The 144179-nt window shown below is 46.5% G+C and overlaps 2 protein-coding genes and 1 long non-coding RNA gene across 9 annotated transcripts; 1 reads left to right on the forward strand and 2 right to left on the reverse strand.

The window, feature by feature from the left end:
- Window positions 1-12855: 12855 nt before the first annotated feature.
- On the reverse strand, window positions 12856-29668 carry Phyh (phytanoyl-CoA 2-hydroxylase). The gene is given in 9 exon segments (NM_053674.2): window positions 12856-13083; window positions 13579-13713; window positions 15373-15522; window positions 19073-19254; window positions 21180-21261; window positions 22071-22239; window positions 23958-24068; window positions 26266-26324; window positions 29584-29668. Coding segments are annotated over 9 exon segments (1017 nt in total). The 5' UTR covers window positions 29659-29668; the 3' UTR covers window positions 12856-13029.
- Window positions 29669-30857: 1189 nt separating this feature from the next.
- Window positions 30858-35387, forward strand: LOC120097916 (uncharacterized). The gene is made up of 3 exons (XR_015641869.1): window positions 30858-31926; window positions 33912-34186; window positions 34999-35387. It is a non-coding gene; the product is annotated as an uncharacterized LOC120097916 (long non-coding RNA).
- Window positions 35388-37828: 2441 nt separating this feature from the next.
- Window positions 37829-66504, reverse strand: Sephs1 (selenophosphate synthetase 1). Of its 7 annotated transcripts, XM_087590246.1 has the most exons (10): window positions 65444-65851; window positions 63792-63908; window positions 63336-63609; window positions 58678-58781; window positions 56418-56525; window positions 55232-55386; window positions 51686-51776; window positions 49149-49248; window positions 42710-42922; window positions 39924-41745 (listed from the first exon to the last, which is right to left on the reverse strand). In XM_087590246.1, exons 3-10 carry the CDS (start codon window positions 63526-63528, stop codon window positions 41531-41533), a joined length of 1179 nt encoding a protein of 392 aa, XP_087446372.1. In that variant the 5' UTR covers window positions 63529-63609; window positions 63792-63908; window positions 65444-65851; the 3' UTR covers window positions 39924-41530.
- Window positions 66505-144179: the final 77675 nt, after the last annotated feature.

Here is a 144179-nt window from a genome sequence, read left to right on the forward strand (position 1 = left end):
TCTGAGACCAGAATTCCTAGTATTAATTATTTTCTTCCACAGTAGCTTGCCATTATGATTCCTATTGATGTAATCACCAATCAAAAAGTCTAACTGTTATATATTTAATGGTGAACAGATAACTATGTTAAATAATCATTAAACATGTCTTTATGAAACAAGTGTAGTCATTTATGAATTAGATTGTGTGGGGCTGGATGACTAGGCCTTATGCCTAAATTTCAAAAAGATTTGGTAAAAAATAGTTTTCCCATTTTTTTTTTATGGAAGAGCTGAGGAAGCTTTCTCTCACAAGTTCGTAGACAGTGAAGCAAAGACTTATAAATAATGTCACACGGTTACTTGAAAGTTTTCTGAGTTAAACCCCCAAAAGTTCGGTAATCGATCTGCCAACAAACAGTATTTGTAAGGACCTATGTAGTAGAGAAATATTCTCCATTCTCAACTGCCACCATTTTCAGTCCCGCTGGGCAAAAGGGTGTCACAGCTGGGAGTGCTATTCCCTGCCCTCGTAGAGAAGGGGTAGGGAGGGTCATGGGATCCTTACCTGAGTATCCAGTCACTTCCCCAAACCCGTTCTATAAAACTCTGCCCCAATTGCATGTGGTCTTGAGAGACTGGCTAAGTGGTGGTGAAGGACGAGGGGGAGGATTCCATCTTCGTGCAGCCTAAGGAAACCTATAGGAACCTAAGGAAACCACTGTCTGCCGAGGGCAGCCCTTCCAGTGTGGCTGCTTGAGTTCGCCTCTGCTCCTGCCTGCAATCACCCTTGTGGCTTTGAAAGTAACCATGATAAACCTGGGTGAACGTCTGTGGAATCGTACCTCAGTTTCTCCTTACAACCTGGGGAGGTCGGTAGATTTTTTTTCTTACTCCCATGGGGAAGGAACCTTAATGACAACCTAAGAGCTAGTTGGGTTTTTTAATTGTGAATAAATAAAGTAATTGAAAACAGCAAAGTTGGAAAAGAATTTGTTACCCGTCGCTAAAATAATTTTCTTTGAGACCATCTTGAATATTAAATAAGAAAGACATCGTCAAGCCTTCTAAAACTGCACTGGCGGTGTAGCTCAGTGGTTAAGTGCTTGCCTAGAAGGTGTAGGGTCCTAGGCTTAAGTTCCAGTACAGGAATTGGGAGGGAAAAAACTTTTGGAATTACTTACTAAACATTAATAAAGATAAGCAAAAGTTTTGTCATAATCACGCCTTAAATACATTTCATCAAACCCTGAGCTACATCTTTTTTTTCCAGGGTGGGGGAGTAGGGAACCCAAGGATATGCCCAAAGTGGGCAAATGCTCTACCACTGAGCCGTGTACCCCGGCCATCTTACTGAATAAATCTTGTCACACTGGAGAATCCCCTTTATCAAACAGTCAGATCAACCCGCTCTAGCTTGCTGCCACCAGATCACTGGCCACCTTTTTAAAATAAATCTTCTCACACATTTCTCATGACAACCATGTTGTTCTATACTCTTCTCGGGGACCACAGGGCCTCGCCAAGGGTCTATCCCCGACCTTTCCTCTCTGATATTCTCTTTGCTTCCCTCTCGAGAGACTTTCTCAGCAGCGAATACGCCTAGAGGGTCTCATGTGCTTGGTGAATGAATTTCACGAAGGTTAAGCAATTCAGGGCTGGGGAGATGGCTCAGCTCACAAAAGACCTGGGTTCGGTTCCCATGACCTACCTGGCAGCTCATAACTACCTGTAGCTCCAGTTCCAGAGGATCCCATGCTCGCTTCTGGCCTCCAGTGGGCACTGCACATACATGAAATGCTAAGTAAGTAGATCTTTGTTTCAAAGATCCAGAAATGTAAAGGGACCTGCTACCTCTTCCTCCCACCATTTTTTTTTTTTTTTGGTTCTTTTTTTTCGGAGCTGGGGACTGAACCCAGGGCCTTGCACTTCCTAGGCAAGCGCTCTACCACTGAGCTAAATCCCCAACCCCCCTCCCACCATTTTTAATTATGGCAAAATGCACATGACATAAAATTTACCAGGACAGATCAGAGGTCCAGTAAAAGACAAAAGCAACCTGTTTTTTTCCATCCCTTATTCGCATAGGGTCTCACTGTGTAGCGCTGACTGACCTGAAATTCACTGTGCAGACCCTGTGGTTGGCCTCCAACCACAGAGACCTGTCTCTACCCTTGCTGCTGTCTCCACTCCCTTGCACTAATGTTGAGATTAAAGGCCCGTGCCACCACACCCAGCTGAACATTCTTTATTCTGGCCTTCCAGTTCTTTGAGAAAGTACCTTTTCTTTACTGGTCAAGCCTGCAGAAGAGATTTTTTTTCCTGTGATTTACCACTAAAAGCATCACTAAAGACCAAATACATTTTAAATGGCTTGGCAAGACATGAAAGCATTTTTTGTTGGCTGTTTCTCTGTGTTCTCCAACCACATGACTGTCCTGTCCTCCCCTCTGAGACACATCACACCCTGGCCCTGAATTCCCATCTCCACATACTTTGGTGAGCAACTTTCTCTTTTTAAAAAAAAAAAATCTTTAACAGTTCGGTCTTTCTTTTCTAGGCCTCTCCCCTCACCTCCAGATAGACACCATCTTCCTTTCCTAGACCCCCGCCCCTTCTCTCTCTGCGTGCCAGGAGAGGGTATCAGACCCCCTTTATAAATGGTTATAAGCCACCATGTGGTTGCTGGGAATCGAACTCAGGACCTCTGGAAGAACAGCCAGTACTCTTAACCCTTGAGCCATCTCTCCAGCCCAAGAACCCCCTCTCCTCATCTTCCCCCTTTCTCACACTTTCCTTTGTGCTTCTCACATCTACAGTCTGCCTCTCTCTGTATACAAGATTTCATGGGGTTGCCCCAACCCCTTCTCCCAGAGCACAGGTTAGATCTTATCCAGTTCTGTTTCTCCCAGGGCTCTCGAACGGTGCTGGACACATGCGATCGGTAAATATTTGCTAGCGGAGATTGATCAGGAGATGTTGGGTAGAAACCCAGAGAAGGGGAACTGTGGCCAGGCAAAGCAGAGGGGACCGGGCTGGAAGCTGGCATGCTGGTGTATGCACACACCCATGAAAGGGAGTCTGTGAACAGCTCAAGTGTTAGCTAGGTGAGTGAGTGGAGGCCTGTGCTAGGCAAGCCTCCCGTGAGGGGAGGTATGAAAGGGAGCTTGTTCGAGGGACTGGGGACGTCTTTGAGATGGTTGGCACCAAGATTCAGACTGATCAGAGGCACGCCAGGAATGTACAAAAATGTTCCTTGTCCCTCAACGTTTGGACGGTCAGAGACCGTTTCCTCCAGCTGGCGTTGGCCCTCATGAAACCCTCATTTCTAAACCTCTCATTATGTTTCTCCTCTCTCGCGGTGCTGAGCTCGCCACATCCCTTTCAAGGAATGAGAATTTACCAAGGCAAACTGTCCCAATAACAAGCAGGTCACCTCTGCGTATGCCGCCCAGGCGTTCTTGAAAAATAAATGAAGGCTTTTCTGTCTTGCCATTTTACCATTTATCAGCATGTATTGATTACACACAGTAGTACATTTCCATATGTTGTTCTCATGTGCTTACCTAGTGCAGTTGTATTCATCCCTGCTAACCTTCTCTTGACCCACTGAAAAGTTGGTTTTGTACTGGTTCTCGAAATTACCTGAGGGCCTACAGATCCCTGGATACTGGAAGACCCTGGGTACTTGAAGGCATAGAGCTTGGAAGGTTCCATCACAGCAGGACGGGATTCTCCTTCCCATGGTTCAGAGTTTTAAATGGAGTTGTTGCTGACATGGGATAGCATCACTCTGAGAAGGTTGGGTTTTTTTTGCTTGTTTTTGGTCAGAGTCTCGTGTACCTCAGGCGGGCTGAGGATGACCTTAAGTTTCTGCTGCTCCAGCCTCCTACTCTCTAGGGCTCAGATCAGTGGTGCGTGCGACCTCATCCAGTTTTAGTCGATGCTGAGGATCAAACCCAGGACTTTATCCGTGCTAGGTAAACACTCTACCTGCTGATCTGCCTGCCTAGTCCCTGGTTTGGGTTTTTGGATTTGGTTTTTTGTTTGGTTTATTTTAATTTAATTTTAGGAGTAGGGTCTAATCTAGCCTTGTGTCACAGTCTAGCCTTGAACCTGGTGATCCTCTGGTTTCTGTCTCTTAAATGCTGGCATTGTAGATGTCCACCTCCATTTTTAAGATATTGACCAAAAGACCTCTGAATTGGGTTGCTCGACAGAAAAGAAAGATGGGGTGGGAGGGATACCCAACTCTCTTCCCTTACGTTTAATCTTCAAAACCACCTCATGAAGCCCCATAAATGTGTCTAGAGATGTCTAGTGACGCACACAAGGTACTGTAAAATGGAGATGGTGTTTCCCTCCAGGCCTGTCTGTGGGGACTTCCAAAGAGCTCTCTTGTCTTTTGTACTTGATCTAGGACTGTTTGTTTGTTTTGTTTTGCTTTAAGAGAGTTCTTAGATCTGTGAGGCAAGCCGACTGTGCTATCAGACAGAAGAACTGGTAAGGTTGAGCCAGCCTAAACCCTGGGAAATCTCAGAATTGAGAGTGGTAGGTGTTGAGGCCAGCTCCCTGCCAAACCACCTGATCTGAAACACCATAACAATCAGTCATGTAGCATTAAAACAACAACAATAACAAAGTTCTCCATGCTAATGACATATTTAGATAGGTACCGCCGAGTGGAGTGTTTAGCAGGCCCCAAGTGGAGTGTCTAGGCAATGAGCTTCCCTACCTGGGCTTTCCTTCCCGAAAAAGGTATTTAATTCCTGGGTCACCCTTAATAAGACCTATGCATTCACATCCACCATCAAATAAAGCAGTTTGGGCACGGTCTGTATCCTCATCAAGAATTGCCTAGGGTGGGGGTGGGGCCTTTATCATAAAGAGCCATGCCTACACCTCCCAGAGAGGGCCTTCTCTCTTCCAGCCCCTCCATACTCTCGGAACCAAACTGGATTCTGCCCCCTCCATCCTGGGCTCAGCTATCCTCTTCCTGCCCAGCGAGTAGGGGAAGCACCAACCCGTGAACCACTGCTCCTAACTTCCTGCGGTCCCCAGCGGCAAATGGATACACAGGCAGACCGGAACCTCAACATCGGTCCCAGACCTTGCTGTTCCTCATCCGGGAAAATATGGGCTGGAACCCCTATCACAGACTGTGCTCTGCCTCCCCTAAGCGAGCGTTTTGGGGCACCCCAGCATCGAGGCAGAACACCGAGCAGAGTAAGGTACATAGCTAGTCACGTGGCAGGTGGGCAAGATAGTCTGGTTAAGTTATATGAACTAGCTAGAGACTGTTCGACAAAAGGCCTAAGCTCTAAACTTCATGAGCAGCCCCTGTGTCATTATTTATACCATTGGTGGATCTGCGGAAAGTCCCGCTGTAAGTAGGGACCAAATTAGTGCCTCCCACATGCGAGGCACCAGCTCTATCACCAATCTCCAGGCCCCAGGCCCTTTTAATTAATTAAAATAAAGTTGAGACACGGTCTTGTTTTGTAGCTTAGACTGGCCTCGAATCACTTTTCTTCTGCCTCTCCCTGCTGAATAGCTTAGACTGCATACAGCATGAACAACCATGCCAAGCCCGTGTTTCTAAAAATAATGTGGTAAAGGCCTGCAAGGTGGCTCAGTGGGTCGAGGTATTCGCGTGATGAAGAGAAAGAATTCCTGAAAGTCGAACTCTAACCTCCACGTGTCCACGACGATACACACAGACACACACAAACATGCATGCACGCACCCACGCGCACGCGCACGCACACGCACAAGCACACACACATGCACGCATGCATGCACACGCACAAATGAACAACCAAATAAATGTAACTAAAAATTTTATAATAAAAATTTAAAAACGCGGATATGTGGTAAAATACATTGAACATAAACTTGGCCGTTTGCCCATATTGAGCTTCGTGGTACAGATTACACTCACATTTCTAGGTGACCACGCCCACCACTTAATCTCCACACCCCTTTCCTCACACTAAAACAGAAGCTCTGTAATCACTGACCCCCAGCTTCCACTTCTGTTGCTGTGACTCTGGAGACCAAACTCAGCTGTCTCTGCAGAATGAATTTGCTACGGGGACCTCATATAAATGGACTCAAACCACATGTAGCTTCATCCAGGTGGTGGTGTGGGTCAGAATTTCCTTCCATTTTATGTTGAATTTTATATATACATTATATATATACATACATATACATATGTATATGTATGTATATCTAATTCAATAAATATATTCCATATATATGGAGAGAGATAATATTATATATTACATTATTATATACACATATAGTATAGAATAGAGTTTATTCAGGGGATGGGGAGGGGAGTTAAAAAGGTAGTAGGGGGCTGGAGAGATGGCTCAGCGGTTAAGAGCACTGACTACTCTTCCAGAGGTCCTGAGTTCAATTCCCAGCAACCACATGGTCACTCACAACCATCTGTAATGAGATCTTGTGCCCTCTTCCACTGTGTCTAAAGACAGATACAGAGTAGTTATATATAAGAAATAAATATATCTTTAAAAAATAAGAAGGTAGTAGGGGAGAGAGAGAAACAGAAGAGGAGAGGCCAGCCATGAGCGCATGGAGAGTAGTGGGGAGGGGAATGAGAAGAGAAGGGACGAAGGGGAAAGAGGGTAGGAGCGAGAGAGGAGCAAGAGAGCAAGAGCAAATAATATTCTGTCGTGCGTATAGGTCACATTTTGGCCTATCCACTCACCCACCAAGAGACAGTTGTTTTGCTCTGCATAGTGAATCATTCTGTCACAGCTACGCAAATACCTTGTGTGCCCCTGACTTTGGTTCTTTTAACAATCTACCCAGAAGTTCGTCAGGCGTTTCTTAGTCACGCTCTACTTTTTTTTGAGACACTTTCTCTCACTGAACCTGGAACCCACTGATTTGCCAGGACGGCTGAGCAGCAAGCCCCGGGATCAGTGAGTCTCTGCCTCCCTGACACCAGAGTCAGAGGCACGAGCTCTGGGCTTCTCGTTTTTACAGGAGTCCCAGGGAACGGAAGTCAGGTCTGAAGATTACAAAGCAAGCACTTGGGAAACAGAATCATCTCCCAAGGCCTGTGGTGTGGAGAGATGTTATCTGATAATCAGTGTGCTGGGCACACTGTGAACCGAACAGAAGTAGATAACTGCTCCCCTTACACTCTTCCCTCTGGAATTTTAGCTATGGTGATAAGAAAAGGAACAAACACATTGGCATCCTTAATACCTGCCTGTTAATCCTCCTTTTCCTAGTTAGCAATATATATTCCTAGTGCGGTGGTACACATGTCAGCCCGGAGGTTAACAATTCCAGCAAGCTCAGAGACGATCCTGGGGGTTCAAAGGCTCCAGTGGCTGCCTCAGAGTTCCAAGAGGGTACGCCATGTACTGAACTGTGTTCTCTAAGATTACTCATGGCCTCGTCCTAGAACCTGACAGCACTTGGAGATTGAGAGAGAGTTTGTAGTTCAGGCACACACCTCCCACCAACTAGGAGACAGAGGCAGAGAGGGAATCTCTGTTTGAGGCCAGCTTGGTCTAAATAGCGAATTCTGGGCCAGCCAGGGCTATACAAAGAGACCCTGTCTCTAATAATAACAAAATAAAGTGGTTGTTATGGTAAATAAAGCCCCAGTCAGATATGCCTGTGCCCTTGTAAGAAGAGGAAACGTTGACACAGACACAGGGGCAAGATCACACAGGCACGGAGAAGGGGGCAAGGGGAGAGTCTTGTCACTGGGATCCAGTACGGGCTACAGAGTGACTTAAAGAAAGAGTTTATTTGGGCTCACTGTTCCAGGGAACAGTTGGCTGGGAAGGCACGCGGCAGGATATAGCCGGTCCATTGCATCTGCGCTCTGGAAGCAGAGAGTAAACAGGAAGTCCTTAGGAGGGTGTGATGGGTTGAATAGAAATGACCTCTGAGGGAAGACAGATTTGAATGCTTGGTCGCCAGGGAGTGGCTATAAGGAGGTGTGGCTTTGTTGGAGTAGGTGACTGCTTGTTGGAAGAAGTGGGTCACTGGGGGTGGTCTTTGAGGTCTCAAATACTCAAGCCAGACCCAGGGTCTCTCTGGTCCTGTTGCGGGTGGATCTTGATCCAGCACCACGTCTTCCTGTGCACCGCCAAGCCTCCTCCCATGATGATAATGGACTGAACCTCTGAACCTGTAAGCCGGCCCCAATGAAATGTTTTCCTTTATAAGAGTTACTGTGGTCTTGGTGTGTCTTCACAATGGAAACCCCCAGCTAAGACGGAGGCTCTACCTCTTAAAGGTTTCACAACCTTCCTAAACAGTATTGCTATATGGAGGCCAAGTACTCAAATAAGGGATCATATCACATTGAAACCACCGCAGAAACCTCACAAGGAACCAGCTACCACCTCAAGCTCAGACTTCTGCAGCAAGAACTGAGAAAACAGATGCCAGTAGTTTAAGCCTCTCATGCTTGAGGAAATTTGAATTGGATCTCTTTCTCTCTCTCTCTCTCTCTCTCTCTCTCTCTCTCTCACACACACACACACACACACACACACACACACACACACACACACACACAAAACAAGCTGAAGAACCAGCTGGAACCGGAGCCCCGTTGGTAGAATGCTTATCTACCATTCAGGAAGCCCTGAGTCTCATTCCCAGCACCCCATAAACCAGGCATGGTGGTATCCAGCTGAATCCCAGCACTAGAAAGGGGAGACGGTAAGATTATTAATCCAAGATCGCAACAAGTTTGAGACCAGTCTAAGATATATAAGAACCTGTCTTTAAAAATGTGTTTTAAAGAAAGGATCTTCCCACACCCCACCCCCAACTCCAGCAGCCTCTAGGCAGTCTGTGACTCACATCTGTTCAGTAAAACCTATTCCTAGAACTTTGACTCCAAAGCCAGGAACCTAGGTATGGGGTAGGGAGAGGCCCTCTTGTCCATCCTCGAAGCTACCAACCCATTCTGTCCCTGCTTTGGTCTCTGGTAGGACATCCTGGTACCCCTGATGTCCTGCCCAGTGTGTGTCTGTGTGTGTCTGTGTATGTCTGTCTGTGTCTGTGTCTTTGTGTGCCTGTGTGTCTCTGTGTGTCTGTCTGTGTGTGTGTGTCTGTGTATGTCTGGGTATGTCTATGTATGTCTGTGTGTGTGTGTATGTTTGTATATGTCTGTGTGTGTCTGTGTGTATCTGTGTATGTCTGGGTATGTCTGTGTGTATCTGTGTGTGTGCCTATGTGTGTCTGTGTGTGTCTGTGTATGTCTGTATGTCTGTGTGTGTCTGTGTATGTCTGTGCATGTCTGTGTGTGTCTGTCTGTGTGTGTCTGTCTGTGTGTCTGTGTGTGTGACTGTGTGTGTGACTGTGTGTGTCTATGTACGTATGTGTATGTACATAGTACATATATAGTCATTTCATATATATAATGTCATTAGTGTCGTGTGTGTGTGTGTGTGTGTGTGTGTGTAGTGTATGCACTTTATAAGTACAGGAATAAAGAACCGAAATAACGGGGTTGGGGATTTAGCTCAGTGGTAGAGCACTTGCCTAGCAACCGCAAAGCCCTGGGTTCGGTCCCCAGCTCCGAAGAAAAAAAAAAAAAAAAAAAAAAAAAAAGAACCGAAATAACAATGGACTGGTGACATACTCACTTCATACCACACACTGTGGTTTGCTTAAGCCGTCATTCATTTAACCCTCACGACACCCTGTGAAATGGTGTACTGGCTGGTTTTGTGTGTCAACCTGACACAAGCTGCAGTTATCACAGAGAAAGAAGCCTGCATTGAGGAAATGCCTCCATGGGACCCAGCTGTAAGGCAGTTTCTCAATTAGTGATCAAGGGGGGAGGGCCCAGCCCATTGTGGGTGATGCTGTCCCTGGGCTGGTGGTCCTGGTTCTATAAAAAGCAAGCTGTTCAAGCCAGGGGAAGCAAGCCAGTGAGCAACATCCCTCCATGGCCTCTGCATCAGCTCCTGCTTCCTGACCTGCTTGAGTTCCAGTCCTGACTTCCTTTGGTGATGAACAGCAATGTGGAAGTGTAAGCTGAATAAACCCTTTCCTCCCCAACTCGCTTCTTGGTCATGATGTTTGTGCAGGAATAGAAACCCTGACTAAGACATTAACCTAGATTAAAAGTTGGCCACACTGGGGGAGATAGGAGAAGGGAGCCTCGGGGAGCCACACACAGGTAAGCAGACTGTTCTCAGGGCTGGAGAAGATGACAACAGCCCAGCCTTCCCATGGCCTCTGACGAAAGTAGCTGTGAGGCCCCTGAAGTAGCGTTGGTGCTGGGGTGCATCTGGCCAGTACACAGAGCCCTCGCTTGCTTACTGAATTTGTGCTTCGATTAGGACTGAATAGGCAAACCACAGCCTGCAGGCAAATCTGGCATGCGCTGTTTTGTAAATAGTGTTCTTGGTTCCCAACCGCACTCCTTCAGTTATGTTGCCTCTGGTCACCTACCTGCTCCTCTGGCAGAGCTGAGCTAATGAAACGTGGGCGACTGGGAGCCAAGCTGGCTCTGGCTCTTGTAGCTGCCTGACCTAAGGCAGAAAGACTACACTGTGTGTTTTGCTTGCGTTTCTGAGAGCAGGTCACTGTCCCTTCTGCCTGCTCATGGCTTCGGTTCACAATGTGCTCTAGTTTCCAAACAGGTCATACGTTCATGGTCCAATTGAAATCGAATACACACGAAGGTTCTGTTCCCTCATCTCCCCATCACACAGCACGTTCCAGGAAAATGACCAACCGTGGGGAAAATGGATAGCGGTCTGACAATGTCGGGGACCAAATGGACTCTGGAATCTCTGAGAGCAGAGAGAAACTTTTAAAAACCATTTATTTGCTTTTTTTAATATGAGTACATTGCCATTTTCTTCAGACCCACCAGAAGAGAGCATCGGATCCCATCACAGAGGGTGTGAGCCACCATGTGATCGCTGGGAATTGAACTCACGACCTTCAGAAGAGCAGTCAGTGCTCTTCACCACTGAGCCATCTCTCCAGCCCCAAGAGAGACTTTTAGACCAGGTACTCTGAGACCAGGTGGCTAGAACTGTCCAGTGGTGCTGCCGCAGGGGAATTCCCAGCATTGAGGCACACAACTGTCGCTGTGCAGTGTGACCACAACGTACTAGGAGTATACCTGATACCCAGATCCTAACCCGACACCCAGATCCTGCACCTAGCACCCAGATTCTTGTCTCTAACACCATTGGCCAGAAAAAGCCGGAACAGTAGGAGGAGCTCAGAAATCGTGTATTATAATGGGGCTTTCTGGACCCATCAGCAGTTAAATAATGACACAGAGACGTATTAATATTTATTATGGCTTGGGCTACCTTCCACCTAGCTCATTAATTTCATTTCCTAACCCATGATCAGCCACAAGCCTAGTTTGTTACTTCCCCTGACCCCACCCCACCACCCATCAGTGTAGATGACCTCTGTGGTCCCCTGGTCAATCCTCCCGTGTCCCATTCTTCTCACAGTGACCCCCACTAGGCTTGGAAGTCCTGCCTTCCCTTCCCTGCCTAGCTATTACCCAGGTCTTTGTTAAACCAACCAGCAAGTGATCTTTATAAAGCCAGTCAGAGAGCAAGGAAAGTACCTTTACAAAATCCTGAGGCAGGGGATGAGCCGTTAAGAATGACAATGCGGGGGTTGGGGATTTAGCTCAGTGGTAGAGTGCTTGCCTAGGAAGCGCAAGGCCCTGGGTTCGGTCCCCAGCTCCGAAAAAAAGAACCAAAACAAAAAAAAAAAGAATGACAATGCCAGTACTCAGCTCTCGGCAAGTACAGCAATCAGCAATCAAATAATATAAAGGATACCTTCTTAAGTGTACCCTACAGAGAAAGAGAGGGAGGGAGAAGGAGGTGTGTGTGTGTGTGTGTGTGTGTGTGTGTGTGTGTGTGTGTGTGTGTGTGTGTGTGTTGGGGGGAGGAGTTGTCCTGATGAAGAAACTGGGAAGCACAAAACACCGAATTCAGGAAAACTGGTACTTAGCAGACTACCAAGAAAGGAGGTTTCTATTTTTCCTTACCCTAACTAAAATTTGAAAACCAAAGAGCAACGCCTCCCTGCTGCCCCCACCAGGAAGGTTTCTGCTTGCTCACACGGGTAGAAGGCTTTCTGCTGCCCTGCCCTCTGGGAAATACAGAGTTGGCACCCTTGTCGTGTGCCTCAGCACCAAAGAAAAGTACTGGCGATGGCTAGCCTGTGCCTTATGGAAGGTGTTGGGTTGAGGACTTGCAACGAATTGTGTGTGAGGAAATGAGGTTCGACCTTTATTCACCTCCATGATGCTTTCCTGCTCACCAGTAGCTGGGAGTATCCACTTTATGCTCAACTTAGAACAAAACCCCTCTGTGATGGGAAACTGGTAGGAGGCAGGTTCCTGAGGGGAAGAGGTTGCACAACCTGAGGTAGACTGAACTTCCAAGAAATCATTTCTGCTTGTGTAGAAAGAAATTGACTGGATATGCTTCTATTACACTCAGTCATCTTTATTAGATACAGCCCAGGTTAGTTTTTCTTAAAACAGCGATAGTGCCACATGAATTATTCATGCACTCCCAATACGTGTGTCTCAATCTCGTTAGCAGGTGATAAAAAAGATAACATCATCTCAAAAAAATAAAAATGTCCTTCAGTGTCTTGCTTTGCTTTAATGTTCTCTATAAAATAATTATAATGAAGAGCTAATTCTTTTTCATTTTGTTCATGGGGGAAAGAGGAAGAGAAAGCACCTTGCTGTGTAGCCCAGGCTGCACTTGAACTCACGATGCTCCTGTCTCAGATTCTCATTGCCATGCCTCACTCTTGAAGGGTTCTTTTTTTTCTTTTTTCTTTCTTTCTTTTTTTTTTTTTTTATTATTTATATGAGTACACTGTAGCTATCTTCAGACACACCAGAAGAGGGCACCAGATCCCATTACAGATGGTTGTGAGCCATCATGTGGTTGCTGGGATTTGAACTCAGGACCTCCGGAAGAGCAATCAGTGCTCTTAACCGCTGAGCCACCTCTCCAGCCCTGAAGGGCTCTTTCAAAGGTTTATTCTTTCTCCTTTCACAAGTCGGCATCGAAACTTCCAAGTGTCCTGAAATAATATCAAACAGGGTTTTCAGAATATTTCCATCGGCTGTACCCTCCATGAAAAAAAGGGCTCAAGCCTTTATAAATGACTAAGTAGGAAAAAATATTAATAGTTATATTGATTCATGGATAAACTGTGTTCTGGGACTCCAGTCAAGATAGCGTAGATGATTGGTGACACAGGAATTGTGACATCTGTATGCCAGTGTTGTACTGACGCCCCACCCCCCCTCCCCAAGTCATCACTGACTCCCCTAAGCTGGCCTTTGTCAGGACAAAGAAAAGAAAACTAGCTTTTCCAAATCGAATGTGCCTGCCCATGGGGATTGATTGACGATCGGCCGACAACATTGACTCTCCATGGCTAAAGCCCTGCGTTGCCGTTCTTAGCGGGCTCAGCCACAGTTCTGAAGGGAGCACGGAAGAGAAGCCAGTATGCTTTCAAATTAACCCAGAAGGAAGGGAACCCTGGCGTTTCCTCTGTGCTCGCATGCGGTACCTCAAAGTCCAGGGCTCCTTGGACTCCATAACGTTTCTCCGCAATCTCAATAACTTCCCTCGCAATGTTTTCTTGACTGGTGCCCTTCACGCTGATATATTTGCAGTCGGAGCTGCCATAGTGGCAGGAGATTGCCTGCGCAGAAAGGACCGGCCGGAGAAGGGCAGTTTATCAATCCCATTGTGCCCCGAAACCAAGCAGAGTCCTCCGAAGAGGAATGCTTCACTTGGGATTTGATTTCTCAATTGGAAAGAAAGGTGATCTATACTATCTTAAATCAGTCTCCTCATGCAGAGCGTATCCCCTCCTCCTGCCGCTGAAGGCTAACTGAGAAATTATAAAAGACTTAAATTTTTTAAAAAAAGTGTGTGTGTGTGTGTGTGTGTGTGTGTGTGTGTGTGTGTGTGTGTGTGTGTCTCCCAAGGGCACACATATATCCATGTGGAAATCAGAGAACAAGTTTTGAGGCTGACTTTCTCCTTGTATTCTGTAAGTCCTAGGGATAGAACTCTGGTCCTGAGTCTTGGGAACAAGTGCCTTATTTGCTTAACCATCTTACTGACCCACAAAACAGTTTTTTGTTTTGTTTTGTTTTTCAAATCAGTGTTTCTCTGTGTTGCCCTGGCTGTCCTAGAACTCAATCTGTAGACAAGCTGGCCTCGAACTTACAGAGATCTATCTGCCTCTGCTTCCGCGACAGCCAAGGCTTGTTACACAGAGAAACCCTGTCTTAAAAAACCAAAAAATAAAATATAAAATAAAATAAAATTAGCTGTGATACTTCTTTTTAAAAGGCATGTTTAGGAGGTCTAGTTCTTTAAGAGACCTTCAATATTTTCAGGCATTTAAGTTTTCTCATATCCTAAAATTCTTCAATGGATTGTGTCCCACTGTTAGAATAAGTTCATTTTATTAAAACATATTTTTTGTATTGCAATGGCTATACCCTATACTTGTACAACTCTGAGAGCCATACCAGCCTCTTAATGGGCATAGTAAGCACCATGGCTGTTTGATTTTGATGCATTAAAATATCATTTAGCTCTGTAATTGGAGTTTTGGCAGTTCCTTAGGTTTTGTCCCGAGACATCGCCTCCTTTCCCCTTTGCCTAATTCCAAGCTCCAGAGAAGCTAGTGGGATTGTAAGTGGGAATGAAGGTTCAGCAGCAGGGCTGGATAGAAACCATGGGACAGACCCTAAAAGCCCACGTAGACCCAAAGGAGCCCTGATGTTTGGTGTGGACCACTGGGCTCCCACGGGGAGAAGACTCACAGATGGGCAGATCTACTGGACTGGTGGAAGTGAGAAGCTGGGCCATCTGTGGGGAATTTTTAAAGTGGGAGACAACGTATGAAGTTGTTTACACTCTTAAGCTAAAGACTAGGAGTGCCTGCTGACTCCGATTTCTGTGTAAAGTTTAGAACTCAGTACTGTCTAGGATCAACGCTATAGTTCTCTCAGTAGTGAAGACATACACTTCTCTCCTGCTGTGCTTTAGAATGAACGTTATGAATTCCAAATCATACTACTTTGGAAATTCAGCCATTGTTTTTGCCTCAGAAGCAGCTGTGTGCAGAAAAGGACACTTCCTTGAGAATTCTATGAATGGTCATGGTTCAGGGATTAGGGGCCTACGGCACTTTGGTTCCTACCTAACAGAGTGAATATATATGCATATCTGCCACAAAATGGCCCCTCAGTGAGAAGTCCTGCCGTCTTTGCTATCTTAACGTATCTCGAGTGCCTTGTTCCAGACCACTCATCTTTGGAGATGTAGTTACATGAATCCGTACTTTCCTGAATCCTTGAGTTCTGTTCCGACCAGATCCATGGATGAGCAGGGGATGGAAGAAAACTGTGTCGCCCTTTTCCATCACCAAGTGGACGCGGGGGCTGTCCGGGTCATAGTCTTGGATGCCATGGTACATTTTGTTAACTCCTCCCTAGAACACATAAGAGAAGCCACACTCATATTTGAGGTGCCACCATGATCAAGACTTCATCAGCAATGCATCAGGGGAAGCAAGAGTCCTTGAACTTCCCCCAAGACAACAGTTTGTTTAACCTAGACTCTAAATTATATATATATATATATATATATGTATATATATATATATATATATATATATCAACAACAACCCAGAGCCCATGGTAGACGGAGAGGAATGACTCCTGAAAGTTGTCCCCTGACCTCCACACATACCTGACAACAGCAAATTAACTACAGCTGACTCAGACCAGCTCTACTTCAAGCAGTTAACACGGGTGTGATGCTTAATTCTAATGTTAACTTGGTATGTTTCAGAATCTCCTGAAGAATTAGTGGCAGCACAAGATGAAAAGGGGATCACCAAGGGATAATCTATGTTTTGGTGCTTTATCGTCTCTGCCGATGCCGCTGCTGTTTCCTTTGATGATGCTAGAACCAGTGTTTCCAGGTTTCTGTCCAGGGCTAAGGAGCATCAGCTCTCCAGGAACCTTCTAGGCTTTAGACATCAGACAGGGGCTGCTGGGACACTCGGCTTGGTCAACTGAGCAGCAACTACTCACCGGAGTCTCTCCCAGGTGAGACAGCCACTGTGGGACTGTTTTGACTGCTGAAGCCCCCGACTTTGAAGGACAGCCGTTGCTGCTATGCAAGTTGATTTAATAAATTATATGTATATACAAAATTCCCATCCGCCCTACTGGTTCTGTTCCTCTGCAGAGCCCTGGCTAATAGAACAGGCAAGCAGACCTTTGTTGTACGCACGTCCAACCTGAACCAGCGATGTTCTTTCCTAGTATGACATTCTCTAATATGACAGATTTTCCTATGTATCAGGAGTATCATGGCGGAGTTATTTTTTCTTCCCAAATCAGGAGGGAAACACAAGATATTTATGTCACAGCCAGAGTAAGCCAAAGAGAATAAAATAATGGTTGGGGGAGGGCACATATTTGTATTCCCTGCACTTGGGAGGCAGAGGCATAAAGCCCCACAAACACATCACCCCAGTGCTGTTCCTCAGCTACACTGTCTACTATGTTTCCCATTTGTACACTTACTGTTCTTCTTTGACAATTTCACACTCAAGTGCACATGTGCGTTCACATACACAGGCGTACACAGGCGTACACACATGCACGTGCGCGCGCGCGCGCACACACACACACACACACACACACACACACACACACACACACAGCAGGATTCTCCATTTCCCCAGGCACTCAGCCCCCTGCTTTTTACTGTGGATACTTGATCTACCCTCTCACCTAAGGGCTCAGGATCTCCTGGCCTAAGAGTTTTGAAATGCTGAGAATCTCTCCCTTGATTCCCTGGCTCTGGCTTCCCAAATTTTCAATGCATCTTATATCATCCCCCAAACTATCCATTCTTGAAGAACTTGTTTGCTCTCCTCATTCACAGAAGCAAAACCTTTTCTAGTTCCCTACACAGCAAGTGCTGAGTGGATTAGCAGACCAGGGTGCAGCCTAGCAACCAAAGGAAGCTTGGCAATTAAAGAACTGAGCTATAAGACACTCACCACATCAGTGAAATTCGAAATCAGTGTGCTAAGCAAAAGAAGCCATGAAAAAGAGTGACTACTAGACTTGTGTTCATGCAACATCTTAGAAAATACAGACTAATCTGTAAAACCAGAAAACAGCTCTGTGGTTGTTTCTGAAACAGACAGAAAGAGGAGTCTTCTTCTTCTTCTTCTTCTTCTTCTTCTTCTTCTTCTTCTTCTTCTTCTTCTTCTTCTTCTTCTTCCTCTCTCTCTCTCTCTCTCTCTCTCTCTCTCTCTCTCTCTCTCTCTCTCTCCAGCCTCTTGCTCTGTAGCTCAGGCTATCCCAGAACTTCCCATCCTAGTGTGTCTCTTAAATGCTAGGATCACAGGCACTGTCACTACACCAGGCTAGAGGGGATTTTGACTCTCGTAAGTATGGTAACCAAATGTATGTGCATTTCCAAAATGATCACATTATATACCAAAACTATGTATAGTTACTTACTTAACAATTATACCCTAAACAGAGTATATACAGTAAGCCCTCCCTCTCTGGTCCCAGGACCACTGGGTAAGTAAGCTCTCTCTCTCTCTCTCTCTCTCTCTCTCTCTCTCTCTCTCTCTCTCTCTCTCTGGTCTTTTCAGGCTCTTTTTTTTTTTTTTAATGTCCCTGCAGCTTCCGGCCCAGCTGTGCTGTGAGCACGAAGCCCCACTTGCCTATAAAATGCCTGGGTTTGCCCTTGACCTCCACACCTCCTTCCTAGAAGGGGTTTCTCCCATGTCCTTCAGTGCTCAACTCAGTCACCAGCTCTCTCTAGCCCAGTGGCTTCTCAACCTTCCGAATGCTGCGACCCTTTAATACAGTTCCTCATATTCTGGTGATTCCCCCCACCATCAAGTTATTTTCACTGCTACTTCATGGCTGTAATGTTGCTACTGTTAGAAACTGTGGTGTAGATCCCTGTGTTTTCCAATGTAGAAGGGTCATCTGACAACCCCAAAGGAGTTGCAAGCCACAGGTTGAGACTTACTGCTCTAGTGACTCTGTTGGTTTTTGCATCTGTAGGTGCCAGTGTGACCCTCTTTTCACTCTGAGGTCCATCATCAATTGGTAAGACTCAGTTGTCATTTATCACTTGTCCAGGGCTGGACTGTTTATGACTGGCCTTTGTGGAAGTATGTAGCACTTACCCAAGTCGCACACACGGGCTTGGCTTTCAAGCTCATGTGGGAAGGACAGATGACATTGGATATTTGACCTGACTTCCTCAGATTCGCTCTGATTCTAACTGTATCTCAAGATGATACTCTGCTAAGAAATGAAGCGCCGTCTCTACTCTAGGTTCCTCATGTACGGTGATTTTTTTAAAAAAAAAAAAAATGAAAACAGCAAACAAAGGCTTCTGGGAAGACTCAGTAGGGATTTTGAAGAGATAGCCATTCCAGCATGAGGACCTGAGCTTGATCCTCAGAATTCGTGTTTCAAAGAAAAAGAAAGAAAGAAAGAAAAAAGCAGCTGGAGAGATGGTTGAGAGCACCAGCAGCTCTTCCAGAGGACCTGGGCTCGATTCCCAGCACCCACACGGCAATTCCACTATCTGTAAATCCAGTTCCATGGAATCTGAACTCCATAGGCATCAGGCACACATGTGATGGACATGTGGTGCATCAGGCACATAACATGTGGCTATGCAGGCAAAACACTCAGACACACAAAATGAAAATAATTTTGAAAAGAAAGAAAAGGAGGTTGAGTGTGCAAATAAATGTTCGCTTCAATCGCAGTGCTGGCGAGGGAGAGAGAGGGATCCCTGCAGCTCACTGGCCAGCTGCTCTAGCCTACTTGGTGAGAGACTGCTTGAAAAAGATAGATGGCCCCTAAGGAGTGCATGTGCATGGGCATACACATGAATGCGCACACGAGCACACACATGCCCCGCACATTCACAGAACACACACACACACACACACACACACACACACACACACGGAGACCTACCTCCCACTTGGGGTAATCATGTGGCTTCAGGGGACCTTTGTGGGTACCAGGGAGCACAACAAGACAGCCATTGTTCCTGTCGATGTGCTCCATGGCTGTCCAAGCACAAACAATTAGGTTGCTGGGTCGGAAGGGGAAAAAGTGCAGATCCTGATGCAAGGGATGCCGGGATGTCTTCTTGCCTGCAAGAGGACCTGGTGTCAAAAACAAGGTCTTGGGATTTTGTCATTTGCCTGAAAACCTGAAACATTGACCTATCTACCAAAACCAAAGAAATGAAACAATGTGTTCGGAAATCAGTCTGAAGAGCTAAGCAACAAAGTATCAAAGTATCAATGAGCGTTCCACATCCTCTCCTTTCTTTGGGTTCTACCGGAGGGGTGGTTAGTGCGCCTTCCCTGCAATCCCAAAATCTCAGTTACACTTCATTCCTGTGTTGCTTGGGGTTCGCCACAGGGCAGCATTCATAAGGAACGTAGGGTTCTACAGCTGGAGTAATGAAATTAAGGAGAAGGCTCTAGAGCCACGCCCCAGTTCTTCCTCTTATGTGACTGAGGGCTCTCTCAGAAGTTGTCCTCAGGGGGGATGACAGGCATGTATCCAGCTGCTGCCACACTCCCTGGCTTTGCCCTTGGATCATCTGCACCTGGGTCCTGCTGTCCGAAGGAAAAGTGGAAAAGCAAATTTCTGCTGCTGGCAGAAAGATTTCTCAGTGTGGGTCAAGAGCCAAGTAGAACCTCCGGGATTAGTTATTAAAATGTGCACGCCTGGATATTTCTGGTATGTTCTTTTAATACACATGTAGGCAAGCCCGAGGTGTCTTAAGGATTCGAGTATAACTTAATAGCTTTAATTCTGTTGGTCAAAATACTGTGTTCAAGACAGGGGTGGATACAGACATGCTAAGAACGGCTTAGAACCATTGTTGGCTTTGTTGGTAAACTATTTACCTTGCAAGCCTGAGGACCTGAGTTTAATCCCCAGAACCTGTCCTGGCTAGTCTGTCAACTTGACGCAAGCTAGAGTCATCTGAGGGAACCTCAGCTGAGAAAATTTCTCTGGAAGATCTGGCTGTAGGGCATTTTCTTAATTACTGACTGACCTGGGATGACCTAGCCCATTGTGACAGTCCCTTTGCTGGTGGTCCCGGATTCTATAAGAAAGCAGGCTAAAGAAGTCAGTAAGCAGGACCATGAGCTCTGCCTGAACTCCTGCCTCCAGGTACTTGAGTTCCTGGACAGTGATATGGAAGTGTAAGCCAAATAAACCCTTTCCTCTCCGAGTTGCTTTGGTCATGATGTTTCATCACAGTGACAGTCACCCTGACTGAGACAGAGCCCGTGAAGATCACGCCAGGCCTGACATTTCATACTTCCAATCCCATCACTGGGGAGGCGAAACAAGAGGATTCCCCGGGGCTCATTGACCCTCCAGCCTAGCTTGATCGGTGAGCTGCAGGCTAATGAGAGATCTTGCCTCAAGGGAGACAGGCAGAATCCCCGTGGACACCCAAGTTGCCAGCAGTACTTGCACACACATGAGCACACACACAAATAGTTTAAAAAACAAATTGAGAAGCTTAGACAAGCTGGGCGGTGGGGGTGCATGTCTTTAGCTCCAGCACTCAGGAGGCAGAGGCAGGCAGATCTTGGAGTTCGAGGCCAGCCAGGTCTACAGCGTAAGTGCCAAGACAGCCAGAGAAATCCTATCTCAAAAAACAAACAAACAGGGGCTGGGGATTTAGTTCAGTGGTAGAGCGCTTACCTAGGAAGCGCAAGGCCCTGGGTTCGGTCCCCAGCTCCGGAAAAAAAGAACCAAAAACAAACAAACAAACAAACAAAACCCCCATTGAATGGGAGGAGTTTGAGATAGACAAGCTGTTGCTTGCTAAGCTCAACGACAGTCTACTGCAATGCCCCTCCCAGTCATCACATGACTGGGTTACTCCTCAGTATTGTTAGAAATTGTTTTAGGAGTTAAGTACATGCATTCCCTCATCTACAGTTTGATGGCTATACACATGACATGGGTTCGAACATCAACTTTACATATTTAACCTAACAATATTTTCCTTTTGTGGTTCCCCAACAAAAATCGAGTTCTTTACCAGAATCCGGAGGCTTGTTGATCAGCATTGTGTGCATAGCCATAATATTGGGTCCAGTGAAGCACTCCACGTATTTCACAATCTAAGGAAAGAGCGGTAAAAAAAAAAAAAAAGATAGTTTCCCAGGAGATCAGAAGTACAGGCAAATGACTTGTCGTACAATGTTCTATAGAAGAACCAAGATGGCGGGGCAGGCTGAGGGGCAGAAGGATCTGGAGTTTCAGAGTCAGTTTCCGATAGAGTAAGACCCCGTCTAAAACAGCAGCAGCAGCAACAGCTTCACACCCAAACTTCAGGGCTGGCAGTGCAGTTCAGGAGTGTGTATCAGCATTATGTGACGGCCATATTTTGGGTTCATCGGAAACACTCCACATATTTCTGAACCTAAAGCTTACCTAGGTGTATACAGGACCCTGTATTGAATCAGCAACATCAAAACCAGCAGACAGACTAATTTTATACCGCTGCTGGCAGAGCCATTATAAGTAAACTGACAAGTAATAGCTTTGTAATTGCCGGTACCCCGTTATCGAGTCTTAGATGAGGCCTCTTGTTTTTCATAACAAACATAATTAACCCAGTCCGTGGAAAAGCCATCATGATGCCGTGGACAGTAGGGTGAGATGATTCTTCATTCGAATGAAGGCAACTGCAAAGTCTCTGTGTGTTGTAGGCTCTCTGGGTCCCATTAATAGCACCCGTGGTCTCTACCCATTAGAAGCCATTAGCTCTTCCACCCCACCCCAAATGCGACAACTAGCTCCAGTACCCTAGAGAGAAAGGAGTTGGAAGGAGGTGGATCTATGAAGCTGACGGGGAAAGGGCACAGGGATAGATGGTGTGAACCGAGCAGATGTTGGAGACAGACAGGAAGGCAGGCTGGGCTCCTACCTGGGGCAGGGCACAGTATCTGAAGAGCTCCTCATTTTGTTGGAAATCCTGGATCTTCGTAACCACCCTCTCACTTGGCGCATAACCCTGCTTCGCAATGGCCACGTCTTTCATTACAGTCATCCCTGGTGGTTTCACCTCCTTTCTGCAGATTCTTTCAAACTCTGCTCTAGAAATGAGATTTACAAAAGAGTGTTATTATGTGGACTTCCAAAGACCTGGCTGGCCCTGCCCTGTTGAGAGCTTTGCGGCTTCACTGCTCTAGTAGAGTAGGAGAAGAGCACGGCCAGAAGTCCTGCCTTCTACCTGGAAATCTTACCGGCAAAGTACCTCATCCACAGGGACCAGTAGGGAAAGTGTGTGTGCCTGCGTGTGTCCTTATGCTTGCCCAGTGAGCACGTTACTTACTGAGCCACCTCCCAGGCCTGATAGGTGACATTGTAATAATAGAGGCCCAGCACCCCTTATCTGAAGGGCTTAGGAACAAAACTGCTTTGGATTTCAGATTTTTTTTCTTTTCAAGACTGGGTCTCATGTTGTAGCCCTGGCGAGCCTGAAACTCGCTCTGTAGACCAGGCTGGCCTCAAACTCAGAGATCTTCTTGCCTTTGCCTTTTTTTTTTTTTTTTAAATAAATGGGAAACATTTTTTTAAAAAGATTTATTATGTGTGTGTGTGTGTGTGTGTGTGCACTGTAGCTGTCAGACACACCAGAAGAGGGTTACCAGCTCCCATTATAGATGGCTGTAAGCCATTGTGTGGTTGCTGGGAATTGAACTCAGAACCTCTGGAAGAGCAGTCAGTGCTCTTAACCGCTGAGCCATCCCTCCAGCCTGCCTTTGCCTCCTGAACGCTGGGATCAAAGGTGTGCACCACCACACCTGGCTTGGATTTCAGATTTATAAAAACAAAATACTTGGAATATTTATGCATGCATAATCAGGTAACCTTGTAATGGGACCCAGGTCTACACACAGAATTCACTTGTGTTTCCCTCACGACCTATACACAGGCCTACAGGCGTCTTATGTATCATTTTTGCCTGTTTTGACTTCGACCAGTCACAAGAGGTTACTGTGGGGGTTTTCCAGGTATTGTTTCATGTCAGCACTCAAAGAGCCTTTAGATTTGGCCATGAGATTTATTCGATGTTAAAGGTTGAACATCCCTTAATGCAAAAAAAAAAACCCAAAAAACCCAAAATCTGCAAACATTTCTGTGGCAACTCTGGAGTGCCATAGCCTGGTCCTAGTGCCTGCCATTGATTTTCCCTTATTTTGTCCCAACAACATCAACAACAACAACACTAAGACACCAGTAGAATCAAAATGCCCCATTTTAAAAATGGGGCTGGCAAGGCATAAGCAGATTGCCCAAGAAGACTAGAGGTAGGGCTAAGATTCAAGCCAGAGGGTCTGGCCCTGGAGCTCACACTTCAGAACACCCCCAAACACATCACATCACTAAAGACAAAACCTCTGAACTCATCTGGGGAGGTGGCTCAGGGAGTCAAGCACCTGCTGACTCACTCAGGGCAGGACCCACAGAAGGGTAGGTGTGAGAGTGTGAAGCTGTATTCCCTTCCATGCTCCTGGGAGGTACACAGAGGCAGGAGAGCTACGGGAAGCCCTCGGCCAGTGAATAACAATGGCAAACAAAAAAGAGGCCTTGCCCAAAACAGGGAGAATGGAAGGGACAGACAGACAGATCACATCGTTGTCCTCAGACTTCCACATGTGTGGGTTGGAACTCACGCATGTCAGTTCCCAGACGTACATCTCTTACACACGCACCAACCATGAGCATGCAGAAGCTAATCTAAGCCGGTGTCACCGTTACATCCATGTAATGCAGGCTTTTGTTAAAACCATAAATAGAAGTATTATACCGAAACCGTTGAATATCATCATCCGATACCAGATTTTTAATGACGAGAAACCCGTTTTCTTCATAAAATTTTCTCTGCTCCAGGCTGAGGACATTATTGTCCAAAGTATACCTAAAGAAAAAAAAAAACAAAAACAAAACTTGAAGTCCCCATTTTAAATTGCAAGCTAGCAGCCCACCAAGAATCTGGAATACATTTATCAGGGAGGGTGAGACAGGGTCTCATTATGAAGTTCTGGCTAGCCTGGACCTTGCTAGGTAGACAAGGCTAGCCTTGAACTCAGAGATCTGCCTGCCTCTGCTTCTTGAGTAAAGGGACCAAAGGTGTGTGCTACGGCACCCCGGCTACATTCACACCTTTTAACATTTCTATTTGTATGGCTTTAATGAGGTAGTGAGGTAGAAGTTCAGAGTGTTAAGTTCAAAACATAGGTTATGGACACCAAAACTGTATACTACTGAAAAAATATCAACCAAGGAATGATATCTTTGCAATAGATGTTTAAAATGAAGTGCAGAGTACTGTGGATACACTTATTATAATACGATAAAAGTCATATAAAACTAATGCAGAGAGAGAGAGAGAGAGAGAAAGGGAGGTGAGGGTGTAGGCAATGTCACTCAGTAGCAGAGCAGTTGCAAAGAAATAATTGGTTTTAAATAATGATTGCCTTTCAGTAATAATTCAAAATTCTGAATTTTAAATTTTTCTACAGTGAATAAGCATTGCCTTTCAAATGGAAGATCAATTCAATTATATATATATATATTTTTTTTTTTTCCTTAAGACAGGTCTCACTTTGTAGCATAGACTGGTCTTGAACTTGGAATCTTCCTGCCTTGACTTAGCTAAGTCCAGGATTCCAGGCATGTACCACACCCAAATTATACATTTTAGATTGTCCAGTCAGTACATTCTCAGAAGCAACCAAAGGAACGAAATTCACAAACTCAGATTAACCAACTCATTCTTCTGGTGTGATATATATATGATATTCATGAAGGCTGGGTGTTCCCCTTTAAAACAAGGCAATATATGTGACAGCTGCTGGCCTACAGTTGTCTCAGCTGCTCTAGAGCCTGGAGGGTCCTAAGCTCAAGACCTACCTGGTAAGACCCTGCTTCTTATAATCTCTTCCCATGCGTGCCTCTCTGTCTGTGTCTGTCTCTGCCTCTGTCTCTGTCTGTCTCTGTCTCTGTATCTCTCTGTCTCTGTGTGTGTGTCTGTGTGTATGTCTGTGTGCCTCTCTGTCTGTCTCTGTCTCTCTCTGTTTCTGTCTTTCTGTCTCTGTATCTCTCTGTGTATATGTCTTTGTGCCTCTCTGTCTGTCTCTGTCTCTGTGTGTGTGTCTGTCTGTCTCTGTCTCTGTATCTCTCTGTCTCTGTCTGTCTCTGTCTCTGTCTGTCTCTGTATCTCTCTGTCTCTCTGTGTGTATGTCTTTGTGCCTCTCTGTCTGTCTCTGTCTCTGTGTGTGTGTCTCTCTGTCTCTCTCTGTCTCTGTCTCTTTCAAATTTGTCTCTTTCTCAAATATCAATAAAACCAAAATAGAAGTAAATTAAATGTGACATATGATGCTTGGATTTTCAAGGGTTAGATTATGTATTTTCTATCCTTTTTTTTTTTAAACTTCTTTTTGGATTTTAGATATGCTAAGAAAACTTAGGTTCTCCATAGTTCCCCAAAGCAATAGTGGTTAGAACATTTTCTGGAAGCCAAGTATTTCTACAGTGAGTTCTAGCTGGGCGGCTGACTGCATGTTGCAGCCCAGTTATTTACCAGGAAATCTTTTATACACCGTCCCAGTTATTGCTGAGCTGAAACACCATGACCAAAAGTGACTTGGGGAGGAAAGGGTTTATTTGACTTCTACTTCCATATCGCTGTTCATAGTCAAAGGAGCTTAGGGCAGGAACTCAAACAGGGCGGAACCTGGAGGCAGGAGCTGATGTAGAAGCCATGGAGGGTGCTGCCTACTGGCTTGCTCAGTCTGCTTTCTTACAGAACCCAGGACTTCCAGCCCAGGGATGGCTCCGCCCAGTCATCACTAATTAAGGAAATGACCCACAGGATTGCCTACAGCCCAATTTTTTTTTTTTTTCTTTTCTTTTCGGGGGCTGGGGATTGAACCCAGGACCTTGCGCTTCCTAGGCAAGCGCTCTACCACTGAGCCAAATCCCCAACTACAGCCCAATCTTATGGAGGCATTACTCAACTGAGCTTCCTAGATGATTATATCTTGTGTCAAGCTGTCACAAAACTAGTCCAAACACATATAGACTGGTTACGGGTTAAAATGAGATCTACTTACTGGAATTGTTCAGGACAGAAATTGGCAGGGGAAGCCGGCCCTGATACGGGGTGGGCTACCTGAGTAAAAATTAAGGAAAAGAAGTAGAATGCAGGAGCCAACCTTTCTGCCAAACACCAGCCTCCTGCCTTGTTTCTATAAACAGCACAGCCAGTACTAACGTTACCTAATCTCTGTCACCACAACCTGAAGAGGAGTCAGGAAGGTCTGCTGTTCAGAGCAAGAAGTCAGCCCCTGTCACTACAACTCACAAGAGAATGACCTAACCAGAGCATAAACCCCAGTCTCTCTACCTGTAGCTCCAGTCAGCCCCAGCCCCAGGATGTCCTTCCGATAAACCACTGAGCGAATAAAACACCAAAGGTCGCACTTTAGAAACGAGGAAAAAGCCGTGGGCCTGGGCACTTGCCTAGTGCAACTGCGGTCTAAACTGGGAAGAGGCTGACAGTCCTTAGGCCACCAAAAGTCTGAGGCACACAGTCAAGTAAACATCTAAGTATCCCAGAGACTAGGGATTCATTTGTAAGGGTCGTTTTTATCGCTCGGTAACTACAGATTAGGAACGGCCCTTCTCTGTTTATCTTAAATTGCTGCTCTCAGAATGTCTGCTCCACTCAGGTCGGGGTAGAGCCCGCACTTGGGAGGTAGAGGCTGAGACAAGTGGGGTTTTGAGTTTGATCAATTTGATCTACTTAGTGGGGTTCAGGCTAGTCTGGGCCACACAGTGAGAGCGACCAACCAAGCGACCCCACAATATCACTTCACATGACCTTGTCTGATATCTACCTTTGTCCGTTTGTTTGTTGAAACAGGATCTCCCTTGCAACTAATCACATGGAGCCTGGAGGTTTTTATAGCCCAGCTGGCCTCAGCCTCTTCCTGTCTTCATCTCCCAAGGGCTGGGGTTGCAGGTGTGCGTTATCATGCCTGGATAGCTTTTATTTTATTTACTTGAGCTTTATGACTTTTTGAGGCAGAGGACATGCAACATGGGCTAGCCTTGGGTCTTACTATGTCATCAAGTATGACCTTGAATTGACCCTCCTGCCTCCATTCGATTCCTAGAGGTGAAACTATATAGACATGTGCCACCATACTCGGTCTATTATTTTTCTTGCTTTCTTTTCTTTTCTGTTCTTTTATTCTTGTTGTTGGTTGGTTGGTTGTTTTTAGTCAGAATCCTACTACGTAGCCCTGGCTGGCTGGGAACTTGCTATGTAAGCTGATCTTGAACTCACAGAGACTGTCTGCCTCTGCCTCTGTGGAGATTAAAGGTGGTCTGTTATTTACTTATTTATTTAATGTGCCTTGGTGTTTTGCCTGCATGCATGTCCGTGTGAGGGTGTCAGGTCACTTGGAGCTGGAGGACAATTGTGAGCTGCCATGTGTTTGCTGGGAATTGAACCCCGGGACACTTCTGGAAGAGCAGCCAGTGCTCTTGACTGCTGAGCCATCTCTCCAGCCCCACAATTCCCACTCTTGTTCAACTTTCCCGGCATAATGTTGCCGCAAGGACATAGAGACCTCAGTGCTCCAAGCTGGTCTCCTCGGCCCTCTCCACTGTCTCTGTTGTTGTTGGAGAAATGTTAAACGATGTTGAGATGTATGACAGAGATGGGGGGCGGGTAAAGGGAAAAGAGACACACGGGAAGCTTGATACAGTGTGATCCCAATTACATAACTACAAAGCATTCTTTACGCCCTAATCCACATTGCTTAGAAGTAAATCAAGGCTGGGGAAGACACTGCCACAATTCCTAGAACTCTACTTAGTAATATATTCCCTATGGTTCTTGGCCAGCACGGCTAATACCCAATACCAGCTGCTAGCTACATCTGGCCATTTAAATTGAAAATGGATTCAAGTTAAAAGGGTACACTTTTAATCCCAGCACTTGAAAGGCAGAGGTGGTAGATCTCTGAGTCCCAAGCCAACCCAGTCTATATAGCAAATTCCAGCCAGTCAGAGATGCATGCATGGTAAGATTGTCTCACAAATCAAGGAACCAACGAACCCAACAGAGTAGCAAGAGACTGAACAAATTTCAGTCCAAATGTATCTAGTGCCAGTGTGTCCAAAGTTCTCAAAACGTAGCAAGCATCCAGTTGCCAAGAAGAAATACAGTGTGATTTCCCACCTCTACATGATCTGCAGGTCTAACCACTGCTTTAGTTCAATGCACTGAATCAGGCTATTTCTCCCATCAGTTTCTCAGTGTAAAATGAAGTTACATTATTGACTTGTAGATAAGAGTTTAAGTTTGAGGTGGGCCTGGTCATGGCTGCTTATAAACCAAAAGCCCCGCAGGCAGAATGAGAGGGAAGATCAAAGAAAGAGCTGCTTTGATCGGCCTCAGAAATGCCGGGCACCGATGATCCAAAACCGTTAGCAATTTCCTGGGCCAGGAGCCTGGACTGAGCAGCCAATGGTTCGATATTTCCTCCTACCCCCTGAGAACGTGTGTGTGTGTGTGTGTGTGTGTGTGTGTGTGTGTGTGTGTGTGTGTGCATGTGCAAAACTGCTTGCAAGCTTTGGTTTAGTGGTTTGTTTTGCTTTTGAAACAGTCTGTCACTTTGGGCTAGGCTGTCCGGCCATTAAGATCCTCAAGTCTGTACCTCCCAGTGGAATCACACGCATTTATCACCAGGCCCTCGCTTCTGAAGGAACTAGGTAGGCCAAGGGAACCAAGTCCCTTCCAGAAGCCAGTTCAGTCCTCGGGAGACCTGGGACACCTAGACCCAGGAGGAGGAAGCATACACAGCTACTGGGAAAGTGACAGCTCGAGGGCTGGTGGAGAGGGCCTGCAAAGTGCAGGGCAGAGTCCTGAGCCCCGGCCTTCTCTTTTTGACGACTGGCACCTCCTCCTGACCACGGAGGATCCCTGCCTCTGCCGGCCTTGGTCAGAGGCAAGCAGCTCTGAACTTGAGTTTACAGAGCAAAATGTCCTTGGCATTTCTGGGTGCAGGGCAGAAAAATGCCAAGGCAGCTGAAAAAATGGCAGTTCACCTTGTGATGGCGTCGTCCCCTCTTTCTTTACGCCTCCCGCTTTGCACCCAGCAAGAAACCACGGTGGTAAACAGTCTCAAAATGGGGGGATGCACGCTAGTCACCTAAGTCTAGAGAGTCACATCCGTCGCCCTGGACAAGGGCTCTGGGGATGTAGGGGTCACCGATCGTGGGGACCTCCACCTGGGTCCCCCGGGGAATGGAGACCGGATATAGACGGAGGCGCAAAGGCTCTCTTGTGCCCTTGGAGCCACCACCAGGGTGGAGATGCTCCTTCCAGCCTGTGAGCCCACCCACAGCCCAAAGGATACAATCTGAAGGGCCGAGGGTCGGCCAAGGTGTCCCAGAAGGACCTGCAGCCGGGCACCAGCGCGCGTATAGTCCATGGTGGGGGCCAGCAGACGCAGCTGCTGCGCCTGGGCTTCACTTAACTCATCGAAAGCCCCGCCTCCTGGTAGAGGGTGGAGTATGGTCCAAGGGCAGGACACAGCGCCACCCCCAACCTCTCACGCCGGACTGGGGGTTGGGGAGCTGGGGGAAGGGAGACGCGGGAGGCTGCCTAGGAGTCCATGCTGCGGATCGCGGTGTCTTTGTTCTAATCTGCCAAGGATCCTCCCTGCAGCACCGAAACGTAGCAACTGGAGCACGTCTCCCAGCAACCCGAGGCAGTTGGGGATCCGAGCCACACTTTTAACTTGGTAGTTTTAACCTGTGGACAACTAATCTGTGTGACTCTTTCTCCCACTACGAACAAATAAAAATTAAAAATCATCTGTGCTATTCAGAGACATTTGATTTAGCGTGAATCTATCCTAAAATATTAGAAAGTTTGGCCGTTAGTTTTTAAGACGTATGATTCACTAGTATAATTCATCTAGTATGATTCATCTAGTATAATTTATGTTACGAGAGAGAGAGAGAGAGAGAGAGAGAGAGAGAGAGAGAGAGAGAGAGAGAGAGAGTGTTTGCGTTCTTGTTTGTGAAGATTAGAGAAACAATCTTCGGGGAAATTGAGTCTCATCCACTACCTGCGTTTTGGGGATCGAACTCGGATGGTCAGGTTTGTTCGGCAAGATGTGTTAACCTGTTCGGCAAGATGTGTTAACCTCTGTGTATCTCACCAGCCAGAATAATATGTAAATTTCTTACATAGTTAAAAACTGTTTTCCTGGTATCTTTGAAATTCAGCCACTGCCCATAACCTTAATCTCTTTGTCTCTGGTCTCTTTATCTTAGAGAGTTACTTCTAGATTGCTTTGCCATAAACATGTTAGCTAATTTGGTGAGAGTGCCGTAGTCCAGGAGAGACAAGCTAGTAGCCAGGCTGCCCAGATTCATTCATTAGCCTGCCCTTTGGGCTTTGACCTTTGGGACAAGACTCCTGTTAGCTGAAGCTCCCAGGGCCCGCAGACTCCTTTGCTAACTCCTAACCTCCAGCCTGAGTAACCTGGTGGGAGGAGGCTCTGTCTGCGAGAGACAAGCTTACGTGGCCCGCAGTTTAAAAGCAGAACTGACTGCATCTTTTTTTCCACTTGGGAAATAGGTGTCCTCTTACTGCCCTCACCTGGTGCACAGTGGGAACTGCAGGGAGAAGGAAGAAAACAAAACTAAAGTCGTCTGAATTCGGGTCACCTCTAGCAGAAGTGAAAGCTCTGAGGATTGGCTGGTTTCTCTGACTAGCCGAGAAAATTACCGGTTTGGGGGTCTGTCTTAGGGTTTCCATTGCTGCAATGAAACCATGACCAGAAGATCAAGTTGGAGAGGAAAGGGTTTATTCGGCTTACATTTTTACCGCACTGTTCGTTCTTCGTTAAGGGAAGTCAGGACAAGAACTCAAAACAGGGCAGGATCCTGGAGGCAGGAGCTGATGCACAGGACATGACAGGTGCTGCTTCCTGGTTTGCTCCCCATGGCTTGCTCAGCGTGCTTTCTTCTAGAACCTACGGCCACCAGCCCAGGGGTAGCACCACCCACCATGGGCTGGGCCTTCCCCATCCATCACTAGTTAAGAAAATGCCTTCCATCTGGATTTTTTTCTTTTTCTTTTTCTTTTTCTTTTTCTTTTCTTTTCTTTTTTTTTTTTTTTTGGAGCTGGGGACCGAACCCAGGCCATCTGGATCTTCTGAAGGCATTTTCTCCATTGAGATTCCCTCCTGTCAGCTGACTTTAATCTGCGTTAAACTGACATAAGACTGGCCAGCACAGGGCAAAAGATCATGCCATATGAGACAGAATTTCTCCTGCCTCTGTGTGTGTAATGTTTCCTTTTTTCTTTCTTTCTTTCTTTCTTTCTTTCTTTCTTTCTTTCTTTCTTTCTTTTTTTTTTTTTTTTTTCGGAGCTGGGGACTGAACCCAGGGCTTTGCGCTTACTAGACAAGCGCTCTACCATTGAGCTAAATCCCCAACCCGTGTGTAATGTTTCCTAACCTGTAGTTACAGGGCTTAGAACCCAGAACCCCATGAGGTGCAAGAAACCTAGCGGTAAGCTGTCTCATCTAAACCAACCCATTTGTTTTGTTTTGCTCGGACTACTGAGATTTCCATGTTGCCCAATCTGGCCCAGGACTTCTGGAAGTGATCCTCCGACCTCATCCTCCAGAGAAGATGGGACAGTAGGAGGTGTGGATGTTTGTGAGGAACCACGTGGGTGCCAGGTACTGTGGTCTGGTCCTCCACAAGGGTAACATATCTTCTTAGCCACTGAGCCCTCCCCTTAACCCCGCTTTGCTAATTTGAAAACAGCTCTTATACCTGTTTTCTAACCAAGAAGTGATAAAGACAACTTTTAAAAAGTCAACTTCTAAAATGGTCTCAGAATAGTTTTCCCCAACTGCCGAAGTTAATGTGAATGACTTTTCCAATAACTCTATTTAAGCAGCTAACCACAGTAGAAACAAACAAGCAAAAAACCCACCCCAGATTAAATTCAAGAGTTATGCACACCTAAGAGAATTCGCAATCTCTGGGGACACAGTTCAGGGGGTGAAGAGCTGCTGGTGTGCATGGAGTCCTGCATGCAGAAACTTGCTGTCCTGGAGCACACAGTAACCTTGGCACATGGTGAGGGTGGGGGATAGAAGCAGAAGGATCAGCAGTTCACTGTCATCCTTAGCTAAAGTGAATTAGAGGGCTGCCTGGGCTGCCTAAGACCCTCCCTGAAAAGGAGATGGGGGAGAAAGAGACTCTCACTATACAAATGAGAAATCGTCTGCAATCAACTTCAAGTTGAAAATATCTGAGGATAAATCTGAATATGGGCAGGTGATCTGGTAGCAAGCTTTCTTTTTTTTTTTTTTTTTTTTGGTTCTTTTTTTTTCGGAGCTGGGGACCGAACCCAGGGCCTTGCGCTTCCTAGGCAAGCGCTCTACCACTGAGCTAAATCCCCAACCCCGCAAGCTTTCTTTTGCTATTCCTTTTCTGTAATAGGGTCTGACGATGTAGCTCAGGTTGGCCCAGAACTCACTATGTAGCTCAGGTTGGCTTCAGACTTGTATCCACCCTTCTGTCTCAGAGTCCCGAGTGCTGGGTGTAAGTGTTTGCTACCTTGTCCAGCCTTAGTGGCAAGCTTTTATTGGTTCATGCTCGACTGAAGGGAGCCTGCTCACTTACTGTGACCTAGCCAGGCTTCACCTTTTCCATAGTACAACATCTAATGCTTCCAGGAAAAGCCAGCCCTGTCCTTCGACATCTGTCCCTTGTCTTGGCCAGTCAAGAATGGATCAGCAATCTTTCCGTCCTCCATGGTGGGCCTTGCCCACCAGCATATAAGCGTGCTCTGTATTTCCTGTACCTTAAAAACCTTTCCATCAAGTTCCTGCTCAGGGATTACTCAAAAGTTCATAGAGATGATTTGTCCTGGGTCTGCGATGACTCAGCAGGGGACAGGTCCTTGCTGCCGAGCACAACAACGTGAGCCCCTGACCCCATGTTTTGGAAAGCGAGGACTAACTCCTCTACACTGTCTTCTGACCTTTGGGAACACAAACACACACACAATCAGCCAAAAAAAAATTTTTTTTGTAAAAAGAATAAGCATCTAAAGCAAAGAAAAATCCTCTGTAGCCAATCTTGAAAGAATTATAGATGTTTGTAGTCTTGGATTTCTCTCTCCTGACTTTCTGTAAAATGCAGAGGACTTCTGAACTCGTCCTGCTAATGAGCTGCTCTCTGCAAGGTCACCAGCAGCCACCATGTGATCCTCCAGGGGTTCGACCCCATTGCATTCCGTCCTATGTAATCCAGTGCATGCGGCCATGTGGAATAGGCCAGCAATGGCTTCCCTTCCTGTTCCCTCTCGCCTCCTTTCCTGACTGTCCTTTCCTCAGACTGAGATCTGTAGTCAGTCCTTTCACATCTTCTCTCTGTGAAAACATCTCCAGCCTCAGACCTTAAAGTTCACCCTTAAGGTGAAGGTCTCAAGTTTGTAACCTTATCTTGGACTGTTTAACTCCAGACTCTATGTGTACAAAGGCCTCTCCTTCTCCCTCTCTGTTTCTGTCTCTCTATCTCTCACTCTGTCTCTCCGTCTCTCTCTGTCTTTGTCTCTCTCTGTATCTCTGTGTCTCCCTCTTTGTCTCTGTCTCTGTCTCTCTCTCTTTTTTTTTTTATTTTTATTTTTTATTCTCTCATTTTGAAACAGGGTTCCCTGTAACTCATCTGTAGACCAGGCTGGTCCGGACCTCAGAGATCTGCCTGCCTCTGCCTCCCGAGTACTGGGGGGTCTAAGATGAACACCATCCCCGTCCCCTCCTTTGTGAGGGTTGTAGAGATCAACCTTGTGAAGGAAAAGTGGGATGAGAGAGAGGCTCCACAGGCTCTGGGGCTCCTTGAAAACTCCTGATCTACTGTACACGGCACTAAATCTAAGATGGCTCCCGGAACACCAGTGAGACAGCAAGAAGGAAGTGAGGCCAGGTTGGTGGCTGCCCCACCTCTTCACGGAAGTCCTAACAGCTGATGACCGCCCACCTCCTTCTGAGTTACCTCCTCAGGCAGAGCCTTCATGGGGGCGTGGTGATGATGTGGCCAGATACGATTGGCCAAGGATTTAGGGGCTTGGCTCAAACACTGCTTATAAGCTTATGCGCTGTGTAACAAACTCAGATCTGTACCCTGATGCTGGTCTCCCGAGGCTGAGTGCCAGGATTCATTGTGAGACTCGGTCACCTCTCACCCCATCCCAAGTTCTGTTCCCAGCCTCCTTCACCACTGAGATTTGGTTTTTGGTTTTTGTTTTGTTTTGTTTTTTAAATCCATTTTCCTCCCAGCCCCTGCTCTAGGAATAAAACTCTGAGACTAGTTATTTATTAATGAATGCCTGCGCCATAAGCTTTGGCTCATTCCCGTAACTTATTTAACCTATTCAAACTATTCTATGTCCACCACATGCTGAGTTACCTGCCCTCAGGTCCAGTGCTAATCTCTCTACTCTAACCTGAGGTCAGCCACCTGCTGATTTCCGTCCATTTCCTCAGCATTCCTGGGCAGATCTCTCCTTTCATTCTCTCCTGAGTTCATGCATGTGAACCACCACATCACTCGAATCTCCCTTTATTCTCTCGCTATTCCCAGAATCTTCTCTTCCTGCCAGTGTCCCGCCTCCTATTTTCTGCCTCAGCTCATTGGCCATAGGCTTTTTTATGGACAGGTGATGCTTCTAAGAGATTCTCTCTACAGAGATTTCTATCACATCCAAAGGAAACCTCTCGTTCTCTCTTTCTCTGTAGGTGCTGGGAACTGAACCTGAGTCCTCTCCAAGAGTAGCCAATGCTCTTAACCACTGAGCCACCTCTCTACCTTCCACCCGTTTTGAGACAAGATCTTCATGTAGCTTAGGTTGGTCTTGAACTCAGTATAAAGTTGAGAATGACCTTGAACTTCTGATTTTCCTGTTTCCACCTCCCAAGTCCTGAATTTACAGGCATGCACCATCATACCCAGTTCCAAGCTTGTGTTTTCAATGCTTCGCTCCCAGAGGTGACACTATATTAGGGGGCTGTGGAAACAGGAGGTGGGGCTAACTGGTGGTGAGCCCTTGAGGGTATACTATCTGTCTTAGGGTTTTATTGCTGTGAAGAGACATCAGCATGTAACTCTTATAAAGGAAAACATTTAATTTGGGGCTGGCTTATATTCTCAGAGGCTTATTCCTTTCATCACGGCGGGAAGCACGGCAGAGTGCAGGCAGACTTGGTGCTGGAGGAGCCGAGAGGTCTACGTCTTGATTCAGAGACCGCAGAAGGGGACTGTGAGCCACACTGGGTGTGGTTTGAGCATAGGAGACTTCAAAGCCCGCCCCCACAGTGACGCACTTCCTTCTACAAGGCTATACCTCCCAATGGTCTCACTCTCTAAGGGCCCAGCATTCAGACACGTGAGCCTATGGGGGCCGTACTAGACAGGTCCACTTTTCCATTACCTCTGGCGGGTGGCGGGCTAGAAGGAAGGTTAAAGCTTTTAAGAACCATCATTAAAAGTAGGTGTTTGGAAATTCTTAGCTACGGATGCATTCTTCACAGATGGTCTTATAGGAATTCTCTCTTATAGCACACGGTCCTTAGCTCATTTAAGCTGCACTCTATATAACTCGGATGTGTGCCTTTCCAAATACGGGCTGGTTGAGAATGGACTGTGTTGGGCACGGCTCTGCAGTCAGGAGAGCAGATGGATCTGTCTGCAAAACTCGAGGGCCCCTGTCACCAGCCCCTGTGCTATGCTGCTAATGGGTCTCGGTTCTAGTTTGATAAGAGGCCTGGGCCTTAGACTGTCAGACACAAGGACTACGCCAGCTGCATTAAATTATGGAGTAGCTCAGTTTCAGCAGGAAGTGGGTGGTTGGCGTTGTGGTTTGAATGCGACATATCCCCCATGGGCTCTGTTTGAACACCTGGTGGTGGATCCCGTACACTGCAGAGTGCTCCGCCAATAACCATACTCATACTTAGCCTACGCACCAGTCAGTTCTGACCTTCTGGCCATGGGACTAAGAACTACTTTTGTTTTTTAATCTCCGAAAGAAAATTTAAATCTATTCTTAGTGTGTGTATGTCCCGTCTAAAAGGATGAGGAAACCAGCAAGGAATGGTCAGGTCAAATCAGGATCAAATGGAACGTTAAACCCAGCTCCGTGCCCAGCATTGGAGCATGCGCAGTTAGAATGGAAGTTCCAACCCCACCAGCTTTTCAGGTGGGCTCTACTCCCTGCTTGCAGCTTCCCTTGGGATCACCATCTTCCGTCCCAGAGCTTCGTACGTCACCCCTAGGAACTGCCTGGAAGGTTTCTTACCCTGATGTAGTTTCTCGGCTTCCCAGGTCTTTCTTTGAAATCTAGTCGAAAGCTGTTCTACCCTTAACAATCTTAGACGTTTCTACACATTGCAAAGCCACAGCGTGAACGACACTGAGATTTTCTTGAGTTGCAGCCAGGTACTAGGGCTACAGTGACCTCAGAATTCCTGAATGGCTGAGTGTAGGCAGAAACAGTTTTCTTGTGTGTGTGTGTGGGGTGGGGGGCACGAGTTAAAATGTTTTCACCTTTGGGGCTGCAGTTGGGGCTTCTATAGTGTCTCCATCCAGGGTACTTGGCTTCTTCATACTGGTCCTGAGCTTGTCAGTAGCTGTAGTCTCCTTGACCCCTGTTCTAGGTTTGGCTGAGATAAACACCATGGACAAAAAGCAGCTTGGGGGAGGAGCGCATTTATTTCAGCGTCTGCTTCTGTCACATACATCAATGAAGGAAATCAGGGCAGGAGCCATGTTAGAATAAGGTGTACTCACTCATTCTTTGGTTTATACTTAGCTAGCCTTCTTTCACACCCCAGGACCACTGTCTTGGGAGCAGCATATGGAGGAGCAAGACAATCTGAATACCTGAATAGAGAATGATGTAACTGGGGCTGGAGAGATGGCTCAGTGGTTAAGAGCACCGGCTGCTCTTCAGAGGTCCTGAGTTCAATTCCCAGCAACCACATGGTGGCTCACAACCATCTGTAATGGGATCTGATGTCCTCTTCTGGTGTGTCTGAGGACAGACAGTTACTCATTAATAAGATAAGTAAATCTTAAATAATGATCATGATGATAATGATGATGATGGAGGATGTTGTACCTGAAAATACAGGTTAATTTTTACCCACCCCCACTAACCACATCAGCAGTCTGGCGATTCACTTATACAAGTCTCTCTTCCAATGATGTGTGTGCATGCATGTGGTTATTAGTATATAATATAGACTAGATATAAAACAAAAGGAGAGGTGGTAACACACTGGCAAACGTTTCTAGCACCTGTTCTGTTTTTAATTTCCTTATAAAAATGTTTTTAGGCTCACATTTTCAAAGTTATCAGGACTCTCTAAATGCTATAAGACTGGAAGCGGTTGCACGAGGCTGAACTGACTTGCAGAAGATGGTTGAAGGTCAATGAATTTTACGGCTTTTAAAACTGCCCAGGTAGCTGTATTATCGTCACATTTGAGAAGCATGCATTTCTGAATTTTTTTTCAAATTGCCGACTGTACTACAAACAAAAATTAGCACTTAGTAAACAGAGACATGGAAGTTCAAACTATTATAGTTTTATTTCCCAAAGTGAACCCAAACCCAGGAATATCTCCTAGACATCGAATTTTATATAATTTTGCTTTAGAACTGTGCAAAATATGCTGGGGTGATAAACATTACATTCTATATATTTCCACATACATGTTTTTATTCCTGAAATACAATAATGGAGGCTCCATCAGCCCTGACCCATGATCACATCGTAATTATAGTAAACTAGTGCCTTTTAAGCTTGTTTTCAACAAGTTTGGTTTTTACTGGTACTGTGGACTAAACCCGGGACCTTGTGAATGCTAGGCAAGTACTCTACAACTGAGCTGTACTCTCGGACTTTTCTTAATCCTTTGTGCTGGAGAGCAAAACAGGGCTTTATTGGGTAGCCCAGGCAGACTTTGAACGTGTGGTCCCCTTGCTTCAGCCTCCTGAGTATGGGATTACAGCCCTGTGTCATTGGGTCCAGCCCCATAGTTTGGCGGGCTTCATTACATGCTCTTCTTTCTCCTGAGCATTGAACTCCCTTTAAAGGCAGCACGACCTAGCAAGGCCCATCAACACCAAGAGTGCTGACATTTGAGGCCTATCAAGTACAGGAAAGTGCACAGACCTGTATACCCCATACTCACCAGACAGACCACAACCACTCTATTGCACGAGTTTGGCTTCCAGTGGTTCTTGATCATGTCTGAATGCCTAGAAATGCCCAAGTGACTTGACTCAGGGCTGGTCTAATCCACCCATTCCTGGTCTCATTCAAAGCACAACTTAAACAAAGGCAAATCATCAAATTGCAACAGGACTCTAGATTTTCACCGTGGTCTCTGGGGTTTCATGACTAGAATCCTTAATGTGGATTCTTAATGAGAACAGGATACGTGACTATTGGAAGCGAGTATGCTGTGTGAGCGCCTGGTCAGATGTGAGAATGAACATCTCAGGCAGGGTTGTGTGCATGCCCATCATCAGGTCTCGCAAACTCCTGCCTGTGCTAAGCGTCTGTAAAAATAAACCAGTATAGCTATTATTTCTGTTTCTACAGAATAAGACGAAGATCTAGAACTCTGACAACTAAATATTAATGTATTTATTGCTAGGTGCATAAGTACATTTGCCGCACAATGCAGGCCACTTTTCTTTGCACCTCTACATGGGTTCTGGAAGCGGATGGAACTCAGGCTTTTGAGACAAGCCACTGTACCCACTGAGCCATCTTACCAGCTCAGAACAATTTTAAAGGCAATGCTGGAAGATGCAAGGGGCTCGTTCACACATCAGAACAATGAAAACACTTCCACTTATTCATTACAACTCACGCGAAATTTGGAAGACTTGGAGGTTTCAAAATACTGAGCCAAAAAGAACAAGTATGTTATTGCTTCAACACAGCTGTGGAAACAACCCACTGAACTTCAATGTTCCTTTGTTCTATGAGAAGACTGGACACCAGCAGGGTCCAGGGTCTGTAGGAGCACTGTCCAGTGTGGATTTTAGAAGAGTGACCATTGGATAAATTGAGTTCCATGTAGACTTTGCCAAACTTACTAAACAATGACAGTCACTTGAGTCAAGAACTTTAGAGTCACACACACAGAGCACCACAGGAAATAAAAGGAATGGCTAAGACTAAAGGGATCCCTGACAGCCCCACTTGTTACACACATGCCCCAACATTCCTTTTGAGGTCAGCGGTTCTCAAGGTTTATTATGCAAAGCCCTAGAGGGGACATTCTCAAGATGGAGGACCTGGTTCCCTAGCCACAATTGACTCTGGGTCTTGGGGAAGGGCAGGAATGCCCCCACAAATGCCTGTGTGATTCTAGTTCATGGGTTTCTGAGCACCGTGATGCTAGTCAAGACAAGGGCTTTTCCTAGATCACAACTCCAAGGATCTTAAATCCCTGGCCTTTCCTCCTTACATGAATCTTTAAAGATGATTTGCTCAGGACATGAGCCATCTAATTTCCTCTCCACAGTCTTGCCACAAAAAAAGTAGCGGCTTTGGGGGACAGAATGTACAGTTAGCTCCAATTTCACCTACTGTTTAAGAAAAAACAAGACAGAAGTAAGTCCTACAGTAAGCTTTCTGCACTCAGAGGGTTCCAACACGTTTTATTTTGCAGATGACTGGTGCATACTTTCAAGGACCAACATCATATCATTTCCTATAGTGTCCAATTAGTGTCCTTCTGTGACAGCTTCCTCTCTGGGGCCAGACTCGGTGGTTCTGTTCCAGCTGTAGCGTGGCTCCCAGGGACACAAGCATGTGGCAGCCTCTTCCTTCTGGGCGCTCCATTGGTCCAGTGGTGGTTTCCTGGTATTCCGTGTTGAGAAGGTTGGGTGAGTTTACAAAGCTTAGCTTTGGGGCCTGTTAGTAGGAAGCCCGTGAAACCTGAAGACTGGTGCTTTTTCTCTTTTGAAGACAGGCATTTGAGGACCCAGTGCCCTTGTGCTTAAAGACGGGAATCCCCCAGCTGCTTAACAGATAAGGAAGATAAGGAAGCCTGTTTTTAAGAAACACAGATAACACCTTTGTAGATTGCCTATTTGTTCTAGAACTACAAAATTTAATTCAAGAAAATATAGGTCCCATGAAAGACTTAAAAGTTTATAAAACTAAAATCTAGTTTCCCCAATAAATTGTATTTTAGGCAAAACCCTCCCAGATGCTTCTAAAATAATACTAAAAAGGGCATCTGATTATACAAGAGCAATTAAAAAAATTAAATATTTATTTGAATAACAACTTTTATGTTGGAGCTGCAACGTTGGCAATGCAGGTTTTTAACACAAATCACAAAATGCGTGCACAAAAAGGTACGGGCGCAAGGACAAAATGATGCTAAGAATTGGGCTAAAGAGCTGCTGATTTTAAACAAGAGGCCTGAAATCACTATACAAAATATAAAATGTATTAAACACTACCATCCACAGAACAGTCTTTAGTATTGATCATATTTAAAAATCATTTGCGAAGTAAATTAGATACTGAATTATAAATGAGTACTATACACGAAGCCCCTATCGAAGGCAGTTCCTTGTCGTGCTATAGAACTATGAACATTGCAGAAAGTATCCTTTCTCCTACGGTAAAGACCATCAACGGTTATTACTGCCAAGTCGTGCTTACCGTGCCAAGCAAAGCACCTGCCATCCTGAACCGAGTGGGCTACTGGGTGAAGAAATGCCCCCGAGGTATTAGACTCAACTTACAAACCAAACCCTCGAAGGAGCCTTGCAACCCTGACTACGGGAGGCCGTCACGTGACTTACCAATTCTGTCTTTCTAGAGTGTCAACCGAGACACTTGAAAACAGACCAGACTGATGTGATAGGTAGAATGAGAAGACAGACTGCTAGTGGTATTCCTCTCAGCAGTGCCTGTGGCAGAAAAGCACCTTTAGAGAGCGCCTGTGCGGCAAGAGATGCGCATCTAAAGATTCAAAATGAATCAACGGTATCGGATAACAATATCATTCTCAACTCAGAAGCTGCCTGGAGGTTGGGTGCATCTTCAGTTAATGTAACAGGAAAAGAAGGCCATGGATTTCATTTTATTAATTGCATCCACTCATAAAACGACCTAGGGTCACCAGCTGTGTAGACACAATGAGATTTGTTGTTCTTAGAGTCTTTAATTGAAGTGATGATAAAGGAAATAGATCTATGTAAAGACAAAATCAATAGCTATTTCTGTCTGGATTAGGAGGTGGCACCAGGTGTGGGATTCACGTTTTGCGTGGCTACTTGAGGTGCGACTTCAATAATCCGAGGTTTGTCGATGATTCTGGCTGTGCGGTTGCCCTTCTCTACAATCCCAATAATCCATGCTTGGTGGCCTTCGCCATATTTGGGGGACTTTATCTCTGCACAGAACCGAGCTGCTTGCTCACGCGGTAGGCAGATTAGCAGGCCTCCTGACAAAGAAAGAGAAGAGGTTACTCTTTGTGAGGCTCTGGGAGAGCAGGTGGCTTCCTGTGCCTCACCAATGCTTACACTGAGAGGCTGCTCCACTTTGGAAAGGAGTTAAACCACCCGCTGGTAAGCTCTTACTGTAACGAACCAGCTAATGTCAAACTGAAAACGGCCTCTGAGTCACACAGGACGGCACCTTCCACTCCACACGGGGAAACACCAGCAGAGGACAAGGCATGTGGAGTCAGAGTCACAGCTTCTACTCCGCATGAGGAGATACACACAAGAGAAGGCGCCTCTCGGTGTGCTCCCTGCATGGGCTCCTCACCTCACCAAGAAAGATGCTTTTAAACTTTACTTTAAACTCAAGACTCATGAGAGAGTCTTTCCTAGAAGATATCTGGCACTATGACTTAACTTTCTGCAAAACACAAAAACATACCAACTTCCATGCTGTTAACTGTGGGGCCATCCTCTCTAACCCCACACTATTCCAGTCTTAAAGAAAAGAAAGAAAACCCCTCTTTTTGTCTGAGACTAGATTTTAGCACACAGCTTGGGTGAAGTAATCCTCCTGCCTCTGCCTCTTGAACACTGGGACTACAAGCATGTGAAGACAGACCTGGCTTTTTTTTTTTGAGACTGACAAGGCCTTGCTATCTTGTAGAGGTTGGCCTCAGACTTGTAACCATCCTGCCTCTGCTTCCTGCGTAGTGGGGCATGCTGTGCTAAACACCAAATTTAAATGCTAAAACAAAACAAAACCCCACAGAACAAGCAAAGCAGCCTGTTGAATCTGTCTGTGTTGCTGGGAGTTCATGGTTAAGTTTCCAGAGAATGGAACAAAACCTGTCTTTCCTGAGCTCCACACTACTATTAAAAAGGAGAACACGGGACATTCATTCAAACTCCCAGCGGGATGGGCGTGGCTGCCAGGCTCTCCGGCCAGGAAACAGGTCTTTTTACCTGACGTCTCTGGGCAGGTCCCATGCATTAGGCCGAACATGTTTCCGCAGGCTTTGCTCACAGCGGCCATCTTGGCTAGCACGGGAAGATTGTGAATCACAAACGACACCTCGTTCCTCTGTTGCTTGGCCAGGTTCTGTGCATGGCCCAGAATCCCGAAGCCTGTGATATCAGTGGCTGCATGAGCATTGAACGTGTGCATGAGGCCTGCAGCTGAGAGAGGCAGAGGAATGACTTGAGAAAACCCACCTTTTGTCCACTCAAAATCTCTATAGGGGATACGGTACAAGAAAGCAGAGTGAGGACCTGGTACAGAGACCAGGGTCAAACGCTAGACACTGAGTTTCTACTGCAGCTTAAGCCACTCAGCCACGAGGAGCAGTTCTGTCAAGGCCAACTTCCCAGTAACTCAGAAGGCTGTGGAGAGGAATTGGTCTTCATGGAAGGAAACCTGACAAAGCCAACCTATGATCTACTAACGAGCTTAAAGAATGCCAGACTTAAAAGTCCCACTTCCCAGGTGATGAGATGACAGGCACTGTGCTGTACCAGGCCTTCAAGGCTCCTCCCTCAGACCAGGCTGGGTTTTCATATGGCCTACAGGAACATTCTGCAATAGTGTGTTTGATACAAGAGCCAACCTTGCATTTCACCATCAACCAGGACCCACAGTGTACCCGAGGACTCCCTGTGCTTATGACTGCTTCACGGCGCTCACGAGACTCAGCTTCGCTGCTCTGGCCTCGTGCCTGTTACTACCATTTCCTCCATCTCATCTTTTACTATCTCCAGGCTTCCCTTTGCAGAAAGGAAGGTCATGGCTTTCCAGACTGGCTTCTGTCACTTACAACATGCAAAAGGCTTTCCCAGGCTCCTTCACTGCGTGACAGCTGCCCTTTAAAACTGTTCAGTCACATTTCACCATCTGGATGTGCCATTTTATCTGTTCACCAACTGAGCAATCATCTGAGTACTAGCTTGGCAGTTGGGGGCAAAGGTACTGTGAACAGTGAGTGTAGACCGCTCTGTGACAATTCCTTTGGGGTAGCCAGGCACACCACTGTTAGGTCATACGATTAGCAGTGCGGTTAGCAGTGCTATAACACGTGGCCCAACTGCTGGAAAGTGGACGTGGGGTCCGCATTCCAACAAGAGTTCCTGTGGCTCCCCCGTTCGTATCAGCACTTGGTGCTGTCTGCCGGGCCTACAGGTTGGTATTCTGACAGGTGTGGAGTGACCCTCACTGTTTCAACGTGGGATTCTCTCAGGACATACAGTCCTGGGCATCTCTGAGTGTCTTAATGGCAGCACGTCTTCTTAGACAAGGCGTCGATTCAGTTCTGTTTTCACACTTAAGAACTTGTTATTAACTTCGGCCATGAGACCACAGTCAGCAAATGTTTTGCAAAGACTTTCTTCTACACTGTGCTTTGACTTTTCTTGGGTGAACATGTATGTGTTCACATATGTATACACGTAGACACCAGAATCAACTGAGGGTATTGTTCCTCAGGTGCCATCCATCTAGCTTTTTGGTTTTAAAACATATTTTATTATTTTATGTTTATGGGCATTTGGGCTACTTTTGTGTGCCTGGTGCCTGCCATGGAGGCCTGAAGTGGGCATCTACCCGAGCTACAGACGGTGTGAGCTGCTGTGTCAGGAGCTGGAACTGAACCCAGAGCGGCCAATAGTGTTAACTTCTGAGCCATCTGTCTGGTCCTTCACCTCATCTTCTGAGATGCTGAGACCTGAGGCTCGCTGGTTGGAACAGGCTGGCAGGCAGCACGCTCTCAGCACTGGCGTTTCAGGGCACACCCCATAGCCAGTGTCTTATTTATGTGTATCCAGAGATTGGAGCCAAGGGCTGGCGACTGTGGAAGCACGTCCTCGACGGGGCTATTCCCCAAGCTCATCATCGCCTTACTGGGTGTACAATCTCGCCTAAGTACGGTCAACACCCGTCTCTTTCTTTCTTTCGGATGGTGTAAGACTTCTGGCTCATCTTTTTATCTAAGAAGCCACCTCCAAACCCGTTATCACCTCAGCTCTCTCTCCTTCTCTTGGAGGCCTAGAGTTCTTGGGCATCTTTAGATCTCTGTGAGTTTTAAGCTCTGTGAGTTACTTTTTAGGAAAGACAAAGGTATTTATCTTTGCAGATGGATATCCACTTGTTACAGCACCACTTGCTGAAAAGCCCACCTGGCCTTGGCTGGTCTGGCTCTGCTCCACTGCCAGACTATGGTAAGACAGCTCTATTCTCTTAGAAAAAACAATGAGAAGTTTTGTTTTGGAATGGAACTGTTTTTCTAGTAGAACATTAGTTGCCACTGAACATTGTGTGTGCTAGTACATGGATAGGGCAGCAGCCATGCTTCAGGAGAAAGCAGTCGCAAGTGCCCGTGCACTGAGTGACCCGTCACTGAGTGCGCGTGCATGGCAGTGACCACTGCTTTAAGGTGACATCATGAAGCTGCAGGGAACCAGGTAAAAGCCATGGAGGAATACCTAAAAAACGCAAACAGAAGCTGTTTTGTGTGGACAACTATATAAAATTTTCTTCTGTACTCCTTTTTTGCTGTTGTTTTTAAAGAAGTATAAAATTATTTTAAAATCACCACAAAGTTCTGTGCAATCAGGAACAACATAATTTGCAATGTTTTTTTTTTTAATTTTAAAAAGAGAACCATGACAAAGATTTACGAAATATTTTCAGTTACAGTACTCATTTAGCCTTAGTCAGAAAAATCTGTTAAAGATATTTTGTGCTCTAAACAAGTGAGCCCGGTGAACAATACAATAGACACTCCCCACAGTTGTCTCTGCATTTCTACTCAATATGAGCACAGTTCATTTCATTACATAAATATGGGATCACACACAACTGCTGTGCACTGAAACTTAGTTTAATTAGACCTTTCGAGTAGCATGCGATTCCAGCTTCCAAATGGTATTCCAGCAGACAGCACTGGTGAGCGCTGTGTGCAGGACTCAGAACCAATTAGTATCAGAACTGCAAGGCCATCTGAACCTTTACACAGTGACGTGTTCTCCTCAACTGTTTCCCTCCTATGTGAAGAAATAAATCAAGTATTTTGTGGAATTGTAATAGCATTCTCTGGAACAATTTCCACCAATGAGAGATTATTGTAATAGGATAACAATAGGTAAAAATACCCCAAAGCAAAAACACAAACATTTAAAAGAAGCACTCATTCCAACAGAAGTCAGGTAGAGACAAGAGGCCTTACCTCATGGTTGGCATTGCTCTACTGATCTGTATTGGTTTTTCAAACCTTTTCTAGGGAGGGGAGCAATGTGACATAAATACATTGTACTGAAAATTAAAACAACAGCAAACTCTCCCCTCTCAAAAGCATCAAATTCCATCCTTTTTCTTACACAGGACCCCACCACTTTGCCCAGGTTGGCAATAAACTACTTTACCCAGGCAGGCTTTGACCTCTGACTCTCTTTCATCAGCCTCCTGAATAGTTGGCTTGGTAAAATATACTTGTGATGACTTGGGCATTCTTGTTATAAACTGAGTTTATGAACGTCAAAGTCTGCCTAGACTGTGTTGGCTTGGTATGTCTGCCTATCTCTCCTGCTGGCTTCCCTGTGCACTACTGCTGGATGTAGCAATTTCTCCAGAGCCAACTAAGACATTAGTGGCTGGAGAAAGGGTTCCATGAGTAAAGCCCTTGCCATGCAGACAAGGCCCTGAGGTCAGGCCCCCAGAACATCTGCATTTCTAGCATCCCTAAGGCGAGGAGAGAGGAGGGGACAGGTGGATTTCCCGGTTCATAGATCTGGCACACACAGCAGCAACCAAGAGGCCTATCTCACACTGTGTTGAAGGTGAGGACCTCTGATCTGACTGTCATGTAAGTTCCCATGCCCCCACACACCCACATTCACACAGTGAGTTCACAATGGTGGTGACTGAGGGGTGGGAGGAGAGCAGTGCATAAAACTAAAACTCTAGAAATGGTGCTTAGGGTTTTTGAAAGACCCAAGAGAGGTGCCCCCTGCCTAATTATAAAATATTTAACTAGTGTGAACATCAAATAAGAGTATAAGATGCTTAAAGTAGGGGCTGGAGAGACGGCTCAGAAGAGTGTGTATTGCTCTTCAGAGAACCCACGTTTAGTTCCCAGCACCCATGTCAAGAGGTCTATAACCCCTAGGAACTCTGGCTCCAGAATCTGCTGTCTTCTGGCCTTCAGGGGCACCTGCACACTTGTGTTCAGACAGATATGCAAAAAGATTAAAAAGATGCTTACACTATGTCAAGTGACTGCCTTGGTATGCTGGCTAGGTTCATGTCAACTTGGTAGAAGCTGGAGGGAAACACGGTTAAAACAATGTCTCCGTAAGATCGGGCTGATTTGCAGTTTAAAAAACTCCCACATGTTAAATTAAAAACTCTGGAGACTCATTAGAAAAGTCTGAGAAAGGCGGGACATAGTGGTGCACACCTTTAATCCCAGAGCTGAGAGGGAGGTGGGTGGGTACCTGGGAGTCACTAATCAGTTAAAGCTACATAGGGACACTTTGTCTCTAGGATGCTAGCTCCTGGGAATGGCTCACTCTTCTGATCACAGAACAGCTAAGCTCTCACGGATGCAATGTAGTCAGCGGAGGGCTCGTTACTAGGCCACAGCCTCCGACAAAAGTCTTGGCTGTAATTTGATCAAAGTGTGTGAGGGGAGGGGACACTGTATACATGAGAGAGTGGAGGCAGTCAACCACAGGATGGGAATTTGAACACGAGGAGCTCTACTGCCAATATGCTACAGAGCAAATGCCCTGGCTAACTCATTAGCCCAATGTTCAAACTTACAGATCCAGTTTGAAGCGGCTCACAAGTAGCTGGGACATCTTTGTGTCATTGACTAATAAGTCACACACCTGAAGTGGGGAATTCTCATGACCAGTTAACTAACTACACAAATGACCGTCCATGGTACATCTAAGTTCAGTTTCCAATGTCTTTCTTGAAATGAACAGTTAGGGCAGGCTTTCCTTGGCACTGAGACTGACCCTGTGGACAAACCCTACTCAGCCGCAGTAAGCTATTTGCGTCCTTACTTACGGGTTTTAGGTGAGACAGTACTGAGGGGCAAGGAGAAAGTGTGGTGCATGAGTTAGTGAGTACAGTAGATCCGACCCCCAGAACCCAAGTGAGAACTGGGACATGGTGCCTTATGCTGAGGAGGAGAGGGGCAGATACTCAGGGCTGGCCACCTGTAGCCTCCCCTAGGAGTGGGCTAGCTCCAGGTCAGTGAGCTATCTCAACAAACAGGGTGGAGGACACTCATAGTTGACTTTTGTCCTCTCTCTCTCTACACACACACACACACACACACACACACACACACACACACACACACACACACACACGTGAAAGATTTGACAACTATACAGTACCTAATAAGTGATATTTTTTTTACTAACTGAAAAGAAAAAAATCCTACACAGTAAGATTATGTACACTGTCCATTCAAGTAAAGCAAGCCACTTTCTCTTAACTCCTTTAAAGTCACGCTTTAAGGCCTAGACAGTAGCTGGACCGAGTAACAGTCACCCCAGGATCATACATTCAAATGTAGGTTTGGGAAGGATTAGGAGGCGTGGCCTTGTTGGAGGAGGTGTGTCACTAGAATAGGCCCCCACCACTCTCAGTTAGCTTGCTCTCCCAGCCTCCTGCTTGCAGATGAGGATCTGTCAGGCACGGCAACAGGCACTCCGCTGTGATATTAAACAGACTCACCCTCTGAAACTGCACGTGGACCTGGTGCTTTGTCGCCAACAGAAAAGTAAGAGTCCATTTCACAGTTTCTACTACAGTTTTTCTTAAATGATGTCTATGTGTGTGTGAATGTGCACATTATGCCAAGTGCTCCTGGAGGCCACCCACCCGGTTCAGTGCTCAGAACTGAACTCTGAGCCTCTTCAAGAGCAGGTGGCCTCTTAACTGCTGCGCCATCTCTCCAGCCACCTGGTGGGACTCTTAAATCGCACCCTGACAACTGGAGGAGGAAGCCACACTTAACACACTTTACTGAGAACATGACACACGCTCATACACAGGTTCACCTTAACTTATGACTGGGTTCAATCAACTGATGTCACACTGACATTAAAACGTTGAAAAGCAGGAGGGGGCTGTCATAAATGAACCTAAATTAAACACTCCCTGCCTATGGATTCCCAGAGTAACCTGTGGAACCAAAATAGACACCAAGAGGGGTGTAGTCCCAGCCATGTTATTCCCTGGCCTCCATCCTTATTTTTTTTAGATGACTGAAGTCGTGAGAAAAACCCCACTGTGCGCTAAGACTGAATCCAGCCAACTCAAGCCCCCGTCTGTTTGCTACTTAGCCTTCCCAGACCCGAGGCTGGCTGGGCCCTGAGCAGACGCCCTGCCCCGTACCTGTCCTGTTGAGCCGCGCCATGTTCACCATTGCCTCTTGGTATGCCAGCTCTACGTCTTCTTGGGTGACCACGAGCTTAATTTTATTCCATTTTTCAGGCTAGCCATAGGAACACAGGTGAGAGAGAGAGAAAAAACATGATTAATTTTTGCTTCTTTTTTAAAAAATATTTTTAAAGATTTTTATGTCTGTGAGTACACACTGTAGCTGTCTTCAGACACACCAGAAGAGGGCATCAGAGCTCATTACAGGTGGTTGTGAGCCCCCATGTGGTTGCTGGGAATTGAACTCAGGACCTCTGGAAGAGCAGTGAGTGCTCTTAACCGCCGAGCCATCTCTCCAGCCCCCTCATCTTTGCTTCTAATCGTGTGCAAAATGAATATTCTTCTTAGTCATATTCCAGGACTGGGCATGTCGATGTGTGTTCATATTGCCAGTGATCAAGCCCAGGGTCCCACATATACTCAGCATCTTCTGCACCACTGAGCCACACCCCAGTCACCGGGAATTCTATTTACTGAGTTGTCAAGACACAGTCAATACTGTGATTAGTGTTTCTCAGGGGAACTCTCATTCTATCTGCAGCTCCTCCCACATTTCTAAAGTAAACGTCACAGCTTGTTGGCTATGTAAACCTAGCAGGCACACAGCACAGTGCACCCTGTCTTACCTTATAAGGGGCCAGGTGTGACCCCTTATTTACATGGTTTCCAAGGGTGAGCTATCAGGAAGCTTGCCCAGTATCCACAATGGCTTGAGCACCACAAGAACAGACGAGAGTTTCCCGTGTCCTCATCTCATCTCCTATACTAGGCTGATCTGCTTTTACACTATACCCTTTCTACTTTAACTGACGCCTGCAGTGAAGCTATCTTGGTGAGAAACTTTCAACTGCCCATGCTGAGGACAGCTTTGGGTGAGCAAATAAGTTTATTGTTAAAGAGACAGACAGGCCTTTGTCTGGTTTTCAAAGAAGCTAGCATCACGATGTAAGGTTCATGGCACAAGGAGCGGCAGACCACTAACTGCTGTGTGACTCATGGATCCTTGCTTGCAGGTCTTGAACACTACATAAACACAGCCCAAAGTGCTGTGGTCAGAACTTAGTGGTGGAGCCTTGCCTAGCATGTGAGGCTGAGCCTGGCCCCCAGTACCACAAAACCCAATACTTCCTGCCACTGTTAGACATCGGGAACGACTTCCTCTACCTGAATCCCATCACTGCCACCTCTCCCAGAAGTAACACCCACCCTGATGTCTTACCTATCATTCTTTGCCTGTCAAAACCTAGGATCCTTAGACTCTAGTTTAGGTTCTAAAACTAAACGACAACTGCCTCCTACCTTTATTCAATAAACAAAACATTATGCTACCATATTTGAACTTTGGAACTTGCTGTTTAAATTCTGAATATCTGCCAGAAATAAATAATAAGGCAACGATGTATGAAGCAGAAGTGGAGGGACCAGAAGGCCCTGTCCCCTCACTCTTGACACCACTATGATGGTCATACTTCTAGCCCTCCTGCAAGACTGTGCAGGCTAAGCAGTCACACTAGACAGACAACACTTCTGTGGACTATCCCCACAGCAACTTCCCAGACTGCTTTACGTTACTGAGGAAGGAGGGAAAATAAATAATATGGCCATTTTTGAGATTTTTATTATCATTACTTTTTCCAAGGCAGGGTGTCTTTTGTAGCTGTGGCACTCTTGGAACTTGCTCTATAGACCAGGATTGCACTGAACAGATATCCACCTGCCTGTCTCCGGAATGCCAGGATTAAAGGCATGCATCACCACCCAGTGAGAATTAACTTTTTATATTTCATGTGTCTGGGTGTTCTACCTATAGATATGTTTAGGTACTCTATGCATGAAGAGTCCAGAAAGGCCAAAAAAGTCGGCACTGGGTCCCCTGGAATTGGGGTTAGAAACCTTTGTGAGCCACCATGTGGGTGGAGAAGAGCAGCCAGTGCTCTCAACTGCTGAGCCGTCCCTCTCGCCAGCTCTGGGAGGTCTTATGTCGAGCCAAGGGAAATGGCCAATAAATGATGTAAGTCTTTATTATTTTTTCCAACTATTTCTCAAGACTGGTAGGTTTCAGATAATATTTGTAGAAATTCAAACACGCCATGATATGTGAGGACACAGCAGACTCTTAGTCACTGTCATGGAAAGACAGCCCAGTGTGACACCTTAGGAGAAATACCCTCTGCTCACCCTCCACTACTCTCACATCTGCATGTTCTTTTACTGACCGATTTAAAGACAGCACCAACATGTGACAACAGCCCGAGCTCCATGACTGACTGTCAACACCTGACCTGACTCCGCAAGCTCAGACCTACCTCCGTCAAACACTACCACATGGCTTAAACTTTCATTTACGAAGATATAGATAATTCATCTAAGGACTTCACTGATAACTTTCCACCCACACACCTCATTTCAAACAAAACAAAAAACATGCTGAAACCAAAGAACCACCCTGAGGGCTAACTGTCCAGCCGCCCTCTCGGTCAGCCTCTACTTACAATATCCAGCCACTGGTGCACAGCCACTGCAACCTGCGTCCCCAGGGGTTTGGTCAGCACCAGCACGTCCCCCGGCACCGCGTTGTCTGGCCTGCAGAAGGAAAAGGGCATGTTCCGATCAGACTACCGAAGCAGACAAGATTAAAGCAAAGGGGAATCTGGTGAAAATAACTTTCTGCACTGATCCTGCTTTCCCTTTCCTTGTCTGTGTATGTATGTGTATGAATGCACAGGCATGTGGGTTAGGTAGAAGCCAGAAGTCAATACTGGGCATTATCTTCAGTATTTTCCTGCTTAGTTTTTTGAAATAAGGTCTCTCTCTCACTGAGCCCAGCACTTACCATTTTGGCTAGGCCAGTGGCTAGTGAGCCCCGGGGACTTGCCCGTGTCTGTTTCCCCTGCTGGACACAATATTCAGCTTTTAAGAGGCTGCTGGAGATAGAACTCCTCCTCGTGCTTTGCCCACACATGCCATCTGTTAGGAAAAGGGACGCCTCTGAGATGGAGGATGCTTAAACGGGTGCCCTCAGCTGCTGGAGGGAAAGGAACTCCACTAATGAAAGACGGCGAGCTGTGGACAGTGCGCTCAGCCTCGCTCTGCTGAGCAGACTCAAAGCACCAAGCAGAAGCCGGCATGGGGCTACTCGCTTGTCATCGCAGTTACCAGAAGACTAGGGCAGGGAGATCAAAGTCTGGGTTCCATGGCAGCCCTAAGGAACAGTTTAGAGAGAGATGTTGGCAGGGTGGGGGTGGGGGGTATGGGAGAGCTCGGAGGAGAATGTACACAATGGCAGGGCCACTGCTTCCACACAGGTCTAGGGTTCAACTCCCCAGTACTTGAAAAACAAGCGAGCTCGCAAAACCCAGAAAGCAGAGTAGCAAAGATGAAGCCTGTAAACCACGGTCACCCTGCACACAGGGCATGTGGCCCGTCTGTTCACTGCTGTGGAGAGGAACCTGGCAGAGCCTTTCTCACAGGGAGGTTCCCGGCATTACTGGTACACCCCACCTGACCTCGGGTCCTTAGACCTCTGCTAATGATCTGCTCTAAGGCTAGTCCTGGAACATCAGTGACATCATCAAAATGACCAAACATAATTGAAATGTCCATAGCGAATATACAGAACTAATGGGGGAGGGGGTGCCTGTGATGGGAGACTTGAGCCTCAGCACAGATCACGACCACTGTACTGTAGACTGCTTTTACATCGTTTACATTCTGACCCCGGCTAACACAGTACCTACTAGTTACTAATCAAAACCTGAAGTACAGGCCAGCCAGATGGCTTAGTGGGTAAAAGTGCTTGCCATCAACTCTCAGAACCTGGGTTCAGTCTCCTAGGACTCCCTAGGAGAGAAGAATCAGCTTCTGCAGGTGTTTCCCTCCACATACATAAGTAAACAAACAACAAATGTAAGGCAGATAAATGAAGGACAGGGTGCCTTTCTTAACATCAAACATGAAAAGTGACAATCTGTGTTGAAATCCATCTCCGAAGAATACAGAGAAATGCTCCCAACCCAAAGGAAGCTGTAAGACTTGATGCTTCCCATTACCAGTCATGACAGAAAAACGAGTCAAAGCCACACTGCGATGCCACCTATGCTCACTATACTGGTTCTGAGCAGAATGACATCATAAAACAACTTCTAGAGGGGACATGGAGAACCTGGGTCTGTACATACACACAACAGCAAAACCAAGCTGGGGCTGGAGAGATGGCTCAGTGGTTAGAGCACTGTCTGCTCTTCCAAAGGTCCTGAGTTCAAATCCCAGCAACCACATGGTGGCTCACAACCATCTGTAATGAGATCTGATCCCCCTCTTCTGGCTTATATATAATAAATAAAAAAAAAAAAAAAAAAAAAAAAAAGCTGCACTTGAAGGGGGCTCACAGAAACAGGAGAAAGCAACTGAAAAGTCCACAGTCAGTGGGCGACGTGTATACAGACAACAGCTTATCAGGCCATAAAAAGTACTGTGGAGCTTGGAGGTGGTGGCATACTTTGACCCCAGCACATGGATGTGGGGCAGAGTTCAAGGCCAGCCTGGTCTATGGAAAAAATGCTAGGACAGTCAGGGCGACAAAGAGAAACACACTCTTTAAAACAAAACAAAACAAGAACAAAGGGGGACTGGAGAGGTGGCTCAGTGGTTAAGACTGCTCTTCCAGAGGTCCTGAGCTCAACTCCCAGAAACCACATGGTGGCTCACAACCATCTGTGATGAGACCTGATGCTCTCTTCTGGTGTGTCTGACAGCTACTGTGTGTGTGTGTGTGTGTGTGTGTGTGTGTGTGTGTGTGTGTGTGTGTGTGTACACATATATATATGCACACACACACATATATACACATATATACACATATATGTATATATACATATATACACACACATCTATATGTATATATAATAAAGTAAATAAATCTTTAAAAAGCAAAACAAAAATAAATTTTTTTAAAAAAGCACCCCAGTATTTGTGCTACTATTTGATGACGGGAGAGGCGATTAAAGCCAGGTAAAGTGCCCTACAGAGCATGGTCCATTTATCCAGTGCTCAGAACAGGCCACCCTTACAGACAAAGAGCAGCTTACTGGTCTCCAGAGCATCATGGGAAGGGGAACCTAGAAATGTCTGCTCCTGCAGACAGGCTTGGGGGAGGGAAGCAAATGTTCTGGGCACTGGGCAGGATGGTGGTCATTCAAGCCTACACTCACAAAACCAATGACCTGTAGACTTAAAATGCTGACACAGAGGTAGAGCCCATGGTGCAATACCTGCTTAGCAGACACAACAAGCTGTGCGCAATCCCAGGTACAAGAAACTAAACAAACGGGAAAAGCTTTGGAAGTGAGCAGGCTGAGGCAGGAGGATGAGTCTGAGATCAGCACGAGATACAAAGTGATACCTTGTTTTAAAAAAAAACAAAAAACGGGGCTGGAGAGATGGCTCAGTGGTTAAGAGCATTGCCTGCTCTTCCAGAGGTCCTGGGTTCAATTCCCAGCAACCACATGGTGGCTCACAACCATCTGTAATGAGATCTGATACCCTCTTCTGGTATGTCTGAAGACAGCTACAGTGTGTTCATATACATAAAATAAATAAATAAATCTTAAAAAAAAAAAACAAAAAAAAAAAACCAAAAAACAAACAAACCAAAAATAGACAAATAAAATGCCAAATAACATGTCACATTTTTGTCATGTGAAATTTACAAAGTTTAAATTTGCTCAAGAATAGGATCAAAGTACTGACAAATGCTACAGCATGCATGAATTTAAAAACACTAAGCTAATATACAAAGGAAAACCAATCAAGATTGGAAGGACAAGCAACTAATAACCCCAGTGGGAGAGTTCCCGCTCAAGGCGATCAAAGTGTTGAAGGGACGCTGGTCAGTCTATTGCTCTGGAAAGGCCTGAGCTCACTGAATTGCACGCTCTAAGTGGGTGAATTGTACAGCAAGTGAACGACACCTTAATATACCTTATTTTTAGAGAGAATGAGAGAGAAGCAGGTTCCAACATGAACAAAGGCCGACTTACATGATAAATTCATTGGGCTGGCAGACAGTTGTGGCGACTCCTCCCAGAACAATCCAGGGGTTCAATACCGTTTGGCCCCCCGTTACAGAGGTCCCCGCTTCCTCGGCCGCATCTTTAAAACCCTGTATAATTAGCGGCATCACTTTATCCCTTTCCTAGAGTTTAAAAGGACACAGATGAAAAGTCATGAGTTCTGTTCAAAACCCAGGAAGGATGCTTCTGCATTTGCAGTTATAAAAAGAGATAAAAAACCCTAGAGAACCAAAAGGTGACAGACAGCATAGAGTGCAACAAAGCAAGGGAGTGTTTGCTGACACAAGCACGTTGTCAACTGTGTTCTGGTTACAAAGTGAACAAAACTCAGGGAAGAGAGTGTATATAACATGCCACTTGCCCACAGGCCTTGCCCAGACACGGGTGGCTATCAGAGGTCAGCTCTTGGCTGACCATATGAATATAGCCCTGTCCCCAAAAAATGATTCTGTCTGCCAAGAAGTGGAAAGAGTTGCTGAGAGATTCGGCGTAATGCACCCCCGGAGAAGACTTCCTATGAGAACCGGACACTGCTGCTCAGAGTGCAAACGGCTAGGGAAAAGGACCACAGAAAACTGGGTTATCTAGCAGTAAATCCTGACAAACTGATTGGGGAAGGCATACTGAAAGAAAAACACATCTTGTTAAAGTCAACTAAAATAATGGGGCCAGAGAGACGGCTCAATGGTTGAGATCAGGATAGAAGCTTCGTTCTCAGCACCCACATGGCAGCTCATAACTACCTCTAGCTCCAGCTCCAGGCACACACACACTGGCAAATACTCATGCACATAAAGTAAAATAAATAAAAACAACCTGTACGAATTCATCCCGGGTCCAAGAACATGAAAGACAGCAGCCTGCCAGGCAGGGACAGAGATGGGAAAGCATGAGGGTCTTGCCCCCCACTGAGGCTGCTCCCTACCTGAGGGCCGTGAACTCAGAGCCTAATCCGCACACATGCGCGCACACTATTTAGCTTTCTATGTACCCAGAAGAGAGTTAAGGAGCAGGTGGGAGAAAAAGAGGATAGGTACTCTCATTTTAATTCACAGATAAATGCCCCAAAGTGGACAGCTGCAATACTGGAGGCCATGTCTGTAAATGCAAAATAAAGTGAAACCAAAGACCAGTGAGCGGACCTGTGACTTACCCGGTCAGTCATTTTATTACTGACTCCAAGGAGCATTAGCATATTGTCACATTCTGTGACACCCATCGCATAGAGGTCACTGAGGACATTGGCACACGCTATCCTGCCCTAGGAGAGAGCAGAGATGTGAGAAAGCACAGCCAGGGATTTTCCAAAGATGGAGTCTATGAAGCAGCAGCCTCCGAGACCCTGGGGGTCTCCAGGAAGGGCAGCTCCCAGGACATGGCTGTCAGCCGGTACCTTCACCTACTCTCAGGCCACCCGCTCACCCACTGGAGCAGAACAAAGAGTTCACATTCTTTACCATCTGAGATTCAGAGCCCTGGCTCAAGATGGGGCAGGAGGTGGGGTTGGGGTTGGGGGATCAGGAAGAGAAGCGGTTAGCACTGATGCTCTGGGAGAGACCAGGGCGCTAGGGAGGCCTGATAGTCATTTAAAGGTAACCTTGGGACACCGGCACTCAGCAGACCAGAGCTGCCTCTGCTGGTTAATTTTCATGTTGTTGGATTAAGAAACTTTTGCACCTTCAAGTTGAAAGAAGTAAATAGTAAACAAAAGTAGGAGAAATAAGAAACACACTGGCCTAAAGGAAAAATGAAATCGCTTTTCTCAGTAAATTCTATTGCTTTATGGGGAATTTAACAAACATGCAATAGGCATGAGGTAATGAAGACTAGTGCTCTAAAGAGAGTTTAAAGGTTAATTGTCATTGTCTAAGTCATCTTTTTATAGACAGCAGAGAAAAATAACAAGGTTTTCTTCTGACGGAATAACCAATATGGAGACAGCAGGTAATTTTCAGTTGCATTAATATACTTGGGGATTCCAGGCAGCTCTGCAGCCTTCTACAGACCCAGGGTCAACATCCACAAGCCTTGTCAACGAGGACTTGAGGCTGAATCTCGGGCTTCTAAGAGATGCTAGAAAGGGTAGACTCTGGGCAACGCCTTTGCCAAGTGTGCTGCTTTACAGAGAATACACCTTCTAATGCCCTCTTTACTCATACTGCACCGAATCTTCCTTTTCCTACCATGGCCCAAGTCCTTATATGTGAGGCTTCATCCCAATGTCCTTGCGACCCAGGAAGGGAGCTGACCTCTTTAAACAAATGGCACATTCCAATTTCTTCATTGTTCTCTTGGTTGGTAAAGAAGTTAGTTGGTTAAAGATTAAGCAGAATAAAAGGCTGCTGGAAACGTGTCTGCAGTGCATGAGCAGCACCTAGAACTTTGTGTACGAGCACGCGCATGCATGTAGAGGGCAGAGTCTGTGTCCGTCGGTGTCTTCCTCAGTCACTCAACCTTACTTTTCAAACAAGGTCTCTTATTGAACCAGGAGCTCAACAATCGGGTAGACGGGCCAACCAGCAAGCGCCTGGAATCCTCCTGTCTCTGTATCTCGGCATGAGTACTAGAGGTGTGTGCAGCCACGCTCGGCTTTTTACTTGGGTGCTGGGGTCTTCCTGCTTACATGGGGACGTACTCTGTCCCCTGCTGCGTCATCTACAACTTGAATGGCATGCTAGATCTCACAGTGGAACAGTGGTGTGTAGGCATGTAGGAGGCTGGGTAGCTGCTAACCAGCTTATCCTACCATTTAAGAATAAAACAGGTCCTGGGTTCGGTCCCCAGCTCCGAAAAAAAGAACCAAAAAAAAAAGAAAAAAAGAATAAAACAGGTTCAAGAAGTTCACTGTAAAGTAAACCAGGCATGGTGGTGCACACCTTTAGTCCCAGCACTGGGGAGGCAGAGAAAGGCAAGTCTCTAAGTGTGAGGCTCTACATACAGAGTTCCAGGACAGCCAGGGCTACACAGAGAAACCCTGCCTTGGAGGAAGTCTAATTGTGATGCGATTCCTAAGCTCCTCTATTGTGGGAGGAAACATTCAGAATCAGTGTTATTCCAAAGTATAGCAACATTTCCAGCCAGAAACAGCAAGGAGCAGTACATTTTACAAATATCAGGTACAAGGAAAGAAAGCAGAGAACGCCACCAACTCCCAGTATTCTGTCAAAACTGATGCTACACACTACAAAGGCAGTAGACAGATCTCTCCACGACACTTGGTTCATGCAGTGTCAAGTGAGGAGACAAGTCCTGCTGTGGTGGCAGGAATCAGGAACGGTAATATAACTTGGATACAGCAAAAGTGGAAAAACACAACAGCCAAACATAAACCCCACCCAAAGGCACACATAAAGCCAGCCGAAACCACAGCTGAGTGCACACAGCAGCTCCAATTACGAGAGCACCAGACTTACCATCATGTAAGGGTCGTCCACGATAGGATAAATGTAATCTGTGGTTTGAACCAAGGAGAGACCACCGTGCCTCAGAGGAATGACGCAAGTATCCATCCCAATGCCTGGCAAGACGGGCATGGCCAGCGCCAAAAAGGAAAGAAAAGAGCGTTTAATCCTGTCTGAGCAGCACTTTGGGCAAAACCCCACACTGCCAACCGAGCTATGCGTGTGCTGTCAGGAAGCGTTACTGAAATTACTGTGGGACAGGACCAGCATAGGATGGAAGGCAAGAATTAATTGTTAATCAACAAGACTGCAAGACAGCATAAAACCTTACTGAAGTCTCTAACACTTTACATTCCTGAACCCTGTGATTGATGCCCTGGCCGGCCTAGATTCACTGTGTAGACCAGGCTTAACTCAGAGACCCACCTGCTTCTGTCTGCCAAGCGCTGAGAATAAAGGTGTGTGTGCTATCAAGGCATGGTGCTTTCGCCATGCTGGCTCATTCAGAATTTCTCTGCATGAAACAGACGGAACTGTTGCAGTTTTATTGACAGCTACTTTGAAATTAATTGCCCAGATGTTATAACTTCCTAGACAGTCTTTGTACCATAATCTCATACAGAAAATGCCAGTTAGCACTACATGTAGCCTGTAGGAGGAGGTAAGGGGAAAAGCAGGAGTCAAAGTTCCCAACCAAGTGTGTCCATAAATACTCAGTATCTGATCTGGGTAATTCAATTCTTTGTTTCCCCAGAGCACTTTCTACACCTTTGCATATCATACATGTGTACACCCAGATACAGAGGTCAACATCTCGTTTCTTCCCAATCTTACTTTCACCTTATCTTTTAAGACCGAACCTAGAAATAACCAGTTCAGCGTTAGCTAGGATGGCTTTCTGTGGGTCATCATATTTCTTTTAGACAGCACTGTACTATATGCTACTCGGTTTCAAAATCACTTCTGATGCCCCTGGAGTGGGCAAGGTGGGACTTAATAGAAATGGTTAACTGATGCTGGAAATTTGGAAGTTCAGGATCTTGAGGAAGACAGCCTGCCTAGGTTATGGCTGACGACATGATCGTTATTGTCAACACGACACCAATCTAGACATAGCCAGGCAGAGCGACATTCAACCAAGGAATCACTTCCACAGAACTAGCCTAGTGGGCATTCTTTTGGTTGCTAACTAACTGATATAGGAGGGCCCAGCCCACTGTGGGTAATGCCATCCCTGAGCAGGTACCCTGTGCTGCTTTAAAAAGCTGGGGGAACAAGCCAGGACACAGTATTCCCCTCCTTGGTTTCCTTGATGGAAGTCTTGGCGGCTCTAAGCTTCCACAGACCCTTTCCTCCCCATGTTGCTTTTGGTTATGGTGTTCATCGCAGCTATAGAAAAGCAAACCAGAACACACTAGGAATTTCTCCGTAAGCGACAAACAGTAAGTAATTAATTCAGGCTTCCACTCCACTGTCACCAAAGCGGCCGTGGACATGTTCACAAATGAGTGAGGGTGCATTCTAGTGTGATTTTCTTCATAAACACATGGCAGGTCAGAGCTGTACCTGAGACCACAACGGTGACGCACTAAGGTAAAGGAGAGACCTTGGTGAGTGGAATCGGACCAGAACCACTCATAAAGTTCAGACTGGACAAGCTTAGGGAGGCACATGCAAGAGGATGGTCTCTTTTTTTTTTTTTTTTTTAAATTTTTTTTTAATTTATTCATTTATTATATATAAGTACACTGTAGCTATCTTCAGATACACCAGAAGAGGGCATCAGATCTCTTTACAGATGGTTGTGAGCCACCATGTGGTTGCTGGGAATTGAACTCATGACCTCTGGAAGAGCAGTCGGGTGCTCTTAACCGCTGAGCCATCTCTCCAGCCCCGTAGAGGATGGTCTCTTAAAACCTGAGTATGAGGCTGACAGGAAGAGCTCACGGGGCCATGCTGGCCTATCAACACAATTAGGCTGATGATACTGTATGTCATACAGGGTCACATGACTGACTAGAGCACGCAAGCTTCCTGGAATATTACCAGTAAGCCTCATGATAGAGGGAGTCAGGAATACACCTACGGGATTGGAAGCTGGCTGGGGGTACAGCTCTGCAGTACCTTATAGCATCCTTATAGCCCCGGGTTTGATGCCACACACACACACACACACACACACACACACACACACACTCTCTCTCTCTCTCTCTCTCTCTCTCTCTCTCTCTCTCTCCCTGAAGTTGTAAGGAAGGAAAAGGGATAAGCCGGACATGGGTCACTAAGAACTCACTAAGAACTAGAGCTTCAATTAGGAAGCTAAGGATAGTTGTGGTAGAGGAACAGAGCAAAGTGGCTCCAGGAGAGGTTAAATGCAAGACTGAGAAGCTAATGCTATGCTACAGGGAAGCCTAGAGCGTCTCAAATAGAAAACATGTGCTGGGTGGTGGTGGTGACCACCTTTACTCAGCGCTCAGGAGGCAGAGGCAGGCAGAGCTCTGAGAGTTCAAGACCTGCCTGGTCTACAGAGGGAGTTCCAAAAATCCCAAAACATATGAATGAATGAATGAATGAATGAATGAATGAAAGAAAGAAAGAAAGAATACTACAGTACCAATAACCCGTGATTGACACCTTCCAGGTATAGAAAACAAATGGACTGGTTTGAGGAAACACCACTTTCTGGGGCCGGAGAGATGCTCAGTAGCTGAGAGCACTGACTGCTCTTCCACAATTCAACCCAGCAACCACATGGCGGCTCACAACCATGGGATCCCATGTCCCCTTCTAGTGTGTCTGGAGACAGCTACAGTGTACTCATACACGTAAAATAAACGAGTAATTCTTTAAAAAAAAATCCAGTCATAGCCGAGCAGTGGTGGCACCAACACCTTTAACCCCAGCGCTCGGGAGGCAGATGCAGGGGCATCTCTGTGAGTTGGAGGCCAGCCTGGTTTACAGAGCGAGTTCTGGGTCAGCCAGGGCACATAGAGAAATCCTGTCTCAAAAACAAAACAAAACAAAAACAAAAAATGCAGATGTAGGGCATTTTCTCAATTAGTGACTGATGCAGGAAGGCCTAGCCTGCCTATTGTGGGGGGAGCCATCCCTAGGCTGGGGGTCCTGGGTTCTGTAAGAGAGCAGGCTGAGCAAGCCATGAAAACAGCCAGGAAGCAGCACCCGTCATGGCCTCTGCAATGGCTCCCGCCTCCAGGCTCCTGTTCAGACTTCTCTCAGTGATGCACTACCGTGTGGAGTAAGCTGAATAACCCCTCCTCCCCGACTGTGTCCTGTTGGAGGTTCTCCATCGCAGTAGAAACCCTCACTAAGACATGCTAGTAATCACGCAGATCTTCCAGGATGCCTTGGTCGCACTTAAGTAACACATTCACAGAGCCATGCGTACGGGCTCTCCTTTAACCCCAGCATTTGGGAGGAGCTCTGTTTGAGAAAAAGGAACCGCTAACACTATGAAGAGCTCAGAAAACAGCAGTGCCCTCGGCTCCTGGACACTCTGGGGTCAATTCAAATCCATGCATGTGTATATGCATGTGTGCAGATGGTGTGTACGGTACAGACGCATTGTACACATGCACGTGCAGGCCAATACAACTTCAGCTGCCAGTTCTTAGACAGGGTTCACCTTTTCTGAGGCAGCCTGTCCCTGGCTTGGGAATTTGCAAATCAGCTAGGTTGGCTGGCTGATCACAGAGCCCCTGGAACACATCTGCTTCTCCCTCTCCAGCATGGGGATTGCAAGAACACTGCACCACACACATTCTCTCTCTCTCTCTCTCTCTCTCTCTCTCTCTCTCTCTCTCTCACACACACACACACACACACACACACACACACACGCACACACACTAAGGTCCTTGAACTTTACCGACTGAGCTACTTCCTCAGTCTTCTCTCCTGAGTGCACACCAGTCCACGTGGCCCACTCACAACTTTTCAGTCCACAAGTCCTGCAAAGGCCCCTAGTCACAGCACTTAAAGCTGTTCTTAGGGTACTTAAAAAAAAAAGGGGGGGGGGGCTGGGGATTTAGCTCAGTGGTAGAGCGCTTACCTAGGAAGCGCAAGGCCCTGGGTTCGGTCCCCAGCTCCGAAAAAAAGAACCAAAAAAAAAAAAAAAAAAAAAAAAAAAGATGTATTTATTTACTATATAAGTACACTGTCGCTGTCTTCAGACACACCAGAGGAGGGCATCAGATCCATTACAGATGGTTGTGAGCCACCATGTGGTTGCTGGGAATTGAACCCAGGACCTCTGGAAGAGCAGTCAGTGCTCTTAACCGCTGAGCCACCTCTCCAACCTTGTTCTTAAGACAGTTACGGCAACACCTTCACTAAGGCAATGAAGAGAACACAGCATTTTAGAGGCCATTTGAGAGAAAAGCAGAAAGGAGGTTTCTGCTTATTCTCAGCTAATCAAAAACTTGTAAAAAAAAAAAAAAGTCCTACTGCAGTATAATGACGTCACAATATACGTTATAATTTCAAACCTGCCAACCACGTTCCCTGATGCTTTCAAATTCTTTCTTTAAACAAGTGACATTAACGTCATATCAGATACTGAGATCCTCTGACAGAACTTGAAGAGTCAAAGCGACATGGGAGAAGTCTGGCTGCTGACCACACTTGTGGGTGTTAGGGGATGGAGTACATACCAAGTCGTGGCATAACCGCTCCCAGAAACTGCTCATCTTCTTGGAAGTGGTTCTCTTGTAAAGATTCCAGCAATTTCTGCAAGACATCTTGGGGCACTTTGCAGCCTGTGCCTTTCAGTTCAGTAAACCTGGTTAGCCGGAAGCTCTTGTCCAATTCATAAGTTTCCGGGTTAAAGGACTCCCGAGTAGACATGGTTCTGGGGCCGCACTCTTCACAGTTCAGCCCCTCCCCTCCCTTTCTCTGGATCCAATGGGCTTTCTACTTGTGATCCACCTAGGTACCACCAAAACATAAACAGAAGTCATTGTTAAAAGACTCTGAACTGGTATTTGTCAAGAATCAAGTGAATGAATGTTTCAAGAGAAACATTGGAGGGGTAGAATTGCCTAGAACACAGTGAAATACTTTGTTATGGGTAAACTGGAGTAACGGATAATGCCATCAAGAATACTTACGGAAGACCAGAGAGTGGGATTGTGGTTATAACGGTGGCTCCAAGGGTAATCTCATGTTATACCTGCCGCTTGGGCAGTCAACTCTTGAAGTTCTTCTTGGGCACCGGGCTAGGAGAACTGGTAGTCACTATGTGTCAGTCTAAATAGTCTATGCTTTAGAAAGCAGAGATCCTAGCTACAGTGACTTCTCTGGAAAAACATCTGGCTGTCTTTTGCTCTCTCACAGAGAAAAATAAAACAGCCACCAGAAACTGTAAAAAGGGGACACAAATGCATCTCATGCAATTTTTTTTTTTTAATTGAGACAGGGTCCCTCTACATAGTTTTAACGGTCCTGGAATTCATTCTGTAGACCAGGCTGGCCTCACAGAATGCACTTGCCTTTTGCCTCCTGAGTGCTGGGATTAAAGGTGTCTACCACTATTTCCTGTGAAATTCTAAAGATACTAAAAATCCTAATTTAAAAAACAAGTCTCCCTCTGAACCAGAGAGCACAAACAATATTTAAAAATAAAACAGCAAAGAACTCAAAGGCTTTTTCATGGCTGTAAAACACAGAAAGGCTCAAGAGAGTGCTTGCAAAGTTCTCTGATGCTTTTAAACATTCCTAGAAAGCAAACATCCTGCCTAACAAAGCAGTATACACACCATTGACAAAACGCCATACTGTTCATTACTCACTACAAAAAGAAACAGTATCACCCGAGATCACAAGTATAGTCCTGGGTACCATGCACTGCATTTCTGCCCAAGCTCCGCTGTTTGCAGCCTTCCACTTAATTCAAAACTCTGTAAGTGTTCCCGGGGTTTACAAACTTTCTGACTGATGCTTTATTGGGCGTAGGATTACAGACACCCTAAGTTTTAGGGTCAGTTTCCCCTATAAAATTTATGATTGAGAACATAATTCCCATTTATAGAGTTCTCCATCCCCCAGAAAGCACATCACTCATTTAAACTAAATTTCACAAAGCCCAAATTTGGGCAGCAATCCAAACCGTCGTCACAAACAAGACATGAGCAATGATTTCAGCGGGAAACTACAGACAGGGATTTCACGCATCATCCACAGAAACCGAACTCCTCTAAAGAGCAGTGTGAGCCAAGCAAGTCTCCGAGATGGGAATTCTGAAGCCATGTAACAGTTTGGAAAAAGTGCGAATGACAATTCAACTCCGAAGAAAGGTTTGAAACAGCACACTGCCTCGCAATAAGTGTCTGCCTCATCTCGCTCTACCTGGTACAAAACGAGAAAACTACCCTTCATAAGGAGTCTATTTGCTTCCCTCCAATCCTCAACCCGGAGGCAGGAGAGGGAGTCTGATGAGTCCCTTTCTTTTACGTTATTTTCCCTACACTTTCTGGTTAGGAAGGTTTAAAAACGCCCTACATCCAAAAACCCCAGCAGTTCAAATACTCCCAAGTGCTAAGAAGACCTAAGTCACAGGGCTTGACCTCAAAAGAAAACTCAAGCTACTGGAAAGGATGGAATTGGGGTTTGCTTCGGGCAGAGGAGAGCGCGTCCGACCTGGAAGTCACACGTTTACACCTTTAAAACAATGACATGAATATTTAAAGACCGCGTTTAACCCCTTCGCTACCGCGCGCGGGACGGGCTCCGGCGGCCGGGTGCGGTGGGGTAGCACACCCACCTCCCCGCTAGACCCCAAGCTCCGCGCTTGCTCCCAGGCCCGGAAGCCGCGGCGTGCGCGCCCGGACCCCGCGCCCTCCATGGGGCCGGGCGCGGAGGATGCCACTCAGGGGACACCTTAAGTCTCAGGCTGCCGCCTTTAAAGGCACTGCGGGCGCGGGCCGCGTTCTTTGTACCGCGCCGCGGGCAAGCCGCCCGCAGGGCTATGCCGCACTACAGGCCTCGGCGTCGCCGCGGCCGCGGTGACCGTCGCAGGCGGGGACCGGAGGGACGCGAGGGCCGAGTGGGGGCGGGGAGGCCCACGGCGCAGCGCCAGGACACCGGGCGGCTAAGGCGAAGCGCGCGCCCGCGCCCCCGCGCGCGGGCTCCCCGTCCGCGCCGCCACACAAAAATGTCGGCGGGCGAAAAGATTAACCCCTGCGTGGCCGCCGCCGCCCTCCCCCTCCGCTCCTCCCTCCTAACCCCGGCCCCGCGTGCCGCGGCGGCGACGGCGGAGGAGGCAGCGGCGCGGGCGGCGCTTCTTTTTTAAAGCGGCCCCACCAAACCCTGGGCTCGGCCCCTCTCCAGGCAGGGCGCGCGAAGGGCCCCGGTGCACGGCTTCCCGGCCGTCCCGGGCGGCCCGGAGGGGGATTTGCAACGGCCGCGCCGGGCCTGCGGCCCGATATTCCCCTTTAAGCCTGCTGTCTCGCCCCCCCTCGCCAGGCCCGCCGCTTACCGGCTCGCTTTGCGCCCTCCGCCTCCTCCCGAAAACGGGCCGCGGCGCTCCCACAATGCACCGGGCGCGCCGGGCTCCCTTAAGCGTCGCCTGAATAAAAATGCTGCTCCCGGTGGCGGCGGCACGGCCCCGCGCTTGGACGCCGCGTGGAGCTCGGCCTAGGCTGGGTGCGGCCCTCCGGGAACCGGGCCGCCGCGCTCCCGCCGGCCGGGCGCGCGAGGGTCCCTTTAAGAGCGGCCACCTCCCTTTAAGGCGGCGGGCCGGTGGCCGGAGCGGCTCCGTGTTGCTGGTGGCGGTGGCGGCGGCGGTGGTGGTGGCTGCGTGCGGCCCGGGAAGGGGGCGGGGGCGCTGTGCAGAGGCCCGAGCGCGGCAATGATTGGTCTCGGGGGAGGGGTGGGGGGTTGCAAACCCAAGGAACGGTGGCATCCGTTGCATGATGCAGAAAAAAGGGGGGGGGGGGTTGATTTCAAAAGTTGCGAGCAGCACAGGCAGCAACCTTGAGTGATGGAGGCCACCTACTTTCGCACCCCTCTGTCCCACAAGGAGGGACCAGAATGGGTTTTGCACAACCTGGCCCGGTGCGATCCCCGCACCACCCACGGGACGCAATACCTACTCCCGGATCTCGGCCGCAGGGAGACAGTGACGGTGGGAACAGTTTGCGGAGGCGTGCAGGAGCCAAGGACACCTCAGCCCCCAGTGAGACGTTTGAAAACCCAACTTAACCCCGCTCTCCATTCTCAGCGACTCCCATCTTTTCTTCATTCTATTGTTTAAGCGTAGCTGGGCATTTCATTGGAGTCCCAGTGAAATATGCAAATGCCCTGTGAAAGTTTCTTGAATATTTGATAGGTATTTTGGGGAGGGGGAGTTTATGTTACTCGGTTATATCATTCGTACTTCCCTGTCCAAGTAAATATGGCAGACTCATCCTGTGTGCTTAAATTGGTATTGGTGATGCGGTTTCACTTCATGAAGTAACTTCAGATTTCTGACTCTGTATCGCATTGCCGGTACAGAGTGCGTCCATTCGACTGAGCAAACTTGGTTTGGACTAGGTTCCCATTTCCCCAACTATTTGAGAGCAGAATTGGTGGTGTTAGCCGAACTGGGCTTTTATGACTGTTCTTAGGTTTACACACCACGCAGATGTCCTTTTTCATTCCTGAAATTGCAGCTTGCCAGTTTCTTAGGACTGGGATCTAAGATGCAAAATGTGACCAGTTGGACAGGCGCCTCCTGTCTTTGTGTCTTTTCTCCACAATACATTTGGGAGAATACAAGTACACCTGGGCTCCTTAGCGTCAGACTTCTGGACATCGATTTATCGTTAATGAAAACGGAGTTTCTTGTGAATGGTCAGGAGAGAGGACACAAAACTGTCTCACCAGATACCACCAGGACTCCAAAACCAGAGGGAAAGGGTTATTAAGTTACTTTTGTCCTTCTCAGCCTTTTAAATTTGATTTTGCATTTTAAACAATGTGACTTTTTTTTTTTTGTGTGTGTGTCCTTCACTTAAAGTTAAAAAAGTGATTTTTTTGTTTCAAAAGATTTCACAATGAGGGGGGGAAAGAGCTTTTCGATGTGGATGACACAGCAGGGCCCTTTAAAACATGTCCAGATTAGTGCGTCACTCCAAGGAGTCTTAGCTCTTTGTTAATGTGGAAGGATGCTCTTTCTCAGCAGTGATGAAGAAACTGTGTCCTGGGTTAGGGGGGTATTGTTTTAACAATACTGTACTAAGCCTAGGTGAACTGGGAGCATCCGGGAGCAGCCAAGGGGAAGGGTTCGGTGTGGTTTAATGCGTACCAATGTGAGAAGGAGCCACACTACAGTGGATCCTCCAATTTTTAATTTTGGAGACTGAATGACTAGTGCTTGATGCTGCAGATACCGGAACTACTGGGAAGCTAACAAGCTTTGCAGTGACTTCAACCTTCAAGTTGAAGTGAGTTCTGTACCAGAGGAATACTCTGGGTAACTGGGGAAGCAGTTTGGAATTTGAATGCAAATCTTTGTGTCATTTGCATGTAAATGGTACCTTAAGCCTGAGGGAGAGGTAGGATTAACGCAGAGGGAGATCTTGGACCCAGCACTGCCCACAAGGAAATACATGCACCTCTAAGCTTACCTTTTCCTCCCCCGAGCCTCTGGCTGGAGGTCTTCAACAGCTCTGAAACAATCCTCTGCCTCTCTCAAGTTCTGGGCATGGAACCCAGGACCCCGGACATGCTAACCAAGAGTTCCACCACTGAGCTCTACACTCCGCCTCGAAAACACTTCTCTGAGTGTAGGTTGCAGCGTCTTGGAGCCATAGACACCTTGATTTACTGGGCAGCACTAGACTTTCGAGGCTAGCTAATCCAGTGGACCATCGCCCCATCTTACTGTGCCCAAGATGCCTTTCCTCTGTATATTGCTTTGCTATGGAACTCCCTCTAGTCAGCGTTTCTGCAAACCTCTCCCGGGCAGCTCATCTGAAAGGGCCTCGGAACCCCATTCCAGGGAGCCAACACCCTAGCACCCCCAGGTTCCACTGACTCCCTCTGAGATGGAGCTCCTCTGGCTTTTACTACCATGCTGAGACTTATTAAACTAAGACTTCACCAACTACCCTTGAAACATTACATCTGGCAGATACAATGAGTTACAGCCTCCCAGCCTCCCAAAAGATAGTCAAAGTCACACATAGTCCATATGGATGTGGACTTATTAAGAAACAGGGCTAGCTAGTGGGCTGGAGAGATGTCTCAGCGGCTAAGAGCACGGACTGCTCTTCTAGAGGTCCTGAGTTCAGTTCTTAGCAACCACATGGTGGCTCACAACCACCTGTAATGGAGTCTGATGCCCTCTTCTGGTGTGTCTGAAGAGAGCTACAGTGTACTCATACATAAAACTTAAGAAAAAAGAAACAGGGCTAGCTGAATTTTAGCTTACTGGTAGAATGACTATCTGGACTGTGGGTTCCATTTCTAGCATTGTCAAAAGATGGGATCTTTGCAAATGAAATCAAGTTAAAATGAATAAAGAAAAATATAGATGGGTCCTAATCTAATGGCTGTCGGGACTAAAGGAGTCAGGACTGGGGAGATAGGTCAGTGGGTACAAGTATTTGCTGGACATGTCTGATAATCTAAGCTTGAATCCCCCAGTCCATAAAAAAGTCCACTCAATGCTCCTAAAAGCTGCAGTGCAGTCACTACAGTCCTACTGTGCCTAAGGTGGGGGCCTGGCTGTTACAGCAGTGAAGAGATTTTTCTCTCAAGTAAGGTGGAAAGGCAAGGACTGGTGCCTGAGGTTATCCTCTAGCCTATCATGTGTGCAGCATGGCACACAGGCACACAAATACACACCAAAAGGAAAAAAGAAAAGCAAGCCAGGCATGTTGGTGCAAACCTGGAATCCCAGCACTTGTGAAGCAGAGGCAGGAAGATCATGAGTTTGAGAGGCCGGCCTGGGCTACACTGTGAGAACTGTCCAAGTAATAAAGGAGGGGACAGTGCGCTAGCAGGCTAGCAAGAGAGCTCACCTGCTAAGAGCACTTGATGCTCTTGCCAAAGACCTGAGCCACACCACAAGGTTCATCATCACCATCGCAAACTCTAGTTTCAGGGGACCCAATGCCCTCTTCTGACCTCTCTTGGCACGAGTGTGGTGCATGCCCCTACGTGCAGTCAAAAACACTTATACACATAAATAATGTATTTTCTTAAAAAGTTGACTGGGGGGGGCGGGCTGGAGAGATGGCTCAGCGGTTAAGAGCATCCGATGCCCTCTTCTGATGTGTCTGAAGACAGCTTCAGTGTACTTATATATAATAAATGAACAAATCTTTCCAAAAAAAAAAGTGACTTGGAGACATAAGCACATTAAAAAAGTTATACAAACACAGTAGCCAGCAAACACTGGCTCCTGGAAGAGCCAAGGAACAAGGTCCACCACAGGGACAGGGACAGATCAGCACCGTCTTCCCATTGCATTCTGGGGCCTTTCCCATGATTGTTTAGGGAGTTTGACTCAGGTAAACCCAGATCCCTAGCTTCCACACAAAATAATTTCAGGAGTGGGCAGGAGAATTGGGGTATATCAGAAACAGAGCCTGAGTGTGGGCTTTTCAAGAGTCGTGGCTTAAGACTGAACCCCCAGTGAACGTGATTGTTTGGAGGGAGGGCGGTAATGGGAGGATGGGGAGGGGAACACCCATAGAGAAGGGGAGGGGGAAGGGCTAAGGGGATGTTGGCCCGGAAACCAGGAAGGGGAATAACAATCGAAATGTAAATAAGAAATACTCAAGTTAATAAAGATGAAAAAAAAAACTTAAAAAAAAAAAGAGTCCTGGCTTATTAAATGGCATTTTAAACAGGGATCTTAAGTGGGGATAGGGGAATTAAGAGAGGCTCTCTGGGAGTGAAGAAGACATTGCCCAAGTGTGTGTATGTGGGCTCAAGGAAGAGTAGCAATTAAGTGTCTTAGCAATAGACTTATGTATCTTTTTAGTGACTTTCAAGAAACATCTCAGAGGGTTGCTAAGAAACCTTTTCCTTTTTCTCTCTCTTGGTGGAGATATTATAGGGTAGGTCCAGTGGTGCCTCCATGGGATTATAATCTGATGAGATCAAGCTGGGCGTCATTAGGATTGCGTTTGGGGATTAGGATATCTTTTACTGTAAAGGGGGTTTCTAGCAAGATTCTAAAGAAATCACAGCTCTACAGCTGGGAAGGGAGAAAGGAATTAAGTAAATGTTGTTGACTGTAACTTTTTTTTAAAAGAATTTAATTTGTAGTTATGTGTACACGTCTCTCTCTCTCTCTCTCTGTCTCTGTGTGTGTGTGTGTGTGTGTGTGTGTGTGCGCGTGCTGACACATGAAGAAGCTGGAGGAGTCAAATCTCATGGAAGCTGAGGTTACAGGCACTTAAGAGCTACCCAACACGGGTGCTGTAAACTGAACTCTGGTCCTCTTCAAGAGCAGTATGAAGTCTTAACCGCTTAAAAGCTGGGGTTACAGGCATTTAAGAGCTACCCAACAGGGGTGCTGTAAACTGAACTCTGGTCCTCTTCAAGAGCAGTATGAAGTCTTAACCACTGGGCTGCCCCACCAGCCTCACTTTCTTTTTATCTGAGCTAGGGTCTCCCTACGCAGTTCTGGTTCATCTGGAACTCATGTAGACCACATTGCCTCTGCCTCCTGAGTGCCATTGTGCTGGGATTCTTTTTTATTTTTTTTTTTTAATTTTTTTAAAGATTTATTTTTTAGATATAAGTACACTGTAGCTGTCTTCAGACACACCAGAAGAGGGCATCAAATCTCATTACAGGTGGTTGTGAGCTACCATGTGGTTGCTGGGATTTGAACTCAGAACCTCTGGAAGAGCAGTCAGTGCTCTTAACCACTGAGCCATATCTGCTATAAATCCCCGAGTTTCTCCCAGGCTCCTTCCCTCTTCCACGGACCCCCGGTTTTCTCCTTCTATTCTGTCCAGTATTGACACCAACTTTAAGTTACCAGCCTCCAGAAACCTGAGAATTGATCCACCTTTAAAGTGCCCAGTCTTGCAGCTGAGAGATGGCTCAGAGCTAAACAACACGTACTACTCTAGCTGGCACCAGCCACGGCAGGCAGGGCAGTCCTGTGTAACTACAATGCCAAAGGGATCCAAGGTCTCTGGCCTCATGCTGAACGAAAAAAGAAAAACAGGAAGGACACGACTGCTCCCAGGTATGGTGGAGGAAAATGTTTGCTGTAATTAGGAGGGAGAGCACAGCCGGAGGCAGGGACATCTAGAAGACTCCAGAGTGGACGTGACCCTGAGCCTGTGAGGAGAGGGGGAGGGGCGAGGAAGAATGTGGATCTCAGAGAGAGGAGCCAGGTGCTGCTGCCAAGAGGGTAAAGGGTAAAAAAGGGGGAGGGGTAGCTAAATGGTAACCAAAATAGCTGGATTATGTAGGGAAGAGCCCCTGGGGGAAGGCACATCCCAGCCCCGGTGTGTGAGTGTGTGAGTGTGTGTGTGGGGGGCTGCTGAAGGATGCTGGGAGAACCTGGCAGAGAAGTCCACCTTGATATGTTGATATGACAGACACCTCAGCCATGTGTCCTAGGCTCCGAGACTTAATATTCAGCACCTCAGCTCATGTACACATACCCACACACAGACACATCTTCTAGCCCTCTGGCAGTGGTTCACCTTTGTTTAGAACCTACTACAGTAGATGTGCCCAATATAGAAAGTTCTTCAGCACCTCCCCCACCAAAGGCACGTTTCCTTTTATGGGGGGAAGTGTGTGCCGAGGCTGAGTCAATCATTTTCAAGTTTACCATCTTGGTTATCAGTTCCACAAGGTGAATCTCCCAGAAGGACTAGGGGCAAGGGGGATACTTGAGGACTGAAGCCTGAAATTTTAAGTGGGCAAAAAGCAACAAGGACTGGGTGGGTAGGGGGGTGGGTGGGTGGGGAGCCAAAAGGGGTGCTAATCCAGGGCTCACCGTGGGGATGACTGGGACTCAGATTTGCTGTGCTCTTTAAGAAACCATAGGGCACACTGCGGGCGGACTAGAGAGAAAGGTATTAAGTAAGTGTTGGTGTTGGTGTCGACGTGGTGTTCTCTCAAGCACACTCATGCCCCAGCCTCCAGAGAATGCATGTGGTATGTCACGAGGAAAGAAAAATGTATGGTCCAGGTGGAATGAAATGTACTCATCGGTTCCTGAGTTATTGGGGCAGACCAGATTATGGGGATAACTTCAAATTTCCTTAAGATCTTAAGAGATGTGGCACAGTCCTGTAATCCCAACCACTCAGGAAGTTGAGGCAGGAGGATTGCGTAACCAAAAGTAACCTGGAGAGGAAAGAGTTCTTCTCAACTTACAGGTTATAGTCCATCATGAAGAGAGTCAAGGCAGGAACCTGGAGGCAGGAGCTGATGCAGAGGTCACGGAGAAGCCACGCTACCTGGTTTGCTTACTGCTCTTGTTCAGCCCCCCACTTTGGACTTTTTTTTTTGTTTATTTATTTGTTTATTTATTATAAGTACACTGTAGCTATCTTCAGACACACTAGAAGAGTGCATCAGATCTCATTACGGATGGTTGTGAGCCACCATGTGGGTGCTGGGATTTGAACTCAGGACCTCTGGAAGAGCAGTCAGTGCTCTTAACCACTGAGTCATCTCTCCAGCCCCTGGACTTCTTTTTTAATTGAAAATAATTTTTATACAATATATTCCTTTCCCAGATTCTCTCCACCCATCCAACTCAACGCCTTCTTTTCTCCTCCCTTTATAAAACAAACAAACAAACCATAATTAGAACAAAAAAAGGGAAAAACAATGAAAAAGCACAAGAAACACACATGCACAAAACAGCACACACACATACACATATATACACATGCACATACATACATGTACACACACACTTACACATGTGCACACAACAGCATACATACACACATACACACAACAGCACACGCACACACACATATATATATATATACACACACAAATTTCATAAAAATACAAAATCAGAAACCATGATATATAAGCAAAAGATAAGTAAGGTTAAAAAAATACCCAAACAAAGCAATAAAAGACCACCCCCCACCCCCCAAGCCCCAAGCCCCCCAACCCAAACCCATTGTGTTTGTCTGTGCTAGCCGTCCACTCCTGAGCATGGGCCATACCCATTCCCGCCCTGCGAGACTCACTTGGAGAAAACAAACTGTTTCTTTGCAAGGGGTTATCAATTAGAGATAACTTCTTGGTTGGGATAGGAGCTCACGCCCATTTCACCTTCTTGGCACTGGACTCTGTCTGGCTTGGACGTGTGTGGGCCTGTGTGTGCTGCCAGAGTCTCTGTGAGGTTTTTTTTGTTGTTGTTGTTTTGTTTTTTTGGTTCTTTTTTTTTTCCGGAGCTGGGGACCGAACCCAGGGCCTTGCGCTTCCTAGGCAAGCGCTCTACCACTGAGCTAAATCCCCAACCCCATATCTCTGTGAGTTCTTATGTGCTCTTAACAACCTTTCTGCCTCCTCTTCTTCCCCTTCTGCAGAACTCCCTTCACCCTGATGGGGTTAAATATGATAGGTTCTCCTTTGTCCCCCTAGAGTTCAGGGCCACCCACGCTCATGTTCACTTTTATACTGCAACAAATGATGACTACTAGAAGCCAGATGCACCCATAGGGGGAAGAAAAAGGGGAAGAGGTAAGGGAGAGAGGGAGAGAAAGAGAGAGGGAGAGGGAGGGGGAAAGGGAGGAGGAGAAGGAAGGGGAGAAGAAGGGGGAGGGGAAGAGGGAGATGTGTTAGGCAGAAGATACAGGTACGTGGGTGCTTGTTTCAGACTGGCTATTGCCTGCTCTAAGGAAGCATTAAATAGAAATTGGCTCCAAATGTTCCAGAGTTAATGACACTTCCTACTTTGAAGCCAAGGCACCCTTTACCCTTTGCCCTAGGCCATCTTCCTTTATTGTCTCTGGCCAGTGGCCACCAGAGATAAGAATTAGAAACTACACATCCTGCTGCTCAAGGGCCATCCTCGGCCGCATCAGCAGTGGGCTAGCCTTATGGTGGACACAGTTCCGGAGTTAGACCTGTTTTCTGGGTCTTCAGAATTGACCCTTGACTGATAAGATGCAAGATGAGGGCTGCCCAAGGTGGCACACACAGGCTTGTAATCCAAGAGGCTGAGGCAGGAGGATCACGAGTTTGAATCTAGATCGGGCTGTATAGTGAGTTCCAAAGTAGCATACATTAGTAGGACTTTGCCTCAAAACAAAATAGAAGAAAACACAAAACAGGCAAAGCACCCAAGACAAACAAAAACGCAAGCTGTGGGTAATGAGGGGACAGTGACAGGAGAATCTGAAATATGATTTATGCGCACTGCTCAGAGCACCCAGAGCTGGGACACAGACAATACACAGCAGTTCCTTTCCTGAGGGTCCTTCACCTTTGACCTTGGCTAGAGATTCTCTAAGTACTGCACAGACCCTTGCAAGAAGTCTGCAGTACTATTTCCTTCCAGGACAGTGAGGTTTCCACCTCCTTGCTTGATCCAAGTGATGGTCGTTGTGTGTACGAGCCGTTAGATCCCTTTCCACCTGCAGACAATGCAAGTCAGGTATAGGGTGGGTGCAGCCTGACTCTTGGCTGCTGGCTAAGTCTTAGCTCAAGGCCTGGCCTATTGATGCTACCTTCCTGAATTTTTCTTGACTGTATCCACTCGTGTCCTTGTCCCCAGATTTGCCTTACTCCACACTCCACTTACCTGGATGACTTGCTGTGTCCCAACATAACTTGCTGTGTCTCCTAAGTCTTTGCCTCCACCCTCCATCCCAGCCCAACGTTACTCATGCTAGGCACAGCTTGGATAATGCTGTACCCCCTTGTGAATACCCGGGGAGGGGCCTCTTTATGGAAACATGGTCCTTACTTGTGAACCCAACATGTTAAGTGAGTGGTGGAATACACTTCAGTCTACTGCGTTCATGCTTTGGGCAAGATGCTAAGACCCTGGGACTGATGAAGTTCTGTGGGAGAGCCCCAGGTGCTCACACATTCCCCAACTCAAGGCCACTGGTGCCTTGCATTAAAGTTCATTGCACAGTCGCCCCAAGCATCAGAGACTCTGGCTCCTACCATCCCTTGAAATGCAGATGACAAATACCAGAATATGGAAGTCAAGAACAGCTAATGTCTCTTCCTATTTTGATCTTTAAATTGATTTAGTGTGTGTGTGTGTGTGTGTGTGTGTGTGTGTGTGTGTGTGTGTGTGTGTTATGATAAAACTTTTCCTGGAGAGACTGAAACACATTTTTCTTTTCTTCTCAGATCAGGGAACCACGACAGATCAAAGTGCAGATACCACTAAAGTCCAACTTAATGAACCAGTAAAGTTTTATTGGGTCAAAGACAACTGCGTTACCAAAGCCTAGATGGGTGACAGCTCATACTAGTTGGGAAACCTGGACACACTGCCCAGCACACAGACAGCTAAACAGGTTGGAAGGTGTCTTTTCAGGTGCATCAGTTGGTCTAAATCTCCTCCAGGAAGTTCTTTCTGAGTCTTTGCAGGTGGGCTCTGCTTACCCTGGCAGGGAGGGGCCTAATGAATCTGGTCAGTTTCAGGGAGTTCCTGAAGCTGCTTTTGTGTTGTTTACCTTCCTTCTTATGGAAACACTCCACACACACAAAATACACACACACACACACACACACACCACCACCACTACCACCACCACCACCACCACCACCACCACCACCACCACTATGGAATGTTTTGATCTGGAGGAGACATACAGAAGTGTGTGTGTTTATGCTGTATATGCATATGTCTTATGTACATGCATGTGTGTGTGTGTAGGAGGGTGCCAGGCTCATGCACAATTGCCAAAGGAGGCTCTTGAGTGTTGTGTTTTGGTACACTGCCTTGTCCTTTTAAGACAGGGTGTCTCACTGAACTGGGATCTAGGCTTAAGGGCAATCAATTCCATCAGTCTTCCTGTCTCTACCCACCACAGTGCCAGGGTTGCAGGTACATAGGAAGTCATGCTTTTCTGTGGGGACCTCAACTTAAGCCCTTATACTCACCCAGCAAGCACCTTCCCCCACTGAGCCATTTCCTCTGCCTCTTATTTAGTTTTTTTTTAATATTTATTTATTACATATAAGTATAGTGTAGCTGTCTTCAGACACACCAGAAGAGGGCATCAGATCTCATTATAGATGGTTGCGAGCCACCATGTGGTTGCCAGGATTTGAACTCAGGACCTCTGGAAGAGCAGTTGGTGATCTTAACCACTGAGCCATCTCTCCAGCCCCCTCTTATTTAGTTTTATGATATTGTTTCATGTAGCAAGCAGGCCTAGGACGCACTATGCAGCTGAGGCCGACCTTGAACTTTTGATCTTCCTGCCTCTACCTCCTGTGTGCTGGCCTTATAGGTGTGCGCCAATGTGCCCGTGTGTGAGCTTTAATTTTAAAGGTGAAAAAAGCTAACACTGGTGCATGTATTATCTATCAGAAGAATGGATAAAGAAAAGCGACATTCGGGCTGGGGATTTAGCTCAGTGGTAGAGCGCTTGCCTAGGAAGCGCAAGGCCCTGGGCTCCGGAAAAAAAAAAAAAGAAAAAAAAAAAAAAAAGAAAAGCGACATTCAAACACACAGTGAAATCTTATGCACACCACGCCCCCGCCGAGAGTCCAGTGTTGCCATTTGTTGAGTGAAGTAAGTCAGGCGCAGACAGACAAGTGCCATCTGTTCTATTCATCAAGAGTCTAACACACAGATCCCACAGAAGGAGAGAGGAGAATCGGATTACCCAAGGCTAGGAAGGGAGGGAGAAGCTGAATGACAAGTAGGGAAATAGAGTCAAGTGGGAAGACTAGCTTCTAGACTTCTCCACTACAAGAGCGACTACGGTGCACAGTGATTTATTATGCACCTCAAAGCAAGAGGGAAGCTTTGCAAGTTCCCAGCACAAAGAAATACTAATTACCCCAATTTGGTGGTTACACACTGGATACATGTATCTAGTTAGCACCTGTCCGCTATGAATGTATGTAATTATGTGTCAGTTACAAGTAAAGCAGCATAGCCCAATGTATACATTTAATAATGTGATGCTCTTTGTATGCACCTCCCGGAACTCTGTAATACAACTGTGCAACTTTCTGGGAAACTAGGAACTTCATAAGAGAACTTTGTTGTTATGCTTTTAAAATTGGAGCTGTGACCATCAGGGGAGGAGACGTAGGTCTTTTTTTTCCCAATCCCCTTCTTTCTGCTCTTCTCTCTTCTTTTCTTTCTCCCTTCTCTCTCCTTCCTTCTTTCCTGTTTCTTTCTTCCTCCCCTTTCCTCCCTCCCTTCCTTCTTTCCTTTTTCTTCCTCTTCTCCTTGTCATCCTTCAAGATACAACAGAGCGACATCTCCCCTTTCGAGTCATGCTATGTTGCCTTACCTAGCCTCATACTCACCATCCCCCTGCCTTAGTCTCTTGCTGGCTGGGCCCAGAAATGCACGTAACTGTGCCTCCTCGTTAAAGAAAACAGAAGAAGCCCAAACCAGAAAGGAAAATAGTAAAAACTGTGACAATACTAAAGCTTCTGATTTAGTTAAAAAAAAAAAGATAAAAAAGATATTTAATCTGCACAAAAGGTCAAGGCACAGACTAGCAATGGGCGCCTGTGCTGTTGCTGGGCCGTAGGGGAGTTAACAGCAGAGAAACACTCTCCAGAATGTGTGAAGAAGTCTACAAATCAATACAAAAGCTAGAAAAAATAGCAAAAATATAAGTAGGGAATTTTCAGAAGAGGGCAGCCAAATGGCTTGCACAAGAAGATTTTCCATCTCATCATAATGCAGAGAGTGCAAATTAAAATAAGATGCCTATTTTATATTTAGCACATTGATGAATATTGAAAACTTAGTGAGATTTATTATCTATCTGTCTGTATCTATCCATTCATCTGTCTGCCTGTCTATCATCTGTCCATCTGTCTATCATTCTGTCTGTGAAGCAATGGTTAGCTTGCCTAGGTAAGAGGACAACCCCCTGGGCTCCAGTGACTGAACTGAGGTCATCAGGCATAGGAGTGAGTTCCTTTGCCAGCTGAACTATCTTGCTGGCCCCCAAATGCAGTGAGTTCTGGCTAAATGTTGGTAGGAGGGGCATCTTGGCGCCTCTCTCTCTCTCTCTCTCTCTCTCTCTCTCTCTCTCTCTCTCTCTCTCAGACGCTTTTTAGTTTTGTGTTTATATATGTGTGTATGAGTGTGTGGTATGCGCCTTCGGAGGCCTGAGGAAGACATCGGGTATCCTGCTCTCTCATTGACCCTGGGGCTAAGCTGGCAAGAGCTTGGAGTTTTCATTGGAAGCTCAGTTGCTCTTGATGTGCAGTGGAAACCGCCTGAAGCTGTCCACGCCCTCTCTCTCACCACGGGCAGCTTTTCTGAGTGGGCCCATGCACAAAAGAGTGTGTATGTATATAAAAATTAGAAATAAAATTTCAGGGCTGGAGAGACGGCTCAGTGGTTAAGAGCACTGACTGCTCTTCCAGAGGTCCTGAGTTCAAATCCCAGCAACCACATGGTGGCTCACAGCCATCTGTAATAAGATCTGATGCCCTCTTCTGGTGTGTCTGAAGACAGCTGCAGTGTACTTATATACCTAAAATTAATAAATAAATAAGTCTTAAAAAAAAAAGAAATAAAATTTCATCAAGAAGGGTCCCACCTATAATCCTTTCACTTTGAAGCCTTGTCTCAAAAGAGAAAAAGGAAAAAAGAAAGGAAGAAACACAGAGAGATACGGGGCTTCACTGTACTGGCTTCTTAAGCACTAAGGACTGGAGGCTGGGAGATAGGGATTCTCCCCTGGGACCTTCAGAAAGGAGCTGCCTACATTTTGATTTTAACCCTGTCTCTGTCACATGGTATCTTTACTACAGTGTGTGTGTGTGTGTGTGTGTGTGTGTGTGTGTGTGTGTGTGTGTGCATGTGTATGTGTGCAGGCGCATATGCAGGTGATCAGGGTGAATCTGTGCCATCATTCCTCAGGAACTGACCTGACCCCCTTGTTTGTGAGTCACAGCTTCTCATTGGTGGAGTTTGGTGGTAATACTGACTGGCCCCAGGGGTCCATTTTTCCACCCTCCCTGTGCTAGGCCACAGGTTCTTTGTTCTGTTGTTGGTTTTTTTTTTTTTTTTTTTTTTGGTTCTTTTTTTCGGAGCTGGGGACCGAACCCAGGGCCTTGCGCTTCCTAGGTAAGTGCTCTACCACTGAGCTAAATCCCCAGCCCCTCTGTTGTTGTTTTTAATGTGGTTCTGGGACTTGAACCCGGGTCCTTGTGGAGTTTTGAAGTGAGTACTTCATGGGCTGAGCTATTATCTCCCTAGGTCTGCTAGTGCAGTGTTTTCGAGCGGGTTTTATCTAGATAGTCTTTGGAGGACTTTTCGTGGTCCAGATGCCTGCCTAGATGCTGGATACTGTCATAAATAAAGCTGTCTGGGACCTTTGATGTCCTCTTTGTCTACCTGGAACAATCAATCATCTTAAAGGTGATTATTTGGGGTCATAGTTTCCGTCCCTGCTTGCTTGGCCCTGTTGTCTTGGGTAGTACATCGTGACTGGGAGCACAGTGAGCAAAGCTGCCTAACTCACAGGATCTGAGACAGAGAGGAGAGAGGAGAGGAAAGAGAGAAGGAAGGGAGAGTGGGGGAGGGGTTACAGTGTCTTCTTTGAAGACACTCCTGTGTGATACAGTCACGCCCATCTCCTAGCAGTTCCACTCCCGCCCATTAGCACCACTCCCAGGGAACCAAGTCTAGCCCTTGAACTTAATTATCCAAACTGTACCAGCCTTAGCCTCAGGGAACGTTCTCCTACCTCAACTTTCAAAGGCCAGTCCCTTGACAGACAGTGGTGATAGTGGTGCACCAACCTTTAATCCCAGCACTTGGGAGGGAGAGGCAGGAGGATCTCTGTGAGTTCAAGGCCAGCCTGGTCTACCAAGCAAGTAAGTACAGAGAAACCCTGTCTGAAAAAAACAAAAAACAAAAACCAGAGAGAGAGAGAGAGAGAGAGAGAGAGAGAGAGAGAGAGAGAGGAGGGGGAGGAGGAGGAGGAAGAGGAGGAGGAAGAGGAGAAGGAGGGGGAGGAGGAGGAGGAAGAGGAGGAGGAGGAAGAGGAGAAGGAGGGGGAGGAGGAGGAAGAGGAGGAGGAAGAGGAGAAGGAGGGGGAGGAGGAGGAGGAAGAGGAGGAGGAGGAGGAGGAAGAAGAAGAAGAAGAAGAAGAAGAAGAAGAAGAAGAAGAAGAAGAAGAAGAAGAAGAAGAAGAAGAAGAAGAAGAAGAAGAAGAAGAAGAAGAAGACGACGACGACGACTGGTCCCCAGCCCTGAAATTTGTTGAAGCACATTTGGGTCCTACTGAACTTCATTTGTTGACTGACACTGGGGAGAGAGCCACCAGTGCTGTGGTAACCTTTCTGGGGCATTCTGGTGTACAGTCTAGGGACCTCGTCTTATGTGAGGCTACCTCCTCCCTGCACCCAACTCAAGGAGCTGGGCGTCCCACCAAAGGTTGCTCCAGGGGTCACAAATGAAATTCTCTTTAGATTTTTATGTGCTGCTCTTTCAGCATGGCCATAGGGACAGCCCTATGCCACAGGACAGGGCCATGCCACCTAGGGACAGCCTTAGCTGTGGTATTAGCTGTCCTGTGGTGTTTGGAACTCCAATTTGAATGGGAGCTGATTGTTTCTTCTTGGAAGCCCAGGTCTCTTTGACAGCCTTCGTGGGCACTCCTCAAGCCGCCTGTACTGGGCTGCATTTTATATACCACCCAGAGATAGAGACTCACCTTTCTCAGAGGTACTTAGCATCCAAGGCAAAGGTGGTTACAGCCCAACTCCTAAGAGTGTGGGGGGAGGTGTGAGATGCCCCGGCCTGTAATAAGACATTCAGAGTCTCTGCCCAAGCAAAACAACTATTTAGTTTTTATGGTGTGTGTGTGTGTGTGCATGTGTGTGTGTATGTGTGTGCATGTGTGTATGTGTGTGTATGTGTGTGTTTGTGTGTATGTGTGTGTGTGCATGTATATGTGTGTATGCACATACATGGGGAGGCCAGAACACAGCCTTGGGAGTCACCCTCACGAATGTCATCCTCCTCCTTTGAGGCAGGCTCTCTCACTGGCCTGGGGCTCACTAATTAGGTGGGATGGGCCATCCCTCAAGCTTCAGAGCTGTGTTTCTGTTTCCCTGGCGCTGGGCTTCCTAGCGTGTGCCACTAAACTCATTTTTTATTCTCCATTAAATTCAGGAACAAGTTTACTTGTGCCATAATATTTTTATTATTATTATTTTTATCCATTCACTTTATATCCCACTCACTGCCCCTCTTCCTGCTCACCCCATCCCACAATCCTCCTCCACCCTCCCCTGCCCCCTTCCCTTCCCTTCTGAGATGGTGTAGGCCCCCTAATGCCTATCATTTTTATATGGGTTTGGGGACCAATCCCATACCTTATAGGCTCACACAGTATGCTATTTACTGAGCCATCTCCCTGGTTTTCTTAGCTTGGTTTTTAAAGTCCCTTTCTCTCTGTCCTTCCTGTGATTATATACGGTTGAGGAAAAGCAGAATGTCTCCTGGCTCATAGGGGGTGTGCTTGCCCGTCTCTGAACCTTGTGTGTCATTTTTGTATCTTATTTTTCTTTCTTCTGTCTGGGACACAGCCCTACTACTCCATCCACATGCATCGTCTATCACTTTAAATTAGCCTCAGACGCCATCTCCTCCCCCTTTAACCAGAAGCCACCGCAGAGCCTGACCAACTTCTAGAAACTGCCATTTATCTGTCACCCTCTGTCGTGAATCCCAGTGTTTGTTGATGTCCTCGTAGGCTGTGGACCTTTTATGCAAACATCTTAGTTGAGATGATCCCTTTAAAAACACAAAGCATATTTTCCAATATGCAAAGCTATAAAATGCATTGTTTATAAATGTGGATGGCGGGGTGCTTTGTCCTTGGGTGGCTGGAATGAGTGAGGCACGTAGCTATAACCAGGATGACAGCAGCTGTCACAGTCTAGAATTGGTGCGGTCTGGAGACAGTTCTGTTAGTGAAGAGACATTTATAGAAAGGTCACTCAAGAAGCTCCTGAGGATGTATGATCTCAGAAAAGATCGGTGCGAGAGGACAGTGTGGAGACCAGGCAGTCTTCCTCTCCTAGTGAAACATGATCGGGGTTACAAGGTCTATATAAAAAGTCAGGACATAGTGGGCAGAGTTTGAAATCCCAATACAGGCAAGGATCCCTGGGCCTCACTGGAAAGCCAGCCTATAGAATCTGGCAAGCTCTGGATACAAACAAGAGAGCCTGCCTCAAAAAAAAAAGGGGGGGGGGCGACAATGTGGAGCAACATCTGACATCTGAGGGTGACCTCTGGTCTCTACATGCAGGCACACACAAATGCCAGCACACCCACAAACATCTACACCCATACCTGCAAGACACAGGGGTGGTTTCACAGATACCAGACCGAGTGAGGCTAGAAACAACACTGAGTGTGAGGAAGGATGCCCTGGTCAAGGGTCATCAGTCCTGCAAGGTTATTTCAGAGATGACTTGAAGTGTTCACATGCGACTCTTGCCTTTCAGGGTGTCCTGTAGATAACATCCCGTGGAATTTGAGACTTGGTTGTTAAACGTACTTGCTTGTCATTTGTGACATTTAGAGGGGTGATTTTCACTCCGGGGAATGCTGATGTATTTCAGAGAGATTTGCCCGCTTCTCTCTCTCTCTCTCTCTTTTTTTTTTTTTTTTTCGAAACTGAGGACCGATCCCAGGGCCTTGCGCTTCCTAGGCAAGCGCTCTACCACTGAGCTAAATCCCCAACCCTGCCCGCTTCTCCTTAAAGAGAGTCTTCGAATTCTTTATTAATCAAGCTGATCTCTGAATTACAATTTTCCTTCTAGTGCATTTGACGCAGTTCCTACTCTGGCCAGCAGATGGAAGCACAACCCACTGTTCTGAGTTAGGATTGCCGTTTCTGGAGGTTGGAGCAAAGAGAAGCAGTGCCCCTCAGGTCTGAGCTTCACCTCGCCGCCCCCTCCCCCGCCCCCAATCCCCAACCTGCATTTTCGTGTGTGTGTGTGTGTGTGTGTGTGTGTGTGTGTGTGTGTGTGTGTGTGTGTGTGTGTGTGTGTGTGTGGTGTGTGTGTGTACTTGTGTGTGTGTCTGAGTGTATGTGTTTGTGGTGTGTCAGAGAGAGAGAGAGAGAGAGAGAGAGAGAGAGAGAGAGAGAGAGATTAATAGCAGAACACCTTCAAGACATCAAACAAAGAGGTGTGCTAGGCATTGCTGTGGAAACCACGGCTGCTGCAACGCGATTGTGTGGTTGGGCTCTGAGTTGTCCGTGAAATCTGAAAAGCTCAGCACTTTTTCTGAGCTGGTTTTGTTCCCGTTCTTGTTGAGAGGAAGCCTAGTATGTGGATGCACAGAAAAGATAAAACCCACGGGCTAGAAAGGCCTGCCTTGTGGGATGCCAGACACAGAGAAAGAAATGGGGCAAACTTCACACTGGTTCAGAAACACAGAACAGTGGGGGGTTTCTGGGAAATTTTGATTTGTTTACAACGCTGAAGATTGGACCTAGGACCTTGAGCATGCTGGTCTATATTCCCAGTCTTCTTAAATTGTGTAGACTAGGCTCACTCTGTAGTCCAAGCAGACTTTGAACTTGGACCTCACCCACCCCAGCCTCTAGAGTACCCAGGTCACGGACTTGTGGAAGAGGCTTAGCTTCTATGCCTGTATTATGATCTTACCGCTCTAAAATGAAAGAGCTGTATAATACCCCTAGCACACTCTTAGCATCATCTGGTGCCAACACGGTCCACTGCTATCTGCTGCAAGAGGAATGTGTCGATTGATGTTTTTGCCAACCTCTCCACTTCCCAGCAACAACAAAAGCTTTCTAAAGAAGCATTGCAACCTCTCCCCACAGCTGTGTGACCTCAGAGAGGGGCTCCGATCTCTTCATCTGTGCTGGCACCGACAGTGTTGGACTGATCGTAGTAGAGCCAACTTGCTGAGGTCTTAGATTGGTTTGAAATGTGTGCTTGGCACAGAGCAGACACCTGGACACCGTGACTATTTGGGGTCTGATTAATGGTTAGAGGGTTGGCTCTGACGATGACTTCAGGACCTGGAAGAGGTACCTTCCAGATCTCAGAGTCTGCAGTTCTATGGGAGGCAGGGAGATGCTAACACACACTGTTCTTTGGCGTCGTTACTTCACGCTGAGCCTCTGGATGGAAGATGCTTCTGCAGGTCTCAGTGCACTCTTTTTGGCAGAACCAGTGAGAGTCAGGGCCACAAACACCAGGGGAATGTTCTCCCACTCTACTCCTTCTCAGCCTCAAGGTAACTCACTAGGTAGCCAAGGATAGCCTCGAACTTCTCATCCTCCTGTCACTACTCCTGCTGCAATTATAGGCATGTGTCGTAGTCACCGTTCTATTGCTGTGAAGAGACACCATGACCATGGCAACTCTTATAAAGGAAAACATTTAACTGGGTATCTTTTTTTTTTTTTAAAGATTTATTTTATTTATTATATATAAGTACACTGTAGCTGTCTTCAGATACACCAGAAGAGGGCATCGGATCTCTTTACAGATGGTTGTGAGCCACCATGTGGTTGCTGGGAATTGAACTCATGACCTCTGGAAGAACAGTCGGGTGTTCTTAACCACTGAGCCATCTCTCCAGCCCATTAACTGGGTATCTTAATTAGGGTTTTATTGCTGTGAACAGACACCTCAACCAATACAACTTTTATAAAGAACACCATTTAATTGGGCTGGCCTACAGGTTCAGAGATTCAGTCCATTATCATCAAGGCAGGAACATGGCAGCATCCAGGCAGGCATGGTGCAGGAGGGGCTGAGAGTTCTACATCCTCAACATCTTCATCATCAACAGACTGAGCTTCCTCAGGCAGCTAGGAGGAGGGTGTCCAAGCCCACCCCAACAGTGACACACTTCCTCCCACAAGGCCACACCTTCTAATAGTGCCACTCCCTGGACCAAGCATCTGCAAACCATCACACTAGGGTTGGCTTACAGTCAGGGGTTTATTCCATTGTTGTCATGACCAGAAGCATGGCAAGCATGTAGCTGAGATTTCTATATCCTGATCAGAGAGAGAGAAGTTGAGGGAGGGAGGGAGGGGGATAGAGGGAGGGAGGGAGGGAAAAAGACTGGGCCTGGCTTGAGCAATTGAAACCTCAAAGCCCACCTCCAGCCAGACACTTCCTCCAACAAGGCCACACCTCCCAATCCTTTCAAAGAGATTCCTCATGACCAAGCATTCAAAGCTTGGAGCCTCTGGTTCAAACCACCACACCGTGCAAGAGCAGGCTCAGTTTATGCAGTGTTGAGGATTGAACCCAGGACTTCCTGCATGCTGGCTCTAGTCTTCCAACCCAGGTACATCCCAAGTCTTTTGACCAAGTTAAAGTCAATGGAATAACAAGCTACTTTGTTTCAATAAATGAACACTTTCCGGGGAAGCCCATGTCTGGGCTCAGTGTGAAACAGCTGACCTTCCACCCAGGGGACTCTGAGAAGATGTAAATGCTGATGTTTTGGGAGCTCACGAGGAAAAATAAATAGGTAACGAACAAGATATTATGACACTGTGACCACATATGCTTGTAAATCCTGCCATGTCTCCATTCAAGAGATGTATAATGTCTGTAAGCGTCTCACAAACGCAGCAACTTTGTTTAAAGGAAATCCAATCTCCAAGCAAAGGACACAGAATTGGAACTACAGTTGCAACTTTCAGTCACTCAGGGTATGTTTTAGTTACTTTTCTACTGTTGGGAAGAGACACCACGATCAAGGCAACATGTGAGAGAAAGCATTTAACCGTTGACTTGCCTACAGTTTCAGAGAGTGGGTCGGTGACCCTGGTGGCCCAGAGCAAGTCATCAGGCAGGGGTGACACTGAAGCAGTAGCCGAGAGCTTCCATCTGACCCAACAGCAGGAAGCAGGGAGAGGGAGAGACTGGGCCTGGCGTGGGATTTTGAAACCTCATAATTCCCCCGACAAGGCCATACTTCCTAGTTCTTCCTAAACAGCCTACCAAGTGGGAAAATAAATTAAATATATGAGGTGATAGGGGCCATTTTCAATCAAACCACCACAGGGTATTGGACTGACCGCTTGTTAAGAATTTATAGTCAACCTGTCTAGTGGCTACTATTGGACAGCATGAGATCAGAGAATCTGCAACACCAGCCTTAAACCAAAAGTTACCTGGGAATTGCTTAGAAAATATGAGGAAGCACGGTGTTGCCAAAGCATAGTAAAATGGTTCATTTTTTTTTTAGATTTATTTATTTTACTTTATGTGTATTGCCTATATGGTGTGTGTGTGTGTGTGTGTGTGTGTGTGTGCGCGCGCGCGCGCGCGTGTGTAGCATGTTCATGCCAGGTACCCTCAGAGGCCAGAAGTGGGCGTTGGACCCCCTGGAACTGGAGTTACGTTGGTTGTCAGCTACTATGGAGAGTGCTAGGTCCTCTGCAAGGGCAACAAGCATCATACTCAGCCAGCGATCCACTCGCTAGCCCTTTATTTTTAACTGTGTGTGTGTCTGTGGGGCAGGAGAGAGTGTTGGATCCTCTGGAGGTAGAGGTAGAGATGGTTGTGAGTTGCCCAGTGCGGGTGTTGGGAATTGAACTTGGGTCCTTTCAAGAGCAGCACGCACTGTTACCAGCTGAGCCATCCTCCCTGCCCCAAGACGGTTCATGTGGGCAGGTGTGCTGGATAGCTTTATGGTAAGTTGGCACAAGCTAAAGTCATCAGAGAGAGGAGGGAGCCTCAACTGAGAAAACGCCTCTATAAGATCAGCCTGTAGGCAAGCCTGTAGGGCATTTTCTTAATTAGTGACTGATGGGGGAGAGCCCATCCCATCCATGGTGGGTGGTGCAACCCCTGGGCTAGTAGTCCTGGGTTCTATCAGAAATCCGGCTGAGCAAGCCAGTAAACAGCACCCCTTCATGGCCTCTGCATCGGTTCCTGCCTCCCGGTTCCTGCCCTGTTTGGGTTCCTGTCCTGGCTTTCTTCCAGGATAGGCTGTGATGTGGAAGTGTGAGCTAAGTAAACCCTTTTCTCCCAAGCTTGCTTTCTGTGCAGGTGACGTCACAGCAATAGAAACCCTAACCAAGACAATAGGCGATTTGATGGGCCTGAAAAGTGCCCGGGGGGTTAGTAATGCCCACCCCTGAGTGTACCTGCAACAAAACCCGATTAGATAAGCAGCAGCAGCGTTCTGACTTATTCAATGTATAGATTTTAAAAAATGAGTTAGTTTCTTTATTTACATTTCAAATGTTGTGCCCCTTCCCATCTCCCCTCTGCACCCCCATCTTATTCCCCTCCTCCACTTTGCCTCTAAGAGGGTGCTCTCCCGCCTCCCGCCTCACCTCTCTAGTATAGATTCAAATTTTGAGTTGACCATTGGGAAGTGATGGCTCTGAGGATGGTAGGGTGTCACCTGGCGTGTGTCCTTTCAGGGATTGCTATCCCCCAGCTCCTTCCGATTGCTGTGTCATTCTGTTTCTGGTCCGCACGAGGTGAGCTGCTCAGCCACACCCTTTACACCATGATGTACGGAAACCCTTGCAGAGGAAATCTTTCCTCCCCTGAGCTGTTTGTCACATATTTGTCACAGTGACAATAAAACTAGCCAACACAGACAGAATGCCAGAAGAGAGGGTGCCCTGGGCAAGGTTTATGTGACCACAAGGCTGAGTTTGAATTCAATACAAAAAGTAAACAAAGGTATAAAGAATGAGCTCAGTGGGCAGAAGAGAAGGCTCAGTGGGCAGGAGAGAGGGCTCAGTGGGCAGGAGAGAGGGCTCAGTGGGCAGGAGAGAGGGCTCAGTGGGCAGGAGACAGGGCTCAGTGGGCAGGAGAGAGGGATCAGTGGGCAAGAGCATGAGAGTCTGAGTTCAGAACCCCAGTGACAAATGGGTATGGTCCTATGTGTCCTGTTAACCCCAATGCTGTTGGAGATGGAGACAGAAAGGTCACTGTGGCTTGCTGGCTGCTAGCCTATCTGAAATGCCAGCACCAGGTTGAGGGGAGGATCCTGCCTCAAAAGGAATAATGTGGAGAGTAATAGAGGAAGACCCCTCTTCTGGCTTCCACGCACTCCTGTACACACACACACACACACACACAGAGAGAGAGAGAGAGAGAGAGAGAGAGAGAGAGAGAGAGAGAGAGAGGGGTTGGGGATTTAGCTCAGTGGTAGAGCACTTGCCTAGGAAGCGCAAGGCCCTGGGTTCGGTCCCCAGCTCCAAAAAAAAAAAAAAGAAAAGAAAAAAAAGTATGAAAACATTTAAAAAGTGTTGTCTATTAAAAAAAGAATTTGCTCCAAATTAATGACCACTGCTGCTAAAATCCCTCCCCTGGGAGAGATATCAACAGCATCTGTCCCTCCTAAGTTCCCAGTAACAAACTGAGGTCCCGTTCCAGCACAATTCACCCAGGGGGACCCAGGAGTTTATCAGGGTTACTTACAGGGCAGTGGGTGAGGGCTTACAAGCAGGAACATGGGTGGCCTTAAAGCAGAAACATGAGAAGGTCTTTACCTAGCATGGACGATGGCTGCATAGATGGGGTCCCTTCCCTCTCATCGGCACCCCCACATACCTCATAGACTCTGGCCCTCCACCAAGACCATGTTGATTAGGGAAGGACTGTATACAACTGGTTGGGAGGGGTAGTATACTCAGGTGGGGGTGCTGTGACCTTCCTTATCCCCTCCTGTGATGGAAGGCCCATAGTTTGAAGGCCCAGCTGCAACGATCTTTTACATGGGTCAGCAGGATGACTGAAGATGGCGGCAGTTTGGTTTAGAGGATAGTCCTGCACAATGGTGCTTTATGAATTTCTCTCAGTGTCCTAGGCAGAGATGGGGAGAGGCTCTTGCAGAGTTCCTGGAGGTGGTAACCATATTATGTCCGTCCGTTGCTTTGGATTCTAGCTCTGCTGTTGCTTCTGCGTCTGGAGGGCGAGGCAGGAGCATCCAGCCTTTTAGCCACAGAGGCTTGGAAGGGTTGTCCTGGGCCACATATTAAATCCAGGGGTGTCCAACCTGCGGCCTGTGGATTACGGGCACATACGTTTTTATTCTGTATGACACTGTAACCTGATGATCTCTCCTGGGCCACCAATGTCCTGAGGACCAAGGGTCAGACACCTCTGCCAGTGTGCTAAGCCTGATTTTAAATTTGTCTTTATGTTTGTGTGTATGTGTGTGCCCTCACGTGGTGTGCGATGTGCTCACACATGGGTCTGCATACTAAAATCACCCCTCCTATGTGGAGGTCAGAGGATGGCTGTGGAAGATGGTTCTCTCTCTCCTTTCGCCATGAGGGTTTTGAGGATTAAACTTAGGTAATTAGGCTTGGTGCCAAGTACCTTTGCCCTCTGGGACACCTCACCAGCCCTTGAACCCATTTAAAAAAGGCCACAGATGACGTGTCTTACCCGTAAATGGGGACAATTTTAGGTTTCAGTGTCAGCCCGATTTCTGGCATGCGGGCATCCTGCTGTGTCTGCATCTGATCTCCAAGCCCCTCCTGCGGGCTTCTCTTACCCGTACTTCATCTTCGGACTAGCCTTCTTCCCCAAGACTGCACATGCAGATGTTATGCTTGGGGCAAACCTGAAGCATTCTTTTCCTCCTGACTAGCTTGGACAGTCTTTCTTACACTCCTGTGAAATCCTTTTACAGCCCTGTGTGTTCATCAGCATGGTCTGCCTTCGGTGCTGAGTAATTTTGCCTAAGACAGAGGACGGTTCTCGGTTCTCTCAGCCCTGCTGACTGTGTATGTTGCTCTCCGTTGGAGAGGATGGGGCACTGCCTGGGACTATCAGCCAGCTCAGTGTTTTTCCAGAATGCCCAAGCTGCTGTAGGACTCACTTAAAAGTGGCTTTTCTTTTTCCCAGCCAAGTACTCCTCTCAACCCAAAACCTGTTAAGAATTTAAAAGTCAAATCTGCCCCTAAGATTACAAATTGGCCATATCTTTTTGTTATGGTGTCCAGCAAAGACACCTGATCCAAGACAGTACCTCTCCCGAGGATGCTCCAAGAGCCCAGAGTTCCCAGGTTACCTCTCCCAAGGCTGGTGCATGCAACTCAGTGCTATCCGTCCAATGGCTGCTCTTGGAGGGCAGCAACGTGTTTCATATCAACATACACAACAGCCCGTAGCAGACGTCTTGAGACTGCTGTGTAGACGCAGCGGTCCAGTGGGAGCCACGACTTTCAGTCATGTTATGACCAGCATTTCTCTTATCTTTTCTTGGTTTTAGCTATAAGAAAAGTACATATGTATTTCGTAGGTTGACATTTTCCAAGTCCCTTGTCTGGCCTTTGGTGCAATACCAACTTTTAAGACCAAGAGTGATTGATGCTTTCGGTTGCTTTCTGCACAAAGAGAGTAGAGAGGTAAGCAGGGAAGGTAATTAGTGTACTTCAAGTAGCCTTGTCCCTCCTGTCTGGGCCTGTTTGTACCGTGAACCTGGCTTCCTCTCACCTCTTGCTCTTTCATTATCAATCTGCTCTGGTTAGCGTTTGCTCTCGGAAAAGCTGCTGGTTTCTGAGGCTGGAGAGATGGCTTGGCGCACACTCTGATGCTGTGCAAACACGAGGACCTAAATTTGGTTTCCTAACACCCATGGAAAAGCTGGGTATGACAGCACCTGTCTGTAACCCCAGACCTGAAGAGAACATGGGGGGAATGTGGAGACCATGGAGGCTCACCCACAGCCTCGCCTAGTCAAAACAGTGAGCGGCAGGTTCAAAGAGAGGCCCTGTCTAAGTAAAATAAGGTAGAGAGCGATTGAAGGATGCACCCGAAGGGGACCTCTAACCTTCCCATGTGCACACGTAAGTAAAACACATGTGTATACATGCATGCAACACACACACACACACAAAAGTTGGTCAAACTAACTTTACTTTAGACTTTTTGTTTTAGATACACGGCATAGATAATAAAATCTAATCGTGTGAAGTATATATTCGGTGTTTTTAGTATATTCCCAGTGTTGTGCAATGCCAGAACGTTTTCTGTCACCACTAAGAGAAACTGTGCCTGTCACTAGTCACTCCTCATTCCTCTTCCCCTCAGCCCCTGGCAACTACTCACCTACTTTCCATCTCTAGACATTTGCCCAGTCCCGTAAAAGCAACCCCGATATGAGACCCTCCCTGTGTGGCTGCTTCTCTCAATAGGGATCCCATTTTCCAGGGGTTAGGTTTCATTCTCCTGTGCCTTGGGCATATCACTCGGAGGAGACGGTCATGTCTATACGGCAATGCTATGTTTAATTTAGAAAAAAAATTAATTTACATTTGTGTGTGTGTGTGTGTGTGTGTGTGTGTGCAGGAGGCCAGAGGACGACATGTGGGAGTCATTTCTCTCTCTTTCCACCATGTGGACCTCAGGGATCGAACTCAGGCTGTCAGCCTGGCAGTGGGTGTTTTGACCCACTGAGCCATTGCCACAGCTCAGGTTGTTTTATTTATTTTAAAGAACTATTTATTTATTTCATATATGTGAGTACACTGTAGCTGTCTTCAGACACACCAGAAGAGGGCATCAGATCCATTACAGATGGTTGCAAGCCACCATGTGGTTGCTGGGAATTGAACTCAGGACCTCCGGAAGAGCAGTCCGTGCTCTTAACCGCCGAGCCATCTCTCCAGCCTCAGAGGTGAGGTTTTTAAGGAGCAGACAAACTGTTTTCTGGAGAAGCTGCAGTGTGGTGATTTCTCACCAACACCCGCAAAGGGCTCTAATTTTCTTACCGTCTCCCCAGCCCTCAGGATGGTCTCTGTTTTTTTATTCCAGCCATTAGTAGGTGTGAAGTGGGGTCTCATTGTGGCTTTACGTTTTTCTGCTAACTAATGGCCCTAAGGTTCTATCATGGGCTACTGGCCATTTATGTGTCTCTTTTTGGAGAAGCGATTTTCTATTCAGGTCCTCTGCCTATTTAATTTTTTTTTCTTTTAGAGATTTTATTTTATGTGTATGTATGTGCACCATATGTATGCAGTGCCAGTGGAGGCCACAAGAGGGCTTCAAACCCACCGGGACTGGAGTGACAGACAGCTGCCCTATGGGAGCTAGGAACACCTCATAAGGGCCGAGGCATCCCTCTCTCTACCTATTTTGCCTTTTAATAATTGTTATTGTTATTTTGTCTTGAATATTGTTATATTGTCTTTTAATAATTGAGAATAATTTTAATAATTGAGAATAATAATTCTTTCATGTATCCTGAACACTGGACTTACATGAAGTATTTGATTTTTAGATACATTTCCCATTCTGCGCCCTTGGGTACTTCTTGGGTAGCCTCATTTGAGGGATACAAAATTTGGGTTTGCTCAAACTCCTATTTCCTATTATTATTTTTGTCATCGTCGTCATCGTTGTCACCATCATCATCCTTATAGTTATGAATTGGGGGGGGAGTGTTTAGGATTATTTTAAGGTAATGTTAGGTCTTGAATGCTCTTACATTTTAAAGCTGAATTTTAGCTATAAAACGACCGTCTTTGCCTTCTGTAAAAATAGCGTAGCAAAATAATCAAGGATGTGCGCGTGCGTGCGTGCGTGCGTGCGTGCGTGCGTGCGTGCGTGCGTGATCTAACCCAGGGCCCTGTATGTGCTAGGTACTCTTGAGTACTCTGCTACTAAGCTACATTTCCAGAACATAAAGGTTTTGAGGGGCAGGGAAGCTCACTTAGAGCATCTACATGGTGAAAAGCGCTCACTGGTCAGAGTTCCGGCACCTGGGTAGATACAGATAAGCAGATAAGTGGATCCTCACGGCTTGGGTGGGGCTCAGCCTGCATTTGAAAATAGTTTGTGAACCTCAGACCTGGGCTGAGGTAAAGAGGGGAGAATGCCCCCTCTCACCCTCACGTGATTCACACAAGCTCCAAACTTCCCCAGTCCAAGCTGGAGAGGACACTGCTGTTTCTCCTGCCCTCTGCAGTGTTCGAGTTAATCCTTCTTCCTGGATCCCTGCTGTGGCCGCCTTCCTCATCTCTGTCCTCCTGTGCCCATACGATCCAGGGCAATGACAGGTGTAAGGGGCCAGGGCTGTCTACGCCTCCCTTTTGTTGTGTTAGTAGGCTTTGAGCGCGGCTCCGCTGATGCTGACGGAGCTGATCGAGTGTCATCTGCTGACTTGCTCTGAGCTTAAAGCCACTCTAACATTCTGAGAATCTTAGAAGCCTTATATACATATGTGTCAACTCTCCTTTAATCTCCGTCGTCTCTTGGTGTTTCAATGTCAAAACAAAACCCAAGCAACCCCTTTTAAGTTGTAAGTGGCAACAGTTTCAGATCATGAGCCACTGGTGTCCCTTAATGAGTTAAAAAAAAAAACGAATTATAAAAATTAGAATTGGTTGTTTCTAAAGGATGGATTCAATCCCATACTCGCGAGGGAAGGGCTATTCAGTCGGAGGGGAAATAGTTGATAGCCTCTGGCTTGCCTCAGGCACTCAGTAAGTTGATATTGAAGATATTAATGATCAAAGCAGTGGCTGTTCTGGGTAGGGTGGTGCAAAGGGGCTACCTCTGAGGGCAGGAAGCCAGTTTTGTCTCTGATTCTGAGACCTTGCCTGAAGTATTTGATTTCTGGTCCTCATCAGTAGGTAGGGAGGAGTATGCACTCACTACTTACAGATCCCATGTAACCTGTTTGATCTGGATCCGAATCACCTTTGCCCTTTTTTCTCTTCCCACCTTTTCTTTTCCTTTTCTTTTCCCTTTCTTTCTTTCTTTCTTTCTTTCTTTCTTTCTTTCTTTCTTTCTTTCTTTCTTTCTTCCTTCCTTCCTCTCTCTCTCTCTCTCTCTCTCTCTCTCTCTCTCTCTCTCTCTCTCTCTCTCTCTCTCTCTCTTTCTTTCTTTCTTTTTTGGAGCTGGGGACCGAATCCAGGGCCTGGCACTTGCTAGGCAAGGGCTCTACCACTGAGCTAAATCCCCAACCCCTAATAAGCTGTAGTTTTGTGTTCTGTTTGACACAAATTCTTTCACTCCCTGCTCTGCTTGCCTGTTGACTGGATGACTGACTCTTATGTTTTCAGAAAGGAGCAAGGAACAATGTTCTTCTAATGAGTTGGTCACAGACTAGAAACAAAGTAATACAACAAACTACAAAATAAAAAAAATTAAATGTAGAGAATAGTTAGGTTGCGGTTGCGGTGAGACCGGAGAAAAGAGGAAAAAACGATACTTACTGAGAAGTGCCAGGGCTTCAGAGTGGTGTACTGGTATTATTACTGTTATTAATTTATCCAGAGATTAAAAAAGGAAATTCACCGAATGAAATGCCAGTTGTTGGCTGATCTTGAAAAACAGGTCACCAGCCACTTAGAAAGGATATTTTGCTGTCTGAAAAAACATCCTGCCACAGGAATATTCTAAATCACAAAATCTTGACTCTATGATTCCCCCAAAGACACACTGTGAAATTTCGATTCCTAGGGGGAAATGATATGCCTTCAAAAATTTGAGCATTAAAAAAAATATGGGGACCTCTAACTTAATTTCAAATTGCACCACATCGAGTAGAACAGAAAACGACCAGTTTATGTCTTAAGTGAGAAAGCAAATGGGCATGAAAGATGTACTGAGGGCACTGCCACCATCAGCCCCTCAACCGAGCTTCTGGGAGTGCCTGGCGAAAGGCTTGGGGGAGAACTCTCCCACCTCAGGACAGAGTGAGTTAGCAGGGTGTGGAGCAGGGCTTGGGCAGGCACCACTTGTGAACTTCAACTTGGGGTTCTAGAAACTGACCAGACAGTATAAATGTATAAATTCTCTCTCTCTCTCTCTCTCTCTCTCTCTCTCTCTCTCTCTCTCTCTCTGTGTGTGTGTGTGAGAGAGAGAGAGAGAGAGAGAGAGAGAGAGAGAGAGAGAAAGAGAGACACGGTATCAGTTTCACAGGGATTAAAGGCTTGGGGCCAATTTGTCCCGGAGTAGCCTGGAGAGGTGGGAGTGTGGGTTGGGAGTACTGGAAACGTGCACAGACCAGAAGGCTGAGACGGATTTTATTTTATTAATTATTACCATGCGTACATGAGTACACGATGCATTATGTGGGCACAAATGCCACAGCGCATGTACAGAAGCCAAGAGCAGGTTTTGTGTGTTTTTTTTTTTTTTAAGATTTATTCATTTATTATATATAAGTACACTGTAGCTATCGTCAGACACACCAGAAGAGGGCATCAGATCTCTTTACAGATGATTGTGAGCCACCATGTGGTTGCTGGGAATTGAACTCAGGACCTCTGGAAGAGCGGGGCTCTTAACCGCTGAGCCATCTCTCCAGCCCCCGCCAAGAGCGGTTTTATGGAGTCATTTCTCTCCTTTTGCCTTGACACGGTTTCTAGGGACTGAATTTAGGTCACCAAACTTCTGCTGCAAGCGCCTTTACTGGCTGAGCCATCTTGCTGGCCCCAGAGGGAGGTTTGTAAAAGAAGGCAGAAGGAAGCCAGTCGTGGCGAGTCTGTGTGATCGGAGATGAGAAATAGCCAAGGATTGGTGAGAGCGAGTCACCCCACCTGTCTCTGAGCGAAGACTTCAGTGTGACCAAGGGCTGTTGTTGTAAAAATATAAAAAATATAAAAAAAAAATAGGGTTGTCTTTTATTCCACTAGGTCCGGCACCCCAGTGCCCCCAAGATATCTGCTGGATATCTTAATTCTGAGCCAGCAAAGCCTCTCACCCGCTCTGCTCCATCCCATATCACACTGCCAAAGGCCTCTCTCTGAGCCTGGCAGCAATCTCTCTATCTATCCAGTTCCCAAGGCAGGTTTCCATGCCAGAAACACACATCCCAACTCTGTGGTGGCCCAGACCAGCCACCGCACACTTTCTTACACTTAAATCACTACATGAAAGAACACACAACACAATAACCTTTGGCCCAATTGATAAGATATAATTGCCCACTTAAACATACAAAGCCCAGTACACATCCATCCCTTAAGAACATTTGTAACAATCTGTAAAGGTACATCGTGGAATCTTAACGTCACCCACCATATTGTCCTGCCACAGCTTCTCTCTCTCTCCCTCCTGTCTCTTCCTCCTTTCCGTTCTAGTCTCCTCCTCCTCCTTCAAACTTCTCTCCCACCCATCCTTCCTTCTCCTCCAGTGACAGGCCTCCTTCTATCCTGTACCTGCCCCTCACCTGTATTTTACAAATTCAATGGGGAGAAGATTCTGGTGAAGTCACCTGAGTCCTCAGTACATGACTAGGCAACAGTCCTTGGGGCAGTGGAATTAGCATCAAAATACAGATAACTCCAGGGCAAACCACAACATTAAAAGGCCTTTTCACTTATATATAAATTGAGTACAATTATTACCATTCTACAATTTATAAAACATATGATACACTCATCACCCAGTCCATCAATTTTGTCCATTACTGAAAGCACCTTGTCACCTATCCTAAAAGACTATAATTCTATACAGGATTTATATCCTGGTTTGAGATTGTAGGCCATCTGAAAAACCACCCTTTCAAATTAATTATCCTTCTCAATGCTAAACAGCTTGGATTGTCTACAAGACAACCAAGTCTTCAGCCACGTCAGAAATCTTTGAATGACCAAATATCTATACACATAAGAAGTATAACATGGCTTCCAGAACTGAGAGGTTGTAGAGACAAATCTCTACTAGCACAGTCCTCTGTTAGTAACATGTGAGGGCAAGTCTTCAGCCTTCTGGCCCAAAATCAACTAACAGACTCTTGAATTGCAGATTTTTGAAGGGCTGATCACCCTGTCTTGGCAGGGTTTATCAGTCAACTATTCTGCATAATCTGTCCTTTTCTGGACAGCATTAGTTGCAGATGAAACAGGCAGTTTTGTCCAGTGGCTGCTTAGCCACAAAGTATTGGCTCACCTGGAGGTAGAGACGTTCAAATTCTTCATTAAATCCACCAAAGGGGAACTGTTAGGAGCAGATTATGTCTCAACAAAAGATAAATAACTTTAAATCTCAAATTTTGTGGATTTCTGATGTTTTTGAAAACCATGTATCTATATAAAGTAATTTGGACTGTTGTCTCCATATCCTAAATATTATCTTGGAAGTTCTCTCACAGACTCAGAGACATGGATTTGTTATTTGGCCCTTAACTCACAGGTGTAATCAACTCAGAAATTTGTAATGACATCAATAGAAGGAGTGGCTCTAAACCTTGTACTTTTAAACTTTTTTGTCAAATAAATTCTATACCAAAGCAAAGATATGATTTTGGCTTAGTTACCAAATGAGATTATGACTGTATAACTCAATCTAGCTGATTCCTCCCTGTTAAATTACAACCAATTTTGAATTCCTCATAAAAACAACTTTAGAATAACCACTTTCAGCCCCCCAAAGTCCAGGGAATTGGGATGACGACTCCTCCATAACTTCTTCAAGCTGTACATGGGCGTTGAGATATCCTTGGGGGTAGGAGGTAGGGGGTAGGAAGAATGAAGCAAATGCTGTAGCTGATGTGTCCTGACTGGACCCAGCTGAAAGTCCTTGAGACCAGGAATCCAAGTAGGCACACTCTTTTAAATACAACTCTCAAGAAAAAAGTTTAGAATTGAGATATCTTTTTGTTCAATTCTCCTGAATCAATTTTTTTTCAGGCGGTCTACCTCTATCAAATCTGATCAGTAGGACTCTGTGAGGTTTCCAGAGCTTAATCACACTTTGTAAAAACACAAAGACAAAATCTTTCTCCCAAAACACTGTGTTCCTTAGTCTGTAACCAGAAAAGCTTGTATCTTGCACTCTCTCCCAGAGTGATAATATAAGCATAAAACTCAAAGTCACACCCATTATGAAGATTAAACAATTTTTAAAAAAGGAAGTAAGTTAAACAATGAGCCTGATAGGCTTTCGTACTCTGTGATATCAGGAAATTAACCCAAAATTCCCGTGGAGCCCACATTAAGAGAATCCGAGCTTCCTGTTGTGGTAATTATCAAAAGTAACCACAAACCCTTGCTAGTTGGCATCAACGAGCCATATGGCCTTTAGCAGGGTAATTCATAAACAAACTAAACACCTTCTATCAATTCTAATACCAATAAGCAACTTAACAAACCAGGACTTTCGTCCAAAATATATCAATCTGTCAAGCTCTCTACCCAGAGCCACAGATTTTTTTTTTTTTTTTTTTTGGTTCTTTTTTTTCGGAGCTGGGGACCGAACCCAGGTGTAGTGCCATATTGGATTTGGGCCTGGCTGCTTTGTAACTGCATGGCCACAGTTAAGAAGTCATGGGATTGTTGGACAGAGGCCTCTCCCATGTATTTACGGCACAGGAAGGAAAGACCAAGTAGTAAACACCCAGTGTCCCCACTGCATGACCTCGGCTGAGCCCGGCTGATGCATGTGGAACTGACACACCTGGACCACACCTGGGTGGTGGTCAACTTACTTCTGCCTTTTACTTCCTCAGCCTTTATCCTTGAGATTTAGGCTGGTCTTCTGGGATTTCTCCCTAATTAATTCAGGTCTCGTAGTTGGTCTTTTGTTACCGAAGTCACAGCCAGGTAGTCAGGAGCCAGGGTTTCCCACTGTGCTTCCCAGTTATTTTCTACCTGGAGACTTGGGTATATAAGTGGTGAATAAAGCTACAGGAGACTCTCACTCTTCTTCCTCACTCTCACTATTCCTCTCACTCTCACTCTTTTTCCTCACTCTCACTCTTCCTTCCGCTCTTCCTCTCTCTCTCTCTCTCTCTCTCTCTCTCTCTCTCTCTCTCTCTCTCTCCCTCTCTTCCTCTCCTGGCTTGACACGATAACCTGTGTGTGTGTATGTGTGTCTTTCATCCCGTAGGCTTTCGCCCGATTCTCGGTACCAGGTCGGTGCTGGCGCCGACACCCAGGGCCTTGCGCTTCCTAGGCAAGCGCTCTACCACTGAGCTAAATCCCCAGCCCCGAGCCACAGATTTTTATTTAACCTTAAAAACTTCTACAATATATGTCTGCATTCACTCTGCCTGGTATTACAGACATTATCACAACTCTCTACTTGGAGTTAGTGACTAATTTTTCCCTATCTAAGTTCTGAACTGTGGGTGAAAATCCCCACCTGATTCAGGTAATCTCTTTACTCTCTTCTTTCTAAAAACAAACTTAATCACCTTAATAATACCTATCATTAAGAAGAAGCTTGTCTAGCTAGGATTTCAACCCAAAATTCCTGTGGAGCCCATGTTAGAAGGAATATGAGTATCCTGAAAGACTTTCTAAACAACTTTCTTTAAAAAGCAGTTTTTAATCTCTAACTCTCTGATCTGCCATTACTTATCACACAGCAGGGGACCTACAGCTGCCAGCCCAGGTGGCTTCCCTGTTTCTTTGTTTAAATCTCCCCTCTTATACCCCCCCACCACTTGAGAGATCACATGACTTAATGTGGGTCTGGCCTCCTCTTACTTAGAAAATAAAACTTTCTCTCAACTCTTAGGATTACTAGTGGATTCTTGCCCATCACGTTGGTTCACCGCCATCTGTTGTTAACATAAATAATAAAAAAAGTATGGTTTCTTTTACCTCACTAGGTCCGGCACCTCAGTGCCCCAAAATATCTGCTAGATATCTTAATTCTCAGTCAGCATAGTGTCTCACTTGCTCTGCTTCATTCACAAATCACAACAAAGGGCAGATAAAATAATTCAAGGGATGATCACCAAAGGCCAGAGGTTAAAAAAAAATGCCAGAAAAGGTCAAAAGTTCAGGGAGATAAAAGAGGTTATCATCCCAGGGCTGTTTGAACCAGGAATAAGGTAAAGTGGTAACTGATTAGGAAGTGGCTAGGGTAGAGTAGGGGGGTGTGGGGAGGAGGAGGAGGAGGAGGAGGTGGTAATTATCGCAGGACGGGGTAAGCTGCACCTGCAGGGGCTGCCAGGGAGAAGGTGTGGCCAGGGGATTCTGTGTGCAGCTTTCTGCTGGTGGAGCCCTGGGCCACCACACAAGTTCCTAAACATGGCCAGACTGAAGTGCACACAAGGTACCGGTTCAGCCTGCTGGCAAGGGAACCTAGGAAGCACTCCATCCTCTAACCGTTTCTATGTCTGCCCCCAGTTCCGGAATAATGACACCGAGGCGTATTTATAAAGGAATGCCTAGGCCTTAAGCTAGGCTTGTTCTCCAACTAGCTTGTAACTCAGTTAACCTGTTTATACTATTCGATGTCTGCCACGTGGCTGGTTCCCTCGTCTCAGTTTCATATGGATGGCGAATTTCAGTGCCTGATTACTTCCCAGAGATCTTCTCTCTCTACTGGATGTCCCGCCTGTTCTCTCCCGCCTCGCTATAGGCCATTTATATCTTTATTGACAGGTGATGCTTTTACACAGTGCACAAGAGATTTTCCCAGCACCACCCCTGAACCCTGCATTCTGGGAGAAAAGTCCTTCTGTCTTCTCTGAGTCTCTGTCCCTTTAAAAAAATGCTTGGGTGGAAACAAAGGGCTGGAGAGAAAGCTTAGCGGTTAATAGTACATACTGCTCTTGCGGAGGACACAGGTTTGTTTTTAGCCTCCAAGGCTGGCGCTCATAGTTACCCATAACTCCAGCTCCAGGGTATCTTCCTTCCTGCTTTGGCCCCCAAGAGCACTTGTACTCAGACGTGTATTCCCACACACACATAAAAGTCACATGCCTTTAATCTCAGAGGCACGTGGATCTCTGTGAGTTTGAGGCTATCTAGCCTATATTGCTAGTTCTAGGCAAACCAGGGCTACACAGTAAGACTGTTTAAAAAAAAATAAAAAGAAACTGAAGTGTAAACTTACAGGTTCTTTGGAAAGTCGGTTGGATGGTGTTTGCTGGGGCAAATACGTGAAGGAATGTTTTTGCTGAAGCAGACACAGGAAAGAGGATGTTTTGCTAAAACAAGCATGTGAAAGGACACGTTGTTGGGGTAGAAATCTCAGCTTGCTTCCCGACAAACCATACCAAACCAACATGGTTCCATGTGGAGAGGTTTAATGAGAGAAGAAAGGTAGAAGAGGAGAGTAAAGGCCAGCCATGAACACATGGAGAGAAGCAGGGAGGGGAATGGGGAGAGAAGGGACAAAGGGGAAGATGGGAAGAGCAGGGAGCAAGAGAAGAAAGAGAAGAGAGCAAGGAGGGGGCAAGCAGCTCCTTATATAGTGCCAGGTACAGATGGCTGTTCCCAGGTAACTGTGGGGCGGAGCATACCTGGCTATTGCTAGGTAACTGTGGGGCGGAGCACACCTGGCTGTTCCCAGGTAGCTGTGGGGGTGGAGCTTAGACAGAGTACCAACATCCCCCCATTTTGGTTTAATTAAAAAAGAAAATTCAGAGGCGATGGTGGAGCAGGAATAGGGTTGTTGAGATCTCTCACTACTTCCTGCTTGCTTTGGGGCGACATGTCTCTAGGGAACCTAGAAAATGGGTAGGGGATGTTTGTCCAGTCTTAGAGTTGGCTGTTTCCTTGTTGTCCAGGGTCTGTGGAACCATCTGAGGATAGGTCAGAAGGAATAGGTCCAAGAGAAGCGTCTGTGTCTGTGAGAGGAGAATGAACATCTGGAGGTCGCTTCTCTGGTGTAGTAAGTGCCTGGACTTCACGAGATGCTGGAACACACATATATATTTATTATAGGTAGAGAATAAGATTAAGCAAATTTGAGAGAAAAGAAATTTTTTCCTTAGATGTACATTTGAAACCTTGAGGAATCCCATCCTTTGGAATAGGTAGTAACTGGGAACTTTAGGCAGATGCACCTATCTGGGTGGAGTCTGTTTGGTCCTTGAGAGGTAGGTCTGAGTGGGTTTCCTGTAGCTTATAAGTTTACAAAAGAGACAACAACATGAGTTAACAACACGAACATTCTTTAAGATAAGCTTTTTGTGGAGCAGAAGGAAGAATTTGTCCTACGGAATGTGTCCTGGATGTCCTAAAACAGTTTGCCACGACAAAAAGACAGATAGAGAAAGCAGGTTCCAGATCCATTTGGAAAGACTGTTTGTTTAGCAACAGAGGGGTTCTGGACCTTCTAGACTCGGGGGGTCTACCTGAGAAGCTGGTAAAGGAAGCAACATGTCCGTGTTAGTAGGTTGGCTGACTAGAGAGAGCAGAAGGGCTGCAGGCGAGCTTGAGTTTGGGCAAATGGGTGGAGTGAAATAGAGGCTCCTGACTTAGCTAGAAGATCCCTTCCCAATAAGGGCATGTTGGCACTACCAAAAAGGAATGGGTAAGAGGTACACCCCTAAAAATGCAGCTAAACATGGGGTTTGGGACAACAGGGACTCAGGAGAGAGAAGTGGGTCCCCAAAACTCCATTAGGACTGAGTAAGTGGCCCCAGTGTCCAAAAGGAAGGAGGTGGGCTGCCCATATACTGTGATGGTTATTTGAGGCTCCCTGCTGGTGATGGCAGTGGTCAGGTCTAGGGAACTCAGGCCCCTTCAGTCGTCCATAGCCAAGCCTAGGAAATCTGCTGAAGGGTTACCTGGACGTGATGTCTCCTTGTCCTGTACAACACAAGAGCAATTGACAGTCCAGTGTCCCTCGTGATGGCACCTAGGACATGGCCCCTTGGCTTGCAGAAGTCAGGGCAAGCCCTCGCCCAGTGATCTTGTTGACCACATTTGTAGTAGGAGCCTGGTGGTCCCTTAGCCTCGGAAGACCAGGAGTTCCTGGCAGTGGCTGAGGCTGGTTTGACAGCCTTTGTCAGCAAATGGTATTTTAGTCTGCAAGCCTTCTCATCACTCCCCTGGTACACTTTAAAGGCCAGTGCCAAAACTTCTGCCTCTGGAGTTAGTAGCCCTCTCTCTAGCTTTCTCACGTTTGTCTTTTAGGTTGGGGTAGCTCTGGGAAAAGAAACAAGTCATCAGAACTTGTTTTCCTTCTGAGTTTTTAGGGTCTAGATTAGTGTATTGCAATAAAGCCTTTGTAAGGCGTTCTAAAAATTGGGATCGGTTTTCCTGTTTTTCCTAAATGACCTCTTGTAGTTTTGCAAAATTCACTGGTTTTAAGGCTGACCTCCCCGCAGAGACCAGCCAGGAGGCAGGTTATGAATCGATTTCTGGCTAAAAAGCCACCTGTGGAATTATAATTCCATCGGGGATCTTGGTCGGGTACTGCCTCAGATCAAATCGGATATGTTCCATCCATTTGATGGATCTCGTATGCATGTATTCTTGCCTGCTCCCAAACTCGCCGGCGTTCCTCAGGAGTAGATTATTATAAGGATCATATGTCAAGACAGGATAGGAATGAAAAATCTTAAATAACCTTGACAGGTTTTATAAATAGAGAAAATGAATAAGAAAACCGTGTCACATATGAGACCGTGACCAGGCAGATTTAAGCCTGTGACACCGAGCACAGCAAGGTTTGGGAATGGCTAATCTGCAGAGCAAGGGAGAGGCTCGAGTGGGGTGGTTCTGTGGCTAGGCTAGGTTCTGTGGCTAGGTGCATGGCTAGGACCCAGGCAGGTGGGGAGAACCTTCCTCCTGGCAGCCGGAAGCCCCGGACCAGTGATTCTGGCTTTGGGCCAGCACTACCCCACCCCACAGTAGCATCCTATATCCTAGTAACGGGTGTGCTTGCGGTGTGAACATGCTAGAAAAGACAGTGTGAACGCTGTTTTTCTCGAGGCTATGGCAGGCCGAGCACAGGAGCAAAGTCCCGGACAGAGAGAGCTCACATGCCCGCGGGTCTTAGCAAGCAGATTCCTTGGTAGGACGCAAGGGGCGGGGCCAGACTCGCTTTTTCTGCTGCTGTGAGCCAGGGGCTGTAGCACCCGCAGCGGCAGGCAGAACACAGAAGCCCTGAGTGAGAGAGCGCGCCAAGTGTAGGGGTCACACGCACATGGGAAAGCAGGTCTCACAGACAGAGTCCCTGGCGGATGCAAGGGACAGGGCCAGACCTGCTTTTCACAGGGCAACGAACTAGGGGCCGCAATGAGGAAGGGAGGAAGGGGAGGCCTATGCTATGGGTGGCTAGCAAGAGAGTGCCCGTTCTTTGGCCACATAGAGACATTGCTTTCTGCTTAGTGTAAATTAGACCAAAACATCCCAGGAGGGCAGGCGGCGAAGACCGATAGATCCATGGGTGAGAATAGGGATTATTAATTGTCCCTACCAGTGCTGGGGCTACACTCAGAGCCGGTGGCATTTTCATCAGAGAGACACTGTCTCACAAAAAGGGAGGAAAAGTCTCACCCAAGGGAAAAGGTCCTAGAACGAGGGTCAGTGAAAGGACCCATCCCCAGGGGCAGCACAGTAGCTCCAAGCTCAAGAACGCTCCTCTGAGACCTTGTGTACAGTATGGAAAGTCAAGCTCTGAGGTAAAGAAAGCGCACAGAGGTCGAGTAGGTACCGCTCACCAGCACTGCTTGAAGAAGGCGCGTCCTTGGAGAGCAGCTGCACGCAGGGTATCATGGGGATGGGGAGGCCTGCTGGACTGACCAGCCAGTACCCGGGACACAGGTTACCTCAGTGAGATGCCACGGGAAGCAGAACACAGAGAGGGGTTGGACCAAAGGTACATAAACGCTTGAACATAAAGAACTTTTCCCCCATTTACCAGACTGCTGTCAGTATGTATGAAAATCCTGTAAAATTGAGGAATTTAACCATTATGTGGCCATTTTGAACCATTGTCTAATGAGTATCAAGTCCAGACATTATTGCAAAGGTGTATCAGTTTGATGTCCTCAGGTGAGGCATTAGTTTTAGGATTTTGAAATTTTCCAGAAAACATCCCAGTGCGGAATCTGGAGGTACGTTCGTTCAAAGACATCGAATTACCCATTGGGGGAAGTTACCGAGTTATCCGTCCCGCATCCCGGAGGATCAACTCAGTAGCAGAAGCACTCTGCCAGGCCAGGTGTCTGAGTCGTCACGTAGACTCCTGGAGGCCATACACGACAGGTCCCGGACCCACCAGAAAGCATTCCCAAGCCTAGGATTTTCTGATCCGCTGAGAGAGCCTGGAGTGGGAGGGGAGCAAGGAACCACTTTCGAGGGAATCTCCACCAAATCACCAAAGTTGGATCTCCTATGTTAGCTATGGGGTCCCTTTCCCCCATAAGGGCTGGCCAGACCCTCTCTGGGAAATCGGGGGTTCCTCCTTGCCAACTGGAGGAATAGACCTACTAATCTGCCGGTGTTTGTGCGAGAATTGTAGCCGCAGTCTGATAGCAGGAAAAGCGAAACCGTGTGGTTGGTGAGGGCCTGTTTAAGTGACCCACGTGGCAAGAGCTGGCACCACGTGGTGAACCACGGAGGGCAGTGGCTCCTGCAGAAGTCTGCACGTGCGCCAGCTGCAGCAGCCACTCACGTGGAAGTCCTGAGTCCCACAGCAGCCAGCAGGTGGTGGTGTCCAACGGCACAGCTGAGGCCTAGAAGACACCGTGATCCAATTCAGGTGGTGAGAACGACAGGCGAGGCCTGGGCCTATGTCTCTTCCTGCCACAGCCCCGTGTGAGGGCACGGCCCATGCCAAGCGACCGCAACTGCGCCCAGTGTCCAGGGGTTCCAGGGCGGGCTGCGGGCCAGTGGGCCACTGCCAGAGCGGTGTCGGCAGAGGCACGTGGTGGGAAGGGCCTTTGCTCTGCTCTGCTGTCAGCTGCTGTGGTGCGGCAGTGGGGCGGTGGGCGGCGGGCGGCGGCGGGGGCCGCAGGACGCTGGGCCAGGCAGTCACAGGTAGATCGAACTTCGTGTACGGGCCACCAATGTTGGAGTAGAAATCTTGGCTCTCATCCAGACAGACTACACCAAGCCAACATGGTTTCACGTGGAGAGGTTTAATGAGAGAAGAAGAGTAGAAGGAGGGGGACCGTGAGCATGTGGAGGGAACGGGGGAGGGGAACGGGGAGAGCAGGGAGCAAGAGAAGAAAGAGAGGAGAGTGAGGAGGGGCAAGCAGCCCCCTTTATAGTCAGGCACCCTGTGCTTGGTAACTGTGGGGTGGAGCATACTTGGCTGTTGCCAGGTAACTGTGGGGGTGGAGCTTAGACCGAATACCAACACGTGTGATGAAAGAGTCTTTGCTAATGACACACATGTATTGGTCTGCCTTACAGTGCAAACTTGAGCTGCATTTGTCGGGACACCATAGAAAGGCACTGAAAAATTTCTGTTGGTGTACTGCTTCCGAGAACTCAGACTGATTAGATGCAAGGGCTGAGACAAGACCCGTGGAGGACACGTGATGTCTGGAGGGTATAAATAAGACTTCACGGTGTGACCAAGACAGAACTTGGCTTGCTGGTATAGCTAGCTGTGCAACGCTTGTGGGTCTCACATCTTCACTCATCTTCACTTCCCTGAGAGAGGCCCAGCTGAGACCTGGTGTCACTCCGGTCACCGCTGTCTCTAACCTGACTCTAGCGAACTGGACTGCTGCTGTAACCATGAAGTGTTTGCTGCCACCTGCTGCTGACCTGGGAACTGAAGCAATGATTTCCAGACAACACCGATGGGAGTTGCTCCAAAGAACCTTTCTAAACAGGTCCACTTCCCCCATAGCCTTTCTTTCCTACTACCTCTGGTGGTTGGTGAGTTACAAGGAAGGTTAAAGTGTTTAAGAATCATCATTAAAGATAAGGTTTGAAAAAAATTAAAGTGATAAGAAACCTTTAACAATTCATGTTTTTTATTTACTGCAGTCCCGAGACTCAAATCCAGGACCTCGAACCCACCAGGTGGCTCAGCTTGGTTTGGAACTTGCCGTTTTGAATTCTCGATCCTTCTCTTTGCTTCTGGAGTGCTGGGGTATGTGCCACGGGGTCTGACTTTGTATGTGTGTTTTCTTCCCGACCAGGGAGAGGATGTGACAGAGACAGTGAAAAAGATGTGAGGTAATAAAGTCATTCATTGGAAACAAGGCAGATTAATGAACTAAATTAGTGCATGGAACAGGTGGCAAATCTTCAGAAAAATATCTGAGCAAGGGGGACAGAGGCTCTTTCTCTGTGATAAGTTTGTATGTGCTCAGCCCAGGGAGGCGTGGCCTTGTTGGAGTAGGTGTGTCACTGTGGGTGTGGGCTTTAAGAACCAGCTGCCTGGAAGTCAGTCTACCTTCAGTTCTAGCTACCTTCAGGAAGTCAGTCTTCTCCTAGCTACCTTCAGATAAAGATGTAGAACTCTCAGCTCCTCCTGTACCATGCCAGCCTGGGAGCTGCCATGTTCCTGCCTTGATGATAATGGACTGAACTTCTGAACCTGTAAGCCAGCCTCAATTAAATGTCTTATAAGAGTTGCCTTGGTCATGGTATCTGTTCACAGCAGTAAAACTCTAAGACAATCTCCATGATGGATATGAAGGAACAAATGAAGACAAATTCAAGTTAAGATGGAGATTCAAGCAGGACCCCATGGTGAGACAGCTTCAGGGACCCTTGGGAGAAGGCTAGGTGGCAAAACGTTGACAAAAACAACCCTCACAAAAACAGTACTGACAAGATATCATTTTTAGTATGCCCACAAGTTTTTTTTTTTCTTTTTTTTGGAGCTGGGGACTGAACCCAGGGCCTTGCGGTTGTTAGGCAAGCGCTCTACCACTGAGCCAAATCCCCAACCCCTTGCCCACAAGTTTTTAGACTTTGCTCTTACAGGGATGCAGAAGAATACATGAGTTTAGGTGTTAAAATTCTAGCAAGAGAAAAATTTGAGACTCTCTCTGTGCTGAGGTTTGAACCAAGGGCCTTATGCTAGAAGAATATTTATTCTTAAGCCACACTCGCTGGATATCTTACAAACTGTTTTTGGTATTTGCTTAGGGTTTCGTTCTGTTTTCAGTGCAGGGAATCCAGGGTATCCCTGGCGATGCCCCAGGAGTTTTTGTTGTTGATTAGTTGGTTTTTATTTGAGTTTTGTTTATTCGAGACAGTGTCAGGTTGGCTTAGCACTCACTGGGTCACCTATGTTGGCCTCAAACTCACAGCAATCCTCCTGTCTCAGCCATTGGAGTGCTGGTAAAGAAAGCAAGGGGATGGCATTGGTCAAGCAGTTTTAGGGTAGGGTCCCCAAACATGGGCAGTTTTGACTCTTGTCCTTGGTTGGAAGCAGGACACGCCCCTTGTCCTCTCTGTGGTCCTGACCTCTCGGGAAGCAGGGAGCCTTAGGAGGGAGGTACGGATTATTCTTTCTCTTAAGTGAGCAAGCCTGCCTGAGAACTATAGTGGAGAACGCGAGGGAGACTGGAAGGTGCCCGGCAGATGGGCCAGCTGCATGAGCCAGCACCCCCTATGCCTCAGCTTCTGTCATTAAAAAACCCTGGGCTAACATCCTGTTGGCACCCCCTTTCTGGGGTTTGTTTCCTTGGTTGGCGGCTCTGACTTCTTTCCCTTAAACTCCCAGCTGTAATGCTAGAACAAAACTCCTTTCCAAACTCGCCCTCCTGACAGTGAACTTCATTCTTCCAGTCATAAGACAAAGGATCCAGAAGCAACTGGCCTGGTGTTGCTTTGGTGGCCTTTATTTGTCCAGAACCCTAGGCCCTTGAGGTATGCCTGCCTGAAACAGGAGTGAAAGCCCCTGTGGTTCTTAAAGGCCACCTTTGTCTTATGCTGCTGTGCTCAGCTATCACCTAGGGCTTTACTGCACACTCAGAGATTTGAAATGACAAGCAAAACCGTATTTGCTCTGCTTCTCTCTTCCAGTCACTCTATGCACACACACACGCACACACACACACATACATACACACATACATACACACATACATACATACATACACACATACATACACACATACATACACACACATACACACATATACATACACACATACACACACATGCACACACATACACATACACACACATACACACATATACACACGCACACACATATACATACACGCATACATACATACACACACATACATACACACATACATACACACACATACACACACATACACACATACACACATACACATATACATACACACATACACACATACACACACATACACATACACACATACATACACACATACACACACATACACATACACACATACATACACAGACACATACACACACATACACACACCAAACTCATAGATAACACACACATCCCAAACTCACATATACATAATACACACATACACACATACACACACATACACATACACACACATACATACACAGACACATACACACACATACACACACATACACATACACACACATACACACACACGCACACACACACCAAACTCATAGATAACACACACGTCCCAAACTCACATATACATAATACACACATACACATACCAAACTCACACATATATAACACATATACAGACCAAACTCACACATATAATACACTCACATTTACTTCAAACTCATAAACACATACACACATCCCAAATTCACATACATACACATACCCCAAACTCACACACATACATACACCCAAACTCAAATATACACACACACACACACACACACACACAGTCCAAACTCCACACACACTTACATATATTCTCTCTCTTACACACATACATACACACACTCCAAACTCACACACTCACATATATTCTCTCTCTTACACACACACATACACACTTCAAACTCATAAACACATACACACATCCCAAATTCACATACATACACATACCCCAAATTCATACACATACATACACCCAAACTCAAATACACACACACACACATACACACACACACACACACACACACACACACACACACACCACGGTCTTTTCCCTAAACACTGTGAGACTTAAGTACACATTTTTTTCTGAATATGAACATTGTTTCTGTGACCTCAGAACCAGAATCACTCTGAGAAAGTTAATATTTAAGTAGGTAATATTCAAGAAGTTGTCCTGGGGCTGGGGATTTAGCTCAGTGGTAGAGCGCTTACCTAGGAAACGCAAGGCCCTGGGTTCGGTCCCCAGCTCCGAAAAAAAAGAACCAAAAAAAAAAAAAAAAAGAAGTTGTCCTATTTAAATGTCAGGAATATTTTTAAAACCTTTTTCCAATTATCGTTTACCTATTTGATTATTTTGTCTACTGAGAGTATATAAACTGTAAGCTCAGTTTCATCTTTGAAAAAAATATTTTTTTCCCTGCAGTGCTGGGCATGGGATGCTGGCGCCATGGGCACACAAGAGTTCCACCACTGATTCATGTCCCTTGTCCACTTTGTTGTTTATTGGAGGAGGAAGATGCTATTCCAATGGACCGGCTTTTCCAGACTCAGCGTGACCTTCAAAGGTGCCATTTTACTTAAGTATTTTACTGTGATAGTTAAGCTATCTTCCAATTTGAAGATAATTTGTACACACACGGCTGATGAAATGTCAGTAATTCCAAGCCCCAGGTACGTGTCAGACAGTGTGGTGACAGTCATATTTATCTGCTAGTGCAGGAGACATGGTTGTCCATCTGCTTATAGTGGAGAGGCTGAGGAGGGCCGGCTAGGCTTCAGGGGACTCCTAAGTTTCTTCCTTAGTAACTAACTACTCTGACAGCTCAAAGTATCTTTCTCTCTGGGTACACTTTGAGACATTTTATTTGCAAACCGATGTAACTTTTCAAAAGCGGTTTCTCCTCCCTGTCTCCCAGACAGTATCTCCCCTCACAGTCCCAGCTTTCTGGGAACTCAGTATGTAGACCAAGCTGGCCTCAGACTTATAGCAAGCTGCTTGCCTCTGCCTCCCGATGGCTGGGATTAGAAGTGTGCTGCCCACTATACCCAGCTGAACTTTTCGGAAGTTTTAGGAACAGACGGAATGCTTTCAACAGTTAAATTATTGTTGTTTTTTTTTTTTTTAAAACATTTACTTAGAGTTTCTGTGTATCTGTGTGTGTGAAGGTGTGCTCACTTGTACATACGAGGAAGTTAGAGTAGGACGTCAGGCATTCTGCTTTATGCTTGCTTTATTTCTCTGAGGCCGTGTCTCTTGCGGAACCTAGGTAAGCACTAGTGAGCATGGAGAGCCGCAGTTAAATTTCCCAACTCTGCCCCCATAATACTGCATGAGACCACGCCCAGATTTTCACGTGGGTTCTGGAGATGCAAACTCACGTTTTCAATACTTGTGTGGCAAGCTCTCTTCACAGAGCCACGTCCCCAAGCTGCACCAGCGAATGTCTTGCCAGCATTCTCAAATATTGGTGCTGGAGAATCGCACACTGCTCCAGAGGCAGGAAAAAGTGCAAGGCGTGGTCAGCGTCCAACCCTTCGGTAAACATGGGGTAATAGAAACCTTAGTCTTCACTGGACAGTAAATGGGGACCAAAGAGACTCAGTGACCACATGAGAAAGACCGGGTCAGTTACTGATGATCACACAGTGAATCAATAGAAACGTCTCTTTGGGTTCCCGGGTAGACTGGAACTCTCAGTGAGATCACAGGAGGGAGTTCTCATGCCCACCAGAGTAAAAATTCTTGTGTCGTTTTTGGTGCTGGCATTGAACCAGAGGCATACGAGGCGAGATGCTCTATCTGAGCTATTCCCAGCCTTCTTTTTATGTCTGTTCTTGGTTGCGAGCTCTCTGAGGATGCTGGAAGGCTGGAAGGGAGGCTGGGACAATGCTTTGCTTAGCGCAGCTTTCCCAGGATCTGGTGCAGAACTCTGTATGTGCTACTGTGTTCATTGCATTTCTCATTGTGTGGCCAAATAACCTGGCAGAAGCAGCTTACAGCAGGGGGATGTGTTTCTGGTTTGTGGTTTTGGAAGTTTCAGGTGTCCATAGCGGGGGTGGGGGTTGGAGTGGGGAGTTGGGGGGGGGGCGGAGGAAAGCATGGGTGTTCGGGGCTCTGTCTGTGGCGGTGGGATTCCCAGGTGGTGGGAGAACCAGGAGAGAGCTGCGGAGAGAAGGCTGACTACTAACCTGGAAAGACCTCTCCTTGTGACTTTCTTCCTCTAGCCTGGCGCCACACCTGAAGGTGCCTTCAAATTAGCATCACAAGCTTTCACACGTGTCGTAAAGTCAAGTCATAACATAGTTATTTAGGAAGTACATGGATTCTGCAAATCCTTTTGCTAGATACTGAGCACATTCCAAGTCTCGGAGGAAGGCTCAATCAAAAAGTTGGTTTCTGCTCTTCTTGATAAGCATCAAGGACTTCGGGGTATCTACATGGGAGCCTCAGAGTATCTGAGAGGATCACCTGGCCCCGGCTTGATAGGGAGGCAGAAAGGCTTCCAAGAAGTGTTACTTAAGCACAGACTCAACTCCACATTTGCTGGACTGGATGGGCTACGTCATAAGGGGAGTAAACTATTCACTTATTTCTTTCTGGATCGAATCTTTTTTTTTTTTTTTTTGCTTGACACTGAAGGTCGTGCCTTTTTTTTCTTTTCTTTTTTTCGGAGCTGGGGACTGAACCCAGGGCCTTGCGCTTGCTAGGCAAGCGCTCTACCACTGAGCTAAACCCCCAACCTCTGGATTGAATCTTAAAATGCCAGCAAGACTATAGGTTTCAAGAAAGTGTGGACAATTGTAGCTCACAGACAGGAAGCCCAGTGGCTGTGACAGGAGCATTCCCTCCTGTATCTTCTGAATTATCAGTTGATGTTTTAAAGTATTTACTTTTATTGTTTTAATGTGTGTGTGTACATTTGTTTGTGGATATGCGCTCACGAGTCTGGGCTCCCACAGAGGCCAAAGGTATCGGTTCCTCTTGGAGATGGAATTACACGCAGTGTGGGTGCTGGGAACTGAAATCTGTGAGTTCTGTGAAAGAGCAATGGGTGCATTTAACTGCTGAGCCATCTCTCCAGCCTGGTTTTTGTACAAGGTTTATTTATCATCATCGTCATCATCGTCGTCGTCGTCGTCCTCGTAGTTGTCGTTGTCCTTGTCATTGTTGGGGCTGGAGTTACAGGTTGTTGTGAGCTGCTCAGGGTGGGGGTTGGGAAATCAAACTTCAATCTGCTGCAGGAACCATGGTTAAGAACACTCTTAATCCCTGAGCTGTCTCTCCAGCACTACAGATGTTTTTTATTAATAAATAAACTGGGCTGGGGGAATGACTCTGTCAGTGAGATGCTTGCTGGGAAAGCATCAGAACTTGAGCTTGGATCTCAGCACCTGTGTAAAAAGCCACGCATAGTGGCGTGTTTGGCCATCTAACTTGGACACTAGGAACCGAACTCTGGTTCTCTGCAAGCACAGCAAACACTCTTAACCACCGAACCATCTCTCCAGCCCCTGATCCTTAGTTCTATAGTGTGTGGGGGTATATATGGCCACAGCATGAACCAGAAAAGGGTGTAATTGTTGTTATCACTAGTATTATAGTTATTATTCTTGATATTTTGAGACAAGGTTTTGCTATGTAGTCCTGGTTGCTGGACTCTCTATGTAGATCTGGCTGTCCTTCAACTTGTAATGATCCTCATGCATCTGATTTCTTCTTGTTCTCTTCCTTCTCCTGTGGTTATTGTTTTTCTTGTCGTCGTCGTCTTCTTCTTCTTCTTCTTCTTCTTCTTCTTCTTCTTCTTCTTCTTCTTCTTCTTCTTCTTCTTCTTCTTCTTCTTCCTCCTCCTCCTCTTCCTCCTCCTCCTCCTCCTCTTCCTCCTCCTCCTCCTCTGTCTCTCCTCTTCTTTTAGTTCCTCTTCTTTTACTTCCTCCTCCTCTTCTTCCTCTACTCCTTCTTCTCCTTTTTTTTTTAAATGCATGGATGCTTTGACTCTCTTTCTCCTTCTCCTTCTTCTATTTCTTAAGTGTATGGATGTTTTGACTCTCCTCCTCCCCCTCCTCCTCCCCTCCTCCTCCCCTCCTCCTCCTCTCCTCCTCTTCCTCCCCTCCTCCTCCCTTCCTCGCCCTCCTCCCCTCATCCTCCTCCCCTCCTCTTCCTCCCCTCCTCCTCCTTCTCCTCCTTCTCCTTCTCCTCCTTCATTGTTTTAAATGTATGGATGCTTTGACTGTGTGCATGTCTCTTTATCACTTGTGAGCCTGGTATTCTTGGAGGCCAGGAGAAGGCATCATATCACTTAGAACTGGAGTTAGAGATGGTTGTGAGCCACCATATGGGTTCTGGGGATCGGAGCTGGGCTTCATGAATGCTTGGCAAGTTCTCTACCAATTGCGGTACATCCTTGGCCCCGCCTCTGACTCTTGAATGCAGGGATTATAGGCATGAACCACTGTGTCCAGCTCTAAGGTCTTTCTTTTCTCTCTTTAAAATGGGGCCTTATGTATTCCAGGTAGGACTCAATTTCCCTAGGTGGTCAAGGATGACCTTGAAAGAAAACATGGACCAGCACGTTTGGCCTAATGGGAGTTTTCCATAAGGACTGTTTATAGCGAAGATGAGTCTAATATGATGGAGAGTTAGCATATTAGCACGTTCGATTTTGAACTATTGAAAAATTAGACTGAACTATATTTTATCCTGAAAAATCTAGGTAAAGGAATCACACGCAGAAACATTTAAGCTTTCTCATAATCCCCACATCACATAGGAAGATGCTTTATAGCTCCAGAAGGGCATACATGCCCTGTCAGACAAGTTGGAGTTTGAGTTGTGCCTGGGCAGCTCACTAGCTCTGTGGCCTTGGGAAAAATGATTCCAGTCCTCTAAATTGTAGTGTGGATGGAGGTCGATGCGTATGTGACAGGCCTGCTGGAAGGGGGACATCAGGGTGGGTGAGTTAGTGAAATGGGAACTCCCCACATGGACCTCGAATGATTTCCAAAAACTAAGATGGCCAGGATTCTAGGGCATTTGCCTCAAGGGTAGGTGGGATGGTGCCGTCTCTACCCATGGTTCCAGACATAAGACGTGAACTGCATGGGCAACCCACCCACAAGATGTTCCTGATTGCTTTTTGGGAAAGGCTGGCTTTCTCTAAAGTCTTCCATGGGAAAGCGAGTAGGATTTCAGTAACGGAAACTGGAAACTCAACATCAAACTGAATGGCGGAGGATGGAGAGATGCCTCAGTTGGCTTGCTAATCGCCTAACCCGTGTAAGGCAAGTGATCTACCTCAGTTCAATTCCCAGAGCCCCTGTAAAACAGCCAGGTTAGTAGTGTATGCTAGTGTTTGGTGTGCGCTGACGTGGGCTGTGCTGTGAGGAGCCTGTGTCAGCAGACTGGGAAATCCGTACTTAATTGCGTAGTCGATGGGAATTCACTGTGGGGTTTGAGGAGAGGGGTTACATAGACTTGTTTATCTCAGAGGTCAGAGGGGACAAAACAACAGCACCCCAAGCAAGCCTGTGCCTGGTGGCTAGACCTTGGGATGAGAGCAGAGCCCCGGTGCTCCCAGCAGTAAGAAAGTGGATCCCTGACCGAGACAGGCTGGGGAGGCAGAATAAGAGCAACTTTAGATGGCCTCTGTGCGCTGAGATACTGGGGAGTGTCGCAGCCATTTGTTCCAGGCTCTTTGGGGTCTGAGCATGTGCTAAGACAGATGTTTGCCTCTGCCTGCTGCTGCTCTTGTAGCAGAGGCAAATGTGGAAAGGGAAGTAGGCAGCACACTCGGTGTGTTAGTGGGACAAGCTTAGCCTCTCTTGTTCAGCTATGGCTCCTCACCTGATGTTTGACTTCTTACAACCTCAGTGGGCAGCCATGGTCTAAAAACACCGCATAGAAAATTCCAGGAGCCAGCTACTTGTAACTTCTAAGTAACCTTTATGACTGCGTGCTGCTCATCTGCCTTTTTTGTTTGTTTGTTTGTTTGTGAGACTTGAGTCCAGGGCCTCATGCTTGCTAAGCCTATACATTATATTAGTCACATGGCTGTACCTATAACTGTATATAACTGCATTCTAAAGGTCTGTTTATCAGTTGTTATTATTCTCTTACTGTGTGTACACATAAACAGAACCAAAAACTGTATGGAGTACAGAGATGGGTTCTGCCTGCGTGTTAGTACAGGACATGTTCTCCTGTGTGGGGAAAGGACTCCTTCATTCCAAGCCACCAAGAACTGTCATCCCCGGGAGCCACCATGCCCACCCTGCCAGGGCTGCTGGTAAAATCCACACCAAAGAAGTGTGTTTCTTGCACTGAAAACCTTTGGTGCTGTGAGATAATCCCTGCTTGTCAACCTTCTCCCCCATAAAAAGGACATTTGTTGACTGTCCCACTGAAGTTGTAGCCCGTCATATTTAATAGTTTTTCCCTGTGATGTACTGACTGAAGTGGGAAGAAGTGAGGTCGTCCCTTTTAGGAACGTAATTATGCTTTGAGAGGACTCCTTCAATGTGTAGGACGTAGCAGGAGGGAGGAACTTTAGGGAGATTGAACTTGACAGTTACTATAGCAACAAGCTGAATCTGTCTCACAGGCAGAGCAACCCAAAGGTCATTGGTGGTCTTGGGTGCAGGTAACGGGAGACAAACACAGGAGAGCGTGGGGAGACGGAAACCAGAGGGTTGACTCTGTCCATCAGCCATCGGAAGAGAAGGGACGAGATGAACTGCTGTCATTTGTGGGAACCAGGATTCTGTGTTTTAGGGGCAGATAGATTAAGGATGGCCACAAAAGGAGGGAGAATTAACACATCAGGAAAACACGAGATTAGTAGAGGGTGGAGCAGATGCTGTGGTTAGGAGAAATAGCTAAACGATAAACATGGAGACTGATTAATGGGGAAAGAAGCAAACGAAAAGGGTGGGAGGAGGGAGAGCAAAGGAGGGAGGCAGGCGGGCAGGAAAGACGTCTGCTCTCGAGACGATGAGAGCACTGGGCTGGAGAGATGGCTCAGTGGGCACAGTACTTACCACACAAGTGCCTTGGACCTGAGTTCAGTTCCCCGGGGCCAGGGTAAAGTCATCTCAACAGGAATCCTAGCTCAACTGTGGTGACATGGGAGGCGGTGAGATGGGAATTCCCAGAGGCTCATGGGACAGCTAGGCCTGGTGTGTGCATCATCGAAGAAGAGATCCTGTCTCAAACAAGGTGGGCCTGACGCCCGCCAATGTTATCCTCCTACACACACACACACACACACACACACACACACACACACACACACACTTTTTAAAAAGAGAAAAGGGCAGTGTCAGAACACTATTGACACTGAGATGTGCATTGGACACTGGACACTTTGGCTTTTTTTCATATAAATTAGATCTGAGCGTGAACAGCGATGGTCAGGGAATCATCCACGAGAGGCCTCAGTTTCTCCCAGGTTCCTTTGGTGCCCTCACCCCCTTGACTGTCGGTCTCACCAAGTCTGCTCATCTCGCACCCTGGGTTATGTGTGCATGTGCCAGCTTCTATTACGCTAACCAGGGACTGCAGTCCCAGCAACAGAACCACGGAGGCCCTGGACTTGGCTGGATCCCCATTGCTCCTGTCTCTCCGGGGCCAGGCTACCAGCATTTTGACGGTGACCAATTGAAACCTAGAGTTGAGTATAGTTGAGAACAATTTTTAAGATCATCTGTATTTTAGATACCCTTCGGCGGCTCTTAGTAATAAAATAGTTTCCAAAATTAACTAAAGTGGGGGCACGGAAAGATGGCTTTGCTGTTAAGAGCACTTGCTGCTCCTCAGAGAACCAGAGTTTGGCTCCAAGTCCTCCCATCATTAACTCACAAACACTTGGAACTCCAGGGGAATCCGATACCCTCTCCTGGATTTCATGGCCACTAGCACGCACACACACACACACACACACACACACACACACACTTACACATAAAGAAAAATGAAAAGATAAATGTTAAAACATACAAAGTAGCAATGAAAATAGTTTTTTGGCTGGGGGGTCACCACAACAGGAAGAACTGTGTTAAAAGGGTCACAGCCTTAGGAAGGTTGAGAACCATTGCCCTAAGGGTTCCACAACCTTCCCAAACACCACCGCCAGCTTAGAACCAAGGGTTCAAACACCCAAGTCTGTGGGAGAGGTCTCCAATTCATTGGTGAAAATGTAAACTCTGTCCTCTGAGGCAGAACGTAGCCACACCTGGTCCAGTGTGTGGTCCAGTGCCCAGAGGTTCAGGAAAGCACACAACAAGTTGGGCCATACACTGGGGACATGTCCTGGAAGGCAGGAAATACAAGAAGATGGCCATGTGTGTGGTACCACTGTTTATTATGTACTCTCATATGCAGGGATTTGCAGGAATTTTCTCTTCAAGAGAGATTTTTCTCCCTCAGAGTACTATTCACTGAATTCACTCTAGATCTGATGTTTCTCACAGATCATTGTCTGCAACGTCAGTCATTCAGCAAAGTGCAGACCCATTGCTTCCGGAGCCTGTCTTAGTCCACTTGCTGTTGCAAGATTATGGGAGACTAAAAACCAGAAGCCCTGGCAAGTACCTCTTGCTGCTTTTCCTCTCGGTGGGAGAGCGGGCAGAAGAGGCAAAACTCAAGGGCTAACCTGGCATCACCATCCTCTATACTCAGGACACTAATTCAGTTTCCAGAGATTAATTGTACAGAAACTAACTGGGTTCCTCAGGGAAGCCGTTCATGTCCATTAATGATCCAGTCTCTGGCACATGAACTTCTGAAGAACCTGTTCAAATCACATAGGGCTCTTTCTACCAAGTATTAGCTATTGTAACTAAACCATAGGGTTATCTGATGTGGTACCTTAAAAGCCTGCTTAGGTCACTTACAAATGGAGATAGTACATCATGGCTAGAGACCTATACTGAAATATCAAGGTTTAATTATTTCTATGTATTAGTTTCTGTTTGCTGCTGTAACAGAATACAAACAAGAGTTAACAGGAGCCATTAAGCAATCCCTTCCTCTTCCCAGCCCTGATGACCTCTGTGCACTTTCTATGTCTCTGAAGCTGCCTGCTTTAGTATCTTCTGTGAGTAGAAACATAAAATATTTGTCTTCAGGGCTGGAGAGATGGCTCAGAGGTTAAAAGCACTGGCTGCTCCTCTAGAGGTCTTGGAATCAGTTCCCAGCAGCCACATAGTGGCTCACAACCATCTGTAATGAGATCTGGTGCCCTCTTCTGGACTGGAGGCACAAGTGCAGGCAGAACACTGTATGTATAATAAATAAAAATCTAAAAAACAAAACAATATTTGTCCTCTCGTGTTTGCCTAGTTCATTTGGCATTTTGGGGGAGCCATTACTCTATCTTCTGCAATCCACATGAAAAACAGTATCTACCTGGACAGAAACTGTAAATCTATTTACATAGGAAGGAGGGAACAAGCCCGTTGGAAAGACAGATAGACCTGCTTGTACAACTTTGCCCTAGAGCCCAGCCCTGAAGTCCACATTTATTCAGCCAAGGTTAAATGGGGCTGGGTATGTTCTCTATAAAATTCTACAGTTAAACTGTCTGTCTTCCCTCTTTTTCTTCTATCCAGTTTGGGGCTTCCTTTGTCTATAGGATCAGAGGCTGCAAGAATAAAAACTGTTTGGGGGAATTTCAAGGGAACAGAAGCTTAGTGGATATGTTATACAATCCACGTAGCATGAATGTTATGTTTGGGTCTGTGTCAGAGAGGACTGTAGTAAACATATTAAGATGAATGAGGGACTAGAGAGGTGGCTCAGTGGTTAAGAGCAGTGACTGCTCTTCCAGAAGTCCTAAGTTCAAATCCCAGCAACCACATGGTGGCTCACAACCACCTGTTATGAGATCTGATGCCCTCTGCTGGTGTGTCTGAAGACAGAGACAGTGTACTTAGACATAATAAATAAATCTTTAAAAAAAAAAAAAGATGAATGAGGTCATGTCCCTGAGAACCTTTGAGCTGTTTAGAGAAGTGCTTTGTGTTCATGCTGACTTGAATGGGCCCCAAAGACTCACATACTCGAATGCTTGGAGTTGTTTTAGAAAGGATTAGGAGGCGTGGCCTTGTTGGAAGAGGCATGTCACAGGCTCTGAGGTTGCAAAATCCCACACCAGGCCTAGTCTTACTCTCTCTACTTGCTGCCCGTGGATCAGATGGAAACGCTCAACTCCTGCTTCAATGCTAAGCCTGCCTGCCTGCTGCTATGCTTACCCACTGGGATGGTCATGGACTCACCCTCTGAAACCGGAAGCAAGCCCAATCAAGTGGTTTCTTTCATAAGTTGTCCTGGTCCCAGAGCCTCTTCACAGCAACAGAAAAGGAACTAAGGTGACCATGCAAGCACTTTTCCTTCTTTTTAAAATCATGTTTATTATTTACTCATGTATTTATGCGTGTATCTGTGGACGTCTATGTACATGTGCATGTGGGTGCCACAAGAGGTCGTTGGTTCTCACAGAGCTGGAGTTACAGGTGGTTGAGGGCCTGTTGTAAAAATATAAAAATAAGGGGCTGGGGATTTAGCTCAGTGGTAGAGCGCTTACCTAGGAAGCGCAAGGCCCTGGGTTCGGTCCCCAGCTCCGAAAAAAAGAACCAAAAAAAAAAAAATATATATATATAAAAATAAAAAGGTATTGTGGTCTTTTACATCGCTAGGTCTGCATCTCGGTGTCCCAAGATATCTGCCAGATATCTTGGCAGAAACACATCCCAACTCTGCGGTGGCCCAGACCAGTCACCCCACAGTCCATTGCACTTAAATCTACACATTAAAGAACACACAACACAATAATCTTTGACCCAATTGGTAAGATATAATTGCCTACTTAAACATACAAAGCCCGGTACCATCCATCCCTTAGGAACATTGATAACAACCTGTAAATACACAGAGCAGAATCTTAACATCACCTGCCATGGCTTCTCCCTCTCCTCCTCTCTCTTCCTCTCTTCTTGCCTCCTCCTCTTCCTTCAAACTTCTCTCCCGCCCATCTTTCCTTCTTCTCCAATGACAGGCCTCCTTCTATCCTGTACCTGCCCCTCACCTGTACTTTACAAATTCAGTGGGGAGAAGGTTCTGGTGAAGTCACCTGATTCCTGAGTAGTGACTAGGCAGCTGTCCTTGGGGCAGTGGAATTAGCATCAAAATACAGATAACTCCTGGGCTAACCATAACAAGGGCCACAGGACGTGGGTGCCTGCAAGCAAACTCTGGTCCTCACCTTTCTCGGTTCGGAGAGCTATCCCCAGGAGGTATCGCAGCACCAAGGGATTCCTGGAGCTGATAATTGTACTTGGAATGGAAAGGTGAGGAGTATGAGATTGCTTATGTGCACTGGGATAAAAAGCTAGATTAACATCAAGGGAGGGCCTGATGGGTTATCTTCTGACTGACAGAGTCAAAGTGCCTGACTCTGAGATGATCAGAGACTTCCTTCATTACCTAAAGCCTTAAAAACCAATGTGTGTACACTCCGCATAGTAATTCACATCTGGGGACTTGGGCTGAAGGGTTCGTCAGCTTTATTTATTTATTTATTTATTTATTTATTTATTTATTTATTTATTTATTTTTAATTAACTTGAGTATTTCTTATTTACATTTCCAGTGTTATTCCCTTTCCCGGTTTCCGGGCAAACATCCCCCTCCTCCCTCCCCTTCTTTATGGGTGCTCCCCTCCCCATCCTCCCCCCATTGCCGCCCTCCCCCCAACAATCACGTTCACTGAGGGTTCAGTCTTAGCAGGACCCAGGGCTTCCCCTTCCACTGGTGCTCTTACTAGGATATTCATTGCTACCTATGAGGTCAGAGTCCAGGGTCAGTCCATGTATAGTCTTTAGGTAGTGGCTTAGTCCCTGGAAGCTCTGGTTGCTTGGCATTGTTGTACATATGGGGTCTCGAGCCCCTTCAAGCTCTTCCAGTTCTTTCTCTGATTCCTTCAATGGGGGTCTCGTTCTCAGTTCAGTGGTTTGCTGCTGGTATTTGCCTCTGTATTTGCTGTATTCTGGCTGTGTCTCTCAGGAGCAATCTACATCCGGCTCCTGTTGGCCTGCACTTCTTTGCTTCATCCATCTTGTCTAATTGGGTGGCTGTATATATATGGGCCACATGTAGGGCAGGCTCTGAATGGGTGTTCCTTCAGTCTCTGTTTTAATCTTTGCCTCTCTATTCCCTGCCAAGGGTATTCTTGTTCCCCTTTTAAAGAAGGAGTGAAGCATTCACATTTTGATCATCTGTCTTGAGTTTCATGTGTTCTAGGCGTCTAGGGTAATTCAAGCATTTGGGCTAATAGCCACTTATCAATGAGTGCATACCATGTGTGTTTTTCTGTGATTGGGTCACCTCACTCAGGATGATATTTTCCAGTTCCAACAATTTGCCTATGAATTTCATAAAGTCATTGTTTTTGATAGCTGAGTAATATTCCATTGTGAGGATGTACCACATTTTCTGTATCCATTCCTCTGTTGGGCATCTGGGTTTATAATTGTCAAGAACTAGCAACAATCCAGATGTCTGACAACTGAAGGATGGCTGTGTAAACTATGGCATGGGCCATCCAGCACACATCATTGTGACGATATATCATTGTGACGATATTGAACATGTAGGTGAATGGCTTTTAATAACACGGGGAAATGAATATGGCTAGGCATGGCAATGCACACATTTAATCCCAGCACTCTGAAGGCAGAGGCATGTGGAGCTTTGTGACTTTTAGCCCAGCCTGGTCTATATAGCAAGTTTTAGGACAGCCAGGGATAGACTGTCCCTGCATACATAGAGAGACTGTCTAAAAAAACATGATAAATAGAATAGGAAGAGAAACACACACACACACACACACACACACACACACACACACATATACACACACACACACAGAGTGTTATCAACAATGTGAGCACTGGAGGGGACAGTGTGTGAGCAACCCCTTTTTCACAATGCTGGCCTTGCTATTCAGGATTGACTCTCACATTTCTTTTTTGTTCCACTTTCCTAGCCTGTGTTTTCTATCATGAAAGACATTGAGTAAATGAAGGCAGGGAAATCTCATCCGCCTTGCTATAAGCGGTGACCCTGTCTCCTTTTACTTTTTGAGGTAGCATCTTATGCACTTGAACTCCTAATCTTCCTGCCTGCAGCTCCCAGGTCCTGAGGTCACAGGCATGTGCCACCATTCCTAAGTTTATGCAGTGCCAGGCACTGAACCCAGGGCCTAATGCCTGCTAGGCAAGCCCTCTTCCAACTGAGCTACTACAACCCGAGTCCCTTGGGATTCTTTGTGATTAGGGTAGCATTCTGGGCATGGCGAGGCGGTGGGTGCAGGGAGGGGAAGACCACAGAAGTAAAGTATCTCTCTCATCACCACGCACCTGGGTATCAATGTGACTTGTCACTTGGGATGCTGGCCTTGAATTTGTGCTTTAGGTACTGCTCACCATCCTTCTGCAAGTCTCTGACCCGTCCTTTTTTTTTTTTTTTACTAAACTGTTTGGAATGAAGTAATTGAGACTCATATTTAAGGAGTGGGGGATCCTCCTCTCTTTAATTGAAGGGTACTCTTCCATTGGAATTTTTTTTCTCATAGGTAGACCGAGGTTAAGGATGTTCAGGAGAAAGACCTCAGGGGTCAGAAATCACTTTCAGCCTACCATATCAAGGGTGGGTACTAGCGATATGACTTATGGCCATTGTAGTTCCCCTTGGTCACTCAGTTGATGTAGAGTTTTCTTCACATTGAGGCTAGCCCCTAACCCCATTTTCCCCAACCTTCAGAAGTTTCTACACACACTCTGTATTTAGGAAGGGGTTATTTCTTTGGCGAAATTTTTATTTATCTATTTATCAATTTTATTTATTGATCTATCAGTTCTGGGGGACGGACCTCATGGCCTCACACAAGCTACACAAATGCTCTCCCACTGAGCCATACCTCCAGCCTCCCAGGACTTTTTATTTCATCGGCTTTATTGAGGTCTAATGTATTCGCCACAAAATTTACTTGTTTTATGTGGACGGTTTGATGAGTTTTCGGAAATGTATATCGCTGAGCCTGAGGGAACAAGTCTTTGCGTTGACAGCCAAAGGATGAGAATGATTTAACTAAGCAAAGACTGAATCAGGCAATGGGGACCGTGGGAGCCCCTGCAGGGAGCATGGCACGTTCTAGGGACGAAGATTAATCCCGAGTCACCAAGGGAAGGTATGTTATGTCACTGTACTTCATTTATTATGCTTCCTATTTAATGTTTAATGTCTTCCAAGGCATTTAAGGCAAACAGGACTTTAATGCCTAAATGTATAAACCCCAGTTAGGCAAAATACTTGTCTGGAACAACTCAGCCCCTGATGGTTTACCCAAAGTTTCACTCTAATAACAAGTAAATATTAGGTCAGAAAAATGCAGATTTGTCCCCGAGGGGAAGTAAGGTTGTAATAAAATCTCCGTCTTTTCAGGTCTTGTTTTGGTGAGAATGTGAATGTGTTTACTTTCGGATGAACTCTTTGGTTTACTTCCCTCCGAGACAAATACACCACAAAAAACAAACTTGCAAATGTGAGAATGTTATGGTTTGAATCTGAGATATCTCCACAGGCTCAGGTTTGCAACACCTGGTTGGCTGTTTGGTTTCAAGGTTGCAGAGCCTTGAGGAGGGAGAGCGGCTGGCAGGAGGAGGTCACTAGAGGTGAGCTTTAACGGTTGTACCTGTCTCCTGTTCTAGTTACAGTCTGTTTTCCAGTCTGTCTCAGTGCAAGAAGACTCTGCCACGAGCTCCCACCAAGGGGAGCTCACTCTTGTTAGCATGACTAGATTCCGAGTGTATGCATGGGTCAAGAGAGTGGACTTCTGAAGAACTGCTAAGCTGGGGGCGGGGTGTCTTTCTGATAACTGCTTCTAGGCTTACCAAGAAATAGCTGAATGAAGTGTTCATCTGAGAAGAACTCTAGGTTTTAGTGCTGACAGCATTTTATTAGAGTTGAAAACCCAGTGCCTTTATCTACCATCCATTCATCCATTCATTCACTCATTTGCTGGCTGGTCTTCGACAGGAGCTGCAAAATCAGAAAGGCTCGGGTTCAGGGGTTGGGGATTTAGCTCAGCAGTAGAGCGCTTGCCTAGGAAGCACAAGGCCCTGGGTTCGGTCCCCAGCTCCGAAAAAAAGAAAAGAAAAAAAAAAAAAAAAAAAAAAGAAAGGCCCGGGTTCATAGGTTGATCTGTCTCCTTCTGTCCATGTGGCTTTGGACGAGGGGACAACCATCTTGAGCACTATCACCCATATTTGAGACATGTGTGTGGTACTCATTCCATGGTGGCATTTGAAGAACAAGCCACAGTCTGCTCTCCAAACTGTTGGGCTGTTGGTTATCTATGACGTTGTTTGTTTCCAAGCCAGGTATTGAGAACAAGAACATTTTGACAGAGACTTCGGAAAGGAGGAAGGGAATGCAGAGACTCAAAAAAAGAAAATACTGGTGGCTCATGAGGACCTGGAGTACTCATTTGGGAAGTGAAAATCGGGGGGTTTGAAAATGATTAGAGACATGTTGAGACTGATCTGGCTGTTCTGGTACCAATTTTCCTGTTCATTAGTTATGCATAGCTCCCATCCACAGGGTCAGAGTCCTGCTGTGTCCGATCCCCCCACTTCCCTGCTAATGACCCCATACAGCAAATTACTCAATAATATTGAATGTTCCCAGGGGAAGGGATTGGGCCTGGTCAGTTCTTTCAAGTTCTTTCACAGTTTAGTGGAATGGCTACCAAAAGAAAGGGAAGAACACTGGGGACCAGAGTGAGGTTTGCCTGCCAGTGTTGAATTGGACCAGGGACACAGAGTTAGAAATTGGAGTAGAGACAGTCTATTAAGAAAGTGAAAACACTCTTGAGAATGGGAATGACCCAGAGAGCTGAGAGGAAAGCCTACAAAGTGTTAGGTTATTAGCCAGACCGGACCTGACCGGACCAGACCAGACCAGACTGGACCTGACCGGACCAGACCAGACCAGACCAGACCGAATCAGTCGGGACCAGACTGGACCAGACCGGATCAGACCGGACCGGTCCAGACAGGACCAGACAGGATCAGACTGGCCGGGAGCGGCCCGGACTGGATCGGACCGGATCAGAGTGGACTGGACCGGACCAGACCAGTACAGATAGGATCGGACGGACCGCATTGGACCAGTCTAGACCGGTCGGGACTGGAACAGACCGGTCCAGACAGGTCCAGACAGGGCGAGACCAGACTGGACTGGACCAGTCCGGACTGGACCACGCTGGACCAGATAGGATTGGACAGGATCAGACCAGACCAGATTGGACCTGACAGGTTCAGACCGGTTCAGACTGGACTGGACTGGTCACGACCGGAACAGATCAGTTCATACCGGACCACACCGGTTCAGACCACTTCAGACTGGTCCAGACCAGTCCAGACTGGTGCAGAATGGACCAGAGCGGTCCAGACCCTTCCATACCGGACCAGACCAGAACATACTGATCCAGACTGGTCCAGACCAGTCAACAACTGTCCAGACCGGTCGAGACCAGAACAGTCTGGTCCAGACCAGACTGGACTGGTTGATACCAGACCAAACCGGACCAAACCAGTCCAGACCTGTCTAGACTGGACCAGAGTGGTTCATACTGGACCAGAAAGGTTCAGATCGGACTTTAAGTATTAAGGCATGTCTCTCCAGTGGCTATTTTTCTGCCTTAAAACAGACATGACATCAGTGTGAATGTTTTACAATTCACTCTTCTTTCCAGTCATTTTATTGTGACCCACACACCATCCACATTGCTCTCACTCAAGATAGTCCTGCCTTATGGCAACTAACTAAACAAAACAATACACTTAGATCTTACCTAGATCTTTGGAAATGGTAATGGAGTTGGTTACACACACTAACAGAATGAGGAATCGACTCATTCACTCTCACTCAGCCTCCTGCCAGCATAGCAATTTCCAGGTTGATCTGACACTATTTACAGGATTTGGTATTTTTAATTTATGTTGAATGTTTAGGCAAATAAAACTGACACAGAGGGGTTGGGGATTTAGCTCAGTGGTAGAGCGCTTGCCTAGCAAGCGCAAGGCCCTGGGTTTGGTCCCCAGCTCCGAAAAAAAAAAAAAAAAAAAAAAAAAAACTGACACAGAAATGATGTATCTTAAAATCCTAGGCAGTTCTGTTCCTTCCTTTTAATAAATAAATATATGTATATATATATGTATATATGTATATATACATATACATATACATATACATATATATATGTATGTATGTATACACATATATATAAAACCTAGCATTGATGATAGCTTCACACAACCATATAGGTGGCTCCCCTTTTACTTAACTTTGACAGTCCAACTAGGATAGAGCTGCACACTAACTAGCTAGCTGGGAGTGGTTGGATGTTGCAGTAAAATTAAAATCAGGATGCTTGCACATCCTGATCCTGTGAGTTCCCATTTCACATGAATTTGCACACTCTTCCTGTTTCTCGGCCAGCTGCATTCACACACTGTCCCCATGGACAGTTGTTACCACACCTGTTACCATCTCGTTCTATGGATTGTGCTAGCATGGTCCCACACCACACTATCTCTAAGCATTCTATAGCCTAGCACGGCTTCCTGTCACAGACTGTTCACACTCCCAACACCCAGTGAACAACCAACAACCAGATTTATGTGTTCAATGCTCAATATATCCACACAATTAACTCACAAACAATTGATAAGGATATAAACTGCCCACCTAGTTAAGATATAGTTTATTCATCCAGACATACAAATTCTGTACATATCCATCCCTTAAGAATAGTCATACCAGGGGCTGGGGATTTAGCTCAGTGGTAGAGCGCTTACCTAGGAAGCGCAAGGCCCTGGGTTCGGTCCCCAGCTCCAAAAAAAAAAAAAAAAAAAAAAAAAAAGAATAGTCATACCAACCTGTAAACGTGAAGAAAGACATTTTAACATTTGCCTCCATGTTCTCTTGGCTGCTCCCTCCTCTCACGCCTGTCTCCTCCTCTAAAACTTTTCTCCCACCCATCCTTCCTTCTCATCCAATGACAGGCTTTGACCTATTCTGTAACTGCCTTCACCTGCATAATGACATCAACCTATATTTCACCCTTTCTGTCTAACTAAAAAAAAAAAAGAAAAGAAAAAGAAAAAACTTTTCTCTTAAATATAAGCTGAGCATAACTATTCTCGTTTTGCAATTTAAAAGCATAAAATACACCTAACACCCAATCCTACATTTTGTCAGTTAAACAGAACATCTAGTTATCTATTCCAGCTTAAGAAAGGCTTAGTGTCTATGTTACATCCTGGCTAGCTTGTATACACTCTGATAACTATCCAACTTTTTTTTTTTTTTTTGGTTCTTTTTTTTTCGGAGCTGGGGACTGAACCCAGGGCCTTGTGCTTCCTAGGTAAGCGCTCTACCACTGAGCTAAATCCCCAGCCCCTATAACTATCCAACTTAATATGTATTTTCAAGGTTAAGCAGCCTGAGTAGGCTATGAGACTATAATTAGTCTCCAACCCTGTCAGAAACCTGTGAATGACCAAATATCTATAAACATAGGAAGCCTAACATGACTTGCAGGGCTGAGACAGGTTGTAGAGACAAATCTCCACTAGCACAGTCTTCTGCAGATACACGTGAGTGCAAGTCTTCAGCCTTCTGGCCTAGGATCAACTGACAGACCCTTGAAATGCAGAAATCTTGAAGGGCTGATAATTCTGGCTCAGCAAAGTCTATCAGTCAACTCTTATGCATGTGTTCCTTTTTGGAGAGTATTAGTCTGTAGATGAAATAGGCAGTTTCTGCCCAATGGCTACCTAATCCCAAAGTACTTCCTCACCTAAAGGTAGAGATGCTTAACTTCTTCATTAAATCCACCAAAGGGGAACTATTAGGGGCGGATGAGTCTCAACAAAAGATAAATAACTTTAAATGTCATATTTTGAGGCTTTCTCATGTTTTTGAAAACCATCTATCTATATAAAGTAATTTGGACTGTTGTTCATTAACTATCCTAATATATTATCTTGAAAGCACTCTATCAATAAATTTAGAGCGATGAATTTTCTATTTGTCCCTTAACTCACACGTTTAATCAACTCAGAAGTTTGTTATGGCATCAATAGAAGGGTCTAAACCTTGTATTTTTAAAAATTTGTAACCAATAAATTCTATACCAAAGTAAAGATATGATTTTACCTTAGTTACCAAATGAGATTATGGCTTTACAAATCAATCTAGCTAATTCCTCCTTGTTAAATTATGACCATTTCTAAATTCCTCATAGAAACAAACTTAGAATAACCACCCTCAGCCCCACCCAAATCCAGGGAATCAGGGCAATGACACTTCAATAACTTCTTCAAGTTGTACACGGGCATTGAGACATCCTTGGGGGGGCGGCTGGTAGGGAAAATGGAGCAAATGTAGCTGGATGTGTCTGCTTGATTGGACCCAGCTGAGAGTCCTAGAGATCAGGAATCCAAGCAGGTATGTTCTCCAAAATATAATTTTCAAGACAAATGTTTAGAACTGAGATACCTTTTTGTATGATTCTCTTGAATCTAGTTCTCTGAGCAGTCTCCCTCTATCAAATCTAAACCATATGACTCTGGAAGGTGTCCAGAGCCTAATCACCCCTTTAAAAACACAAAAAACAAAACCTTTCTCCCAAAATACCATGTTCCTTAGTCTGTAACCAAAAAAGATTGTATCTTGCAGTTTCGCCCAGAGCAATAATATAACCAAAAAATTCAAAGTCACACCCATTATGAAGATTAAACAATTTTTAAAAAGAAGTAGCTAAAACAATAGTGTGTGAGCCTGTTTGGTATTTTCTAGTCTGTCATATAAGGAAATTAACCCAAAGTTCCTGTGGAGCCCACTTTACGAGAACCTGAGCTTCCTGTTGTGGTAAATATCAAAAATAACCATGAACTCTCTCTAGCTGCCATCATCGAGCCACATAGCCTTATTGGGAAAATTTATAAAACAAATTAAACACCTTCTATCAATTCTAATACAAATAAGAAGTAAGCAACTTATCAAGCCAGAACTTTAGTCTAAAATACATTGACCTGTCAAGCTCTCTACCTGGAGCCTCAGATTTTACTTATTAATAACTTCCATAATATATGTCTGTATTCTATTTTTTTTTCTTTTCTTTTTTTCGGTGCTGGGGACCGAACCCAGGGCCTTGCGCTTGCTAGGCAAGCGCTCTACCTCTGAGCTAAATCCCCAACCCTGTATTCTATTTTTTAATACCATATTAACTTATAAATATCACAAGTCTCTACTTAGATTTAGGGACTAATTTTCCCTAAGTTCCGAACCATGGGTGAAAATCCCCAGGTGATTCAGTTAAACTTTACTTTCTTCTTCTAAAAGCAAACTTAATCTCCTTCCAATGACACCTGTCATTAAGAAGCAGGCAGCTGTCTAACTAGGATTCTCACCCAAAGTTCCTGTGGATCCCATATTAGAAAGAATATGAGTATCTTGTAAAACTTATCAGTGTCACCAATCAACACCTGCTAAGGAAGCAGGCAGCTTCCATTTTTTAGTTCTCTGTAGCTAGGAGCAGCCCAGGCAACCTAGAGTCTGTGAGCAGACCCCCTCCTATTCCTTTGTTTGAGGATTCTGTGCTTGGACCATCATGTGACTCAACATGGCACCGTCACCCTCTTACTTAGAAAATAAAACTTTCAACTCTCAGGGTGATAATCTTAACTTACTAGTGGATTCTTGCCCAACCTGTTGGATCACCACCCGTTGCAGTATATATAACAAAGGCATTTCTTTTATCCCACACTAGTGCCAGCACCATAGGGCCACATGGCATCTGTGGGATATCTTCATCTCAGTCAGCAAAGCGTCTTACCTGCTCGGCTCCATCCCATATCACACTGCCGATGGCTTCTCTCTGATCCCAGCAACAATCTCTCTACCCACCTAGTTCCCAAGGCAGGTTGCCACCATGCCAGACATACACATCCTGACTCCATGGCTGACCCAGTGTGTCCTTCCACCCCACAGTCGCTTGAGTTCAATCCCCTGACCAACATGGTAGAAAAAGAAAGAGAATGGACTCCTTCAGATTGTCCTGTGACCTACACACAGATGCATGCTAGTGCGTGCATGCGTGGTTACCCACACACACAGAGACATACCTGTGCGGGCACACACACACACACATCTGAATTTCCAGACTTGATCTTTAGCCATCAGATGGGTTTGCTATCAGTGATTTTTCACTTGTCAGTGCTGTGGTAACTCACCTCAAAGATGTGTGTGTGTGTGCGTGCGTGTGTGTGCATGTGTGTGTGCATGTGTGTGTGTGCATGTGTGTGTGCGCATGTGTGTGTTTCTGTGTGTGTGCATGTGTGTGTGTGCGTGTGTGTCTGTGTGTGTGCATGTGTGTGCGTGTGTGTGCATGTGTGTGTGCGTGTGTGTGCATGTGTGTGTGCGTGTGTGTGCATGTGTGTGTGTGCGTGTGTGTGCATGTGTGTGTCTGTGTGTGTGCATGTGTGTGTGCATGTGTGTGTACATGTGTGTGTGTTTGTGTGTGTCTATGTGTGCGTGTGTGTGTGCATGTGTGTGTCTGTGTGTGTGCATGTGTGTGTGCATGTGTGTGTACATGTGTGTGTGTTTGTGTGTGTCTATGTGTGTGTGTGTGTGTGTGTGTGTGTGTGTGTGTTTCTTGTGTCCTGGGGCTTGGAGGCTGAAAGGTAACCTGACTACCCCCCGGCCCAGCCATTTTGAGCCCAGTCCCCTCTGGTTACAATGACCCAGCAGCCTGACACAGGATAGCTTTTCAAGGGGGCTTTCCAGGATGTAGGATAAGTCTGGCAAGCAAGAATTTGCAGAAGATAGGACACAAACCTGCCAATCCGGCTTGTAGTCTACCAGCAGCCACTTCAGCGGCATTGCAGGCGAATGCCAATCTGTCAGCTCAAACAATTCTCTTACGTTTGGTATTCTTTTAACTTGAGCTGACCTTTCACTTTTCTTCCCTTTTTAATCCCTTTCCCCCCACCTGGTTCTTAGATACGCTCGGCCCAGCCTGTTTATCTCGAAAGTGTTGGGAGCCACACACTCTCCCCCTCCCTCTTGCCATCACTCTGCTCCTTCCCCCAACCCCAATTTGATTGCATCTTTTCTTGGTCATGGGGTTTTGACTTGTCTTTTGTACAGCGCGCTAAGCCACGAGGAGACAAAATCATTCTCTCCTATGGGGTGCTTTGGTTGCTCCCAAGCTCTTTGTAACTGTGTGCCTTTTCTGAGTTGACTCCTAGCTGGGGAAGGGGGTTGGTAGTCAAGGAGAGATTGGACGCCATGTTGGGTCAATTGGGTCTTTAAAAGAAATAAGCCAACGTTGCTCACCTGCTGAAGCTCAGGGCCAGTGGGGAGATGGGTCCCAAGAGGCCAGTCAGTTTCAATGAAGGAGATTAACAGTCGTGGGTACATAAAAGTCTGGTCACGTGCTTTGGAGTGTCCTGGCCTTCCGCAGCCCGAAAGCAGACAAGGATCTCCAGAAGCACCGGGCTGTGTCTTTTTGGGTCAGTGTCAAGGTGATTGTCGGAAGAGAATACAGAAGGAAAAATGGCGGTTTGTCCAGGGGGGATCTTACTGGTAGTTTGGGGCAGAATCTTTGCTTTGTGTGGGGTGGAGCTGCTCAATATACCATGCTAGACATCGTTTGGAATGACGCCATACCTAAGAGAAGATGCCGGTCGACCCGATCCGGCCCAAACAAAACTGATGTCCGCACAGCTTCCTGGTCGATAGATCCAGTACAGGTCTGCACCGCCTTGCCTCTACTCTGCCCTCTGGATGGCAAGGAGGCCTCTGGGCTTCCTGGGAGAAGTCAGTCTCCAGGTCGGACCCTCTTCCTACACTGGGCACCACAGAAGAGCTACACATTGGGCTGTAGGTCTCTATGTTCATGGGGCTTCTTGATGTACAGACCATATCAGAGTAAGGCAAGGACTGGAGTTACAGAGAGGGGTAGCCAGGGAGAATATACAATCCAGAAAGAGGAGGACTTTGGCATAATATATACTACGCTGAACCCATTTCTTACAGGCTCTGCATTGGCTGTGGGCTGCGGAATATAGCTAACATCTTTCCCCACCACACTCTCAGGTCTCCCCCCACTCTCTCTTTTTTTTTTTTTTGGTTCTTTTTTTCGGAGCTGGGGACCGAACCCAGGGCCTTGCGCTTCCTAGGTAAGTGCTCTACCACTGAGCTAAATCCCCAGCCCCCCCCACTCTCTTTTACATATAATATTTAAAATGTATTCCTTGAGGATTTTATCCACACATAGAATGTATTCTCATCATATTTATGCTCACTGTTCCTCTCTAGGTCCGCTCAGACCCCTCCCCAAACCCCCTTCAATTGTATATATATGTATATATATATTCTCTTTTTTAAAGTAACTCACTTGGTCCAATCAGTACTCCCCATATACACGTGCACTGGAGCATGGTCCAAGTACTGTGGGGCCCGTGGAACCGTGCGACCAGACAGAAAGCCTGAGAAGGTCCAGCAGAATAAGGAACCCAGGCGTTTGAATCTGCTCCTGACCAGATTCTTGTCCTGGAGTAGGTTGTGGTCACGACACCCCACTATGACAACTATGACAACTGGCCACATAGCATAGAGCCCAGAGTTCTCCATGCTACTGAGGTATCTAGATGGGCCCTGGGGGTTTAGCCAATATGCTTTCCTTCTCAGGCATCCCTTCTCGCAGGTATTTAAATCTCTGGCCCAACTGGAGTAAATTGTATGCATCCTTTTCCACCACGAATAAACACTTTAGACAAGCAAGGACTGACTGTCTCCTTCCTCGAGGACCACTGTATATGGGCAGAAGCCTTCATCATAACAAGTTGAGCCTAAGTTTCCCACAGAAGACCCCTCCTCACTCCTGGCACTCACCCTGAGCTAAACCAGATCCCTCCCCAGGGTCATTGCAGCCTCCCACTCCCACCCCCACCCCCACCCCCATCTCAACTCAGCAGCAGCACCTGGGTGCTCAGGAGTTCGAGAACCACAGCCTCTGCCCACACCACTTCTCACTCTGAGGAATACTGGCTGGGGCCCCCAAGTCTCCCTTGAGCAATGTGTCAACACCCCCAACCAGGAGAATGGGATATAGCCTAGTGCCTCTGTGTCTTGTCTCCCCCAGTAGTGTCCGGACAAGCCAGCAATGAAGTGAAACGAAAGACCTCGACCTACCAGGGACCACAGCCCTAAGGAAAACTGACACCTTCCCTTAGCAGTCACCAACTGTCTACAGCCCCTCAGCTAGGGGTGGCAGCTTGTGTGTCCCCATCCGTGTTGACTGGCTTGATCCTGTACAGGTCTTGAGCGGACAGTCAAAGCTTCCATGTCTGGTCATATCCTGAAGACACTGTTCTCTTCCGGTACTCTGGCTCTTATAGTCTTTCTGTCCTCTCTTCCATGATGTCCCCAGCCTTGGGTTGATAGAGGAAGTGCAAAAGAGATGTTCCATTTAAGGCTGAGCCTCCACAGACACTTGCTCTGTGCGCTTTGATGGGGTGTGAGGCTCTCTATCAACCACCGTCCACCACACAAGTGCTCTTTCTTTTTAGCATAAATGGCTTCATGTCCTCTGTTAAAGATAGAGCTACGTTTCAGCTCTTGGGGTTTTGAGCCTTACAGGAGACATAAAGCACACTCCGACACCCAGTCACCGGCTACTTCATGATTACAGGGCTGATGGGAAGACACAAGTACACTGTAGATCCCAGACTGAATGGTCTGGAGAGTTATGGGGATGGAGACAGTTCCACATTGTCGCCAGCAGCCTGAGATCTCTATGCCACCCTGGCTTAGCACTCACTGTGTAGACCAGGTTGGCTTTGAACTCAAAGGTGTACCTGCCTTTGACTCCCTGTACTCCCAAGTGCCAGGATTAAAGGCATGGGCCATCATGTATGGCTTAGAGCTGGGTCCCGATTTCACCTGCAAAGAATTTCAAAATGAACCAGTATGAAGCAGAGTCAGTTTATCTAGAATAGAAAGAAATGAACTTGGAGATAGACTAAGACACATCTGAGACAGAGCTTGTGTGTGTGTGTGTGTGTGTGTGTGTGTGTGTATGTGTGAACATGTGCACTTGTTTTTGGAGGCCAAAGGACAATGTTGGTTCTCATTCCTCAAGCACCATCTACCTTCACTTTTGAGACTGGATCTCGGGCTGTCCTGGAACTGGCTAAGTGGGGTGAACTGGCTGGCCAGGGAGCTCAGGGCTGTCCTCTCCATCTCCCCAGCACGGGCTTGTTCCCCTGTGCTAGGCCTTTTATGTGTGAGGGTTCTAGAGATCAAATTTAGGTCCCCATGCCTGCAAGGCAAGCACTTTTCTCATCGAGCCATGTCCCCAACCCCAAGACTTACTCGTGATGGTTTAGAGAAGCGCATGGTGTCTTGGAGATTTATAAACATCAAAGCCTGTAGCTTCAGCCATTCGTTTCCAAATGTACAGAGAGATATAGGTCAAGGAGGAGGCTGGGGCTACAGTTGACTAGACAGTGGTCTTGCTATTTAAGTAGCAGCTATCCCCCTGTCCCTGTCACCCCCACAAAGATCTGGGGCTCTTTGACCCATAACTTCTCCAGACAGCTGTGTTTTTGTTTTTTTTTTTAAACCATGGCATTCCTGCCCTGTGAATAACATTCTGTCTATACTGTCCCCGAGGCAGTAACTGTAAGGAGGTGTGGGAAGGGGGAGGTGCTCTACCTAGAGTCTGGCTGAAGCCTCTTGCCAGCTCAGAGTCAAGAAATCCTCACAGCTAGCATTTGACGCGAAGGTTGCTCCTCCAGAGATAATATCCCGTTTATAGAGAGATCTCGAGTAGAAATGCTAAAACAGCAGTTAATTGTGCTTAAGACCCGAGTGTCCATGACCTTCCGACGCAGCCTTTCTTCCTTCCCAGCACTAACCTGTGATTTAGTGGGTATCTCACCAGAAACCCCATTTACAGTAGAAGACGTTTCTTAACTCAGTTGTGTAAACCTTGTGACCCTGGATTTATCTCATTAGATTCTAATATAAGTCAGAGGCACCTCTGGAGCTACTCTACGATCTCATTTATCGAAAAACAGGGCAGAGGAGAAAGGAAAGAAATTTCTTAATAAGTCTTTGAGATGTGACTTGAGGGCTATCAAAACCAGTGTATGTGGTTACCCCTAAGACACCTTAGCAGCTCTCTCCTTTGAGAAGCCCATGCCCACATTCATCTGTATATTATTCTTTCCCTGAGCACTTCCCTATTAATACCCACACCAACATCTATGTGCGGAGACCCACGAAACAATTAAAATACTCCTTTGAAAACCCCTTTTTATTGGTTCTTTGTCTCCCTGTCCCTCTGTACCTGCCCTCTTCCCTTGCAACCTCCCCACAAAAGAAAACAAAAAATAAAAGAGAGAAAAATAACATAAAAAGAATAATAAAGAAAATAGAAGAACATCTTGCTGTGGGAGCCACGGTGTGTCCCACTGTATACCGTTTTGCCCGAGCAGCTTTGTTTGCAAGTCTGCATTGCAATGAGTCATTTGGTCTGGTCCGAGGCCTCTGGCCTCTGCGGCACTATCAATACTGGATCCTCACCGGGGCTCCTCTCAGATATCCCTGTTGTTGCCCTGTGTCATGGAGGTCCGGCAGTTCATGATGGGGTAGACGTTGGGGTGGGACAACTAAAAGCCCCGGATTTGGGCGGTGGTTGGCTATGTTCCTCAGCCCGCTTGCTATCCTGAGCTGGAGCCACCAGGGCCAGCTCTGCTTCTCGCTGCCCAGGTGAGGTGTGGGACAGCTCTCTCGAGTGCTATGGTCGGTGAGAAGTGGGGTCGGCTTTCCCATCAGGCAGCGAGGGTGTGTGTGTGTGTGTGTGTGTGTGTGTGTGTGTGTGTGTGTGTGTGTGTGTGTGGTGTGATCTCTCCTTGTGTCCACACTGCCTCATGCTGGGCAGGGGCGGGGCAGCTCACCTGCTCTCACATCCTTCCGCCCAACTCTCCCATATTGCCCAGGTCTTAATAAACCCCCAACTGCTACTCATCCTGAAATTCTTTTGCTGTGAATCCCATCTTCCCTTGAGCGGAGGTCTCTGAAGAGAACTCCCCGGGCTGCTGCGCATCTCCCTGACCCACACCCCAGCGCTCATGTCCGAACTTCGGAAATGGGCCAAAAGAACACCACCTTCTTTTACTTCTTTTTTCAGGACATCCTGTTGATGCTAAAGCATCCAGAAGCAAGCAGTGGAGGGAATTTAGGGTCCCAACAGAAGAGTGAGTTCCAGAAGAGAAGAGCTAAGTCACCCCTAGAGCCTGTCATTTGCCTAAAAGGCCAGTGCTTTTCCTGGTGCCTCCAGAACCAATCTCATCTGCCTGCATCCCAGCTCCTTACCCTTCCTGCTTCCTGTGGCTCCCTCTCCTAGAATGGCACTTCCTCCTTCCGGCCCTTAGGGCCCCAGAAGACCTCAAGGCTGACCCTCCCTCTGCTCCTTGCATTCCTGCCTGCTGCTCCTTCGGCCTTTTTGACTCCTGACCACTCACATTGTCTGAATGCACTCACAGTTGCCGAGCTGTAGTTATTGAATCCCCGCAGGAAAATTCTCCAGGCCCTCTAAACCGGAGCTGGCAGCCCCTGCTTCTCAGTCTGTTCCAGGCGCAATAAAGAATGCCACACACCGCCTTATAAACAAAAGGCACTTATTGTTCACAGCTGGGAGTCAATAGCAAAGCAGATTTGGTTTCTGGTAAGAGTTCATCGATGGCACCTTTCGGGTGTGCCCCTCACTTAGTGGAAGGTCACGTTTTAATGGACACTGAGCCTCTCCTGAGGGGCTCCACTCTTAAGACCCAACCCCCTTCCAGAGGCCCCGCCCCCTAACGACATTCCCTTTTTGGGTTTTCAACATAGGAATCTGAGGGAGCACAGGCCTCTTGAGGCAGGGTAGAAAGAGAGGAAACAGAGGACAAGGAAAGAGAGTTAGTTTCTCACCATCTGGGAATCAAGGACCCCAACACAATGAACCTGTACTAAGGCCTTTCTCTGTCCGCAGCTTACACCAGAGGTTTTCTAGGAACCTCATCCGAAACCCTATTTAACTCACTTTGTGCAACCCTGGGGGCTCCTGGTTTTATGTTATCAGATTGTAATTCCATCCAAGCAAAGCGTCCCCAGGAGCGCCCTGCCATCTCAGTTATCCAAGAGGGTGAGAAGAAAGGGAGCCTGTGCCTCTCGTCAAGTGTGGGCTTTTCATGAGCAAGCAGTTTGTTGTTTGTAGCCCAGGCTTTCTCAGCCAACTGACTCCCTTCTACACTAATCCTGATGCCCTTGTCTCCACTCTCCTGCCACTATTGTTAGAGGAAATGTGGAGGTTGTTAAGGACAGAGTAGAAATGTTTCCCAAAGGAATCTTGGTGGGAACAAGGATGTTAGAGGGAAGGAAGGGCTATAATCCCCTAGCCCCTCCTTCCTGATGTAAAGATCCGTTGGGGTGGCTGTGAGTAGAAACAAGGCCACAGCAGCATGGTGACCCTATTGGGTCACAGAAGGAAGGAGCTCTGTTCTGCTCTATTCTGGGATATGTGTAGGAGAGGCACCATGGGGAGGCAGCCTGTGTTCTAAGAATTGGCTTTGTCCAATCAGAAGAAACTCAGGCCAATTTGACAAAGATATAAGGGTGCCAGTAGAGGCCTCATCCATGAGGAGGCGCTGCCTTAGCCCTAGCCTATGGTTTAGAAGCAGAGCAATCAGCTCACAGTGCTAACAACAGAATACTATATCCCCCAGCTTTCATAAGTGATAGTGGAGTTGTGCACTGTCGGCAAGAAAAAGCATCAGCGGTCTACCCAGCACTGGAACCCGCTATGTACTGATCCACCAAACAAGATATGCCTTGTTGCAACAATAATGGCATGGGTGTTATGGGGGTAACCAACTACTTCTGATTGGATTTAAGGCCTGCTTCATAGGAGGGAATTCATACTGTAAACCCGGTCAAGCCCAGGTTGAAGGTGAGAGGCCTGACGGGGAACCTACTATCATTGCTTTGCTAAATGATCATGTTGTCAAACTGCCTTCTAAATATCTATGTTTACACTCATATTACACTTTGTTCTGTTGTTGATAGACCCTTCTATGTTTATGACAGGAAAGCAGTTGACGCACAGTGTTATAACTGGCTTTTTAAGTGCCGAGAATAAGCGACAGCGATCGCTCAGTTCTAAGCGGGATATCTCTACCAAGTCCCCACTCCTACCCTCAAAGCTCCGGGAAGGGGAAGCAGAGGAAGTAAGAAGCAGAGGATGGGGAGTGGCATTGTATAATACTGGCTGCCTCTGGATGGCTCACGGCCACTGTGCTACAGAGCTCACCGTAGTCATGATTGACAAGACCTCAACAAGATCGAGCCAATGAAAACTCCAGTTCTGATGGGGGCGGGTGTTCATAAGACCCTATCCCTATCCGAGGAGCTATTGGTGGTTGAAATGCTGGTGAAAGGAGTTATTTTTCCTTGGGGTGTGGCCATTCGGAGGCCGCCCGCATTCCAGCAATTCCCTACGCTTATGTGCAAATGGGTAGCATTGGTTGTACTCAATGGATTATAAAAAAATAAGAGGACATGAAGTTGGTAGGGGGGCACATGTTGGGTGGATTCAGGGGGAGCTGAAGGGAAAAGAGGGAGAATATTGGCAAAATACATATGTACACATATGAAATTCTCAATAAAAAAGAAATTATATGTTTTTTTTTAAAGATTTATTCATTTATTATATATAAGTACACTGTAGCTGTCTTCAGATACACCAGAAGAGGGCACCGGATCTCCTTACAGATGGTTGTGAGCCACCATGTGGTTGCTGGGAATTGAACTCATGACCTCTGGAAGAGCAGTCGGGTGCTCTTAACCGCTGAGCCATCTCTCCAGCCCGAAATTATATGTTTTAAAATCTTCTCAACTGGAATCTTTGGGGTTGGAATTTGATGAGGACTGGCCCCAAAAACCTCAATTATTTTAATTACATCCCAACTCCAAACATTATCACCTTCTGAAACAATGAGTGTATGGGGATGTGAGTGTATACATCCTTGGGGCCAGGGGAGGGAGCAACTGTCTGGTCTCAGTTTTCTCAGCAATAAGGAAGGAAGGATGCTGGGCTATTTTTAGGTTCCCCTGATCTTAAACTCACGAAAGCCCAGGCTGAAGAGAAATGTCCGAGTAAACTCGCTGTGCACACTCGATGACTGGAGTTCAGTCCCTGGAGCGGTGGCACACGCCTGTCACACCAGCAGCATTACAGAAATGGGAGCAGAGACCAAGAGTGAATGACTGTTCTTGGGCTGTGGCCATTAACATACAAACAAAAGAGATTGCTTTAAGAACCACGTGGCCCAATACCCAAAGGATGCTTTCCGACTTCCGTGTGCTTGCTGTGGCACAATCATACCTGCATTCACAAACACATCCTAAACACGATCATATACGTAACCATAACCTCCCTCCCCAACCCCCTCCGCGCCCCGCCCCCTCCCCCCATACAAGTAAAACTTCACCCTAGAACTGGGCTTGGCTTCCCAAGTACCAGTGCCTGGAATTTAAGGCACGCCCACAACCTTTCCAGGTGAAAGTTTTCTTACAACATACACATGATAAAAAACAACATCGATTTATCTCCCTGAGTGTTCCAAGCCGTGATGGGGTCTGGAGCCAGGATGCCTCTCAAAGCCCAACAAATTAGTTCTCAGGATAGACTCCCGAGGCCGGTGAACAGCAACAAAGACAGAACAATGTTTCAAATCAAGAAGCCTGGCTGTCACAGCATCAAGATGGCGCTGTGTGGATCTCACTCATACACCTTTCCCTCGTTAGAGTTTCATTCTCTTGTAGCTTCTCCACCGGAACTAGAAATGACCAGGTACCAGCAGAAGTGGGCTGTCTGTCCTTTGAAATCACAGAAGCAGGTGCGTTCTAGAGCCCAAATGGCATCGTGTTTAGGGCAACAAGAGCAGACAAGGACAGCAAGAATAAAAATAATGTGCTTCTTGCTTTCTCTGGGAAACAAAGACTATTTGGGGGCGGGGCACCATTGCTCGTCTCTGAACAAAATTGAAAGCACATCCAACTTCAGATTTATTTGATTCTTTGATTCAGATTTATTTGATTCAGATTTATTTGATTCAGATTTATTTGACTCTTTTATCTGATTATCTGGGGATAATCAGAATCAGAACTGGTTTCCACTGGCAAATGTGAGCCAATTTAAAAAAAAAAAAATCCAGGAGAGAAAATAAATATCACAACTCAAAGAAACAGGTAGGTTCATTTTTTTTTTTTTAAAGCATGGAGTCAGGTTTTACACAGCCGAGTTAATTTATTTACACACACACTATGAATTTTGCACCCACAAAATTTGTCACCATCACAATGTGATAAATTGCACCTGTCTCATTTGTGAAAGACCATCTTAAGATTTCCTTGCCTCTCCGTCAGTGGGGAACTATGCTGAGGACATCTGAGAGCTTCACTGAAACTGGTCTCCAGGTGTGTGGCAGGAAGGATGGCCTGGGCTTGCTATGTTAAGAGTTTCAGCTTGGGGGGCTGGAGAGATGGCTCAGCGGTTAAGAGCCCCGACTGCTCTTCCAGAGGTCATGAGTTCAATTCCCAGCAACCACATGGTGGCTCACAACCATCTGTAAAGAGATCCGATGCCCTCTTCTGGTGTGTCTGAAGACAGCTACAGTGTACTTACATATAATAAATGAATAAATCTTAAAAAAAAAAAGAGTTTCAGCTTGGGGCTGGAGAGATGACTCAGCGGGTGAAAGTGCTTGTGGTATAAAGCTGGTAAAACAAGTTCGAACCTTCTTCAAGGGTTGTCCTCTGATCTCCACATGCATGCTGTGGCATGAATTCCCTGCATCATACCCTCCCAACATCTAATAATAATAATAATAATAATAACAATAATAGTAGTAGTAGTAGTAATAATAAATAATAATAAATACTACTACTACTAGTAATAATAATAATATAATAAAAGGAAAAAAGACATTTCAGCCTTGGGGCAGTTCTATAACATGTACTTGTCAAACTATCCTCTAATTCTCATTTCCTTCATATCTGACATGGGTCCCAGACTCAGAGTCTTTATGAATTTTAGATGGAGAAAATGTCTATAAGGAGCTCTGTGGATGAGTCCTCCCAGAGGTGAGTCCATCAACTGTCAGCTTTGATACCAACATTGTTTCTAGAGGATCTTTACCCGTTTGTTTTATCTGTAAATTCAATTTGCAGAAGACGAAAATGGTCAGACCTCCTGAACATGTGCTGTCTAGCTGCTCCAAGCAGGGTGGACTGGAGGGAGGGGTAGGAATGGGCCGGGAACCTTGTAGATGTTTTAACTTTTTCTGCCTTCCCTGTAAGACTCCATGTTGTACGAATTCCAAGACCAGCAGCCCAACCCACCTGAAACAAATTACCAGTGCCCAATTCTTTCCAAATTCAACAACGATAATTGTCATCATCACAATTATTATCTACATTGCTGACACAGTGTAGCTGAGAAAGTGGAGGCCCTGTCATTGACCATTTCCTGAGAGGATGGTGATGCTGTGGACCGCATCCTTTCGTGCGTGCGTGCGTGCGTGAGTGCTTGTGTGTGTGTGTGTGTCCCCTTCCCTCGGTTCATACGCTGAAATATTAACAGCAGATGATAACAGGAGGTGAGCTTCCAGGAGGGTTTCAGAAGGTGACCCCTTTGATGGGATTAGCGCCTTTCTCAAGAAACCACCGGGAGCTCAGGCCCGTAGAGCAGTAGGGCTGGCCATGGTGGGAGGGGTTCCAGTGAACCAGCCCAGAAGGTGTGAGCTCCGGAGAGCTAGCCCCCACTGCTTTCCAGCCAAGAGGCAGCCTTGTGTGCAGAGTGGGTAGATTCCCCCCTCCCACCACCTGAGGCAGTCCAGAGAGCTGGCCCTGGGGTCAGGAGAGTGGGAAATCTACTCCTTGCTAGCTGCAGCACTTGGGAGAGTGGGCCCTGCATCTCGACTGCACAACACAGTAGAGCTGGCCCTGTGGGCGTGAGGGCAGGAGAACTTCCCTTCCCCTTGTGGGCTGCAGCACTGGGTGAGCGAGCGGTGGCAGTACTGGAGCGCTCGCCCTGGTGGTGCAGGTACAGGAGAGCTGGACAGCTAACTCTGCTACCACCCAGGCCCAGATCCAGGGCTTTAGTTGTCCCACCCCAACATCTCCATCTATGAACTGTTGGAGCCGGTGAAAGAACCAGCCCTGCAGATCCCATACTGCGGGATCTCCATGACGCGTGGCAACAATAGGGTATGGGAGAAGAGCGCAGTGAAGATCCAGCATTGATAGTGTAGCAGAAGACAGAGGCTGCGAACCAGACCATTAACTCACTGCAATGAATAGTTACAAGTAAAAATGTGTGCACAAAAGGGAAAACCGTGGAACGCACTGTGATACACTACAGTTTCCACAATGAGACATTCTCTAATGCTTTGTTTTGTTTATTTTTGTCCTTTTTTTTTGGGGGGGGGGAAAGGTTTGAAGGGCAGATGGTGTATAGGAAGGGATGGGGGATGAGTGGGCTTGGGGTGCATGG

This window comes from Rattus norvegicus, chromosome 17 (genome assembly GCF_021556685.1).
Source record: "Rattus norvegicus strain SHRSP/BbbUtx chromosome 17, alternate assembly SHRSP_T2T, whole genome shotgun sequence".
Lineage (NCBI taxonomy): Eukaryota > Metazoa > Chordata > Mammalia > Rodentia > Muridae > Rattus > Rattus norvegicus.

Excerpts from the sequence above, each read along its gene's own strand:
- Sephs1 (XM_087590248.1), bottom strand. The coding sequence starts at position 63,528 with ATGTCTACTCGGGAGTCCTTTAACCCGGAAACTTATGAATTGGACAAG. Across the intron at positions 51,777-55,231 it reads CAGCCCAATGAATTTATCAT|GCCAGACAACGCGGTGCCGG; the intron begins GTAAGTCGGCCT and ends TTCCTTCTGCAG. Across the intron at positions 42,923-49,148 it reads GGCGCGGCTCAACAGGACAG|CTGCAGGCCTCATGCACACG; the intron begins GTACGGGGCAGG and ends TGCCTCTCTCAG.